This window comes from Loxodonta africana, chromosome 5 (assembly GCF_030014295.1).
Source record: "Loxodonta africana isolate mLoxAfr1 chromosome 5, mLoxAfr1.hap2, whole genome shotgun sequence".
Classification (NCBI taxonomy): domain Eukaryota; kingdom Metazoa; phylum Chordata; class Mammalia; order Proboscidea; family Elephantidae; genus Loxodonta; species Loxodonta africana.
The window spans coordinates 88,209,559-88,353,737 of record NC_087346.1 but is presented as its reverse complement, the minus strand read 5'-3'; the positions used below and the strand labels follow the sequence as shown (position 1 = coordinate 88,353,737).

General features: G+C 37.5%; 3 protein-coding genes across 3 annotated transcripts in view; all 3 read right to left on the bottom strand.

Annotated features, from left to right (window-relative positions):
- Window positions 1-9,346, bottom strand: part of LOC100676441 (transmembrane protease serine 11B-like protein) — a 20,053-nt gene extending 10,707 nt beyond the window's left edge. The window contains 2 exon segments of the mRNA XM_023555096.2: window positions 2,676-2,791; window positions 9,327-9,346. Coding sequence (XP_023410864.2) covers window positions 2,676-2,791; window positions 9,327-9,346 — 136 coding nt within the window.
- Window positions 9,347-26,715: 17,369 nt separating this feature from the next.
- LOC100676724 (transmembrane protease serine 11B-like) lies at window positions 26,716-47,165 on the bottom strand. The gene is given in 11 exon segments (XM_003415942.1): window positions 26,716-26,877; window positions 27,905-28,046; window positions 31,131-31,394; window positions 32,829-32,946; window positions 32,949-33,005; window positions 34,422-34,460; window positions 44,016-44,141; window positions 45,610-45,705; window positions 45,785-45,904; window positions 46,580-46,621; window positions 47,150-47,165. Coding segments are annotated over 11 exon segments (1,182 nt in total).
- Window positions 47,166-64,004: 16,839 nt separating this feature from the next.
- Window positions 64,005-96,038, bottom strand: TMPRSS11E (transmembrane serine protease 11E). Its single transcript, XM_023555098.2, has 9 exons — window positions 95,870-96,038; window positions 90,153-90,274; window positions 85,218-85,285; window positions 82,477-82,640; window positions 75,841-75,879; window positions 74,640-74,817; window positions 69,518-69,777; window positions 68,447-68,589; window positions 64,005-64,454 (listed from the first exon to the last, which is right to left on the bottom strand). Exons 1-9 carry the CDS (start codon window positions 96,033-96,035, stop codon window positions 64,293-64,295), a joined length of 1,302 nt encoding a protein of 433 aa, XP_023410866.2. The 5' UTR covers window positions 96,036-96,038; the 3' UTR covers window positions 64,005-64,292.
- Window positions 96,039-144,179: the final 48,141 nt, after the last annotated feature.

Sequence of the window (144,179 nt, the reverse complement as noted above, 5' to 3'; positions counted from 1 at the left end):
GACATTCTAATGCATGCCCAATCTCAAGAATTACAACAGCTTAAAACCTTAAAAGAATGACTTCAAGAAGACACGTAGTCAACCTGGATATTAATCAAAATAAATAAGTCAAGAATCTAGAAAATTCAGTTAAAGATGATAAACCAAAAAAACCCAGTGCCGTCGAGTCGATTCCAACTCATCTCGACAGGTTTAACAAATATAAATATGTTTCTTTCTGCCAAGTCCTCTTAAAATTACAGTAAACCTTTTTGTTTTTTGTTTTAAAGATGTGAACTCACAGGACAATGATAATGACAGAGGAAATAATAAAATTACGGAAGCTGGAGGCAAGTAGGTGAGTGTTAACTGATCTAACAGACTTAAGAAACCTGAACCCTAAGGGAGAAGTGGAGAAACTAAATATGTACGCTCTTTTATACTAAATAACGTCAAATGGCTCTAGGCACCTCTGGAAGTAGGAGTGGAAGTGGGAATTAAATCAGGAATATTGGTTGAAACTTATATCCCAATGTCTTTCCCAAGTACAAAGGTTGGTAGGTTAAGGAGACAAAGACAGAGTTGAGGGCAGGTGTACCATACTCAAAATTTATATGCCCATCTTTTTTCCCAACTTAACTCCAGAAAGCTAACAACCAGGATTATAGCAATATGAAATAATTAAATATTTTTTCCCGTTCAGGAAATTCTGAGCAATCCAAGAGAAATACCTAAGTAGACTCGTAATTTGGGTTCTCTCAACAAAGCAGCATGACTCCCATCACAGAGAATTTCCAGTCAGCTCATTGATCCCCAATCTTAGAAATTAAATATATAATAGCATACATAAATATTTCAATAGAAAGGTTACAAAACAAATTTGAGAAAATCACCAAGAAAAATTAAAGGTTGGAAAATAGAAACAAGAAATACTAAAAAATTAGAGGATACATTCAGGAGACCCAATATCCAAATAACAGGGGCTCTAGAAAGAGAGAACAGAGGACAGGAAATAATATAAGAGAATTCCTAGGACCCGAAGTATCTGAGCTTCCAGATTGAAACGATACACTGAATGCCAGTCCTACACTAAATCATGTTACGATGAAATTTCAGAACACTAGGGACAAAGAGAAAAAACAAACAAGGTTTCAGAAGGTGGGAGGTAAGGAGGCAGGAGAAGAGGTTCACTGGAAAAGTATATAATCAGAATGTCTTTAGACTTCTTGACAGAAACTTTAAAAGCAAGAAGACGATAGAGGGTTGGCTTGAAAATTCTCAGGTAAAATTATTTATAGCCTAGAATTTCATAGTATTAATTAAGGTTAAAGATACAATTAAGACATTTTCAGACATGTGAATTTTCAAAAATACCTCCCAAGACACTTCCCCAGAAATCTCCTACAATATATAATCCACCACAACTGAGTGAATAAAGTAAGAAAAAGTAATGGAATCCAGGCATTAGGAGATTAATCCCAAGAGAGAATTGAAGGTTATCCCTAAGACATTGCTGAAGAGAAACCCCAAGATGGCATCTGTGTAGAAAGGGTGTAAATGCAGAATCTTCACCTTCCTTAGGAGAAAATGAATAGATTATGCCAATAACTGAAAAATTGGGAAATAACAATGTTAAAATTCCACCTGAAGAATTGAATGTGGTTGCCTATGAAAAAAGGGAAGTAGGGTAGTGGAGAACGGTCTGCATTTTTTTATAAAAAGCTCTGATTAACTATTTGATTTCGTGAATTGTAAGTATATAGAACTTTGAAGAAAAAAGAAACAAAACAAAACAAAGAAAAACACCCTCAGGCATGGCAGAGCCATGGAAAAGGCTCTATTTAACTATACATTCAAAACTAAACAACTGCAGCAATTATGATTACAAACCAGAAAGAAGTGTTATAAACATTGACAATGTAAAAAAAGAGTAATAGTGCTAACAAAACACTGGAAAGTTAGTGAAAAATGAGAAGTACAAATACGCTGATTTTCTTATCTTTCATAGCAGGCTGTAATTGGACAATGTCTAAAGGCAAAACACGTAGCTTTAAAAAAATGAATGCAACACTCCTCAATTTTTCCAATTTTTTTTTTCTTCTTTATGTTAAGGGGATATTTTTGTATCAATGCCTTTGTTATGGAGAAATAATTAGTTGAAGCTCAATTTTCTTCAGTTTCTCTTCTTCACAGAAAATATAGTATTTTAATTCTAAAATAACATGTATAGTACCATCTCAGTAGAAATACTTTTTCTGCCTATCTATCAATTATTAATCTATCATTCATGATTCTATATCTGGATCCAAGAAATGAAGGAAGGAACTAAGGATTCCAGATCCCAGAAAAATGCATTGTTAACATTTGCCAAATGCGTTTGCGGACATCTTTTTCAATATACACAGGTAAAAGGCACAGACTCCTAATACACTCCATGCCTTCCTTCCTTCTTTCCATCCTTTCTCCCTCCCTCCCTTTCTTCCTTCCTTCCTCTTTTAGAACTTTTGTATAAGGCTTGAATTGTAATAAGCATGATCAGTTTTACAAGAGAATAAATTCATTACTCTCTCAAAAGAGAATAAACTGATACCATTTTAAAGGGAGAGAACTCATTCTTTGCAATTGTTTCTTTATCTTTCATAAAAATGGAAACAGTTTATATAACAAACTAAAATAAAAATGTATTCTTTACCAACCTGTTGTCAGAAAATGGACCAGAAGACCAATAGTTATTCCCAAAATTGCCAACACTCCAAACACAATTAGGGCAATCATCCATAGCGGCAAAGACGTTCGGGAAGATGTGACTGGTCTGCAAGTAAAGGATATGAATATGAAGAATGTGTCAGAAAAAGCATAGTCATTCAAGATCTATGTTTCTTTCTTCTTGCTCACTGCTCGCAGTTCCACAGTTGAAGCACAGTAGCTGCAAAAGACATTTGATGGTTGGTGCCAAGTTATCTATATTTGGAATCTAGTACCCTCCCATGATCAATGAGTATGAACAGAGCTACAATAAGTCAACACTCTGCCTGGTGGAGGGCAGCGCATCTAGTTCACTCCCATGATCAACAGGTAGGAACAGAAAGACAATAAGTGAAGACTTTGAACAGCGAGGGGCAGGGAGGAAATGGGAATGGCTTAGAAGCTCTTACTGCCTAAGCCTGTCGTAATTTTTAAGAGTATGATCACGATCCTATAATATTATGTCCCCATTACATACAAAGAACACACACAAACAGGAATTGCTACATTAAGTTAAAACGGTACCTGTCTAGCTTACTAGCTAACTTCTCAGACAAAGAAGCAGGGGAGGACAGTCTAGAAAGTGGGAAAGAATGCAATTCTCAGAGAAATACTGGCAATACAATTTTGTTGCAGCAAACTGTGAGTCATGGATTGGCTAAAGATGAAGTTGGACAGAAAGGCAGCAAGAAGTCAAGAAGGACATTTGATATCACACAAAGATGTGGAGATTTTGTTTTATATGGTGGGCCTCGTCCAAATGCAAACTGGAGAATGACCTGAATTAGAATCACCTGGGACATTCATTTATTATACAGATTGAGGGTTCCTACCCTAGATCTATTGAATTAAAATATCAGGAAGGGTCAAGGAATTTGTACTTTGACACTCCTGGTGATGCAGATTCTCACTATGTACTATAGTCTATCCCATGCCTCCTTCTTATCCGATAAAGCTGTACTTCTTATTTCAGGGAGAAAACGGAAGGCATCGGAAGAGGATATTCACAACTCCACCACCACATTTATGACTTTTCCTTTGTCTGTACCCTTTTCCTCGTGTTTCTATAAGTAAACTGTACCTTTAAAGCCAGCCTTGCCATCATCTCATTTTCTCCTCTCCAACATGTAAACTATTCCCCAGACATTTCAAATGATTCCTTGAACACATCAGACTGTATCACACCTCCATGTACTTGCACACTCAGTTCCTTCTTCCTAAAATGTCTACCCAAGTCTATCCAGTGAGTCTCACTCAACCTTCATCACTCAGCTCTGTCATCTCATCACCACTGAAGTCTTCCATGGCCCATCCTTCACTGAAAGTATTTTTTATTTGTATATCAGTCTTTTCACCTCTAGTCATAAGCATGTATGGTCTGAGGCAACATCATTATTTATTATACCCAGGATGTAGCATGGTGTCTAGAACATTATAGATATTTGTTGAATGAGAGAATGAAAGAAAACAAGAAGGATCAAAGTTAACTACATCATGGGGGCTAGATAGATCAGAGGGGCCCAGATGATGGAAAGCCTTCTGTTCTAATAAAAAGTGTTTTGACTTTACCCTGTAGAAATGACTAACGTGAGAACATGGGGTGCTTAAGAAGATGAATGTGCAGACAGCATGCATGATGATAGTCAAAGAAGGGGAAAATGAAAGGGGAAGATCAATGAGGAAAGGGGCTATTGTAATCCATGGGAATAGAGTGATGGGATCCTGGGTGGTGGTAGTAAGAATGGAAAAAAAAGTGAAAAATTTGAGGAAATTTACAGGAGTAGAATATTTGCCAGAACTTGATAATTTGCTATTTTGAAAAAAGAAATATGCTAAAGATGATGCAATATTTCATCTTGAGAAGTTGAGGAGAGAAAAAATGAAATCTAGAAGAGATAATTTCGGGAGGAAACTGGTAAATTTTGTATATCTTGAGCTTGAGGGCCATTTACATTTCCAGTATACAAATGGAGATAACAGACTGGTGGTTAACTGAGGAACTGCAGTCGGAGGTACAAACTCAGGAGTCATCCAAAAAAGACCAGGACAACCAAGGCTGTGAAACTGGATCAGTAGCGTAGTAATTCTTCTATAAAATATTGTGGAAAATTGATGCTTCTCTTTCTAAGGCAAACATTTGTTTACATTCTCATTATGACTAATCTCAGCTTTCCTGTATCTTTCCTGAACGTCACAGCCTCATTGTTCGACACCTTGCAAAAGACCTTACGTTGTCAGCCTCTGCTTCTTAACTGTCAAATTCAAAATATCATTCATCTTTCAATGATGGGTTAGCACTTACCTCATCTCATAAGCATTCTGCTTCACCAAAACTACTTTGCAGTTTCATTCTCTAATCTTTACTCCACACCCTTTCTTTACTTTTCTGTCTGCCATGACCTCTAGTAATTACTAATTTTTTTCTAATAGTCTCTTAATTGGAGATACGTTTATAGGTTTCTTGTTTTGGCTAGTTTTATTTTTAAAGCTTTAACTCAGAACAGGAATTCATATAGAATTGACCAAATTTTTTATTTTTTACCTCTACAATTTATTTTAAGAACTGGTATTCTTATGAGAAGAACAAGAAATCTAAATCTGTTTAAACTTGGCCAAATAAGATGTCTTAGAATTCATCCAAGCACTATGGTTTGAACTCGGTAAACTGAAATAACTTTCCAATTTTCATTGTCCTTTACTGATATCACTGTAGAATTTAATATTTCCATTCCATATTCCCCATTTTTATTATTTCTTGTCACAATCTCAGATGCTTCTCTGAGTTGTAGCTACCTTTAAGTCATAACCTAAAGTTCTTACAAACTATGACACAGATAGTTGATATAGCTACTTAAGAATGACAAAGAGGTTTCCCTGGCAGAAAAATCACTCAGCTGTCAGCCAATATTTTTGGTGTTCATATTAAAAATCCTTCTGAAAAACCTGCAGGGAATTACTGGAGTAGGATACAGAATAGCAATAATATCTTGCCACAAAAAATTTCCTGGAAAAAAAAGATAGTGCTCAACACTGTCCTGGCAAGGACCCAAAACATATCTTTCTTTTGAAAATTTTCCCGTTCCATTCTATGGCACTAATTCTAAGGGGGAAAAAAATGAAGTTGATAGAATTTGATGTTCCTCCATCTTCTTTTAGCCATTCATCATTCAGGCACTCACATGCAATCCCATGGTTCATCAAGATCCCCTCAAATGCACCTGTAGAATTCAACTGTGTTTCCAAATCCTTCCAGGCTCTGCTGTGTAATCTGATTAATGCCTCAGTCTGAGAAGCTAATTACTAAATTAGGGCTTGAACCTTCCCTAGGAAACTAGAGTCCTCAGAAACAATGGCTTAATCCTTTGAAATCTTTCAAATTAAGACTTTACACAGGTGTTAAAATGATGAAAAAGAAGGAGTGCCCTATGTATAAAATATATATATCTCATCTACTCAGCATAAAGGTGATTGCTGTTTCACACCAAAACAAAACAAAACAATCGTACTTTCTCATCTCCATTTTTAAATGTGTGTGATCACTCTTTTACTGATAGATCAGCGATGTCGCTAATAAGAAAATGTCAAGGTTATGAATAATGTAGCATTTTTTAAAAAATGAAATCATAAAACAATAAATTATTTACTTTAATTCAAGGTAAATGTTACTAGCAGATTCTACCTTAGTGAGTATGCCCTTTATAACTACATTTTTACATCAATGCTAATATTGTGACTATATACCTATGTAAGTATGTGAACATATATATTATCTTAAAGGGTTCAGCTATTGAATTGAGGTGTACGTTTTTAGAGAAATATTTGTGTAAGGCATGTATTTGTATTCCATATTTATTTAAATATTAAATATTTTATCATCAGGTTCAGCTAATTTCGCTATATTTCATATATTTTGATGAAAACTCCTTGTGAGCTAAAAAACATGCTTTTAAACTTCTGCCGTTAATGAACACTGTTTACTTAGAGCAATAATTATTTAAAAATAAATACAAGTGTCTATAAATAATTATACTATTCTGTTTCATGAATATTTTGCAGATAGAAATGTATGGCTTTACATATGGATATACAGAGAACACCCGGGAAACAGTGGTACTGTTAGATTCAAATAAGATAATATTCATGACAGCACTTTAAAAACACAAGATGGTAAACAAATACAAAGCAGCCATCATTACCATCATCAACATCAACAGTTTAGCATCTAATTCATGAGAAAAGAAATCTCTCTGCTACCTTCTCTCCACTTTACAGCCATCACATATTTGTATTATTTTTCAATCACAAGATGCTAAACTGCACTTCACCTTTCTGAAATAATCCCAAAATCATTATATAAAACTATAGATTCCAGACACAAGTACATGTTTGTTACAGGGCTGTCTCCATGGAGGAAATAAGAAAGGCTGTGAAAAAATTACAAATTCTCCCTAAACTCAAATGTCTTAATGAACCCCTTGAATGGGAGTCACGTCTGGGAGACAGTATTAATTCTATTTATGTCAGAATTTTAGGCAAGCAAATCTCCACTTACCTATACATAATGTGCTGATACAAAGGCTGTCGATGTTAACAAAGATAAAGGAAACCTCTGTGTTCCTTTTGCTCTGATGAGTGGTTCTCCGGTAAATGTGGTAACCACAATGTTAGTTGGGATTTTAAGGGCTGGGTGCAATAGCAGAAAATAATTAAAAGGAAACTTGTCTAACAAGTGTTGATGACAGCTCTGAGTCTGGGTTAAAAGGAAGAGATGAAAATTCTCTCTGAGTTGGATGTTTAGAAAACAACAATAGCCATAACTTGGATTGGTCACCTGAGAGATCCTCCCAAGAAGAACCACCACAGATTGGTGAATCAGTGCTCTGACTCAGGGTCCATCCATCCTTTCATGTCATAGAGCTCCTCCTCTGTGAAACCAGTTGCATCCACCAGAACAGTCTCTGACAAATAAATACAACTTGTATTTTTCAATATAATAATTCTGGTTCAGCATTACTCATTCGAAGCATGCTTAAACTAGGATTCTTCCTGGAACTCTGTGCATACTTTTGTAGTTATGGATTTACAGATGGAGATAGGTTTTAGAGTAAGAAATATCAGTTTTATTTGTGTAATTCTTTTATAGAAAGCAAGAATTGTTTTACTAAATGAATAAAGACTAAGTTTTTGAGTGACACCCTAAATTTTTACAAAAGAAAAACAGTCTTTTAGATATTTTCTCCACAAATACCTAGATACTTGGTGCCATGTTTCATATCATCAATCACTCACTTACTCTATTCATTAGTTCACTTAATAAATATTTATTACGTACTTCCTGGGACTACACATTATTCCCAGTAGTGGGGATATAAAAGCAGATATAATAAAGTCTCTGCCTTCATGGAACTTACACTCTAATGAGAAAGACAGGCAACACTAAAGAAGACAGTAAGTACCTAATTTAACATGAGCTATTTATATAAAAAAAAAAATCTTTTTTTTTTTTTTATTTATATATGCTATGAAGAAAGTAAAGCAGGGTAACTGGATAGAAAGTGATGCCGGTGGGGTGGGGGGAGAAAGTTGTGACTGTGTTTAGGATGGTCAGAAAAAACCTCTCTGAGGAGGAAACTTTTGAGCAAAGACCTGAATGATGACATTAATTGGTGTAATTTATGTTCATAAACCACATATTCATGACATTACTCGAAAATCTCTGAAGTTTCTCATTTGGTTTCAGTGTCAAATACAACCTTTTTGGGTTGGTATTCAAGGCCCTTCAGAATACCATCTCTTCACATTTATATATGTTTTTGCATAGTATTATGGTATAATTGGTTTTGTGGTGTTGGTGAAGAATATTGAATACACCATTGACTGCCAGAAGAACAACAAAAAAAAGAAAATCTGTCCTAGAGGAATTACAGCCAGATCACTCCTTAGAAGAATGGACAGCAAGGTTTTGTCTCGCTTGCTTTGAACAAGTCATTGGGAGAGACCAGTCACTGGAGAAGGACAATTTGCTTGGTAAAGTAGAGGTTCAGCGGAAAAGAGGAGGATCCTCAATGAGATGGGCTGACACAGTGGCCACAACAATGGACTCAAACATAGCACAATTGTCAGGATGGCACAGGACTAGACAACGTTTCATTCTGTTATACGTAAGGTCACTATGAGTCGGAGTTGACTCAAGGCACCTAACAACGACAACATGATATAATGTAAAGAGCAGGACCTCTATTCCAATGCCAGGTTCACTACTAACTAGCTGTTGCCCTAAGTCTCTCTGGGCTTCAGCTATCTCATAGGTAAAAATGGTTATAACAAGATCATACTTGTAAGGTCGTTGCATCAACTGAGATGGTATATAACAAGTGCTTTCACAGTGTTGACATTGTACTGTCTTAACAATGACTTTACCAAAAGCTTGACTTTACCCCAGCCATTTCTCACAGCTTGCTTCCTTGAATGGCAAGTACTTCCTACATCCATGTTTTTGTTCATGCTGTTTAACACTCCCAGGATTGCCATTTCTGCCTATCCAATGTTTACTCATACTTTTGTCCAACCCACCTCCACATCTTTGATCTTTTCCTTCTGACCTCTAATCACTTATTGTCATTAGTGCTCATTTTGGATTTAATCATCTGTTATTGTATTGTCTCAAAGGCAATCTCAAGATTCCAAGCAGCCACAAAATTATTAGGAAGAGGACTCCATCCAGTAACAGTAACCCCTCCACAGGTGCTACATCCATCCAATCTGATTGAGCCACACACAGGAGATACTTACACAGTGTTGGCAAAGTGAAAGCCATTTGTATTACTTACTGAAAATAGATAACAAACAAGAGAAGGCTACTTGAGTGAGGTGGAAATGCCTCTATGCGTGTCTCACTTTGCACCATAAGAAAAGGACCTACTTATGTCTCAAAGGGTGCCTGGTTACCTTTTCCAAAAACCGATATTCACTCTTACGTCCCTGTGGGGGCACACTTTGCTCAGATGTCAGCAATTGTTCTGTGGTCTGGTCTCTGCCTTCTCTTTAAAACTGTGGATGTCAGGAGACTGAGTGTTGCTATCATTAGTGCTAGTGGCTTTCTGATCCTTGGATCTTAGCTATTGAAATCAATAATACCAGTGTAGTAGCTCCCTCTGAACCTCAACTCTCCAGTGTTCTGTGAGTCACTCCTGGAGGTTTAGCCTGGAGTCTGAACCTTTAGCCCTTTCAACAATTTCTGAAGTGCCTGCTTTTCTGCTTCAAATTTCTTTCTGCTTAAAATGCCTTTCCAAACTCTGAACCTTGACTGATATACTTGTAGATCTATATAGAATGACTCCAAGAAAAAATATTGAGTAAACTATTGAGTTTTGGAATGACAATTCAATATGCTATACCACTAAACCTTAAAAGAAACAGTAACACCACGCCCACTTTCTATGAATGCTAACATATGTATGTAAATGCATGGGAAAAAGATATGGAAAGATTCATCAAACAGTGATTACGTCTGCATAGCTAGAAAGAGACCATAATTTGAAATGATAATTAAAGAGATTTTAGCCAACTCTATAATGTCTTCATTTTCTTCACAAGTATAATTTTTTTTATGTTACTTATGTAGTTAAGTTTTTTTGGGAAAATACTTACTGAAATTAAAAGCTCATCTTCTATATGCATCTGAATAGAGAAAAAGGTAGAATTGGCAATAAAATATAGGTTCTCAGGGAGTCAGGGCCAAAGTAATAAGGCTAAAAATAGACTGTATTCTTTGGCTTTATAGAACTTTCCTGAATGAGATGGGCACAAAATCCAAGAAAACATAATGGCAAAGTCCAAGAAAAACAATGGATACAAAGTTTCACAAAAATATGAGCCTATTTTTAAATGATAGTAGGAATTCACTGAGACCAAAAAAAAAAACAAAAAAAAATCAGGAAGGAAATCCCAGAAAAGGAGTAAAAAATATACCATTTGTGAAGGCACAGTATAGTATGTTTCAGAAAACTTAAGTAATAGTGTGGTTGGAACACAAGCTAAATACAAGGGCATGGTGAGAGACAACACAGAAAAGTAAGTACCAGTCCAATTCTGACATAAATCTAAGCTTAGAAAACCTGAAATTGTTAGTTAATGGAATTTTTGTATAATATGTATACCTACATTTAATGGACCCCCATGTGTTTGCCACTTCATTGCATTGTGGGGGCTTGTCTGTTGCTATGATGCTGGAAGCTATGCTGCCTGTATTCAGATACCAGCAAGGCCACCCATGGAGGACAGGTTTCAGCTGAGCTTCCAGACTAAGACAGTCTAGGAAGAAGGGCCTGGCAGTCTACTTCTGAAAAGCATTCGCCAGTAAAAACCTTATGAATAGCAGCAGAACATTGTCCGATATTGTGCTGGAAGATGAGCCCCTCAGGTTGGAAGGCACTCAGAAGATGACTAGGGAAGAGCTGCCTCCTCAAAGTAGAGTCGACCTTAATGACATGGATGGAGTAAAGCTTTCAGGACCTTTATTTGCTAATGTAGCACAACTCAAAATTAGAAGAAACAGCTGCAAGCATCCATTAATAATTGGAACCTGGAATGTACAAAGTATGACTCTAGGAAAATTGGAAATTGTCAAAAATGAAATGGAATACATAAACATTGATATCCTAGGCATTAGTGAGCTGAAATGGACTGGTATTGGCCATTTTGAATTGGACAATCATATAGTCTACTATGCTGGGAATGACAACTCGAAGAGGAAAGGTGTTGCATTCATCACCAAAAAGAACGTTTCAAAATCTATCGTGAAGTACAACGCTGTCAGTGATAGGATAATATCCATACTCATACAAGGAAGGCCAGTTAATATGACTATTATTCAAATTTGCGCATCAACCACTGGGGCCAAAGATGAAGAAATAGAAGATTTTTATCAGCTGCTACAGTCTGAAATTGATCGAACATGCAATCGAGATGCATTGATAATTGCTGGTGATTAGAAGGCGGAAGTTTGAAACAAAGAAGGATCAGTGGTTGGAAAATATGACCTTGGTGGTAGAAACAATGCCAGAGATCGAATGATAGAATTTTGCAAGACCAACGACTTCTTCATTGTAAATACCTTCTTTCACTAACATAAACAGTGACTATACACATGGACTTCGCTAGATGGAACACACAGAAATCAAATTGACTACATTTGTGGAAAGAGACGATGGAAAAGCTCAATATTATCAGTCAGAACAAGGCCAGGGACCGACTGTGGAACAGACCATCAATTGCTCATATGCAAGTTCCAGCTGAAACTGAAGAAAATCAAAGCAAGTCCATGAGAGCCAATATATGACCTTGAGTATATCCCACCTGAATTTAGAGACCATCTGAAGAATAGATTTGATGCACTGAACACTAGTGACTGATGACCAGATGAGTTGTGGAATGACATCAAGGACTTCATACACGAAGAAAGCAAGAGGTCATTGAAAAGACAGGAAAGAAAGAAAAGACCAAGATGGATGTCAGAGGAGACTCTGAAACTTGCTTTAAATGTCGAGCAGCTAAAGCAAAAGGAAGAATTGATGAAGGAAAAGAACTGAACAGAAGATTTCAAAGGCCATCTCGAGAAGACAAAGTAAAGTATTATAACGACGAGTGCAAAGAGCTAGAGATGGAAAACCAAAAGGGAAGAACACACTCAGCATTTATCAAGCTGAAAGAACTTAAGGAAAAATTCAAGCCTTGAGTTGCAATAGTAAAGGATTCTATGGGGAAAATATTAAACGATGCAGGAATCATCAAAAGAAGATGGAAGGAATGCACAGAGTCATTATACCAAGAAGAATCAGTCGATGTTCAACCATTTCAAGAGGTGGCATATGATCAGGAACCGATGGTACTGAAGGAAGAAGTCTAAGTCCCTCTGAAGGCATTGGCAAAAAACAAGGCTCCAGGAATTGACAGAATATCAATTGAGATGTTTCAACAGATTCAGCGCTGGAGGTGCTCACTCGTCTATGCCAAGAAATATGGAAGACAGCCTCCTGGCCAACTGACTGGAAGAGATCCATATTTATGCCTATTCCCAAGAAAGGTGATCCAAATGAATGTGGAAATCATAGAACAATATCATTAATATCACACGCAAGCAAAATTTTGCTGAAGATCATTCAAAAGTGGCTGCAGCAGTATATCAACAGGGAACTGCCAGAAATTCAGGCTGGTTTCAGAAGAGCAGGTGGAACCAGGGATATCATTGCTGATGTCAGATGGATCCTGGCTGAAAGCAGAGAATACCAGAAGGATGTTTACCTGTGTTTTATTGACTATACAAAGGCATTCGACTGTGTGGATCTTAACAAACTATGGATAATACTGTGAAGAATGGGAATTCCAGAACACTTAATTGTGCTCATGAGGAACCTTTGCATAGATCAAGAGGTGGTTGTTCGTACAGAACAAGGGGATACTGTTTGGTTTAAAGTCAGGAAAGCTGTGCGCCAGGGTTGTATTCTTTCACCATACCTATTCAATCTGTATCCTGAGCAAATAATCTGAGAAGGTGGACTATATGAAGAAGAACAGGGCATCAGGATTGGAGGAAAACTCATTAACAACCTGTGTTATGCAGATGACACAACCTTGCTTGCTGAAAGTGAAGAGGACTTGAAGCACTTACTAAAGAAGATCAAAGGCCACAGCCTTCGGTATGGATTGCACCTCAACATAAAGAAAACAAAAATCCTCACAACTGGACCAATGAGCAACAACATGATAAATGCAGAAAAGATTGAAGTTGTCAAGTATTTCATTTTACTTGGATCCACAATCAACAGCCATGGAAGCATCAGTCAAGAAATCCAAAGACGCATTGCATTAGGTAAATCTGCTGCAAAGGACCTCTTTCAAGTATTGAAGAGCAAAGATGTCACCTTGCAGACTAGGTGCGCCTGACCCAAGCCGTGGTATTTTCAATCACATTATATGCATGTGAAAGCTGGACAATGAATAAGGAAGACCGAAGAAGAATTGACACCTTTGAATTGTGGTGTTGGTGAAGAATATTGAATATACCATGGACTGCCAAAAGAACAAACAAACGTATCTTAGAAGTGAAGCCAGAATGCTCCTTAGAGGCAAGGATGGTGAGACTGCATCTTACATACTTTGGACATGTTGTCAGGAGAGATCAGTCCCTGGAGAAGATCATCATGCTTGGCAGAGTACAGGGTCAGCGGAAAAGAGGAAGAGCCTCAAGGAGGTGGATTGACACAGTGACTGCAACAATAAGCTCAAGCATAACAATGATTGTAAGGATGGTTCAGCTCTGGGCAGTGTTTCGTTCTGTTGTGTATAGGGTCGCTATGAGTCGAAACTGACTCGATGGCACCTAACAACAACAATAGCAACACATTTAATGGAAGTAAAGTTTTGTTTACCCAACCATGAGTGCCTACTGTGACAAATTTTAAGCAACAATAGCTTTTTTGAGAAAACGAAATTAAAAAGTATGATAAAATTATTTTATTTTCATAATTATTTATTTCATAAAATAATAACTTTGGAAAAAACATATAGTAACATATAATAGTTTTTTCTGACATCATTTTATTAATCACTATAAATCTAAAGTCTTAAAATGTCCTTGACATATCACTAAGAAATGTTTAAAATGAGCATCTCCTGAAATGTTCTCTTACATTAGAATTATGAAAAATGAAAACTAGTAACAAACCTATTCACCTCAGTCACTAGCAGATAGGTCTAATGGAGTTTAACATCTGTCACAATGTCCAAAATTTAGTCTACAATGTCATGGAATAGAAATTGCAGTCCAGTTACACATTCTAGTGAAGATTTCTTTTAAAAGTATAAATGAGAAATAGATTTAGCAGCATGCTGGAAAATGTTTAACAGCTCTCAGGAGTGGGTAATGGGAGCTGATTTTTAGCATTTGCCCATTTCCATGGTGTAAATATTCCAATTATGGCCAATTTCAAGCTACCCATATGGCATTACTGAATGTGGATTTGGGAAGAGATGAACAGTAGCACTCTATTATATTTTTCTACCATACATTACAATAAATGTAACAAAAACCTGAAACCAAACCAGTTGCCATCAAGTCTATTCTGACTCATAGTGACCGTATAGGACAGAGTAGAACTGTCCCAAGGGCTTCCAAGGAGTGTTTGGTAGATTTGAACTTCCCACCTTTTGGTTAGCTTTCAAGCTGTTAACCACTGAGCCACCGGAGCTGTAGATGTAGCGTGAATGCTAATAATATGTAGTAAAATTATTAGTACATGATGAATTTTCAGTATTTAGCAGCATTATTTTTGAATCATGGCTGATTTTTAAATCATTTTAAATCATGAAATGATTTTTAAATCATTTCACAGCTAGCTGACATAATTCCTGAAGTCTCAACAATCATTTCTTGCATTTGGGTACAAGCCAGCTTCAGTACACGACTGCTGCACTTTTAAATACCAAAAAAAAATGCAACTCTTTCACAAATTTGGGTATTTGAAAGGATTCATAAGATCCACAGAAAATACAAAAGGCACAAAATACAAGTGCATCAAGAGAGTGCAGGAAAGCATTGGAGGCCTGAGAGGTATCCAGGTGAAAGATCCCCACGGTCCTTACTCACACACATACGTATTTCACCACAGATTATACCACCAAGATCTGTGTGATGAATCTTAGCTTCAGGAGAGCTCAAGGCAGAAGTCCTCAGCAGTGTGTTTTATGGCACTTTTGGTCCTGTCGTCAAGCAAGACTATATAACCAATCAAAAACTATATAACCAATTATGCCAGCTAAAAACCATTAGTAAAAAAACTGGCCGTGGGGGGAGAGGAGTGAATTCCGGAAAGTTTCAGACTTTAAACCACACATCACAAACTCCACTGGCCTTATTCTGGCCAAAAGCCAAAACCGGGCATTCAGGCATTCCCAGAAATAAGGATAGAGTTTTCCAAGTCCTGTAAATTAATTTTGTCCTACACAAAATCCAGTAAAGGAATAACAAAGAATGACATATCAAATATCTATTAACCCTGTTGCCATCTAGTCCATTCCAACTCATAGTGACCCTATAGTACAGAGTAGAGCTGCCTCATAGGATTTCCAAGACTGTAACCTTTATGGAAGCAGAATGCCACATTCTTCTCCCATGGAGCCATTGCTGGGTTCAAATTTGTGACCTTTTGGTTAGCATCTGGAGCTTAACCACTGTACCACCTTTCAAATATCTATTACCCAGAAATAATTCCAGGACTTTTTTTTTTTGAAATGAAGATGACTGAGGAAAGAACAAGAGGAGACCAAGAATTCTGTTTAGGCATATTATGTGAATTGTCTATTAGAGCTTCAAGTGGAAATTTAGGATATATGAGCCTAGAGGTCTAGGGAGAAGCCAGAGCTAAACATTTGAAAGCTGTATCACCATATATTTGGCATTGAAAGCTATTGTACTAGATGAGATCATCTATGGCATGAGTGTAAGTAGAGAAGAGGAGAGGTCTAAAACTGAGCCCTGGGATACTCCAACATTTAGGGTTTGAGATGTGGAAGATCCAGCAGGAGAGACTGAGAAGGAATAGTTGATGACATAGACAGATTACCAAGAAAATGGGGCTCCCTCCCCGCTGGAAGCCAAGAGAAAAAAGGTTTCCAATACATTGAGAATGATCAATAGCCTAAATGTTATTGATAGGTTAAATGGGAAGAGGGTTGAGAATTAAAGATTGCAGTTGGCAATATAGAGATCATTGGTGAGCCTGACAAATATAATTTTGGAAGAGTGTTTGAGTCAATATCCTGATTGGAGCGAGTTTGAGAAAGAATAGAAGGAAAAGAAGTACAGACAACACTTTTAACTAGTTTTGCTGAGAAACATGGCAGCTAAAAGATATAGGGTCAAGAAAGAACACTGTTTTTATCCAAAAAATATTGTAGAATATGCTGATGAGGATCAAAGTCCTTAAGAAGGTGAGTGCAGATGGAATCTTATAAGTAAAAAGTTTGGCCTGAGATTGGTGTGCCAACCCTTGATCCACTGTAGCACAAGATTTCAATAATAGCTTACACCTATTCTGGAGTTACAATGTGTTCTACGTGTATTACATTTGTTAACTACTTGAATATTTCACACCACCATGAAATAGATATTATTTTTATCTGAATACCAGATCAAGGAAACTGAGACACAGTGGTGTCAACAAACTTGCCACATCTAACCTGTTGCTGTTGAGTTGATTCCAACTCGTAGCGACCCTATAGGACAGGGCAGAACTGCTCCATGGGGTTTCCAAAGAGTGGCTGGTGGATTTGAACTGCCGACATTTTGGTTAGCAACTAGGCTGTTAACTGCTGCAACACACCAGGGCTCCTGCCACATCTAGTAAGTGGGAAAACCAGAATTTATTCACTGGTGGTTTATGTCCTGAGACCACTTGCCATAACTGCTTTTAAGAAGCAAGTAGATAAGCAGATTTTTGTGGTAAGTAAAAGTAGAAATTCTCATTTGATTCCATCTTAATGAAATAATGAGCAAGATTATCAACTTAGTGTAAGTAGAGGAAAGAAGGAGTTATTTAGGAGAGTGAGATGGAGTTTTGACTAAAGAAATGCAGAAGAATTGCCAAGGAATATTAAGTCTACTTGAGGTTTGTGATGATGATTTTAATGTGAGATTAATTAGCATTACGTGGATTTTTCTCCAGCAACAATGAGAAACTAGGATCCATGTGCCAATAAAATAGAAAGCTGAATTTAACCAATGTTGTGGTTTTGCCATGCTAAATGGTGAACAAAGAAATGGCTAAGGACAGTTGCATATGTCCTGATTGACTGTAATACCTAAGTTCAGTAAAGAGAACATGAGGGCATGAGCAGAGTATACAATAAGGGTTCCAGTCAGTGGAATAGAGCTTCTAGGGAGTTTGGGGCCATTAGGCCTATAAACCCAAACTGAACCAAACCAAATCCATTGCTGTTGAGTCAATTTTGACTCACAGTGACCCTTAAGACAGAGTAGAACTGACCCATAGGGTTTCCAAGGCTGTAAATCTTTACAGAAGAAGACTGCCAAATCTTGGCCCATGGATTAGGTCTACATCTTGAACTAAATTAAAAACAATAAACTTACAACAATTCTTTATACTTTACACAACATACCCATTCTCTATACTTTGCTGAAAGTGAAGAGGACTTGAAGCACTTCTTGATGAAGATCAAAGACTACAGCTTTCAGTATGAATTAAACCTCAACATCAAGAAAACAAAAATCCTCACAACTGGTCCAATAAGCAACATCAAAAATAGAGAGGAGATTGAGATTATTAAGGATTTCATTTTACTTGGAACCACAATCAACACCCATGGAAGCAGCAGTCAAGAAATCAAAAGATGCATTGCATTGGGCAAATCAGCTGCAAAAGATCTCTTTAAAATGGTGAAAATCGCAGATGTCATTTTGAGGACTAAAGTGCACCTGATCCAAGCTGTGGTATTTTCAATCGCCTCATATGCAAGAGAAGGTTGGATAATGAATAAGGATGACTGAAGAAAAATCAATGCCTTTCAGTTATGGTGTTGGTGAAGAATATTGAATATACCATGGACTGCCAGAAGAACAAACAAATCTGTCTCAGAAGAAGTACAGCCAGAATACTCCTCAGAAGCAAAGATGGCGAGACTTCATCTTATGTACTTTGGACATGTTATCAGGAGGGACCAGTCCCTGGAGAAGGACAACATGCTTGGTAAAATAGAGAGTCAGTGAAAAAGACAAAGACCCTCAACGAGAAGGATTGACACAGTGTCTGCAACAATGGGCTTAAACATAGAAATGATTGCGAGGATGGCACAGGACCAGGCAGTGTTTCATTCTGTTGTACACAGGATCACAATGAATGAGAATGGACTTGACAGCACCTAACAACAATACACTTTACATCTCCCTTATCTTCTCTTCTTTGGTTGACTTTCAGTTAAAAGACTACTTGAATGAATTAATATGACAGTATGTGTTGTATAACAAAATACTGACTTATGAATTAATAGACTTAGTTTTCATTAGCTGGTTGGTTGGAGATGCTTCTATTTCAAACACCATCCTTGAATAAGGATGTTATTATTAATAGTTCTTTATTAAAGCCAAAATTAGTTGGCTAATTGGTCATCTCACTCTTTGCTTGTGTAAATTTTTCAATATGCTGTTAACATCAGAAAGCTAAGGTGATGCAGTCCATTATAACTGAAGAGGGAAAAATAGCCATACTTTTAGCCAGTCCTACACATAGTCAGAGACGGATTACCCAATAGGCAAGGTAAGCACGTACTTAGGGCATCAACAACACAGAGGTACTGGTTGCCCAAAGCAAAGACCCAAGGATGCCAAGCAGATAAGACACAAGGAAAAATGAGCACTGCAGTGGAAGAGAACTAACAGCACACTAAATAAAATTGTTACCAGCTCCGGTGTGTGAGAATGTGTGCCAGCTAGAAATAAAGTTCATGAAGGGCAACCATGTGCAAGGTAGTTTAAACTATAAGGCCCCTACCACTTCAACAGCTTCATTGACATCTGTCTCCTACGATCCCCTCCCGTGTAATGAAAACTTTTTATTTTAGTGGATCTCTTGAGAGTATGCTATTGCTTCCTAATAAAGAAGACGTGGGGGTGGGCCGTTAAGTCTAACTCTTGCTACATTTGCCTTATATGCAACTGAATCCAACGTGAGTGGCTACTGGGAAAGAACAAATTATATTAATTGATAACAGGTGTCTGATCCATTTTGAGAGAACCGACTTGTACATCCATATCTGCTGATCCAGCAACTACAGGCAGGAGGGTCAGCAATGCTCTTTGCCATGATACAAACACAAGGGTATGCTCTTTTGCACATCCTGGTAAACAGTCAATAGGAACCCCAGTCCCAGATGACATGCAAAAGCAAGAGAACTCCAATAAGTCAACCATTGCAATTAATTCAATCAAGTTATTTTTTAACTGTATAGCATTTACATACAGAGTTATGTCCTAAATTTTGTAAAAAATAGTATTTATAACTTTAAAATATATTTAAAACATGCAGAAGCAGTCTAGTATGTATTTAATATAATGCTAACATCAGTAATGATTTAATATAATACTAACAAAGTTTTAAAGCGAATGTCAAAAAAATACTCAAAATATTAATATTTATCTAACATGAATTTTTAATTTATATATCAAGTGAGTTTTGCTCCTTATTGTCTGTTGTGTGGGACACAGTGCTTGATATTACTTTATATATACTAATAAGCAAGGTATTAGGCCATTAAGAAAATGCAAAATTCAATATTTATCACGCACAATATGTTTCTGTTTTGCAACAATGAGTGTGTTTCTAAATTCATCTTCCAAGAAAGAACAAAGGGCATTTATAAGAACATTACATTTATATTTTATCAGAAGAAGTATTTCCAGGTAAGGGAACTGAAAATTTTCTGGAGGAAATAAATATATATTTAGATAATAAAAATTATATAAATGTATTTTATTTTCCATTTTCCTTCAGAATGACTTTCTTTTAAGAAATTAATTGATATTGTTATGACTTGCAAAACAAACTAGCTCACTGAGAAGTGGTGCTTTTGTTACATCTATTATGTACATATGTCTGAATATGAGAGTTGAACAATTCCACAAATAAGATGTACCTTCTGTTAACTTCGTATATGATAACAGTTATATTTTCCTTTTCATTTCAGACTGATTGAGTATACCCTCACATTCAATTCTCTCTCACGACCACATAAGAACGGCACTATAATCTTGTGACTCATGACGAATCTAGCCCTGTCCTGGTCAATGTGAACCAAAACGGGTCTACAAATTGAGCATACCCTTGTATTTGTTTCATACTCTTTGCAATCACTCTCGCCCCCATGGTGTATCAGCAGTAGTTCAATGAACTGTGAAGACACAGCCTCAAAGGACGGAAAGTGAGTACGCAAGTTTTTAAGTATTATTTGAAGACAAAAAACACTCATGGAGGTCTGCGAAGGGCCTGCCAACAAATTGCTTTACACATGTTCATAACTTTAATGGCTACAAACTGCGCAACAGAACACTCATTTTCATCCCTAAAGAGACTCAAAACCCTCAGCATACAGCAATGATTCAAGAAAGACTCCATTCATTATTCTTTATTATGAATGGAAGTAGATATCATTTGGCAGCTTAATTGTGATGAAATCTTGAAGAACTTGTAAGAACAAAGAATAGAAAGAAATGTTTTTAATTACATGTTAGAAATTAAAGATTTATCTAAAAATGAAATATAGTAATTTGTTGTAATATTTGTTTTCAGATTATTAAATTTTATTTTATGACATTTTTTCATTTGTTCATTTATAATTATAGAATTTATTATAAAACAAGCATCAGAATTGAAGTATGAGCTGTTTAAAGCAAAACTGATGAAAACTCAACTTATCGTTGTGGGAGAACAACAGAATTGTACAGTGATTGTTGAAACAACTAAGTTCACTGACTCATTTCCTTTGTTGTAGAATATGTGGAATATTCTTTTTGTAGAAATTGTAGTATATAGTAAAAATCTTAGTACCCTGTATCCTCTAAAAATTTTATAATCTCGTTCATCTCATCTTGTTAAAATGGCATATGCCATTTTTGCATTGAATTGCTAATAACAATCTCATTTAAAAAGTTGCATTATGGATAGCTAAGACGCATATATATATATATACATATATATGTATATACATGTATATGTATAACTCACATATTCCTTTCAAATGTGTGAATAAGCAGAGAAGGGGGCACCAACGATTATCAGTATTTAGGGCCCTTACATATCTTAATTCTGCCCTGCATAGCATCCATGAATTTAGAGATTTTTAAATTCTGTATTTAAGGCTAAGCACCCTATTACATCCATAAAGAATCCATCTTGACAATTGATAATTGCTGCTTTACCTTATGAGGGCAGTGATGGTTCAGTGGTAGAGTTCTAGCTTTCCAAGCAGGAGACCAGGGTTTAATTCCTGGCCAATGTACCTCAAGTGCAGCCACCACTGTCTGTCTGTAGAACCTTGCATGTTGCTATGAGACAAAGTCCTGGTGATCTACTTCTGAAAAATCAGCCAGTGAAAACCCTGTGGATCACAGTGGTCCAATTCCAATTTCCATGGGGTCACCATGAGTCAAGGGCCATCTTGACAGCAGCTAACAACAAACTTTATAGAGGTTGTTCCATCTTCTGCTTAGCTCCTCAACAAGTTCCTTCAATATCATGCTAACATTTTTCTCCTTGCTCACTGAGGGAATCTCAACCTTAAGAATTCTCTCTTCATTACTTCCTCATGGGCCCCAAGGTTTCATAAATTCCCTACTCTACCTGCTTTCACCCTTCTCCAAACCCCTTTTTACCATTTCCTTCTCAACCACTTTTCTTCTGTCTTTCATACTGAGCTAATCATTTATTAATTTACAACTATTTCCCAGTGGAAGAAGCTGAACAGGGGCTGAGATCCATGCTTATAAGTTTAAGGATGAAGGTAATAAACCCACAACTATCTGACTTATTATCAAGTATTTACTAGGACACTCTTGTATTATATAATACAAGGTATAAGAATTATAATTGGCTGTATCATTTCAAGGTCTATCCTGAAGTGCAATGCTCTTAGTGATAGGATAATATCCATACACTTACAAGGAAGACCAATTAATATAACTATTATTCAAATTTATGCACCAACCACTAAGGCCAAAGATGAAGAAATTGAAGATTTTTACCAACTTCTGCAGTCTGAAATTGATCATACATGCCATCAGAAAGCGTTGATGATCACTGGTGATTGAAATGCAAAAGTTGAAAACCAACAAGTAGGATTGGTAGTTGGAAAATATGGCCTTGATGATAGCAATGATATCAGAGATCGCATGATAGAATTTTGCAATACCAACGACTTTTTCATTGCAAACACCTTTTTTCACCAACATAAATGGCAACTATACATGTGGACCTCACAGATGGAATATGCAGGTATCAAATCGACTACATCTGTGGAAAGAGACAATGGAAAAGCTTAATATCATCCATCAGAACAAGACCAGGGGGTGAATGTGGACCAGAGCATCAATTGCTCATATACAAGTTCAATTTGAAACTGAAGAAAATTAGAACAAGTCCACAAGAGCCAAAGTACAACCTTGAGTACATGCCACATGAATTTAGAGACCATCTCAAGAATAGATTTGATGCATTGAACACTGATGACTGAAGACCAGGCAAGTTATAGAAAGACATCAAGGACATCATCCATGAAGAAAGCAAGAGGTCGTTAAAAAGACAAGAAAGAAAAAACCAAAATGGCTGTCAGAAGAGACTCTGAAACTTGCTCTTGAACGTCAAGTAGCTAAAGCAAAAGGAGAAAGTGATGAAGTAAAAGAACTGAACAGGTTTCAAAGGGCAACTCAAGAAGACAAAGTATTATAATGACATGTACAAAGAGCTGGAGATAGAAAACCAAAAGGGAAGAACACTCTCAGCATTTCTGGAAGAACTGAAGAAAAAAATTCAAGCCTTGAGTTGCAATAGTGAAGGAGTTTGTTGGGAAAATATTAAACAACACAGGAAGCATCAAAAGAAGATGAAAGGGATACACAGAGTCACTATACCAAAAAGAATGGGTCGACATTCAACCATTTCAGGAGGTACCATTTGATTAGGAACTGATGGTACTGAAGGAAGAAGTCTAAGCTGCACTGCAAGCTCTGGGAATTCACGAAATATCAATTAAGATGTTTCAGCAAACAGATGCAGTGCTGGAAGTGCTCACTCGTCTATGCCAAGAAATTTGGAAGACAGCTACTTGGTCAACCAACTGGAAGAGATCCATATTTACACCTATCCCCAAGAAAGGTGATCCAACCAAATGTGGAAATTATAGATTAATATCATTAATATCACACTCTAGTAAAATTTTGCTGAAGATCATTCAAAAGCGGCTGCAGCAGTATATTGACAGGGAACTGCCAGAAATTCAGGCTGGATTCAGAAGAGGATGTCAAACCAGGGATATCATTGCTGATGTCAGGTGGATCCTGGCTGAAAGCCGAGAATACCAAAAAGATGTTTACCTGGGTTTTATTGACTATGCAAAGCCATTCAACTGTGTGGACTGTACAAACTGTGGATAACATTCCAAAGAATGGGAATTCAGAACACTTAATTGTGCTCATGAGGAACGTGTACACAGATCAAGAGGCAGCTGTTCAGACAGAAAAAGGGCACTGGTTTCTGGGTTTACACGGTTTAAAGTCAGGAAAGGTGTGTGTCAGCATTGTATACTTTCCTCATACCTATTTGATCTGTATGCTGAGCAAATAATCCAAGAAGATGGACTATATGAGAAGCAGGGCATCAGGATTGGAGGAAGACTCATTAACAACCTTGTTATGCAGATGACACAACCTTGCTTGCTGAAAGAGAAGACTTGAAGCACTTATTGATGAAGATCAAAGACCACAGACTTCGGTATGGATTAAACTTGAACATAAAGAAAACAAAAAATCCTCACAACTGGTCCAATAAGCAACAAAAATGGAGAGGAGATTGAAGTTCTCAAGGATTTCATTTTACTAGGGTCCACAATCAACAGCCATGGAAGCAGCAGTCAAGAAATCAAAAGACTCATTGCATTGGACAAATTGGCTGCTAAAAACCTCTTTAAAATGTTGAAAAGCAAGGATGCCACCTTGAGGACCAAGGTGCACCTGCCCCAGCCATGGTGTTTTCAATCACCTCATATGCATGTGAAAGCTGGACAATGAATAAGGAAGACCGAAGAAGAATCGAAGCCTTTGAATTGTGGTGTTCGAGAAGAGTATTGAATATACCGTGGGCTGCCAAAAGAATGAACAAATCTGTCTTGGAGGAAGTATAACAAGAATGCTTCTTAAAAGCAAGGATGGTGAGACTGCGTCTCACATACTTTGGACATGTTGTCAGGAGGGATCAGACCCTGGAGAAGGACATCATGCTTGGTAAAGTAGAGGGTCAGGGAAAATGAGGAAGACCCTCAACAAGATGGATTGACACGGTGGCTGCAAAAATAGGTTCAAGCATAGCAACAATTGTAGGGATGGCGCAGGACCAGGCAGTGTTTCGTTCTGTTCTGCATAGGGTCACTATGAGTTGGAACCAACTGGACAGCACCTAACAACAACAAAGTTCTCTCTACCCACCAGACTCCAGTCACAACAGTCTTCTTTCTGCCCCTTGCATCCACCAAGTTTATTTTTTATTCCAAGCCTTTACACTTACTTCTTTTGCTAAGTTTCTCTTCTCTCAGACCTTCGTACGTTTCGCCTTTTCACCATTTAGGTCCAGCTCAAATGCAACCCTTTCAGAGAAGTTCTTTTTCAGATAGCCCAATCTAAAGAATATTTGTCTGCCCCAGTATTTTCTATAATATTACCTTTTATTTCCTTCACAACACATCACAATCTAAAATTCTTATTTATGTGTTACTGCCTATCTTTATCCACTAAATGTAGCATTGTTGAAGTAGATATCTATACCTGACTGCGCCCAGAACATATTGTTGGCATTTTTTGTGACTCGTGATGATTCCATGCATAAAAGAACAAAACGTTGCCCAGTCCTGCACCATTTTCATGATCATCGGTATCCTTAAGTCCATTGTCGTGGCCACTGTGTATTTTGAGTGCCTTCCAACCTAGGGGACTCATCTTGAAGCACTACATTGCACAATATTCTGTTGTGAGCCACAGAGCCTTCACTGACTAATTTTTGGAAGTAGATGGCTAAGCCTTTCTTCCTAGTTTGTCTTAGTGGGCTTCGCTGAAAACTGTCCACTAGGGGTGACTTCTGCTGGTATTTGAAATACTGGTGGCATAGCTTCCAGCATCATAACAACATGCAAGCTACCACTGTATGACAAACTGGTGGCTGGAATATATTAAGTACTCAATAAACCTATGTTGAATGAATAACTGTGACATTCCTGAAGATTAGGTGGAGATAGAAAAACACCATCTTAACACACCTGGTTAAGGATTGGCATGCCATTGTTATGCATGTCATTTGAATCATGCTTTATAATATAGGAAGAATAAAAGGGCAATACCACAAACTACTGAAGAAATGAGTTTTCTTCTTAGTTTTAGCTGCTTTTTTTATTTTAAGTGATTACAAAAGGTAAATTATTTGTAGAGATTACAAAGTGAGCTCTTTATACTACTGCATATTCACTGTAAGGAAAGTTACTGCAATAAATGCCTCACATAATTTTTGCTGCAAGAGAAGAAAAACAAAATGCTAAAGAAGGACATTAAGAAAATAATATATAAATAATTTCAAGAGTAAACTCTATGACGGTAAACTTAGGTGAGGGTTACAATTTATCAGAGACACTGAAGAGTCACTTTAAGCAAGTAATCTCTCCTCTCTTGTCTTCAGTTTCTTTATCTAGGAATCGAGACACTTGGTCTAACTGAACCTCTGATATCTCTTCTCCACTCCAAGATTCCATTGTTTTATGAGGTGCACAATCTCCCATATAAATAGTAAATTATTGCACGCATTTGTCTCACATATTTCAGCTTAACAATATGCAAATCTAATTTTTAGAACCAAAATAATTTATTAGGTAGATCTAGCATATATGTTCTCATCCTAGCAGAAATAGATTTTTTTTTAATTCTGAAAAACAAATTAAGATCAATTCTAAATATAATGGTGAGATACATCAGAACTAGCCTATTAATAAAAAATAATATTGTAGCCTAATTTTCTTTTGTTTGGTTTTCTTCTTGCCTCCTATATTTTAGATAGAATATTGGTAAAGACCTTTATACATTGATATATAAAAAATGATTGGTTTTCTAAGGACAAAAAGAATAAAATCTTGAAGCAACAGATAATTTCGTCAACAACAACGAAATTTCCTTCAGATTCCAGTCTCAGAGGCAATCCAATTATGATAAGAAGTCATTCACGTATATACCCCTGGTTTATTCTTTTTGCCGCATCCTTTGCTCCAGCTTACTATTCCAACAAGCTGCCAGATATCTCTAGAGTCAGGGTAAGCTAGTGGTCTACCAGAATAATGCTAGAATAAGAACTGTCCATAGAAGAATCCTGATCAGAAGCGGGAAAACGCAGAACTGAATTTCAAATTCTCACGGACTGTAGACTTCCTGAAGCCATGAAGGTTGGATGAACCCCTGAAACCATTGCCCTGGCATAATCTTTAAGCCTTAAACCAAAAATACTCCCTGAAGTCTCCTTAAAGCTAAACAATAGTTTAACTTGACTAGCATTTTAAGAATGATCTCCATGGGATCAAATTGACAACAGCAACTCAAAGGATTACAAAGGAACCTTGGGGGACAATGGATTTGTGTTAATGGGAGAGGAATAACTCAGAGAAGGAGGATGAGAATGGTTACACAATTCAAATGGAGTAATCAGTATCACTAAATGGTACATGTAGAAACTGTTGAACTGGTTTGTTTTGTGTGTATTCTCAACAATAACAAAATAAAATTACATTAAAAAAAAGAACAGAAAAATATTTTTTATCATGTCAAAGAATTTCCCTTTGCCTCACCTCTGGAGTTATCACTATTCCCTGGTCTCCAGAGCTGCCAGATGTTGGATTGTTCAGACCAGAAGTTGATTTCATAATGAATTTAGCCTTGAATATGCAGGAGGTTATTAAGCCGTTGTGTACGTTGCACTGAGCTTATGTTTTCATGAAGAAGTCTTGAGGAACGGGTGACATGAGCACATGGTAAATCCCCTGCTGCAACTCAGAATAAAGAGGGAGCAGCACTTTAAATGTGCAGGTTACCATAAAACAAGGCCATATTTATTTTATAAACTCCCTAAGTATTATTCTTTGTATGGGTTCCTAGACGGAAAACTCCATGAGGTCAGGGAACGTGTTCACCACTGCACCCCCAGCATCTAGGCTCCTGCCTAGAACATAAACGGCTTAATAAATATTTAAGTGGATTGAAATATGAAGCTGCTATGTGGAAATCAATAACACGAAAAATATTTTCTGTTGATAGAAATCTCCATTTATCTAAGTACTTTTGGAGAAAATGAGAAAATAACGTATCTAGACATACCTGACAGGAATCGGTTTCTCCTAACATAAATCCAGCACATAGCATTATATCAGTCACCCTGCCAGAAAGTATATATGGAGCATTGCAATTTTTATTGACAATAAGCTTCACAAGGGCTTGTTGAAGTATCATTGGAAGGGGACTTACAGGCAATAAAAGATTTTTTTTTTTTAATAATTATTATTGTGCTTTAAGTGCTTTAAGTGAAAGTTTACAAATCAAGTCAGTCTCTCACATAAAAACTTATATACACCTTGCTTACATACTCCCAGTTATTATCCCCCTAATGAGACAGCCTGCTCTCTCCCACCACTCTCTCTTTTCGTGTCCATTTCGCCAGCTTCTAACCCCCTCTACCCTCTCATCTCCCCTCCAGGCAGGAGATGCCAACATAGTCTCAAGTGTCCACTTGATCCAAGAAGCTCACTCCTCACCAGCACCCCTCTCTAACCCATTGTCCAGTCCAATCCATGTCCAAAGAGTTGGCTTCAGGAATGGTTCCTGTCCTGGGCCAAGAGAAGGTCTGGGGGCCATGACCACTGGGGTCCTTCCAGTCTCAGTCAGACCATTGAGTCTGGTCTTTTTATGAGAATTTGGGGTCTGAATCCCACTGCTTTCCTGCTCCTTCAGGAGTTCTCTGTTGTGTTCCCTGTCAGGGCAGTCATCCATCGGTTGTAGCCTGGTCTCAGGATGATGTAGTCTCTGGTTCATGTGGCTCTTTCTGTCTCTTGGGCTCGTGATTACCTTGTGTCCTTGGTGTTCTTCATTCTCCTTTGATCCAGGTGGGTTGAGACCAATTGATGCATCTTAGATGGCTGCTTGCTAGCCTTTCAGGCCCCAGACGCCACTCTTCAAAGTGGGATGCAGAATGTTTTCTTAGTAGATTTTATTATGCCAATCGCCTTAGATGTCCCCTGAAACCATGGTCCCCAGACCCCTACCCCTGCTACACTGGCCTTCGAAGCATTCAGTTTATTCAGGAAACTTCTTTGCTTTTGGTTTAGTCCAATTGTCCTGACGTCCCCTGTATTGTGTGTTGTCTTTCCCTTCACCTAAAGTAGTTCTTATCTACCAACTAATTAGTGAATACCTCTTTCCCACCGTCCCACCCTCCCTCCTCTCGTAACCACAAAAGAATGTTTTCTTCTCAGTTTAAACTATTTCTCAAGTTCTTATAATAGTGGTCTTATATAATATTTGCCCTTTTGCAACTGACTAATTTCACTCAGCATAATGCCTTCCAGGTTCCTCCATGTTATGAAATGTTTCACAGATTCCTCACTGTTCTTTATCGATGCGTAGTATTCCATTGTGTGAATATACCATAATTTATTTATCCATTCATCCGTTGATGGGCACCTTGGTTGCTTCCACCTTTTTGCTATTGTAAACAGTGCTGCAATAAATGTGGGTGTGCATATATCTATTCGTGTAAAGGCTTTAATTTCTCTTGGATATATTCCGAGAAGTGGGATTGCTGGATTGTATTGTAGTTCTATTTCTAGCTTTTTAAGGAAGCGCCAAATTGATTTCCAAAGTGGTTGTACCATTGGACATTCCCACCAGCAGTGTAGAAGTGTTCCAATCTCTCCACAGCCTCTCCAACATTTATTATTTTGTGTTTTTTGGATTAAAAATCTCATTGTAGTTTTGACCTGTATTTCTCTAATGGCTAATGATGGTGAACATTTCCTCATGTATCTGCTAGCTACCTGTATGTCTTCTTTAGTGAAGTATCTATTCATATCTTTTGCCCATTTTTTAATAGGGTTATTTGTCTTTTTGTAGTTGAGTTTTTGCAGTATCATGTAGATTTTAGAGATCAGATACTGATTGGAAATGTCACAGCTAAAAACTTCTTCCCGGTCTTTAGGTAGTCTTTTTACTCTTTTGGTGAAGTCTTTGGATGAGCATAGGTGTTTGATTTTTAGGAGCTCCCAGTTATCTAGTTTTTCTTCTGCATTCTTAATAATGTTTTCTGTACTGTTTATGCCATGTATTAGGGCTCCTAACGTTGTCCCTATTTTTTCTTCCATGATCTTTATCGTTTTAGATTTTATATTTAAGTCTTTGATCCATTTTGAGTTCGTTTTTGTGCATGCAGTGAGATATTGGTCTTGTTTCATTTTTTTGCAGATGGATATCCAGTTATGCCAGCACCATTTGATAAAAAGACTGTCTTTTCCCCCATTTAACTGTTTTGGGGTCTTTGTCAAATATCAACTGCTCATATGTGGATGGATTTATGTCTGGATTCTCAATTCTGTTCCATTGGTCCATGTATCTGTTGTTGTACCAGGACCAGGCTGTTTTGACTACTCTGGCGGTATAATAGGTTCTAAAATCAGGTAAAGTAAGGCCTCCCACTTTGTTCTTCTTTTTCAGTAATGCCTTATTTATCCAGGGCCTCTTTCCCTTCCATATGAAGTTGGTGATTTGTTTCTCCATCTCATTAAAGAATGTCCTTGGGATTTGGATCAGAATTGCATTAAATGTATAGATTCCCTTGGTAGAATAGACATTTTTATAATGTTAAGTCTTTCTATCCATGAGCAAGGTATGTTTTTCCACTTATTTAAGTCTCTTTTAGTTTCTTACAGAAGTATGCTGTAGTTTTCTTTGTATAAGTCTTTTACATCTCTGGTAAGATTTATTCCTAAGTATTTTATCTTCTTGGGGGCTACTGTAAATGGCATCGATTTGATGTTTTCCTCTTCGATGTTCTTTTTGTTGGTGTAGAGGAATCCAACTGATTTTTGTATGTTTATCTTGTATCCCGATACTCTGCTGAACTCTTCTATTAGTTTCAATAGTTTTCTGGAGGATTCCTTAGGGTTTTCTGTGTATAAGATCATGTCATCTGCAAATACACATACTAATAAAAGATATTTTTTATGAGGATCTTATCCTCGTCTGTCAGGACAAACAACATTTATGAAAATAAAGCAGTTTCTTTTGTCACAAAAAGAGTGGCCAGACCCAAGCAAGAATAGTGTCTTTCATATGTTTTTTGTGCTGGTTGCCTCACACATAATTCCAGTTTTCCAACCTCCATTCCCACAGATATTTTAGAAACTGAAGACAATGCCATGCTTTTGGTCCCGTCACTTGACACTAGTGGTTTTCTTTTCAGTATACTTATTGGTTAATTAGTTGCATGAGGGAGTGATTCACTGGTTGTTTAAATAATTATTCCCATGAAGCTATTACATTTTTACAGAAAAACTTACCATTCATATAAAGCATTTCCCATCGTGTAACGACAATACTTTCATTTTCTTTGAGCTTCATTTTGGCTTCAGGGAGGCAAATTCTACCAACGTACTTTGTGGAAACAAATTCTTCCACAAGCTGCATGAGAGCAATATCATTGTGAAGCTCAGGATTGCTGTAATTTTCATGAAAAATTATGTTTTGGACTTTCTGTGTCACATATCGTTTATTTACCATACTTCCAAAGTTAACAGTCCAGTGTTCTGAATTATTTTTCCTAGAGGATGCAATTTAATTAGAATACTCTGTGTTCTTAGTTAGTCATTTCATAACTTTAGGGCATGAGGTTCTCAAACAACATCGTACTGTAAAGCACTTAAACTCTTAATTAAAAAAACATACGTGACATGGGGATGTTATAAATTTTGCAGTCACATAAAAATAGTGCTAAGGACAATTAGAATTGTCAGCCCTCTGTAGAGCTTCCCAATTAGAGTCACTGAGGCCTTTGCACCTTGGCTTCTACTTAGATTTCTGTCCACTTTTTATCAATTTAGCACCTCCCATCTTGTTTAACTACTGTCACCTCTCCCTCAAAATGTCAGGTGCTGACTTTTTGTTGTTGTTATTGTTTTAGATTTTAAGACCTTCATTTAACTGTGCCTCTCTTTAATCAGTCTCCCATTCTAAAGGCTTCTGTATCTCCCCACCCTGAACATCAGTGCTACTTAAACTTTATTTCCTTAGAATCAACTCAGGCTCCCCCTCCAGAGGTTTATTTAAAAGGTCTAGCATGAGGCAGAAGGATCTACACTGTTAACAAGAACTCCCTCAGGTGGTCCGTAGTTCGTGTTTTACTCTTTGAGCGTCACCGACTTCTATCTTGTCTTTTAGAGTTGTCCACAATCTTAATATTTTCTAACTATTTTCTACTGTATCTTCTTACAAATTCTACTCTACTTCAAATTGTTCTTTTTGTTTACCATTCACAGAATATAATTTATGTTGTTCCATCTCCACATATTTGAATGAATATTTTTCTTTCCCTTGCTCTACTCTATCAAGCAATCTTATATCTTTAGAGTCCAGATCAAATCTTACCTCTTCACACCTTGATTGAATATGCACTCTTGCTTCCTCAAATTTCCCTAGCACTTAACTATCTGTGTCATATATATGACATTTACTACACTATGCTGTCTTATCATTTTAATTTACGACATTGAAATTTCTTCTGCTAGATCGTAAACTCATGGAAGGCCAGGTAAATTAGAACCTAATTATTGAAACCAAACATACTTGAGTTCACATTTAATTTCTGTCACTTAAGATCTGTGTGATATTGGCCAAGTTACTTCTCTTTCTGAGCCCCAGTTTCCCCCACCTTTAAATATGGCAAATTATACCTTAGATACAGAATTACTGTTATAATTACATGAAGTGATGTAAATAAAGCACTTAATATCAGTCCAAGGTAGCTATTTGGAAAATGTAATTGCTTCCATTCATTTTCCCCTTTGTTCCCAAATTTAAATACCTTCACTGGCCTTCAATTATGCAGGTAATTGTAAATTTCATATGGTTAGGGTGAACCTTCTCACATTTAGGTTTAACAACCCCACCCAGTAACCCAGTGCTGTCGACAACCCAGACCACTCAAAACAGACCAGCACCAAGACTCCTACACGTTAGTTAGACTTCCAAACTTAACTTTGCAAAGCAGTGAGCTGCAGATAATAGCCACTTGCTGCTGACCAGAGAGGCTACACAGTGTTTTTTACCTTTCCATTGCAGGCTGGCCTGCCATGGCCATGCCCCTGCCAAGCTTTTTTTCCATTCACAATTCAGTTTTCTGCTCTGATACTGTTGGTCAGTTGTCTTCCACAACCTGAGGAAAGGATTTATTGACATCACAGCAAGTATCTTTGATAATGCTTTTTAAGCAACATATCTTAAAATATTATTTCTTCTTGTTATTAGCCATCGAGTCTATTCTGACTCATGGTAACCACATGTGTTGCAGAGTAGAGCTGCTCCATAGGGTTTTCAAGGCTGTAATCTTAATGGAAGCAGATTGCTAGGATTGTCGTCCAAGGTACCGTGGAGTGGGCTCAAACTGTAAACCTTTAGGTTAATAATTGAGCACAAACCATTTGCACCACTTAGAAACCTTATAAAACATTGCTTGAAACCCTTCAATGATTGTCCTGTACCTCCTAAGTGATGCTGTTTCCTTTCTGGGATGTACTCTTACAATGGTATTCCATTTCATCTTGGTTCTAGAGATGCCTACTTACACTTCTTTCCAGTCTCAAGTATCTTTCATCTATTGCCTTTTATTGTATCTATTTGTCTATAACTCTCATCTCCCCAAGTAGATTGCAGAATTCCTGAAGGTGGAGGCTGCTTCATTAATGTTTACATCTTGTATAGTATATGCAGTACTGTCTGTAAGGCACCACATATGGAAAATAGATGTTCGTTGAATAAAGGAATGCACGGATTGTGGCATTTTGTGGGCAACATGATATTCTAAAAAGATTTACCTAAAAAGTACAGTGTTGTAGGACGCAGACCCCAAATTCTTGTAAAAAGACCAGACTCAATGGTCTGACTGAAACTAGGAGGACCCCAGTGGTCATGGCCCCCAGACCTTCTGTTGCCCCAGGACAGGAACCATTCCCGAAGCCAACTCTTCAGACAGGGATTGGACTGGACAATGGGTTAGAGAGGGATGCTGGTGAGGAGTGAGCTTCTGGGATCAGGTGGACACTTGAGACTATGTTGACATCTCCTGCTTAGAGGGGAGATGAGAAGGTAGAGGGGGTTAGAAGCTGGCAAAATGGACACGAAAAGAGAGAGTGGAGGGAGGAAGCAGGCTGTCTAATTAGGGGGAGAGCAATTGGGAGTAATAGCAAGGTGTATATAAGTTTTTATGTGAGAGACTGACTTGATTTGTAAACTTTCACTTAAAACACAATAAAAATTTTTTTAAAAAAGTGCAGTGTTGTTTTTACCTTGCAAGATGTGTTTGATATAGCTTAGTTTTTTTTTATTTTCCTCTTATTCTAACTTGTCCCTTTTTCCTTTAAGCCTTTCCTTATTAATGTTAAAATTCATAGGCCACTGTTTTTCAAAAGAAATTCCAGTTAGATATCTGATATACCCAGTAATTTTCGTAAAAGTACCATGGATGATTTCTTCAAGATCTTTTTTAAGAAAGTGATAGAGAAATGCTGGTGAATGTGTTAAATTCATAATAAAATGTGTTAAATTATGAAAAAATTCATAATTCTTAACCTACAGTTGTTGGCAAACTTTTCAGCATTAGCTTTGCTGATTGCTGAAATAAAAAATTAAAACATAAAATTGATAAATTATCAACCAAGCAATTGACTTCAAACTAAGGACATAAATGCTTAGTTTCCCAACCAATTACATTCAACATTCGACTATTAACACAAGTTCATGTATTGAGGCCCTCTCGTTCTACTTCTCTTCTTTTGGCCATCTTTCCACATCTCTACCAAGAAGTACAGGGAAAATAAAAAGGAAGTAAAAGAGCAAAGCTCTCAGTATTATGATATTTGTAGTAAAATACTCAGTGAGGTAAGAAGTGAACACTCTGACTATAAGTGGGGTTGGACATTATCTTTGGATTTCTTTCCCTACAGTAATTCCCATTACTCTGGAATATTCAGAACTATCTATATTTTAGGAAAAATAATCAAAATTCAAATTATTTTTCGCTGGACCCATTCTGCTTTTTAGAGCAGTTTTCTTACTAAGAATGAATTGCAAAATTTTGAGAATTTAACTTAAATTTAAATCTTTTTTCTATTGATAGGAGAGAGAGAAGTGGAAGAGGAAAGAAATGAAGGAAGGAGCCCTAGGAAATGCTGACTACACTCTCTGAGTGATAGATGGACAATAACCTATGCATTCCCCTTTCCAAAGAGCTACCCACAATGAAATATTGTTCCCTTGAGGAGCTCTACTGAAAACTCACTTCTTTTTTTGGCAAAAATATATACACAGCAAAACATAGACTCATTCAACATTTTCCAAATGCAAAATTCTGTGATATTGGTTACATTCTTCATGTTGTGTCATTATTGTCAATGTCTCTACACAAATTATTTCAACCTCATTAACTTAGACTCACTGCCTTCTAAACTTCTCATCCATAATTTGTAGTTACTATTAATAATTTGATTTTATATAGATAATTCCTTAAAAAAGTGCCATGCTCAAGGTAATCATTTTTTAACCAGTTGAGCTAAACTGTTATTTGATTTAAAGATGACTTCAGTGTATAGTTTCAGTTCAAGGTTTAAAGATTATCTCAGGGCAATAGATTCAGGGGCTTTTCCAGTCTCAATGGGTCCAATAAGTCTTGATTCCATATGAATTTGAAATTCTATTTCACATGTTTGCCTTTTGATCAATATCCATCTACTGAGTCCTTGATCAAAATGAAAAAATTCACTCCTTGTGAGTGACCTATTGGTGATAGGTTCTGTATTCTGAGACAAAGGAGCTGTAACTGGCACCTGTCAGCAGTTCTAGCCTTCAGCAGCCTAGGATCAATTGATGGGCTGGAAGAACCACAAAACTGGGCTGAGAACCACATGATTATCACCTACCAAGCACTTTAATAATAAAAATAAGGGTTTTAACACTTTTGTGAGATCTTCTAGATCTCTACAAACTTCACTTCCTTGTATGGGGCAAAATCCTATCATTTTCTTTTCTTGCTCTTACAGAATTATTCCAGACATTGTCTTTTTCTTAAAAGCAGTATTACTTCCATTCTTCCATAAGAATCAATGAAGGAGGCGGAGCCAAGATGGTGGAATAGACAGACGCTTCCATCAAGCACTCTTTACAAAAAAGATCAAAAAAAACAAGTGAAATGAGTATATTTGTGACAAGCTGGGAGCCCTGAACATCAAAGGCAAGCTTAGGCAACAAACTGAGGGGCAGGGAAGGAAGAGACTGTTCAGAAGCAGAGAGAAGTTACCGGACCTGAATCACGGGGAGCCCTCAGGCATCATTCCCAGAGCGGCAGTGGCGGTGGGCTGGTACTAGCGTAGGGCCACAGTTTCCTCATGGAGAAGCAGCCAGCCACACAGACCACTCACATCTCCAGAACCTGAGGAGAACAGCGTGCTCTCGGCCAAAGCTAAGTACTTGGGTATATTTTACCATGCGTCCCCCCACCACCCCCAAACCAGCTTCAGCAGCTGAATCCCTAGGCCTGAAATAGATCCTGGTGAGCAACAGGAGCTGTCCTCCCAGCCTTGGGGAAGGAAAAAATTTCCAACTGGGGGGAAAAGATAATTTGCTAGCTCCATTAAGTGGGGGAGCTCAGGACAGAAGTGGCTCCTGTCCAGGCATAAACTGTCTGTGGACCTTGAGCACCCTTCCCTTCTGCATGGACCTATGTGGGCCTATTTTGGGAAAATAGGCCCTTGTTGGCAAACTCCAACCATTTCCGCAGTGTGGTGGAGAGGTGGGTGTTTGATGTTTGACATTGCTTTGCCTGTTAAACAAGGTCCTCACCTACCCACAACAGGGACCTAAGGACTGGTGGCTCCACTTGGGTCACCCAGCCGCCCACGACAGGGGTCCAGGGATAAATGGTACTCCCAGTCCTTACAACAAAAACTTTGGGTGCCCATGGTCCCTATGCAGAGCCCACCCAGCAGCACGCTCTAGGGAACAGAGATGTGTTTTCCTCAGAGACACTTGGGGGTCAGTTCTCAGCTCCCTGGCTTCTTCAGAGTGTGATCCCCGCTGCAATCAGATACAAGTATATATGCCAATCACCCCTGCCCCTCTAACACTGTACAACAGAGCCTGTACCACACACTTGATGATCAGCTATCTGGAAACCTGAGCTGAATTCATACAAGAAAATTGAATGGACTCCTAGACTGATATACCTGATAACAGCTCTAGTTAGCTGGGGACAGGACACCACAGCTCCAAAGGCAAAAATAATCAAGCTAGCTCACTCAAGCAACCCATAGGGGTATACCAAAACAAAACAAAGCAAGCAGCTATGACACAGTAAGCAAGCATAAACTAATACAATAACTTATAGATGGCTCAGAGACAACAGTCAATATCAAGTCACATAAAGAAACAGGCCATGATCACCTCAACAGGCTCTCAAAACAGAGAATCCAGGGATCTTTTAGATGAAAGTGCATTCCTGGAATTACCACATGCAGTATACAGAAGTTTAATATACAGAACCCTTCAAGACATCAGGAAGGAAATGAAGCAATACGCAGAACAAGCCAGAGAACACACAGATAAAGCAACTGAAGAAATCAGAAAGATTATTCAGAAATGTAATGAAAAGTTTAATAAGCTGGAAAAATTCATAGACAGACAGCAATCAGAAATTCAGAAGATTAACAATAAAATTACAGAATTAGATAACAATAAAAAGTCAGAGGAGCAGAATTGAGCAAGTAGAAGCTAGAATTTCTGAACTCGAAGAAAAATCACTTGGCACTAATATATTTGAAGAAAAATCAGATAAAAGAATTTAAAAAAATGAAGAAACCTTAAGAATCATGTGGGACTCTGCCAAGAGAAATAACCTGTGAGTGATTGGAGTACCAGAATAGGGAGGGATAACAGAAAATACAGAAGAAATTGTTGAGGATTTGTTGGCAGAAAACTTCCCTGATATTGTGAAAGATGAGAAGATATCTATCCAAGATGCCCATCAAACTCCATATAAGGTAGATCTGAAAAGAAAGCCACCAAGACTTATTATAATCAAGCTCGCCAAAACCAAAGATAAAGAGACAATTATTAGAGCAGCGAGGGATAAAAGAAAAGTCACCTACAAGGGAGAGCCGATAAGAATAAGCTCGGACTACTCAGCAAAAACCGTGCAGGCAAGAAAGCAATGGGAAGACATATTTAAAAGATTGAGGGGAAAAAAAAAATTGTCTGCCAAGAATCATATACCAATCAAAACTCTCTTAAATATGAAGGTGAAATTAAGATGTTTCCAGATAAACACAAGTTGAGGGAATTCGTATAAATCAAACCAAAACTACAAGAAATACTAAAAGGAGTTCTTTGGTTAGAAAATCAATAATATCAGGTATTGACCCAAGACTAGAACACTGGGTAGAGCAAGCAGAAGTCAACCCAGGCAGGGAAATCCAAAAAAAAAAAAGCAAGATTAAAAAAAAAAAAAAAAAAGCTCATCACAGGGTAATGGTGATATTATATAAAAGAAGACAACATTAAAATAATAAAGAGAGACTAAGAAATATAATCATACACCTTGCATATGGAGAGGAAGATACGGCGATACAAAGAAATAAAAATTAGTTATAAATTTAGATAAATAGGGGTAAATAATAAGGTAACCACAAAGGAGACAAACTATCCTACTCATCAAAATAAAATTACAAGGGAAAAATACAGACTCAGCAGAAACAAAATCAACAACAACAAATATGGGGAAAGGACAATACACAAAGAAAATCTACTGAGCACATAAAATCAAGTGGGAAAAAGAAGCTGTCAACTCACAAAAAAAGGCATCAAAATGATAGCACTAAATTCATACCTATCCATAATTACCCTGAATGTAACTGAACTAAATGCACCAATAAAGAGACAGAGAGTGGCAGAATGGATTAAAAAACAAGATCCGTCTATATGCTGCCTACAAGAGACACACCTTAGACTTAGAGACACAAACAAAATAAATCCCAAAGGATGGAAAAAAATATATCAAGCAAACAGCAATCAAAAAAGAGCAGGAGTAGCAATATTAATTTCTGACAAAATAGACTTTAAAGTTAAATCCATCAGAAAGGATAAAGAAGGACACTACATACTGATTAAAGGGACAATACACCAAGAAGATATAACCGTATTAAATATTTATGCACCCAATGACAGGGCTGCAAGATACATAAAACAAACTCTGTCAGCATTGAAAAGTGAGATAGACAGCTCCACAATAATAGTAGGGGACTTTAGCACACCACATTTGGTGAAGGACAGGACATCCAGAAAGAAGCTCAATAAAGACATGGAAGATCTAAATGCCACAATCAACCAACTTGACCTTGTAGACATATACAGAACACTCCACCCAACAGCAACCAACTAGACTTTCTTTTGTAGTGCACATGGAACATTCTCTAGAATAGACCACATATTAGGTCATAAAGCAAGCCTTAGCAGAATCCAAAACATTGAAATATTACAAAGCATCTTCTCTGGCCATAAGACCATAAAAGTGGAAATCAATAACAGAAAAAGCAGGGAAAAGACATCAAACACTTGGAAACTGAACAATACCCTGCTCAGAAAAGACTGGATTATAGAAGACATTAAGGATGGTATAAGGAAATTCAGAGAATCCAATGAGAATGAAAACACTTCCTATCAGAACCTTTGGGACACAGCAAAAGCGGTGCTCAGAGGCCAATTTATATCAATAAATGCACACATCCAAAAAGAAGAAAGGGCCAAAATCAAAGAACTATCCCTACATCTTGAACAAATAAAAAGACAGCAACAAAAGAAACCCTCAGGCACCAGAAGAAAACAAATAATAAAAATTAGAGGTGAACTAAATGAAATAGAAAACAGAAAACAATTGAAAGAATTAACAAGACCAAAAGCTGTTTTTTTTTAAAAAACTTAACAAAATTGATAAACCATTGGCCAAACTGACAAAAGAAAAACAAGAGAGGAAGCAAATAACCCGAATAAGAAATGAGATGGGCAATATTACAACAGATCCAAGTGAAATTAAAAGAATCATGTCAGATTACTATGAAAAACTATACTCAAACAAATTTGAAAACCTAGAAGAAATGGATGAATTCCTAGAAACACACTACCTACCTAAACTAACACAAACAGAGGTGGAACAACTAAATAGACTCATAACATAAGAAGAGATTGAAAAGGTAGTCAAAAAACTCCCAACAAATAAAACCCTGGTCCTGACGGCTTCACTACAGAGTTCTACCAAACTTTCAGAGAAGAGTTAACACCACTACTACTAAAGGTATTTCAGAGCATAGAAAAGGATGGAATACTACCAAACTCATTCTATGAAGCCTCCATATTCCTGATACCAAAACGAGGTAAAGACACCACAAAAAAAGAAAATTACAGGCCTGTATCCCTCATGAATGTAGATGCAAAAATCCTCAAGAAAATTCTAGCCAATAGAATTCAACAACATATCAAAAAAATAATTCACCATGACCAAGTGGGATTCATACCAGGTATACAGGGATGGTTCAACATTAGAAAAACAATTAATGTAATCCACCAGATAAATAAAACAAAAGACAAGAATCACATGATTTTATCAATTGATGCAGAAAAGGCATTTGACAAAGTTGAACACTCATTCATGATAAAAACTCTCAGCAAAATAGGAATAGAAGGAAAACTTCTCAACATAATAACAGGCATTTATACAAAGCCAGCAGCCAACATCACCCTAAATGGAGAGAGCCTGAAAACATTCCCATGGAGATCGGGAACCAGACAAGGATGGCCCTTATCACCACTCTTATTCAACATTGTGCTGGAAGTCCTAGCCAGGGCAATTAGGCTCGATAAAGAAATAAAGGACATCCAGACTGGCAAGGAAGAAGTAGAAGTATCTTTATTTGCAGAAGACATGATCTTATACACAGAAAACCGTAAGGAATCCTCCAGAAACCTACTGAAACTAATAGAAGATTTCAGCAGAGTATAGGGATAGAAGATAAACATACAGGAATCAGTTGGATTCCTCTACATCAACAAAAAGAACATCGAAGAGGAAATCACCAAACCAATGCCATTTACAGTAGCCCCCAGGAAGATAAATAAAATAATAAGATAAATAAAATTAAAAAAAAGGAAGATACTTAGTGATAAATCTTACCAGAGATGTAAAAGGCTTATACAAAGAAAACTACAGTACACTTCCGCAAGAAACCGAAAGAGACTTACATAAGTGGAAGAACATACCTTGCTTGTGGATAGGAAGACTTAACATTACAAAAATGTCTATGCTGCCAAAAGCGATCTATACATTTAATGCAATTCTGATCCAAATCCCAAGGACATTCTTTAATGAGATGGAGAAACAAATCACAAACTTCTTATAGAAGGGGAAAGAGGCCCCGGATAAATAAAGCATTACTAAAAAAGAAGAACAAAGTGGGAGGCCTTACTTTACCTGATTTTAGGACCTACTATTTTTTGTTTTTTTTATCCCGCCAGAGTAGTCAAAACAGCCTGGTCCTGGTACAACAACAGATACATGGACCAATGGAACAGAATTGAGAATCCAGACATAAATCCATCCACATATGAGCAGTTGATATTTGACAAAGACCCCAAAACAGTTAAATGGGGGAAAAGACAGCCTTTTTAACAAATGGTGCTGGCATAACTGGATATCCATCTGCAAAAAGATGAAACAAGACCGATATCTCACTGCATGCACAAAAACGAACTCAAAATGGATCAAAGACTTAAATATAAAATCTAAAACGATAAAGATCATGGAAGAAAAAATAGGGACAACATTAGAAGCGCTAAAAATACATGGCATAAACAGTATAGAAAACATTACAAAGAATGTAGAAGAAAAACTAGATAACTGGGAGCTCCTAAAAATCAAACACTTATGCTCATCCAAAGACTTCACCAAAAGAGTAAAAGACTGCCTACAGACTCAGAAAAAGTTTTTAGCTGTGACATTTCCGATCAGCGTTTGTTCTCTAAAATCTACATGATACTGCAAAAACTCAACTACAAAAAGACAAATAACCCAATTAAAAAATGGGCAAAAGATATGAATAGACACTTCACTGAAGAAGACATTCAGGTAGCTAACCAGATATATGAGGAAATGGTCACGATCATTAGCCATTAGAGAAATGCAAATCAAAACTACGACGAGATTTCATCTCACTCCAACAAGGCTGGCATTAATCCAAAAAACAAAATAATGTTGGAGAGGCCGTGGAGAGATTGGAACATTTCTACACTGCTGATGGGAATGTCCAATGGTACAACCACTTTGGAAATCAGTTTAGCGCTTCCTTAAAAAGCTAGAAATAGAACTACAATACAATCCAGCAATCCCACTTCTCGGAATATATCCTAGAGAAATAAGAGCCTTTACACCAACAGATATATGCACACCCATGTTTATTGCAGCACTGTTTCCAATAGCAAAAACATGGAGGCAACCAAGGTACCCATCAACGGATCAATGGATAAATAAATTACGGTATATTCACACAATGGAATACTATGCATCGATAAAGAACAGTGAGGAATCTGTGGAACATTTCATAACATGGAGGAATCTGGAAGGCATTATGCTGAGTGAAATTAGTCAGTTGCAAAAGGACAAATATTGTATAAGACCACTATTATAAGAACTTGAGAAATACTTTAAACTGAGAAGAAACATTCTTTTGTGGTTACGAGTTGGGGGAGGGGGAGGGTGGGAGAGGGGTAGTCACTAATTAAAAAAAATTAGATAGTAGATAAGAACTACCTTAGGTGAAGGGAAAGACAGAACACAATACAGGGGATGTCAGGACAATTGGACTAAACCAAAAGCAGAGAAGTTTCCTGAATAAACTGAATGCTTCAAAGGCCAATGTAGCAGGGGTAGGGGTCTGGGGACCACGGTTTCAGGGGACATCTAAGGCAATTGGCATAATAAAATCTATTACGAAAACATTCTGCATCCCACTTTGAAGAGTGGCGTCTGGAGTCTCAAAAGCTAGCAAACAGCCATCTACGATGCGTCAATTGGTCTCAACCCACCTGGATCAAAGGAGAATGAAGAACACCAAGGACACAAGGTGATTATCAGCTCAAGAGACAGTAAAGGCCACATGAACCAGAGACTACATCATCCTGAGACCAGAAGAACTAGATGTTGCCTGGCTACAACCGATGACTGCCCTGACAGGGAACACAATAGAGAACCCCTGAGGGAGCAGGAGAGCAGTGGGATGCAGACCCCAAATTCTCATAAGATCAGACTTAATGGTCTGACTGAGACTGGAAGGACCCCAGTGGTCATGACCCCCAGACCTTCTGTTGGCCCAGGACAGGAACCATTCCTGAAGCCAACTCTTCAGACATGGATTGGACTGGACAATGTGTTGGAGAGGGATGCTGATGAGGAGTGAGCTTCTTGGTTTAGGTGGACACTTGAGACTATGTTGGCATCTCCTGCCTGGAGGGGGGATGAGAGGGTGAAGGGGGTTAGAAGCTGGCAAAAGGACACGAAAAGAGAGAGTGGTGGGAGAGAGCGGCTGTCTCATTAGGGAGACAGTAATTGGGAGTGTGTAGCCAGGTGTATATGGGTTTTTGTGTGAGAGGCTGACTTGATTTGTAAACTTTCACTTAAAGCACAATAAAAATTATGTAAAAAAAAAAAAAGAATGAAACCTCCCCATCTCTACCTTCACTATTACCCTTGCAATCTCCATACTCAATATCCAAGAAAACCCTACATCTGTTTCCTGTCATGAGAGCCCAACAAAAGCAGGGCATAGAGAGGAAAGATGCTTTAACTAGGACACTTCACCTCCTTTTCTGTATGTAGCAGCCAATCTCTCTAACTTCATCTGCATGCTGCGTTTAAGCCTCATTCCTATCAATCTTCAAAGATTCTATGATATTACCCCTTGCACTACCCAGTCACTGCTCAGAGTGCCAGAGTTTGGAAAACATACTTTTACTAAACAATTTCCTATTGTTTAGTAAAAGCTCATCAAAATGAACTCTTGATTCATTTTTTTAGTACTTTTTTTAATAGCCCAAAAACTTAATAAATAGAAAATTATGGAAATAAGCAAAATACCCGTAAGTATAATGGCTTTAGGAACTGCATTCCAGGATGCCACATTGTCTTTCAGCTTTTGATGTAAGACAGCTTCAATTTTGGTCCTGATGTTATCCCTCTTTGCTGGAGGGAACTTATTATAAGCTGTAATTGGACATTCAAATGACTGATACAAGGACTAGAAAATCAAATATTCTAGTGAGGTGCTTCCTTATTCTGTACATGTTTTGTGAATATACTGAATCCTCAACCTTACTTTCTCTCCCTATATATTACAGACCATACATAGATATTGTTTATAAAGTACAAGAATCTCTAAAAATCTCCTAATTTTATTCAGAGGTGTTGTTCATGGAAGGAGAAATCAAAATTCTTCAAACGTAGATGAGAAAGTTATTATTGGTCAAAAAAAGATTGGTGTGAGTAAAAACCAGTGTCTCCTCTATCTTACTTTTGGAGAAGGAAATGAGTAAGAAGCTAAAGCAGGGAAACATTCAAGAGACAATTTCCAGCATGTATTCAGGAGCCAGAAATGAGGTTCTTCCTATGATTCTTGTACATGCTCAGTCTGCCCTCGATAAACATAATGAGAAAGCTCAGAAAGATAACTCTAAAGCATGAAGACAATCTCAGCTGTCTACATGGTCAGTATATTCTTTTCATGAATAAGAAAAACAGGTTAATTCATTTTGGAAGACTTCCAAACCAAACTGTATATTAATACATTACGTTAACACATAATAAGTTTTTTTTTTAACTCATAATTCTATTTTCAAATGATTACGATGAATTGAAAGTACTTTGAAGGTTTCTGTTTTTCTGAAGGTAGGCAGGTTGGTTGCTTGATTGGACTTTTTTGTTCGTTTGTTCATTTGTTTTTTAGGGAATTCAGACCTCCCTAAAATGGATGCCAGCAATTACCAAATTATGCATACTTTCTCTCTTTATCATTCACTTTATGCTCCATGGCAACCTTCTCCCCTCCTGCTACGCTATCATTCCCGGCCACTCTTCAAAGATAAATGTGGTCTTCAAAGATTCACTTTGCTTCACAACCATTGTAGGGATAGACTAAAGAGACCAAGAGAGAATTATTTTAGGGAAGATATGGCCAGATGAGGAAACCCTGGTGGCGTAGTGGTTAAGTGCTACAGCTGCTAACCAAAGGGTTGGCAGTTCGAATCCACCAGGCGCTCCTTGGAAACTCTATTGGGCAGTTCTACTCTGTCCTATAGGGTCGCTATGAGTCAGAATTGACTCAACAGCACTGGGTTTGGTTTTTAGTTTTGGATGGCCAGATGAATATAGGAAGGAGGAGAGGTGGTAGTATATAGATGGCAAAACAATCAGGTTGGACTCCTTGTTTTCCACTGAGTAATAATTATCCTTTAATCATAGAAGCCAGTTAGGACTAGCCACCACTGTTAATGTTACAATTCTTCTGCACTTGCAGAGCAGATTACAGATTTCTACATAACAGTTCTTAATCTGAACAGAAGTTTGCTAAATAGAGTGATGCTTTCGTTTATGGAGAGCGTAACCTTCCTTCCTTCCTTTCTTTTTACCTTCTTTTATGTCTGTGCTTGTCTTTTTTGATGTTGTTATTTAAAACCCTTTCCATAAGGTCTTGAAGGAGTTTGAGCTGATAGAAATTTGATGACATGAGAGTCGATATATTCTTTGTATATACTAGAATTTTGAAATGCATCTGCCAAGAAATTAAAAAATTGAACCACTATGTCAAATTCAATCAAATTTGTAATGAAATTAATAAGAAAGGCTCTAACTTACCTGAGTCACCATATCTTTGCTCAAAGGGGTGCCCACTTGTGAAGCTGCATTTTCACACCTGGCATTGTATATAACTCCAAAAATATGAAAATTGCCTTGGTAATAGTAGATCTTTCCTGTGAAATAAAGAAATACTCAAAGAGTTTTGAAATAGGAAGTGGGCTCAAGTCCATTCATAGCTCTGCCTCAAAACTAAAACTCAACCCAGCTTTAGAAATAAAGAAGGAGGAACAAAAAGGGGTTTGGGAAATGAAGGGTAATGAATACCCACATATGCCATAAATGGCAACCACCCAGCATTCAAGCAGCCCTCCTGCTCATTCTCTTCACGTCAGTGTCCTGAAAAGTCCAGCATACTCTCAGAGTCCTTCTCAAAACAGTAATCCAGATAGCTGCTAAAAATCAACCTAAGTATGCAATACAGATGAAATCTAATTTATGTGTGTAATCTAAACTTTTCTAGATTAGTGGTTAGCCCAGTTTACCTTTCTAAAAAAGTAATGCTGATATAGGAAACATTGTAAGCATCAAAGTGTTCAGCACTTAAGTCTCACCCTTTTCCCTCACAGTTGGTGATATAGCTTATCAAGTGGATCAAGGAGGCATCTGGTTTAAAAACTCATAAACTTCTGTACCAAGTAAATACAAAAGTATTCTACTGAAATAAAATAGTAAGTAAATAAGAAAACTTTCCATGCAAAAATTTCATACTGGTGTTGGTTCTTGTCAATTTTTAAAACTAAACAGAAAATCAGTTGTAAAAGTGAAATGGAAATATAGTTAATATTGACCAACTGCAAGGAAATGAATAAAGAGACCAATGAATGGTGGCTCTCATTATGCTTGGAGTGATGACAGTCTTGGAATCCCACCATCCATACTGGCAAATATCTTCTCCCAGAAGATATACTGGGTCTAGGAAGGGAAGAAAAGACTCAAATCAGGTGACAGTCTAAACCTAAATAACTCTTCTTCAACTCATATAAGATGACTTAATTTTTGTATTAGTTCCTTGCATTATTTTAAAGCCTAGAAGACTCAAATACCTTAAAGAGGATAGAATCTAAAGTTCATTCATTTAACAAGTCATATTTGAGCACCTACTACGTGCCAGATACTGCATTAGCTGCTGGAGGTATAGTAGTGAACATAATAGACATGGTTCTTGCTCTCATATTGCTGAGGAGAAATTGATTTTTTTTTTTAATCTAAAACAGGTTACCAAACATTGTATTGGTATGATTGTGTCTTTGTACTATGACCATATTATTTATGTTCCCCATGCATCTGTCAGTTTGTTGTACTGTGGGGGCTTGTGTATTGTTGTGAAGCTGCAAGCTATGCCACCAGTATTCATATACCAGCAGGGCCGCCCATGGCGGATAGGTTTCAACTGAGCTTCCAGACTAAGACTAGGAAAAAGGACCTGGCGATCTACTTCTGAAAGAATTAGCCTATGAAAACCTCATGAATAGTAGCAGAACACTGTCTGATATAGTGTCGGACGATGAGCTCCTCAGGTTGGAAGGCACTCAAAAGAGCTGCCTCCTCAAAGCAGAGTCAACCTGAACAATATGAATGGAGTCAAGCTTTCAGGACCTTCATTTGCTGATGTGGCACGACTCAAAATGAGAAGATACAGCTGCAAACATTCATTAATAATCAGAACATGGAATGTATGATGTGTGAATCCAGGAAATTGGAAATTGTCAATAATGGAATGGAACACGTAAGTGTGGATATCCTAGGCATTAGAGAGCTGAAATGGACTGGTATTAGTCATTTTGAATCAGACAATCATATGGTCTACTATGCTGGGAATGACAATTTGAAGAGGAATGGCATTGCATTCATGACCAAAAAGAATATTTCAAGATTTATCCTGAACTACAATGCTGTCAGTGATAGGATAATATCCATACGCATACAAGGAATACCAGTTAATAGGACTATTATTTAAATTTATGCACTAACCACTAAGGCCAAAGATGAAGAAATTGTAGATTTTTACCAACATCCGCAGTCATAAATTGATCGAACATGCAATCAGGATGCACTGATAATTACTGGTGATTGGAATGCAAAAGCAGGAAACAGAGAAGAATCAGTAGTTGGAAAATATGGCCTTGTGATAGAAATGATGCTGGAGATCGCATGATTGAATTTTGTGAGATCAACAACTTCTTCATTACAAATACCATTTTTTACCAACATAAACGGCAACTATTCACGTGGACCTTGCCAGGTGGAATACACAGGAATCAAATTGACTACATCTGTGGAAAGAGACAACAGAAAAGCTCAATATCAGCAGTCAGAACAAAGCCAGGGGCCAACTGCAGATCAGACCATCAATTACACATATGGAAATTCAAGTTAAAACTGAAGAAAATTAGAACAAGTCCAAGACAGCCAAAGTATGACCTTGAGTATATCCCATCTGAATTTAGAAACCTTCTCAAGAATAGATTTGAGCCATCGAACATTAATGAATGAAGACCAGATGAGTTGTGAATGACATCAAGGACATCATACATGAAGAAAGTGAGATGTCGTTAAGAAGACAGAAAAGAAAGAGAAGACCTAAATGGATGTTAGAAGACACTCTGAAACTTGCTCTTGAACACGGACTAGCTAACGCAAAAGGAAAAAATGAAGTAAAAGAACTGAAAGGAAGGTTTCAAATGGCAGCTTGAGAAGACAAAGTAAAATATTATGAAGACATGTGCAAAGGCCTGGAGATAGAAAACCAAAAGAGAAGAACACACTCAGTATTCCTCAAGCTGAAAGAACTGAAGAAAAAATTCAAACCTCAAGTTGCAATACTGAAGGATTCTATGGGGAAAATATTAAATGATGCAGGAAATATCAAAATAAGATCAAAGGAATACACAGTCATTATACCAAAAAGAATTGGCCGATGTTCGACAACTTCAAGAGGTAACATATGACCAGGAATGAATGGTACTGAACAAAGAAGTCCAAACTGCACTGAAAGCATTGGTGAAAAACAAGGCTCCAGGAATTGATCGAATACCAATTGAGACGTTTCAACAAAGGGATGAAGCTCTGCAAGTGCTCATTCATCTATGCCAAGAAATTTGGAAGACAGCTATCTGGCCAATGGACTGGAAGAGATCCATATTTATGCCTATTCCCAAGAAAGGTGATCCAACTGAATGTGGAAATTATCAAACAGTATCATTAATATCACATGAAAGCAAAATTGTGCTGAAGATCATTCAAAAGCGGCTGCAGCAGTATATCATCAGGGAACTGCCAGAAATTCAAGCTGGATTTAGAAAAGGAGATGGAACCATGAATATAATTGCTGATGTCATATGGATCCTGGCTGAAAGCAGAGAATACCAGAAAGATGTTTCCCTGTGTTTTATTGATTATGCTGAGGCATTCGACTGTGTGGATTGTAACAAATTATGGATAACGTTGAGGAAAATCATGAGGAATCTGTACACGGATCAGGAGGCAGTCATTCAAACAGAACAAGTAGATACTGCATGGTTTAATGTCAGGAAAGGTGTGAGTCAGGGTTGTATCCTTTCACCATACCTATGCAATCTGTATGCTGAAGAAATAACCTGAGAAGTTGAACTATATGAAGAAGAACTTGACATCAGGATTGGAGGAAGGCCCATTAACAACCTGTGTTATGCAGATGACACAACCTTGCTTGCGGAAAGAGAAGAGGATTTGAAGCACCTACTGATGAAGATCAAAGACCACAGCCCTCAGTATGGATTACACCTGAACATAAAGAAAACAAACATCCTCACAGCTGGTCCAATAAGCAATACCATGAAAGACTGAAGTTCTCAAGGATTTCATCTTACTTGGATCCACAATCAACACCCATGGAAGCAGCAGTCAAGAAAGCAAATGACACATTGCATTGGGCAAATCAGCTGCTAAAGAACTCTTAATTATTGAAAAGCAAAGATGTCACCTTGAGGACTAAGGTGCGCCCTGACTCAAGCCATGGTGTTTTCAATTGCCTCATACGCACGCAAAAGCTGGACAATGAATAAGGAAGATCAAAAAATTGATGTCTTTGAATTGTGGCATTGGTGAAGAATACCGTGGACTGCCAAAATAATGAACAAATCAGTCTTGGAAGAAGCACAACCAGAATGCTTATTAGAAGCAAGGCTGGTGAGACTACGTCTCACATACTTTGGGCATGTTATCAGGAGGGACCAGTCCCTGGAGAAGCACATCATGCTTGGTAAAGTAAAGGGTCAGTGAAAAAGAGGAAGACCCTCAAGGAGATGAATTGACACAAGCATAGCAACAATTGCGAAGGTGGTGCAAGGATGGGCAGTGTTTCCTTCCCTTGTGCATAGGGTTGCTATGAGTTGGAACCAACTCGATGGCCCCTAACAACAACATCAAATCATTTATGTACTCATATAAAGATTTATAAATACGTAATATAATTATTATCACTGTGTTGTGAGATTATGGGTAGATTTTTTCCTTTTTTAAAATTCTTAACTATATTTTCTAATTTTTCTGCAGGGAACACAAATGATTTGTATAGTATAAATTAATAAGTTAGTTGCTTAATCATCAAAACCAATCAATTAGATGAAAATGAATTAGAAAATATGATGACTTGGTATTACATAGATAGAGTGGTCTAGGGTTAGAGTTAGGTCTTATCGCTACCCTTAATCTAATCTACATGAGGTTCAAACACAAGTTATTCTCCATATCTTGAAAGACATGGTGTCATGAAATCTCCTTTTTGGAGGATGGGTTGTCTCACAAAACTTTGTGATTTCAAATACAAAGTTTAAGTTTGAACCATTAACCATTTCCTTTGTCACTTTATTTCCTACTGCATCATTCTAAAGAAAGCTCCCAAAACAGAAGAGTTTGTAGTTAGGGGATATGTCTTAATTATCTAGTGTTGCTATAACAGATACCACAAGTGGATGGCTTTAACAAAGAGGAATTTATTCTTTCACAGTCTAGGAGGCTAGAAGTCCAAATTGAAAGTGCTCCAGGGCAAGTCTTTCTCCCTCTATTGGCTCTGGGGGAAGGTCCTTGCCATCAATCTTTCCCTGGTCTAGGAGCTTCTCAGTGCAGGGACCTCAGGTCCAATGGATGTGCTTCCCTCCTGGTTCTTCAGCCTTGGTGGTATGAGGTCCCCTCTGTCTCTCTGCTCGTTTCTTTCTTTTATAGCTCAAAAAAGATTGACTTAAGATACAACTTAATCTTGTAGATTGAGTTCTGTCTTATTAACATAAAGAGGTAGCATTTACAACACGTAAGAGAATCACATCAGATGACAAAATGGTAGATGGTCAAACAATACTGGGGATCACAGCCTAGCCAAGTTGACATACATTTTGGTGGAACACAGTTCAATCTATAACAGGATATATTTGCATATTAGATATTCCCCATGAATGAGTGCATTTTTGTTCTCATCTCTTCCAGGACCAATCAACTCTTAGGCAGACAAATTCTGGGGTTTTTTTGTTTGTTTGTTTGTTTGTTTAACATTACCTTATGCCACAAGTGTGCAACTCCACCCAGTCTTATTTCCTCTCTACTTTGATCTCTGTTTTCAATCTTACTTCTTCCTTATACCTCTTTGTCTCTTTTGATGACTTGTTAATTAGTGTTCCCCAGAACCAACTTTATTTGTCAAAGCTCTTTATAGAAACTCCCTATTCCAGACACATTCCATGTATACTTTCATACTGGAATTCTGTTGCTTAATCTCTTCGGAGTAAAAGGTCTATTCAGGCACAGTGTTTCTTACACAAATGAATCATACTTTAAAGAGACTATGCAATTCAACTAATTAATGTCAATATTTATAACCCTATTCATTTCTGAAAAGGTATCTCTTCTAATGACTAGAAGAAAGTTACCATGAGAGCGAGATCTTAGGTCTCAAATTTGTTTTGGATAAGCCATTTGTAACTTACTCTGATAGTTTAGTGTTTCTGAGGCATACATATGAATATGGGGAACTCAAACATTGCAGAGCCTAAAGAGTGATTCTGAAGTGACTGAGATGGTTTCTGTGCAATCAATTACTACCTTATAGCTTATAAGAGGTTTTTCCTCTAAAAGACTACTTTGGATCATCTGGAAAGTTCTAAAGAATACATATTGTTGTCTATGGGTCTGATATGACTTTTCCCCTTCTATATGGCTTTCTTCATGTCAAAAACAATTAAGGCAGTTATTCTATGTCGACATGATCACAGTATTTGGCAAATAATGATTTAGTAATGAAATAACTTTTTATAATTTATTCAATCCTTCCTCTAGGAAATCTAGAGATTGACTTTTCTTTTTAATAATAGCTTTATTATTAGGTTATTATCATTTTTGAAAAACAGCTGAATGTGCTAAAATGATGTTCTAAATTACCAAAAAGAGATCTGCTAATGAAACAATTTACTATTTCATTTACCAAATGCATTTTTAAAAGGTAAGAATTTGCATCCCATGATCAATCACTCATTTAACAAAGAAAATAGAAGTTAATCTTCAATTAATTTAACTAACTCCATATACTTAACTAGACCATGATACCTCATTTTTGGATTGAATTTACATCAAGTAAGTATCATTGTTATTTTGGCATAACCAACCATTCAATTTAGTGAAATCGCAATAGTGATGTGAATAAAAAGGATGTTAACTATGTTAACTATACTATTCACATTTAAAAACATCAGTCTTACTGTAATTCTATCCTCAAAGTCAATTCCAGGTATCACCTCATACATTAGATTCCTTATAACCACATTCTGGTATTGCTTTAACAGTTAAACTGCAAAGCATAACAAAATAAACTTTGTACTTAGTAGAACTCCATTTACAGACCATTTGAATTAAATACACCTTATATTAAATTTTGCTATGTAGTGAGGGGCATTAAAGCAAGATTCCAGTCTAGACGTCCCTAAATTTTATAAATTATCTACCTTTTTCCCTCCATAGAGGACTTTAAATCACAAGAGAGAGAGTTCTAGATAAGGAGCAGAGAACTGTAATGATCTAATGGGTTGAATAGACTGTCCCCTCTACTTTCGTATGTAACCCTGGTAAACCAAAATTTGGGGAGTGTGGAAAAGAAGAGAGCCTATGGAAGGGAACCCATTTGAAAATCTGTGAAGTTTTGAGGACCACCTGCAGTTTATTAGCTGTTAATTCAGGATCTCTATTTTAAAGTACATTATTTTTTTTTTTGTTCTCTATATACAAAATTTTATAACAGTGTTCAGATTTTTAAATTATTTCTAAGAAAGCTTTTTCATATTAGAAAATATGATTTTAGTTTTATTACTGGAGAATAAAAAATGGCAGTGTACTTATATAAAACCAAAAACCAAACCTACTGCTGTTGAGTCGATTCTGACTCATAGTGACTAGACCATATAGGACAGAGTAAAACTGCCCCATAGGGTTTCCAAGGAGCAGCTGATGATTTGAAGAACTGCCAACATTTTGGTTAGCAGCCTAGTGCTTTAACCACTGTGCCACCAGGGCAGTTATGAAGGAAGTGCTATGCCTCATTTCCTTAACAATCCAGGTCAATTACATACTTATATTCTTCCCTAGTAAGAAAAAAAATCTGCTGAATTCTCATTTTTAAAAAAGCTTTCTAAAATTTTCCCAAAGAATTTGCAGGGCTTTGTAGACCTCAGAAAAAAATAGCATGTTTCTTGACAGTATCCAGAAATAAAGATCTAAATTAGAGAAAGTTACCAATTAACAAAAAAACTAGTAGATACTCTAGCAACTTGTTAGGTTTCATAGACTTAATTGTTCAAATCAAATCCCACTTACCTGCACATAATGTGCTTTTGTTGCAGTGGCAGGGATAATAGTGATGATAAATGTGTTTCACAGGGCTATGTGTTATATCCAATGTTGGTTGGTTTGTTTTTATGGGCTAGGTGAGATGTAGAGCACAAATAAGATGAAACTTGTTTAACTAGTGTCAATGACGGTCTTGTTTCTTTAGTTTCAAGATAGGAGTCATGCAGGGAATGACAAATTTTGTTGTCTGGGCTACTTAGTAAAATATAATAGTCCATCTTGGGTTTGTCATCCAAGAGGTACATCCAATAGGCAGCTTTGTGGTAAATCAGGATAATCCTAACTCTGTGTTTACTAATTCCATTATACTGACTTGTTCCTCCTCAGGTGAAACTAGTTGTAACCAGTTTTTGACAAGTGACTTTTCATAAGGTATCAGTTTTAATCAGGGCTGGATTACCCAAAAAGCAAGGTACACACGGGTTTACTTGTATGTATTTACTAATCTGTAGTGAACAGTTTCACCTATTTTTCACCACATCTTTGATGTGAAATTGTTCACTACAGATTAGTAAGTGCACACAGGTAAGCCCATACGTACCTTGCTTACTGATTAATCTGCCCCTGGTTTTAATAGAACTAATATTGCTGTCATTCTGATGTGAATGAAGTTCTACTTTGTGTGGTTTACACTTGCATTGCTCCGATTACCAGTGAGAATAATCACCATTTCACATTTTTAGAGGGAGGAGTATTTGTATTTCTTCTTCTGAGAATCCTGTTTATATCCTCAGTTTATTTTTCCTATTGGATTATTTAGCCTTTGTCCTATGGGTATGTGTGAGTTCTTTACATATTCAAACCAAAGCCAAGCTCATTGCTGAGGAGTCAATTCCAACTCATGGCAACACAATAGGACAAGGTAGAACTACCATATACTGTTTCCAAAGTTCTAATCTTTAGGGAAGCAGACTGCTACATCTTTCTCCCCTGGACTGGCTGGTGGGTTCTCACTGCTGACCTTTCAATTATCAGCTTAGTGCTTAACTGCTACACCACCAGGGCTCCTTTCTGTACATATACTGGTATTAATTTGTTAGGTTCATTTCTTACGCACAGGGTTTGCTTGTTCTTTTTTTTTTTTAATCCATAATAGTCTAGTTTGTCATACTTTTTCCTTTATAATTTGTACTGTGAGAGATAAAATGTTAAAAAAAATCTTTTCCTCCTTGATTTCTTTAAAGCATTTTCCTTTAATATTTAAAGTCATATTTCTTCATATTCAGGTCTAAAAAACTTCAGAAATATTTTTTGTGGTGGCATGAAATAATTTTCAAATTTTGTGTTTTTTGTTTTTCTTTCTTATTAATAGCCTGTTTTCACAGATTCCTTTATTAAAAATTTATCCTTTTTCCATTGGTGTATAATGCCTCCAATTTCACAAATGGCACCTCCATGTTTCTTAGCTCTCTCCTATGTTTCACTGGCCTATATATCTTTTCCTCTGCTAAGGGTCATTATAAAACAATGGTTATTATAAAAACAAATCTCTTTTGTAATGAGACAGATAGTAAATATTTGAAGCTTTGCAAGCCATATGGTCTCAGTTGCAACTACTCAACTGCCATTGCAACACAAGAGCAGCCATAGACAATATGTAAACAAATGAACAGGACTTTTTTCCAATGAAACTTTATTTACAAAAGGAGGCATTAAGCCAGATTTGGCCCATGAGCTATGGTTTGCCAACCCCTGCTATAAAAAAAAAAAAAAAAAAACAATAAATTATGAATTCTGAGTGCATATATTTCTCAATATTATTTTTATTCAAGTTTACATCGGTTGTTCTTAACCTTTTATTCTGCCATGTGAATTTAAGAATCGGTTTATTAAGATACAAGGAGGGCTTTCAGATTTTGATAGAAATTTTATCTATTTCATAGAATATTTTGGGAAGATTAGACATCTTTATGATGTTGATTATTTATGAATATGGTTTATCTCTCCACTTGTCCAGATTTTCTATTCTACGCTTTAACTGCATTTTGTAATTTTCCTCATAAAGGCATAGAAAGAACATCTTTGATACATTTATTTCTATGTTTCAAGTTTTGCTTGCACTTGTGGCTGGTAACTTTTTTTCAATTATGGTTTCTAATTGTTTATTGCTAGTGTATAGAAATGCTACTGATTGGTATTAGTAGATAGTACATCTAGAAAATCTGCTGTCTCTTACAAATATTAGTAGTTGTCCGTAGATTTTCTTGGATTTTCTATGTAGACAATTATCTATAAATAGTGACATTTTTGAATTTTTTTCAATTCTTATTGCTCTTATTTCTTTTGTTTATATTATTGCTTGGCTAAAATCCACAATACAGTGTTGAATATTGGTGGCAATAGCAGCCATGCTTGTGTTGTTTCTGATCTCAATGGGAATGCTTCTGAAATTTACCATTAAATGTGTTTACTTTAGGATAGATACTCTTGTGGAGACAAAATCATATAATCCTTTTTAAGTTTTTTTATAATTGTTTTTGTTTTTGTTGAGAATATACACAGCAGAACATTCACCAATTCAACCGTTTCTACACAAACAATTCAGTGACATTGATTACATTTTTCCAGTTATGCCAACATTCTCACTCTCCTTTTCTGAGTTGTTCCTCCTCAATTAACATAAACTCACTGCTGGCTAAGTTTCCTATATAGTTTCCTACATAATCTTTTATGTTGCTGTTGTCTGTTCGATCCCAGATAGATACACCTTCGGAGAGCATGGTGCTCAAGGCAGACATTCTTTTTTTATTGTACTTTAGATGAAGGTTTACAGAACTAGTTTCTCATTAAACAGTTAGTACACATATTGTTTTATGAAATTGATCAAACAACCCCATGACATGTCAACACTCTCCCTTCTCAACCCTGGGTTTCCTATTGCAGTTTTCCTGTCCCTCCTGCCTTCTCATCCTTGCCCCTGGGTAGGTGTGCCCATTTAGTCTTGTATACATGGTTGAGCTACATTTGTTATTGCTTGCTTCATGGGCCTGTGTAATCGTTGGCTGAGGGGTGAACTTCAGGTGTGACTTCAGTATTGAGTTAGAAGAGTGTGCGGGGCCATATTCTCAAGGTTTCTCCAGTCTCTGTCAGACCAGTAAGTCTGGTCTTTTTTGTGTGAATTTTGTTCTACATTTTTCTCCAGCTTTGTCCAGGACCCTCTATTGTGATCTCTGTCAGAGCAGTAGGTGGTGGTAGCCAGGTACCATCTAGTTGGACTTAGTCTGGTGAAGGTTGTGGTATTTTTGATCCATTAGTCCTTTGGACTAATCTTTCCCTTACGTCTTTGGTTTTCTTCATTCTCCCTTGCTCCAGATGGGGTGGAACCAGTGGAATATCTTAGATGGCCGCTCACAAGCTTTTAAGACCCCAGACGCTACTACCAAAGTAGGACATAAAACATTTTCTTTACAAAGTATGTTACGCCATTTGAGTTAGATGAGATGACACAATCTTGCTTGCTGAAAATGAAGACGACTTGAAACACTTACTGATAAAGATCAGACTACAGCCTTTGCTCTTGATTGTATCCCACATAGTTCTTAGGTTTTCTTCATTCTGCTTCATTCTTTTCCCTGATTTTTCCTCCAGATGGCATCTCTGCATTTGACTTCAGTTTCACTGATTTTGTTTTCCGTTGTTTCAAATTTTTTCCTAAAACCTATTGCATTGTCTAGTTCTGAAATTTTGTTGTTTACGTTTTGGATTTCTAATTGCTGTTTTTGTATGATTTTTAATAATTTATTTTGAAATTTTGTTCTATTATTTTCTTAAATTTTTCTATTGCTTTATCAGTGTTTTCTTGATTTTGGCTATATTTTGGTTGGATCCTATGAGGCAACCCCTGCAGAGGGCACACACAGGCCTCTGCCCTGCATGGGCAAGTATTACAACACTTTCAGCTCCACTGACAAGCCACCTGCCTGAAGCCACTCAGCTCTCACATCATGGGCTGGCAAGCCCACCGCCACTGTCTCACTGTCTTGGGCTGTCTTTGGTGTTACAACCCTTTCTTCTCAGTCTAGGAGGTTCTCAGGGCAGGGATCCCCGGTGCATGGTCCAAGACTTTTCTTGATGATAGAGAGGTCTCCCTGGAACTCTGCAGGATTGGCCCTTACATAAGCTTACCCAAACCAAAAAAATTAACCCATTGCCATCAAGTCACATTCTGACTCACAGTGACCCTGTAGGACAGAGTAGAAGTGCCCCATAGGTATCCCAATGCTCTAAATCTTTACAGAAGCAGACTGAGACACATTTCTCCTGAGAGGTGGCTGAAGGGTTTGAACTGACAACTTTTTGGTTAGAGCCCAGTGTTTAACCACTGCACCACCAGGGCTCCTCCATATAAGCCTACTCCTTGTCAATTTCAAGGAATGGCCCTCCCACCAGGACCACAAACTGACCAACCCCATTTGTAGGCCACAGTCATTCAATTTATGTAGTAATCAACCAATCACTTGCAAGACTGTGGCTCTGCCAATCATTTTGTAAGAGTTACAAGACCATTGCCAGAAAGGCCATATGAAAGCAATTCACTGAACTGCAAGGATGGCCAGGAAGCATTAGGATTATACCAGAGGTTTATGATCATGAATTTGAAGTCAGACCAGTCAATCTAGTTGTGCATTTTTGTTTAACCATGTTTAGCTACATGGATATTGGAGGAAAGAGTTGGATTTTACCAAAGTGGTGGTAAAAAGTAAGTGTGGCAGAGTAGCTGCCGACAATATTAAATCCCAGATCTCGCTCCTCTGACATGAAACTTTAAGTAATCAGTCCAAATCAATTTATTATCAATTCTGTTTCACTTATGTTCTGACATCAGCTGCAAATGTGGCACTTTTTTCTCTGACCCTAACCACCAGAGCTAGCTCAGACCTCACAAGTAAAAGGGCACAGTCCTCCAGACTGCCAGGTCTGCTCAAGACTTCAGACGCCAGCCACAAGCTTGTGAGTCCCCACAATATCCTCTCTTCTGACCTGCTGGCTACAAATTTGGAGTTTTCCCACTGTACCTTTAGAATGCCAGCACAAGCTCGAGAGTCCCCAGGGCTCCCTTCACTTCTGACCTGCTGGCTCCTACTACCCGCTTGGGTTTGATAATTTGCTAGAATGACTCCCAGAACTCATGGAAAGCTCTATACTTAAAATTAGTTTTATTATGGCAAAAAAAATAAAGAATACAAATGAAGAGATGCATACAGCAAGGTCTGAGAGGGTACCCAGCATGGATCTTCTGTGTCCCAAAAAGGGATATGCTTCTATACCACGTTCATTGATGTCTGTCACCAACCAGGAAGTCATTGAGTCTCCCTGTCCAGAGCCTTTATTAGGGCTTCACACATGTTTGATTGAGTCATGCCTTCTTCTCCCCCTAAGTGGGCTGATATCACAAGGTGATCTTTCTGACCTGAATTGCCTCATTAGCATAAACCTTCAGGTGTGCTCTGGAGGCCTCATCAAAGACACTTCAATCGCTGGGGAAATTCCAAGATTTTAGAAATTATTTCTCAGGAACCAAGGACAAAGATCTAATTCTTTGTGTAAAGTAGCAAAGAGAAAGAGAGATTGGGGAAGAAGTCAAGGGCATATGCAAGGCTGTAATTATAAGCAGGGTACAGCCATACCAAAGCATGTCAACTAATGGAGACCTTAAAATTCCACGTCACAGCCTCTGTCTTTCACTCCACCTTGAGAACTGTATAATAAAAATTACATTAGGACAAACAAATTATTGAGTCATGGTTATAAAAATTAAACTAAGAAGATGAACAAATATTTATTGAGTATATCCCTATATTAGAATCCACCCCACAAGTACAGTGTAGAAGCTGATACAGAGATGTCAGAAAATCATTACATACATCATATATCAGGAGATAAATTCAGGCACAATTATAGGCTCACCATACAAACTGTGTTTTTAGTCTGATTGCATACCACGTAGGAAAGTAAAGAACAAGATTTTATATTAACCAAAATAAGATATTTAGAGGTACTTGTGGCAAAGTACAGAAATACAACAATTAGGTCATTACACATTCATGAAGGAAATACTGTTAATTCTTTTGTATTCAAGTCATTGTTTCTTTTTATTTTACATATATTGCTGCTTGTTTGCTTTTCACACTGTATATTCACTCTTCACTTAATAAATATCTGTTGAGCACCTATCATAAATAATGTACTTCCCTATAAACTATGAAAGGTATACAAATGAATCAGTCACAGTCCCTACTCCTAAGAAACTTGCAGTCTAGTTGTTGAAATCAAATCTATTCATGCTATCTAAAATACGTAAGTAGAGAGTGATAAGTACAAATAGTTTAAAAACTGGTAAGGAGCCATCCTGGAAATGAATATGGCAGTTTCTTCAAAAGCTAAACATGTGCTTACTATATGGCCCTGAAATTGCACTCTTGGGCATTTATCACAGAGAAATAAAAATGTATGTTTCTACAAAACTTGCACGTGAATGTTCATAGTAGCTTACTGTAATAACCCAAAACTAAAAACAACCCAAATATTCTTCCATGGGTCAATGGTTAAGCAAATTGTGGTACACTCATACCATAGAATACTACTCAGTAATAAAAAGGAATGAAATATTGATACAAACAACAACTTGGATAGATCTAAAGGGGATGATGCTGGTGAAAAAAGCCAATCCTACAAGGTTACATACTGTATGGTTTCATTTGTTTACTCTCCTTGAAATAACAAAGTTAGAGAAATGGAGAATAGATTAGGGAGGGAGGTGAGTGTGACTATAAAAGGATAGCATAGGGGATTCTTCAGATGGAACTGTTCTGTCTCTTGACTATGGTGGTAGTGATATGAATCTACACTTGTGATAAAATCACACAGATCTAAACACACACACAGTGTGTATATTTTTAAAACTTGTGAAATCTGAGTAAAGTTGATGAGTTGTCTTCATGTCAATTTCCAGATGGTGATATTGTACTATTGTTAAGCAAGATACTATCATTGGGGGAAACTAGAAAAAAGTACACAAGATCTCTCTGAATTATATTTTACAACTGTATGTGAATCTACAGTTATCTCAAAGGAACATTATATTTCAGAATTGCAGAAAAGAGGATGTTGCTTCCATTTGAAGAAATCAAGGAATTCTTCATGGAGGAGGCAACACTTGAACTAAACTTGATCTAATCCTGTTGCTCTATGGTTAATAAGGATTATCACTTTAAAATAGTGAAATGAACAATTAGAATAAACTCTCATGGTCATAGAGTACCATGTTTTGGAATGATCACAATAAAACTTCTTTTTTAGAATGAGACTGAAACAAGAAACCAGCCAATTCTATTGATCTAATTATTTCTTCATTTCAAAAATATTTATTCAGCTATTATGATCAAGTATCATATTGTTTAAAACAAGACTTTTTTTTTTTTGTTACAGCCACAGTTATAATATCTACCATTTCCTGAGTACCTACCATGTTTCAAGAACTGTGCTAAGCATTTTCAAACATTAACTCATTTTAATGCCTACAACAACCATCGGAGGTAAATATTCTTATCCCTGCCTTATTGGTGAGTAAACTGAGGTCTAGAGTGTTTAAATAACTTATGTCATACAGTTACTAAAACCTAGGAAAGACTTCTTAAAATTAACCTGTAAAAAATAATAAAGCTATGTTTTCTGCATAACACAAAAATAAAAGAGCCATTCAACAACATTTATTGAAAGATTATTATATACAGAGAACTTTATGAGGCTCAGAGGGAAGAGAGGTAAAATATATAGATGAGGAACTTCCCGCCCTCTTGTACAATTAAAAAATATCATTAGAGTCATGACTTTACACCTTCTCCTCACTTATCTACATGGTTATGTTCCGAAGACCAGTCATTATGCAAAATTGGTGTTATGTAAAAATGGAGGATGCTACATCAGATCACAAAATGGAGGACGATTACATCATTACATAACTGCCAAATTACATCATTTCCTAACTGCCAAATTACATCATTACATAACTGCCAAACCACTGAGAATCATGGCTCAGCTAAGGTGACACATAACTTTACCCACAAAAGCCAGCATTACTCTCACCTCACACCTCAGTGTTCATTACTGCCAGAAGTACATCATTAATGTGCCAAATAATCGATGGTAGATTTTTTACTATTGTCATAAATGTGAAATATTGAGTAATGAGAGAGTCAACAAGTAAAGATAAGGTGTACCTTTCAAAAGGAGTTTTCATTTTAAAAGTATGACTCTGTATTATCCATTTCTCTGTGTACATCAAGTTTCAACTATTGCTCATATTTTCACTGTGACTCCAGCCTCTATTTCTCAAATCTTTTGTAAAAGGAAATACCAAAATTTTTTCTCTGAGAAATATAATGCAATTTAAAATATTAAAATTTCTCCTTAATTTAGATATCCTCAAGTTTGTCGCAGAGGGAATTCTTCAAATCACATGCATCACTTTTTTCTTTTTCTTTTTTTAGTTTGGAATCTAATCTCCAGAAATATGGGAAATACTAACTAATAAGTATGCCATGTAAATGCCTATGCAAGAATGAACTGCATTCTTTTGCATTTCAAGGTCCTATCATAGAATTTCTACTACATTTTTCAGTATTACTTGAAGATCCAGTTCTTCATGCATTAGGTTCTTAGAGCTTGGAGGTGCCACCTAGAGGCCCAGCTGGAGAATGTACTGAGACAAAAGCAATCAATTTTTAATGGGATCGAAGCAAAACACCCGTTGCTGTTGAGTCAATTCCGACTCATAAAGACCCGAAAGGACAGACTAGAACTGCTCTCACAGGCTTTCCAAGGCTGTCATCTTTACAGAAGCAAACTTCTACATCTTTGTCCCTCTGAGCGGCTGGCAGGTTCAAACTTTTGGTTAGCAGCCAAGTACTTAACCACTGCATCACCTGGGCTCCTCTTTTAATGGGGCATTGACAGTAATTTAGTTGGAACTGTGTTTATGTCTTAAAATTCATCATTTTTCTCAAATTTGTTTTTTTTTTTCCCAAAACATTTCATTAAATGGAACAAAAAATACTTTATGCAAAAGATTAATACTGTTAATTCATGTCAGTTTTCTTATCTTAGCCAAGATTCTAAGTTTTATCAGCTCATTTGCAAATATTATTTGGGTCAATGGAGAGAAAATTTTTCCTACTAATGTACAGAACTTGCACAAGTAGCTGTATACAAGGAGGAAAGGGTAACTGAGAGACCCAATGAAATCTCAACATTAGTCTGCCCATACGTCATAGTGTCATTCTTGACTTCATAATTCACTTGAATGTTGTGTCTACAACAGCTCAGTAATAATTTAGAAAAACTCAGATTATGAAGGTGGCTGATATTAAGTTTTTATTCTTCAGTTTCATATCCAGGTAGTTAGTAATTCCTTGACAGATTAGATGCAGCAGAGAGGCAGTTCCCGGGATAACTTCCCTATGATATCTTCCATGTGAGCCCAGATGATTCCGACAAGACCACCAGCTCTACACAGGCTGTAAATACAGTAGTCAGGGCAAAAAATATCTGCAATCACCTCAGACTGAAGCTCTTATCCCTGGCTTCAGTTGCATTGTTACAGCTATACTTTAACACCTGGATCTTTCTTCCCTTCAAGGCTTTGTAGTTTAGAAAAAATTTAAATGTACAAGCAGTTAGTTCTAATCCCATTTTACTTAATAGTTTGGATGGATTATCTCATCATCCCCTCCCATCCAACCACGCCAAAAAAAAAAAAAAAAATTTACTACATAAAATATGCTGGTTGTCTTTATGTGAATTTCATTATAGTCTCAAATCTTAGAAGAATTCACAATAAACTGACTAGTGGCATTTTCCCATCTTCCTCTTCTTCATGGATTATATTATAATGTCGAGCACACAGGTGACTTATTTGTTTTGTTTTTTTTTAATATACTGACATTTTTGGCAGTACAAAGTTAAAATAAATATTGTTTTAATTTGGTCAGAGCAAGTACATTATATAGACTCTGTGTAGTTATTGTAGATCACAAGAAAATGGAATCTTCCCACCATTTATCTCAGTAGTTGTTTAACTAGATATGAAAATAAAGTTACATCTTGGTTTTTCTCTGTAGTGTTTTACTTAGGCCCCATTGTTTCTCTATCATGACATGTTTGGCGTTCTGTTGTCTCTGTTTGCTTGACTTTCTAAAATGAATATGATCATTTTCCTCAATAGAGAAAAAAAAATACTGAATACTTTTGTATATAAGAAATTCAGTTTTTTCCTTTTTAAGTTTACTTTCACTCCTAGTCCTACACCTTGAAAGTGGAAATTTATTGAAATGAGAGAAGCTGGGGAAATAAAAGAAAGAATCACTTCTAATTCTGTACACACATTAGAAATTTATGTCAACAAGCCAAAATCTTGATGGCAGAAAAATCCTAGGAAATAAAGGGTGTATGTTGAGACAGAGTCCATCAGGCAGAAGGATACTCATGTGTGGAGCAGAGCTAAGATGAAAATATATCAAGCAGCTTAGTTAGATAGGCCAGATCTTGGTTACCTGCAAGAGTTCTTTTACAATTTTGTATCTCTAAGAATGGTCCACACACACACAAATGTATTCCATTCTACTGGGTTTTTCTCTCTTAGATACCAGTTGTGGAGGCAATCCAGTCCCGGAAGGCAGTTACTCTCGTATAAACCCCAGGCTTATTGAGTTGCCCACATTCATCTCCCCAGCTCACTATTCCAGCAAGGTACCATATATCCCTAGCATTTGAACTAACAAGTGGTCCTCCAGAGTCACCCTAAGGGAAAAGGAGAGATTAGCAATTAAAATTCAGTTCATCACGGAGCAATTTGCTATTTTCTAACTTAAGAGTTTAATGAAATGGGTTATTTTCAAAATTCTTCAGTGTGTTTGAATGCAGAAGTGCTTCCTTGGGTTGCCATCAGTTATCCACATAACGGGGAGAAACACAATTCCTGGAGAATTGGCTTAGATTCAGGGTTCAGTCCACTGAAATTGAAGGCTCTACCTCTTTGGAGAGCAGTGCTCTTAGCTTACCTGATATATAGGACAAAAACAATTTCCTGTTATCTTCCCAGTGGAGGTTGCCTCTTAATCAGTGTGACATAGCTTCCAAAAAAGGGTAAAGAGTCTATTACTGATAAAGAGCAGGGATGTTATAGTCAGACACCTGGGATTAAATCTCAAGTCTAAACCAGTTGCTGACAAGCTAACTCCAACTCACGGCAACCCTACATGTGTTAGAGTAGAGCTGTGTTCTATAGAGTCTTCAAATGACTGATTTTTTGCAAGTAGATCATCAGGCCTTTCTTCTGAGACACCTCTGGGTGGACTCAAACTCCTTTTAGTTAGTAGCATGACACATTGACAGTTTGTACCACTCAGGCGCTCTGTCTCAGGTCTGGTCTTTCCAAACTGGCTAAGGCTTTCAATTTATTTATTTATAAATGTTCCCAATAACACTTACCCCAGATGATTAGTCTGAGAATTACTGTAAGACAGTGAATGTAAGGTGATTAGCACAGAGTCTGACAAAAAGTAGAACTTGGTAAATGCATAAATATGCACCACAAATTCAAATTGTTTATATCTTGTGAACTCTAGACAGCTGCTTCTTTATACATGTAATAAGAACATGGAACTGACAGATCATCCCTCAGCCAGTGAAGTATCTGGTCATTGACCACTCATTAAGTGTTCAACACCTATGAAGCTCTTAATTAAATTACATATTATCTCATTAACTCATGTAATCCTTGCAAGAAAGCATAGAGATAGACTTTATTTTCTCCATTTTGATTTTCTAAAGCTGAAAAAAATTAAGTAACTTTCCCTGAGGTCACATGATAACCAACAACAGAAACTGAATTTGATGTACATGCTTTTTTCCCTATGTTATACTACTTCCTGTGAATTGTCTAATTAGTATAAAAATATCAATTAATATTAACAGTACCTGAATTGGAAATAATGTTTTTATAATTTTTAAATCAGTTAACCAATAAATATTTACTGATATGTAAATGCATGGGTCTTGGCCTCAAGGATACTATAGTAAAACCTGTGAAACCTGGAACCTGTGTAAGCTGGAAACTTCTCAGAAAAGGAAAACACAAATATTTTCCACTAATAGCGATAGAAAAGTGGTAAGACTGCACCCTGTCAAAGGTGGAAAATTTGTGAGACTCAGAAAAACAAAGCAGTCCCATTGAGTTCCAGTTCTCACAGGTTTCACTCTATAATCTGCTTGTAAAAAATAAGATGCTCATACAAAAGTTATTTAAAAATAAGTCATTTTGATAATTGAGACCCAAGCCTATATGAAGCAGAGAAGGAGCAGATTTACACAGAGGAAAAAGTTGGAAAGGACTGTGGTGAAGCCAGAGTGGATTAAGTTGTTTTTTTTTTTTTAACACAATGAAGGCAAAAAGCCAGATGCAGTATGTATATGAAAGAATTAGAGGACAAACACATAAAGTTTTTATTACGAAAATTAAAAATGGGTGATGTACAATTTTATGGATTCAGATTGGAAATCATACATGTTAACACAGAATTTCAAATACCAATATGGGGCGTAAAGCGCACACTAGATATATAGGCCTGTCCAATCAGAAGAATGACAGTATCAGAGTGGTGGTATCAGAAAAGCCTAGTGAGGAGCTTGAAATTCTACCTCTGCTAATCAGTAATAAGGCATTACTCCCTTAGCTGAGTGTCAAAAAATAATGAGTAGGGAACCTGGACTTCAAACTCTACTTGGCAGTAATGAAATAGTAGCCTCCCACTCCCGCCGATGTGGTCTCAGAGGAGCCCTGCTAAACAGAAGATTTAACTATTTAAATAGGACCTGGAGTCTTATAGTATAATGCCCAAAATGCCCCAAATACATTTGACAATCACTTGTCATACCAAGAAACAGGAAAATCTCAACTTGAATAAGAAAAAACAATCAAAGACACCAACACTAATATGAATATGAATATGAATAGATGTTGGAATTATCTGATGAAAATTTTAAAGCAGCCATCATACAACTGTCTCAATGAGCAACTGCTACCACACTTAAAACAAATGGGGGAAAAAAAGACTCAGCAAAGAAATAGCAGACACAAAGATACCCCAATGGCAATCTTAGAACTTAAAAATACAATAACCAAAACATAAAACTCAGGGAATAGGCTCAATAGCAGAATGGAGATGACAGAGCAAAGAGTCAGTAATCATGTAGACAGAATGATAGAAATTACCTAATCTGAAAAACAGAGACAAAATGGAGTGAAAAAAAAAAAAATTAAAAGAAACTCAGGTACCTGTGGCACTATAACAAAAGATCTATTATTCCCACTGGAGTCCCAGAAGGAAAGGAGAAATAAGGAAGGGGAGTGAAAAAGTATTCATAGAAATAATGGCTGAAAATTTACCAAATTTGGTAACAGACATGAGCCTACAGCTTCAAAAAGCTAAGCAAATGCCAAACAGGATAAATCCAAAGAAATCCATGTCAAGTCACATCATAATCCAACTTCTGAAAACTAAAGGCAAAGAAAAAAAGTCTTGAATGCTGAAAGAGAAAAATGACACCTGACTTACAGGGAAAAGAACAATTTGACTGACAGCAGACTTCTCTTCAGAAACCACGGAGGCCAGAAAAAAAGTGGCTGGGGAGTAACAAAAGAACAAAAACATTTTTTAACTGCTGAAGCTGAAAAACTCTCAACCCCAAATTCTATATTCAACAAATTATCCTTCAGAAAAGAAAGGAAAGCAAAGGTTTTTTCAGACCAAAAAAAAAAAAAAAAAGACCCTAAGACAATTTGTCGCTGGCATATCTACCTTAAAGAATGGCTAAAGGAAATGATAAAAGAAGAAATCTTAGAAAATTAGGAAGGAAGAACAACAGAAAGATCAAAACTATGCGTAAATACAACAGACTTTCTCCTGTTGAGTTTTCTATGTGATGTTTGACAACTGAAGCAAAAACTTTGTCCAGTGTGGTTCTCAATATATGTACAGGAAATATTTAATATTTACCTTATTAATATTTAATATTACGAACAGGAGAAGGTAAAGGAACTTAAGGGGAGGTAAGTTTTCTATTATACACTTTGTTCAAAATAGTAAAATGTTGACACCAGTAGACTGTAATAAGTTATGTGTGCATAGTATAACATCTAGAGGAACCACTAAAAAATTTCCACAAGGAGATCATCAAAAACACTATAGAGAAATAAAAATGGAATTCTAAAATAAAGTTACTGTTCTATTAATACGACATTCTCAAAATGACAAAATTACAAATATGAAGAACAGATTAGTGATTGCCAGAGATTAGGGACGGTGGGGAGAAAGGCAATGGGTGTCACTGTAAAGGAAGATCTTTGTTATGATGGAATAGTTCTTCATCTTGATTGTGGTGGTGGTTACACAAATCTACACATGTGATAAAATGCCATAGAGCTATAAGCACACATTGTACCATGTCAATTTCTCGGTTTTTAAAGAAAGACTTGGCCATCTGTTCCTGTAAAGATTACAGCCAAGAAACCCATATAGAGTAGTTCTACTCTGTAACACAGGGGGTTGCCATGAGTTAGAGGTGGACTTGACAACCACTAACAATAACAACAATAGTAATATAAGATATAACCATTGGGGGAAAGTGGGTGAAGGGTACATGGGATTCTTTGGTACCATCTTTGCAACTTCCCATAATTATTTCAAAATAAAAAGGTAGCATGGGGCGTATTAATAAGTAAAACCACTTACCTGGCATGCATCTTTATTTCCTTGCCAGGAGCCAGCGCATAACATTCTAGGAGTTATGGCACCATTGTAAGCTCGAGGTTCATTACATCTTTTAGTGTCTATGAGATCCACCTGTACTTGCCGAAGATGATTTTGACTGCTACCTAAAGGGGAAAAAATCATGTTTGTATTTGTGGATATACATATATTTTAAGGAGACTTGGTGGCATATTTTTGTATTTGTGGATATACATATATTTTAAGGAGACTTGCTGGCATAGTGGTTAAACCGATTGACTGCTAACTGAAAGGTCAGCATTTCTAAACCGCCAGTGGCTCAGTAGGAAAAAGAGACGGCAGTCTGCCCCCATAGAGATTTACAGCATTGGAAACCCTGTGGGGTCACTATGAATCTGAATCAACTCAATGACAGTGGGTTTTTGGGTTACATATATTTTACGAATTTGGAGAAATTCTTACATAATTATTCAGTAAGACAGTGATGTAGAATCTTAGGATATGTGTTTTTCAGATACAGTAATATCTAGAAAGAGATTGCTCATCAGAGTTCTTCCTACCTACTTTAAATTCGAACTGCTGACCTTTTGGTTAGCAGCTGTAGCTCTTAACCACTATGCCACCAGGGTTTCCAAATGAAAAGTTAGGTAACTAGGAAAGCACCTCAAATCGTTTAAGTAATTTCCAGTCCGTTGGTTACCTCAGAAGGAAACTGGGTTTGGGAAGAAAGGTGGCTTCATAATACTCCGTGATCTTCACAATTGGGTCTATTAATGATCTCTAATATGCTAGTTAATTCCCTCATAAAAAGTTCAGTGGCTAGGAGACATATTTACTCTTTCAGACACCTTACCAAACACCATTACTGTAGTAATAGTAATGCACTTAATAATAACCTAAGGCTTGAAAAATTTATATGTCTTCTAAAAATGTAGTTCACTAGTAAGGCTTGGCTTGACCTAGGTCCATATGACAACCAATCAGCATATTTTGGCATAATGACATTCCATTCTTTAAATGCATTAGAATACAAAGTTACATTGCTGTAATCTGAGTTTTTGTTCAGATGCTCACCATCGTTTCGCAGTGCTCCAAATCCAGTCACAAACATATGGTCACCTGGGTGGAACTCATGAGAAGCATCAGGAAGGCAAATTCTGTGTACAACATTTGTGTAGGGAACAGGGCTAGAAAGCTGTGCAACTGCAATATCATAGTCATGGGATGGGTATTTGTAATTTTCATGGACAATTATCCTCCTGAGGCCTCGTTTCATTTTTGGAGGCATTAGTGTTACTCCAAAGGAAGCAGTCCATCGGCCTGGATCTTTATATCTGGGGGGGAAAAAGGAAGAATAAATTCCATTTTACTATGCCACTAATAAAATGTTTTCATATCAAACAATGTAATCTGCAGGTGTCAATACAAGTTTTTCTTTTAAAATTATAACTTCTACGTACTGACATACCTCAGAGATATTTCAGGTCCAGTTCCCGACAATCACAACAAAATGAATATCTAACTAAAAAGAGTCACACTAAATCCTTTATTTCCCAGTGCATATAAAAGTTATGTTTACACTATACTGTAGTCTACTAAGTGCAATAGCATTATGTCTAAAAAAACAATGTACATACGTTAACTAAAAAATCCTTTATTGTTAAAAAATGCTAACCATCATCCGAGGCTTTAGTGAGTCATAATCTTTTTGCTAATGGAGGGTCTTGCCTCGATGTTGATGGCTGCTGACTGATTAGGGTGGTGGTTGCTGAAAGTTGGTGTGGCTGTGGCAATTTCTAAAAATAAGACAACAATGAAGTTCGCCACATCAATTGACTGTTCCTTTCACGAAAGATTTCTCTGTAGCATGCAATGCTGTTTGATAGCATTTTACCCCCGATAGAACTTCTTTCAGAATTACAGTTAATCCTCTCAAACCCTTCCACTGCTTTATCAACTAAGTTTATGTAATATTCCATTTCAAGAAACCATTTTCTTTGCTCCTCCATAAGAAGCAACTCCTTATCTATTAAAGTTTGGTCATGAGATTGTAGCGATTCAGTCACATCTTCAGACTCCACTTTTAATTCTATTATTACTGTTTCCATCACATCTGCAGTTACTTCCTCCACTGAAGTCTTGAACGCCCCAAAATCATCCAAGAGGATTGGAATCAACTTCTTCCAAAATCCTGTTAATACTGATGTTTTGACTACCTCCCACAAATCATGAATGTTCTTAATGGCATCTAGAATGGTGATCCCTTTCCAGAAGGTGTTTCATTTATTTCCCAGAGCCATCAGAGGAATCATTATCTAAAGCAGTGATTGCATTTCTGATGAAATACATTTCTTAATAACAAGTCAAATAATAGACTTGCAAGTTGAAATTACACCTCGATCCACGGGCTGCAGAATGGATGTTGTGGTAAAAAAAAAAAAAAAAACATTGCCATCAAGTCGATTCCAACTCATAGTGAACCTTAGGACAGAGTAGAACTGCCCCATAGAGCTTCCAAAGAGTGCCTGGTGGATTTGAACTGCTGACCCTTTGGTTAGGAGATGTAGCTCTTAACCACTATGCCACCAGGGTTTCTGATGTTGTGGTAGCAGGCATGAAAACAACATTAATCTCTTTGCGCATCTCCACAAGAGTTCTTGGGTGACCAGGTGCATTGTCAACAAGCAGTAATATTTTGAAAGGAATCTTTTTTCCTGAGCAGTAGGTCTCCACAGAAGGCTTAAAAGATTTAGTAAACCATGTTGTAAACAGATGTGCTGTCATCCAGGCTTTGTTGTTCCAGTTATAGAGCACAGGCAAAGTAGATTTAATATAATTCTTAAGGGCCCTCGGATTTTTGGAATGACAAATGAGCATTGGTTTCAACTTAAAGTCACCAGCTGGATTAGCCCATAACAAGAGAGTCAACCTGTCTTTTGAAGCTTTGAAGCCAGAAATTGACTTCTCCTCTCCAGCTATGAAAGTCTTTGATGGCATCGTCTTCCAATATAAGGCTCTTTTGTCTACATTGAAATCTGTTGTTTAGTGTAGCCACCTTCATCAGTCATCTTAGCTAGATCTTCTGGATAACTCACTGCAGCTTCCACAACAGCATTTGCTGCTTCACCTTGCTCTTTTAGATCATAGCAACAGCTTCTTTCCTTAAACCTCATGAACCAACCTCTGCTAGCTTCAAACTTTTCTTCTGCAGCTTCATCACCTCTCTCAGCCTTCACAGAATTGAAGAGAGTTAGATCCTTGCTCTGGATTAGGCTTTGGCTTAAGGGAACGTTGTGGTTGGTTTGATCTTCTAACCAGACCACTAAAACTTTCTCTATATCAGCAATAAGGCTGCTTCACTTTCTTATTCATATGTTCACTGAAGTAGCACTTTTCCCTCTCTTCAAGAACTTTTCATTGGGGAGGCTGTGGAGAGATCAGAACACTTATACACTGCTGGTGGGAATGTAAAATGCTACAACCACTTTGGAAATCGATTTGGCACTTCCTTAAACAGCTTTAAAAAACTAGAAATAGAACTACTATACTATTCAGCAATCCCACTCCTTGGAATATATCCTAGACAAATAAGAGCCTTTATACCAACAGACACATGCACACCCATGTTTATTGCAGCTCTGTTTACAACAGCAAAAAGATGGAAGCAACCATGGTGCCCATCAATGGATGAATGGATAAATAAATTATGGTAGAGTCACACAATGGAATACTATGCATCGATAAAGAACAGTGAGGAATCTGTGAAACATTTCATAACATGGAGGAATCTGGAAGGCATTATGCTGAGTGAAATTAGTTGCAAAAGGACAAATATTGTATAAGACCACTATTATAAGAACTTGAGAAATAGTTTAAACTGAGAAGAAAACATTCTTTTGTGGTTATGAGGAGGGGGGAGGGATGGTGGGAGAGGGGTATTCACTAATTAGATAGTAGATAAGAACTATTTTAGGTGAAGGGAAAGACAACACACAATACGGGGGAGGTCAGTACAACTGGACTAAACCAAAAGCAAAGGAGTTTCCTGAATAAACTGAATGCTTCAAAGGTCAGTGTAGCAGGGGCACGGGTTTGGGGACCAAGGTTTCAGGGGACATCTAAGATAATTGGCATAATGAAATCTATTAAGAAAACATTCTGCATCCCACTTTGAAGAGTGGCGTCTGGGGTCTTAAATGCTAGCAAGCAGCCATCTAAGACGCTTCAATTGGTCTCAACCCACCTGGATCAAAGGAGAATGAAGAACACGAAGGACACAAAGTAATTATGAGGGCAAGAGACAGAAAGGGCCACATGAACCAGAGACTACATCATCCTGAGACCAGAAGAACTAGATGGTGCCTGGCTACAGCCGAGGGCTTACCCTGACAGGGAACACAACAGAGAACCCCTGAGGGAGCAGGAGAACAGTGGGATGCAGACCCCAAATTCTCATAAAAAGACCAGACTTAATGGTCTGACTGAGACTAGAAGGATCCTGGTGGTCACGGCCCTCAGACCTTCTGTTGGCCCAGGACTGGAACCATTCCCAAAGCCAACTCTTCAGACATGGATTGGACTGGACGATGGGTCGGAGGGGAATGCTGGTGAGGAGTGAACTTCTTGGATCAGGTGGACACTTGAGACTATGTTGGCATCTCCTGCCCGGAGGGGAGATGAGACGGTAGAGGGGGTTAAAAGCTGGTGAAACAGACACTAAAAGAGAGAGTGGAGGGAGAGAGTGGGCTGTCTCATTAGGGGGAGAGTAATTGGGAATATGTAGCAGGGTGTATATAAGTTTTTGTGTGAGAGGCTGACTTGATTTGTAAACTTTCACTTAAAGCACAATAAAAATTATTTAAAAAAAGAAACTTTTCCTTTACATTCACAACGTGGTTAACTGTTGGGTGCAAGAGGCCTAGCTTTAGGCTTATCTCAGCTTTCAACATGCCTTCCTCTCTAAACTTAATCTATTCTAGCTTTTAATTTAAAATGAGAGACATGCTAGTCTTCCTTTCACTTCCTTTCAAAGGTCATTGTAGGGTTATTAATTGGCCTGGTTTCAATATTGTCCTGTCTCAGGGAAAAGGGAGGCCTGAGGAGAGGGAGAGAGACGGGGGAATGGCTGGTCGGTAGAGCACTGATCATAGATCACCATAACAGATATAATAATGATGAAAAAGTTTGAAATATTGCAAAAATTATCAAAATGTAACACAGACTCATGAAGTGAGCACAAGCTATTGGAAAAATGGTGTCAGTAGGCTCGCTTGACACAGGGTTGCCACAAGCTTCAATATTACAAAAAAACACAATATCTGTGAAGAGCAATAAAGTGAAGCATAGTAAAATGAGGTATGCCTATATAGAAAAAACTCTTTCCAATCTGCAAATCAGACTCAGGGATTATATCACAGATGGAAACACCACGGTGGCACATTTCCTAGGAAATACTTGCCAAGTCACCCACTCTAAATCCTAGTGCATTTTGACATGTTTGGGCATCAGTGACTCCAAAGGGATACCTGGAAAGCATATTCTGCATAGTGAAAGAAATAAATGTGTTTTACGTGCCCCATGTCCCCTATTCACAAAAGTACACCTTTCTCTGAAAACCAAGAAGACCACGCAATAATTTAACGAAGCATTGCTATAGAAGGTATTCTGTGTACTGTGTGTGTGTGTATATATATGATATACTGTATACTGTAGACATTCTAATGCTAGGTTAAAAAGTCATCCATTCCTTGGAATATAACAGGTCAACCTACTCAGTTGTATAATTTGCTACTTCCAAATTTCTTCATACTAAACTTATCTTTCTTACTATGTGGAACTGCCCCACTGCAGTCCAACCTACAATCCACCCAACGTTCATCCCTGGCAGCAGTGGAGAGACATGGCTATTCTCCTTGACATCAAGCTTAAAGCCCTTTAAAGATAACTTCGTAATTCCTATTTCCCTTGAGAACCTACCGAGTTCATCCAATAATTTATATACATGCCTTTAATTCCATTTCCATTTTCAAACTATAAAACTTCTGAGGTTTATGAGCGTCCCACCTGTTTGTGATGTACACACATTCTTTAATTTGTGTTAAACTTAACTCTTTCAAATTTCATGAGGTATTTCCTTCCTATTATGCCTCAAATTCACTTTGCTTACCCCACCTCCATTGCGAGGTTCAGGACTTACCTTCTAAAGCAGTGAGCAGCACTCACAAGCCATGTGCCATTAATTAAGGTTGCTCCACAGCGATGCACTTCTTCCCATTGCAGGCTAGCTTGCCATGGCCATTCACCCTCTTCTGCCTCTGTGCCACCAACTATCCTGAGACTCTCGCTGATAGATTTATTCCTTCGTGTTCCGCAGCCTATGAAAGAAAGATGATGTATTTGTTAACAGTTGTTTATAAGCAACAAAATGGTGTTACTATGTCCCATATTTCTTTTACTTTGTGCTCTTATATTATCAGACATTTTCTCGTGATATTACCATTTCTTAAACTGTAATTCTTCATTTAGTTAACTCCTATTGGTCTTTTAAGATTTAAATCAGTTGTTACCACCTCTAGAATGCATTCTTCAGCCATTCTCCCGTCCTCTTCTCAATGTTTCCACAATAAAAAATTATACATATACACATGTATATGTGTGTATGTATATATACATACATATACATATATATACACATACATACACATTTAGGCAATTGGATTTTCTTTTTAGTTTTATGCTTAAATCAATTACTAATTAACCAACATTCTGAGCTAGTAAGTAGTACATTTCTTCCATCCTTTGAGATAAATATATTGATGTGCTATTTCCACAACTATTAAGTGTATTCTCTAAATAGAAGACTACTTTATAAGAGAGGAAAGTACTAGGCCTAGGGCTGGCACTTTTAAAATGTGAGTAAAAATATTATCTGTGCCTTCAGTAGTTTCATCAATACATGCCACCAACTCCTTAATTGTCTGCCATTTTGGTAACATGGGATTAATAATATCAAGAAGAAGTGACAATAAGTTTATGCCTCGAGGTAAAAAATGTCAACACATACACTACTTTTATATAAATCTTTAGAAAACTTTTGTGAGAGTATAATATGGATACCTGCAATCAGAACACTGAGAAGTGAACATTTTTTGCCTCCTCTTTGAAAGTTACATAACTCCTTCCCACCACACATCTGCCACAGTCTCCCATACATCCACTCCAAAGCTCTCCCAGTTTTGATTTTCTTTAGTAATAATAAAGTTGTTTCTGAGATAAAGTAAACACCAGGGGCTGCGCACAAATCGACCAATGTTTGGCCCTCTGATACCAACACAAAGTAAGTCTGAATGATCTAGAATGTTAATTTTTTACAATTTTAATAAAAATCTTGAACTTACAACTGTTGAGATAGTTGTCTGTTTCTGTCTTGTTAATCTCTGAAATACACAAAAATGATGAATAGAACAGGTTCAGCATATCAGAATTTCATTATGCCTCTGAATACTTCAAATACTAAATAGCTGCTTAATGCCATTATAAGATAACAGCTCTAGGTTATAAAGAGGGGTAGCACAGTTTCTCATGGGCGGAGTATGTTCACTGCCTTGGGAAGAAGGGAGACCTGAACAGTGTTCCTTAAACATTTGTGTGGATAAGAATCATACAGGGGGCATCTTTATAAATAAACTCCTGTTCCCTTGTTCCAGTAATTCTGATTCAGAAAGTTAGTGTTGATGCCCGGAAATCTGAATTTTGTACTAGAAGGTAAGACGCAGGTAGTACACAGTCCCCCTTTGGTAAATACCGGTCTAAACCATAGTATTGATTCCCAAATGTAATGATATTGCCACTGACCATTCTTTCAGATTATTTTAATAAACTCATAGGCATATTCCCATTTGTAGAACATACCCATGTGACATTTGCATAATAATCCTAACTCCCATTTAAGAAATAACATTATCCCTTTCTAAGTGTCCTTTCTGCTGAGGTTGTAGAAAGGCAGTTTGGCCTCAAATTGTCATTCAACTCCAGCTAATGGGCTTTCAGCTTGTTGATTTTTCAATAGCTAGGCCCTAACTCTCCATAAAACTTAAACCAGCTAACAGATACGTAAAATTCTAAGCTCTCATATTTCCTGACTCTTTTCGAATATGGCAGGATGAAGTTCTAATTCAAAAATTGTAATCTGTTAATTTTCTTTTGTAGTTAATAGTATTGATTTACTAGAAATCTGTATTCTAGAAAAAAAAATCTTTTTTTTTTTTTGTTTTATAATCAAGGCTTCTTTCTGACTTTTATGTTTTCTCTGTTCTGGCAATTTGGGAAGGATGGGGGAGATAAAGAATGAGTTGACTATTTATTCTCAGTAAGCATTAAAATGATCATCGTTGAGCTTTCTGTTTCAAACAATAATATGTTCTTTTCAAGGAGCACTGGTTGCGCGGTGGTTAAGTGCTCAGCTGCTAAGCAAAAGTTCAGGGGTTTGAATCCACCAGACGCTCTGTGGGAGAAAGATGTGGCAGTCTGTTCTGATAAAGGTTACAGCATTGGAAATCCTATGGGGCAGTTCTACTCTGTACTGTGGGATCACTATGAGTCAGAATCAACTCATTGGCAATGAGTTTGGTTTCCATTTCTTCCTCAAAAAGTTCTGGCTTTTCATGTTGAAATTGATGACAGTGAACGTGCAACCTGTGCTGCAACTCTGGGTCCTGTGCTCAAAATGGCCGCAAGCATAGTTTAATGCTCTGTTGAGGCTATCTTAAAATTCTTAATAATTTTACCTTTGCACTTGGGTTTTGAAAGTGAAGTTAGATGGAACAAATGAGCATGTGCATGAATGGAAGAGATACACACTGTAAGTTTGTGTACAATCCCCTTTACATATAACATTTACAATGCCCCATGAACCCAGAATTCCAGCGGAAACAATGCGTGGGAAGTAAGCGAGATTCAAAGCAAGTACAAAGTAAGCCTGTATGTCTATGACTTATTAAGGAGCGAGTCAGTGATAGTCCTGGGAGACCATGTTTTCTATTTGAACCAGAATTTACTTTGAATACAGGAAGAATGTAACGGCATTCTAAAAATCATGAGTGACAAAAGAACATTATCATCTCTTTTCTTGCTCCTATTACTTCCCTGTATTAGCCAACATCTTATGCTGAAAATAATAATATAGAAGGAAAGTGAAAGTTGGGCAATTTAGAGTTATTTTTTCTTCCGTCGTTTCTTATTTATCGGTAAGTCGAAGATAGAGAGTGTGAATAGAATGTGTACACATCAAGAAGGGAAATAAAAAGAGTGGAATTAGCCTTACTGTCGTGTTTTCACTGATCTGGTAAAAATGAAATGTTTACATGTACAAGCTACAAAATACAGTTATATAATTTTCATGATTCCACATACAAATTAAATATTCTTATTTTGTATTTAAAACTGCCATTGCACAATATAAAGATGAAGAGTAAAATGAATGCTAAAATTTTAACTCTTCCTCACCTAAAAAAAAAAGTTGGGGTCAAGTCAATTCCTACTTACGGCGACCCACATCTGTGTCAGAATTGAACTGCACTTCTTAGGGTTTTCAGTGGCTAATTTTTTGTGATTAGATCCCCAAGTCTTTCTTTCCAGCCACTTCTGTATAGACTTAAACCTCCAACCTTTAAGGTCGCATCCAAGCACATTAACTGTTTGCACCATCAAGGGATTCCTTTCTTCATTTAGAACGGCATTATGCAGCAAATAAAAGACATCATGGTAAATTGAGAGAAAGATGTGAATGAAAGAAAGTTTTATATTTCTTGAGTTTTGAACAAGGGCCTACCATTTTTATTTTCCATTGGGCCCAGCAAATTATGTAGCTGGCCCTGATTACTGAGGCCTCCCTTCTTAGGTATATAGGATAAAAAAAAAAAAATAAAAAAAAAATTTTAAATAGGATAGTCGCCATCAAAATAAGGCCTCTAGTTAAATCTGTCAGCTTTTATACTAGCATTTTGTGTTCATTTTTTTCTACCTGCCACCTATTCTCTAGTTTCTAGAACTACCATATCCAATACTATACCCATTAGATATGTGTGGCTAGTGAGCCTATGAAATGTAGCTAGTCTGGATTGAAATGTGTTAAAAGTATAGCATATACACTAGATTTTAAAGCTTTAATAATAATAAAAAAGAATGAAAAATATATCATGAAGTTTACACATTGATTACTTACTGAAACAATAATATTTTTGGATTGTTGTTGTTTTTGTTGTTGTGTGCCCTGGAATCTATTCCAACTCATAGCAACCCTATATGACAGAGTAGAACTGTCCAATAGGGTTTCTTAGGCTGTAATCTTTATGGGAGCAAATCACGAAGTCTCCCCCCACCACCTCACCCCCACAAAGCTGCTAGTGAGTTCAAACTGCTGACCTTTTTGTTAGGAGTTAAGTACTTAACCATTGTGCCACTAGGGTTCATTAATATTTGGGATACACAAGCATACCTCATTTTACTGCACTTTGTTTTATAGTGCTTTGCAGATATTGCGTTTTTTCACAAATTGAAGGTTTGTGGCAACCCTGCCTCAAACAAGTCTATTGGCACGATTTTTCCAACAGCATGTGCTCGCTTTATGTCTCTTTGTCACATTTTGGTAATTCTCACAACATTTCAAGTTTTTTCATTATTGTTATATCTTTTATAGCGGTCTCTGATCAGTAATATTTGATGTTACTATTGTAATTGTTTTGGGGCGCCACAACTGCAACCATGCAAAATGGCAAACTTAATAAGTGTTGTGTGTGTTCTGACTGCTCCACCAACCAGCCATTCCCCATCACTCTCCCTCTCCTCAGGCCTCCCTTTTCACTAAGACATGACAATATTGAAATTAGGATAATTAATAACTCTACAATGGCCTCTAAGTGTTCAAGTGAAAGGAAGAGTCTCACGTCTCTCACTTTAAATCAAAAGCTACAAATGACTAAGCTTGTGAGGAAGTCAAGCCAAAAGCCGAGACAGGCCAAAAGCTAGGCCTCCTGTGCCCAACAGTTAGCCAAGCTGTGAATGCAAAGGAAAAGTTCTCGAAGGAGGTTAAAAGTGCTACTCCAGTGAACACACGAATTATAAGAAAGCAAAACAGCTTTATTGCTGATACAGAGAAAATTTTAGTAGTCTGTATATAAGATCAAACCAGCCACATTCCCATAAGCTAAAGCCTAATCCAGAGCAAGGACCTGTCTTCAATTCTATGAAGGCTGAGAGAGGTGAGAAAGGTGTAGAAGAAAAGCTTGAAGCTAGCAGAGGTTGGCTCGTGAGGTTTAAGGAAAGATGCCATCTCCATGACATAAAAGTGCAAGGTGAAGGAGCAGAGCAAGTGCTGATGTAGAAGCTGCAGCTAATTACCCAGAAGATCTAGCTACGATGACTGATGAAGGTGACTACGCTAAAGAACAGATTCTCAGTGCAGATGAAACAGCCTTGTATTGGAAGAAGATACCATCTAGGACTTTCATAGCTAAAGAGGACAAGTCAATGCCTGGCTTCAAAGCTTCAGAGAACAGGCCGACTCTCTTGTTAGGGGGTAATACAGCAGATGACTTTGAGTTGAAGCCAATGCTCATTTGCCATTCCAAAAATCCTAGGGTGCTTAAGAATTAGGCTAAATCTACTCTGCCTGTGCCCTGTAAATGGATCAACAAAGCCTGGATGACAGCACATCTGTTTACAACATGGTTTACTGAATATTTTAAGCCTACTGTGGAGACCTACTGCTCAAAGAAAAATATTCCTTTCAAAATACTACTGCTCATTGACAATGCACCTGGTCACCCAAGAGCTCTGATGGAGATGTACGAGGAGATTAATGCTGTTTTCATACCTGCTAACACAACATCCATTCTGCAGCCCATGGATCAAGGAGTAATTTCAACTTTCAAGTCTTATTACTTAAGAAATAAAATTTTGGAAGGCTGTAGCTGCCATAGAGAGTGATTCCTCTGATGGATCTAGGCAAAGTAAATGTAAAACTTTCTGGAAAGGATTCACCATTTTAGATGCTGTTAAGAATATTCATGATTCATGGGAGGAGGTCAAAATGTCAACAGTAACCAGAGTCTGGAAGAAGTTGATTCCAACCCTCATGAATGACTTTGAGGAGTTCAAGACTTCAGTTGAGGAAGTAATTACGGATGTGACGGAAATGGCAACAGATCTAGAGTTAGAAGCGGAGCCTAAAGATGTAACTGAATTGCTATAATCTCATGATCAAACCTTAATGGATGAGGAGTTGCTTCTTATGGATGAGCAAAGAAAGTGGTTTCTTGAAATGGTGAAGATACTGTGAACATTATTGAAATGACAACAAAGAGGATATTACACAGACTTAGTTGATAAAGCATCATCAGGGTTTGAGAAGATAGAATCAAATTTTGAAAGAAATTCTACTGTGGGTAAAATGCTGTCAAACGGCATCGCGTGCTACAGAGAAATCTTTCATGAAAAGAAGAGTCAATTGATGTGACAAATTTCATTGTTGTCCTATTTTTAGAAATTGCCTTAGAATCCTAACCATCAGCAACCGCCACCCTGATCAGTGTGCAGCCGTCGACATCGAGGCAAGATCCTCCACCAGCAAAAAAATTACAATTCTGTAGGCTCGGATGATGGTTAGCAATTTTTAACAATAAAGTGTTTTTTAATTAAGGTATGTACATTCTTTTTTTAGACATAATGTTATTGCACACTTAATAGACTACAGTATAGTGTAAATATAACTTTTATACACCCTGGAAAACCAAAACCTTTGTGTGACTCTGTATCACAATAATTGTCTTACTGCGGTGGTTGAGAACTGAACCCACAATACCTCCGAGATATGGCTGTATTGGGTTAAACACACAAATTTTTAATATTAATTTCATATGTTTATTCTTACATAATATGGCTACTAGAAAACTTAAGAGCACACATGTGGCTTGCATGAGTATAGGCCAGCAGTGCTATATGGCATCTGACTCAACCCTTAACCAGACCTTTGTCTTCACTGAGAAACTCTGATATTTCTTTCTTACTAAAAATGAGAACCTATCACTGCTTGTTTTGTCTTTGTGGTCTGTAAAGAAAAAACAAAAAAGGAATCTCAAATTTTTCATAGTAGTTGCAAAATATACCAAATATATATATGTTATAAATCTCGTATTAGAAAATAGTCTAAGAAGCTATAGCCAAAAACTTCATTGCCATCGAGTTGCTTCTGACTCATAGTGACCCTCTAGGACAGAGTAGAACTGCCTCATAGGGTTTCTAAGGAGCAGCTGGTGGATTCAAATTGCCAACCTTTTGGTTAACAGCTGAGCTCTTTAACCATTGCACCACCAGGGCTCCAAAGAAGCTATAAGGTATATTAATGGGACAGCTAACTCAAAGGCAAATGTGTGAATGGCATGAAGCTTTCCACCCACATCGTATTCACAGAATGTATAATAGAAGCAGAGAGGAAAAACCAGAGGAAGATACAAATCTATTTTTCCCACTTATAATTGGCATCTACAAATAAAATGTAGCAGGCGGTGGTGATTCAGTTGTAGACTTCTTGCCTTCCATGCAGGAGATAGCTCATGCACAGCCACCACCCATCTGTCAGTGGAGGCTTGAGATGCTGAACAGGTTTCAGTTCGACTAGGAAGAAAGGTTTGGTGACCTACTTCCAAAAATCAGTGAAGGACTAGGCAGCGTTTCATTTGTTGTACAATGGAGGCTAACTCAATGGCAGGTAACAACAACATAGCTAAAGTATAAGGCCCAATACAGAAAAAGAACTCAGACCCAAGAGTCAATGACAGCCTTGGGTGGAAGGCATAAGCTTAGGGCAGCTTTAAAAATTAAAATATTTTATTAGTAATAGTTTCAAAGGCATTTTCTCTTAATAACAAGACCCCAGAATTAAAGGCTATCAAAAAAAAAAAAAATGCCCAAGGCCAAACCTAACCCTGAAAGGTTCTGTGTAAGAAGAGTAAACTAAATAAGAGAAATATACTTACTTTTAATTTCAACTGACTCAGGATCTACTTTAGGATGCCCTACAGCATTTTGCAACTTCTCATGTAGAACACGTTGAATATTTTTACTTATGTTTTCAGGATCCTCAGTAGAGCGAAATCTAAAAATTAGCAGCATATGAGCCAACACTCCATGATCCTCTTGACTGTGGACCCGTAAAAAAGGGAAAATGGGACTTTAAAGGTATAGCCCAGATTATGATTTATGGTTATATCACAATCTGTTTTTGGTTTTATCATTCACTGAAACACATACATACACTCACAGAAAACCATAAATGCAATTTAAAATATTCAACTTATTTCCTTCTATGTTCCTATCGTCGACCAAGTACAGAACCCACCGTCGACGCAAACCCCTTAAAATAAGCTAGTATACTCATGGTCCCTTTACCACCAAGGAGTATAGTTAAGTATATGGTTATTCATATATATACAAAACAAAACAAAAAATACTTCTCTTGTCAACCATTCAAAATTTTCAAATATAATGCATGGTGAGTATAAAATTAACAGTGGTTTTGGCTTTGAGGTATAATTCCCAGTGGATTAAATCCAATGATCTCTCCTAAATGACCTGCAGGCTCTCCTAAACAACTCCTAATCCTTATATAATTGATTTCACATGATTGTACTTTTGAGCTAGAGAATTACTTAACCTTAGTGTTATTTGTTTGAGTTACTACTGCCTTGGGAACAAATGCACTTTATAACCATCCTTGACTCCTCTTTCTCATTCTCTGCTACCCACCCTCCCTCTCCTTCCCACACACTATCATTACCAAAGAATCTACTTCCTTACTATTCACTACACCAACCCCTAAAAAATGACACCAACCCCTACTTTCATGAATTGTAAAGGAGAATTTAAATTAGAACCGTATCTTCAGAGACCACTTTTATTGGTCTATTACAAATTTGAGTATCCATACTCTTTGAGACAGTATTTCTACTTTTAGAGATTTCATCTTCAAATACTCTCATCTCACCATCTCTAAAACTGACTTCATCTTTCCAATAAACTTAGTGTTCTTCCTATTTCGGTAATAAAAGAAAGAATAATAAGCACCCAGACTAGAGCATTTTTGAGAGCTGAAGAGGTGAACAAACTGGAAAGTGATTTGGAAGATGAAATTGATACCTGTACCTATTGCCATTGAGTCAATTCTGACTCGTAGCAACCCTACAGGGCAGAATAGAACTGCCCTACAGGGTTTCCAAGGCCATGATCTTTATGCAAGCAGATTGCCACATCTTTCTCCTGCAGAGCAGTTGGGGGGTTCAAACTTTTGGTTAGCAGCAGAGTGCTTAACCTTTGTACCATGAGGGCTCCTTGATAAAATTGATAGTACTTAATTATTCATAAAGTGTGAGGGACACAGGAAAGGGCAGAGTTCATGATGAATTCCAGATTTCTCATTAGGTGACTAAGTCCTTTCTGAGTTGGGAAATTTCCTATGGATTTTTCATGTGAAGATATCCATGCACGGGCACATAGTTCTAGAAATCAGGAAAATAATTCAGAACGGCGTTAGAGATTTCAATTCATGAAGATGTGTGAGGACACCTTGAGAAAGTGAAAATGTAAGATCAGAGAAGTAGATACAGGTCCAAGAGTAATGTCTTAAAGAGCACAGAGTACAGAATTTTCAGGAGAAAGCAGTCAAAGCAATACCTCATCGAAGTCAGCTAAATAACATGGATTGACAAGTAATTTTTGAATTTTTTTTGAATTTTTGTCATTAAGATAGTATTGGAAATGTTTCTCCTATCCTACTTTTGAAAACTACAAGCAATATGTGCTCAAACAAATTATTTAAAATCCTAGCATAGAATTTTGCTTCAAATATTAGTCTGAACTTGTCTTTTACTGACAATTGATTACTAGACCTATATATCTTCTCAGCTAAATGTTTGTAGCAGAAAGAGATGGAAAGGAAAAAAAAAATCAATAAAGTAGAGAAGCAAGAGCTAAAGATAAATGTCATCTACAACACTGTTTTACATAGGGTAGTACATAAGGAGGAACCCTGGTGGCTCAGTGGTTAAAAGTTTGGCTGCTAAGCAAAAGATTGGCAGTTCAGATCCATCAGCTGACCCTTGGAAACCCTATGGGGCAGTTCTACTCTGTCCTATAGGGTTGCAAAGAGTAGAATCAACTCAACAGCAATGGGTTTGGTTTGGGTAGTACATAAGGTACTACTTGCTATTAAACTAAAGGATGTGGGCTAGGTCTTTATCTCTGCTAGTTAGAGGTTTCCCAAAGAACAACTCTATAACATAACCACCAATTACACCTCTGCCTGTAGCGATCACCTTACAAATGCTTACTTTTGGACTTAGAGAATGAGTAAAGCACAGTGCAAATTGTTAAAGTGTTCGGCTGCTAACCACAGGGTTGGAAGTTTGAGCTCACCCAGAAGCACCTTGGAAGAAAGGCCTAGCAAACTACTTCTAAAAAATCAGCTGTCTAAAACCCTGTGGAGCACAGTTCTACTCTGACACGCATGGCTTCTCCATGAGTAGGAATCAACCCAACAGCAACTATTTTGGTTTGAGTTTTTAAGGAACATTGTAATTTATGACTTAAAGAAAACACGTACCAGATGAATGTTTATCTAATGGAACTACATCATATCACTTCAGAAGGTATTTATCATTAACCAGGTTAACAGCTTCAGCTTTTTATTATATACATAAGTCAACATTTTAGATCAACATACCTGAATCTGATAACCTGAGACTTGACAAATTCTTCCCTTAATGAAGATTTACAAAATGCATTTTTCACCTGTTCAAAAATATTCAAAATATGTCAATGAGAACAATTTTCTGAAATTTTGTGAGTTAATTCAACACTCTGAAAAAAAAAATTGACCAACATTTCACAATGTACTGAACTTGAGTAATCTCTCTTGGTATTCTAACAGTGATTTCAACTGAACTCTGCTTTAGCAATTATAGGAGCTGGGGACTTCAACTGCACATAGACAAAGATGAAATAATTCCACCAAGTGATAGCTGGGCAAGATATAAATACAAATTAATAGATTATAATATATAAGGTATTTGTATATATAAATATATATTAATAAGTGACGGTGTCACATGATTCCCACACCTGGTGAAAAAATTGTCAATTATCTAGCATAATCTGCATCCACAATGAGCTCAGCACTCAAAAATGCACTTAGAAAGGTTGATCTGAGCTGTGATACTTGACCTAACACATCCTATAAGATTTACTCTAATAAGGTGCAAGAATGTATTTGGTTAAGATATTTCTTATCACTGTAAATAAGAATTCTAAGGGGGCCTGACTACCACCAAGAAGAAAACATGGGAGCATAGCATGTCCTTTGGACCTGGGTTCCCTGCATTGAGACCCTCCTAGACCCAGGAAACAGAGAGAGAGAGCTGTAACACAAAAGATGGCAAGATGTCAAGAAGCACTGGCAGAGAACTGGCAGCAGTAGAGGCAGCAGAACCAGGAGATCAGCAGGAGACAAGGAGAGATAGCAAAGTGGGCTTCTTGGCTGGCCCACGGAGCAAGAAAGTTGAGTACCTTCGGACAGCAGGCTTACTGGTGGGGTAAAGTGCCTCTTGACACTTGGTGGAGGTAGGTTTGCTGAGCTAGAGTTGAGTGCCTTCAGGCCAAGGCAGAGTGGGATGCCTCTGGGCACTTGTCCCCAGAGCTAAAAGAGCTTTGTAACACTTGCCAGACCAGGGTAGAGGCCGAGGGGCCAGACAGAGATGTGCCTTCGTGTGTGACTGAGAAGGAGCTGTCCTGACTGAAGAACTATATCCTGAGCATTCCTGAACCTGAATTGTAACCTGTTACTTCCCAATTAAACCTCGTAACTGTGAGAAGGAGAGAGTGGAAAAAAAAAAAAGAATTTGAGTCAACTTAATTTTTTTAAATTGAAATCAAAGTAAGGAAACATTTCAATTGTTTCTTGTTTTCAGTGTGTTGATATTTATCAAACATGGTTACTACTAACTGCTGATTGACTAACAGAAACAATGAGCCTTTTTATTCTTTATTACATTTCATTTGTTCCTACTGTCTTTAAAATCAAGGATAGCTCCTATAATTATAAGACAGATCAGCACAATTCAAATGCGTTATCTAAACAGGGTTTTTCTAATAGATAACAGTATTAACTTAAAATTTTTTACTTAAGTGTTTATTTTTCATCAGATAATTTCAATAGGTATTAAGGAATCCTGCCTATATTCCTTTAAGTTTAAATCAGTAAATATAAAATTTATTTTTGTTGAATGGCACAAAGAATAAGGCAAATTATATCTTTTCTTACCTTTTTAGTTCCACTTCCTTTCCTTTATTCTGTACATATACATGTATATATATAAGACATATGTATTACATAATACATATGTATTATATATTATATATAATACATATGTATGTATATATGTAATACACATATTATGTAATATATGTATTACATATATAATATTGTAATATGTATATGTAATACTATATATGTAATGTAATACATATATAATCTATATGTAATACATATATAATATAATAAATATGTAATAATATACATATGTACTGGGTATATATTATATATGTAATAAAAAAACCCTATACGACAGAGTAGAATTGCCCCACTGAGTTTTCAAGGAGTGCCTGGCAGATTTGAACTGCTGATCCTTTGGTTAGCAGTCATAGCAATTAACCACTATGCCACCAGGGTTTCCAAATATATATTATATATGTAATACATATTATATACCACCAGAGCACCTATATAAATATATATATATATTTATATAGGAGCCCTGATGGTGCAGTGGTTAAAGCAACTGCTAACTGAAAAAGGGCGGTTCAAATCCACCAGCCGTTCTACGGAAGAAAGATGTGGCAGTCTGCTTCTGTAAAGATTTACAGTCTTGGAAACCCTATGGGGCAGTTCTTACTCTGTCTGTGCTGTGATACTTGACCTAACACATCCTATAAGATTTACTCTAATAAGGTGCAAGAATGTATTTGGTTAAGATATTTCTTATCACTGTAAATAAGAATTCTAAGGGGGCCTGACTACCACCAAGAAGAAAACATGGGAGCATAGCATGTCCTTTGGACCTGGGTTCCCTGCATTGAGACCCTCCTAGACCCAGGAAACAGAGAGAGAGAGCTGTAACACAAAAGATGGCAAGATGTCAAGGGTGGCTATAAGAGGAATTCAAGTTAATGGCCATGAGACTTTTTTTTTTGGTGTATGGGTATGTATACACTCAGCGAAGAACTTCTTTCAATATTTTCCTGGTTTGTGTTTGCAGATACAAACACAGCCAAGATTGTCCTCCTTCCCAGCAAGGTGAACAAATCCTCCACCTTCTAGCCTATAAGGTTGTTCGCATGGGGTGACAGACATTCTATTCTTATTCAGGATACTGGCAGCAGGAGGAAATTAAGAAATTACCTAATCTGATGCCATAGTTTCCATAGTAAAACAATGTAACCAGAATGATTAAGTGATATTGCAAATGGCATGTCACCAGCTGTAGAGGGTTCCAGAACTAGGTGTCCTGATTTCTAGCCAGTGCTATTTCCATGATATTATGCAACCGGTACTCTCACAAACTAGCAGGAAAAATCCAAATTATTCTTCAAGTAATCCGATAATAATGAAAATCAATCACCCAAGCCCTTGTTTCTTTTGGTCTACATTGCTAATTTTTCCAGTTGCTTAAATATTTGATTCATCCCCCTGGGTGATATTTCCATCTTAAAGATAAAAATGAGTATTCATGGCTTTCCTATGGGCTTATTGTGGCGCTGCAGAGAGAGTACAGCAGGTCACCTTTCCCTGTGACCGCCAAATGAACTTTGTGCTTAGGACCAGTTGTACCAACCTGGCTTCTTAGATGGAATGAGAGTGTGGACTGACTCCCTTCCCCAGGGTGTCTTGACTCAAAACACATCCTATAGCAGCTGGTGAACTATCAGCACAACCCTCCCCTCTTGCCCTGAGGACATTATATGTGCATTATATGGCCCCTGACCAACTCTACTTCTTTATCTGTTCCTAAAGGAAGAAAAGACATCTGTGGCTCAGAGGGATGCATGCCGAACATCAGCCCTGCCCCAGCTGTGGGGAGTGATCTGCTGGTCATGGGAGAACAGCACGGACAAGTAAAGCTGACCTTGCTGTGTCTCTTTATGTGAGTGAAGCACTGTTTCATCACTGCCTGTGTGTCTAGGTCATGCCTTTTGTTGGTGACCCTGGACCTTCGCTCAACAGTTATTTACTGAAAACTGGTCCAGATTTGGTCCCTGAGTAGCACAAACAGTTTGCATTTGGTTACTACTAATAATCAAAAGTTTGACGGTTTGAAACCACTCAGTGGTGCCATGGAAGAAAGGTCTGGTGATCTGCTTCCATAAAGATAATAGCCGCTGGCATCCGATGGATGTTATTTGTTCTACTGGTGGTTACTGTTTATTGGGTTCCAAGAGTCAGAATTGACTCAAAAGCAATGGGGTTTGTTGGCATTGAGGCTTTCTTGTTTGTTTTTTTGGTCCAGGGATGGATATGCTTAAGTACTAAAATATTATTCAGGTATGTGTTTAAATAGTTTAATCTTGAGATCTCTTGCTCAAGTTCTCTTCTTTAGGACAGAACAATCATATTTTAGGCCACCCTCACTTTCCCAGAATTTCTAGAGTCTGCCAGTCAAGAGTGGAACACTAGCTAAGGAAGGGTGAGTGAGGGGACATAAAGGAACGGCTAAGGGTCACTTGGTTCTGTCTTGCAAAGCGTGCTCTTCCAGATGATGTAATATCAGTTTTGTTTTATATCTCTCAGGTAGGGCCTCTTCCCATATTGCAAAGATATGCCAGGAGCAGCTGAATTCAGGGCCTGATTAAGGCATGTGAGGGCCCTAAACACTGACTGTCTGTGGTGCCCCTCTTCTGCTTACTCACTCATTCTAACGGGATATGTGAGGTATATATGTATATATACATGTAACATATACATGTGTATGTGTGTGCGTGTGTGTGTGTCTTAGTTATCTATGATGTAACTTCTTTGTAAATGCAACTGTGATATTAGCCATTGAACGCAAAAATGACATATGCCCTTTTAGGGGAATGAAATGAACGGAATTATAAAATTTTTAGTAACTGAATGTGGCAAGAGTTAGACTCAACATTACATCCCCACCTCTTGTTTATTGCAAGGAAATAGTATACTCCCAAGACACCTGCTGAGACAAGGAGTTTCAATTACACAGGAGGGGACCATAGGAGACAGATACCAACAAAGGTGTTGAAGTGGTAGGGGCCTCATAGCTTAAACAACCTTGTACATGGGTGTCTTCATGACTCTGTGAGATCTTTATTTCCAACTGACACATTCTCACACACTGGAGCTGGTAGCAGTTTTTTTTTTTTTTTTTAAAGCATTCATTTTTCCTTGTGTCCTATCTGCTTGGCATCTATGGGTCTTTGCTTTGGACAACCAGTGTCCATGTTTTGCTGATGCCCTAAACACGTGCTTACCTTGTTTATTGGGTAATCTGTCCCTGGTCAAATGAATTCTTTAGAAACTGGGATAGTAAAAATTGTAATAACGAAGTGATAGCAAATGGCTTAGAAAGGGAGAAAAAAAAGTGCTTACCATTGATTCAATTTTCTTGCTCATCTCTGTGAAGTTTTTAGAAGTTTCTCTTCCAAACTCATCATACAGTCTGTTACTTGTGAATGACAGTGTGCTATAGTAACTGTGAGTATTCCTTTGATCTACAAGAAAAGAGTCAAAAAAAAAAAAAAAAACCCCAACTACATTAAACAGATGTATATAAAGCATCATCATTTCCCCATTTGGTGGTTACGAGAAAGACTGAGACAGGAAAGAATGGCCCTGCCCCAGCCCATCAACCTGCCCCGGGCTTCATAGCTATCTCTGAATAAAAGATAATAACATTCATCATCATAAGATTTAGAGTACAAAAGCTGTAAGAAACACCTGGTATTCCTAAGGTATTGTACAAACACTTCATTGTGGCTGTGAGCTAATTACTCATGTGTCATCCGTTCCTGAATAAACCACAAGAGCAGTGAGTCATCTATTCCGAGCACACAAACAGGGATGGATTAAGGAGTTTCCCTAATGTGACTGCATTTTTATATCCTTCAGATAGGCTTTCCCAAATTCAGTAACCTACACATGCATTCCGGACACAAAAACTCTGGTGTGAGAACATTTATTTTAGCTAAAGAGGAAGATGAGAGTAGAGAAAAATGCTAAAACAAAAAAAAAAACCAGCCAGTAAACAGGAAGTTTGGGAAGCTAGAGCTGCCATCTGATACAACCCTCCAGGGACACTACTTAGTTTCTCCTGGTTCCCCAATAACTCCATTTATTTTCTCCTTGGCTCTTCGCTGTTGGCTTGTTGGCTTATTTGCTTCCTGAGCCAATATCTCTACTTGCTGAGTCCAGCTTAAGCAGCCCGTATCTTTGACTGCTAAAGAGTTGAACACAGCATAGCTTTTCTTCTATCCTCATGTACGTGAAGCAAGCACAGAGCCCTCAGAAGATTCATTTATTTATTCATTCATTCAACAAATATTAATCTAGACTACCTTCACTGTAAGACACACTCTGCCAGGGATTAAGGATACAATGGTGACCAAGAAAATTGTCATGGTTGGCGGTGTAGTGGTTAAGGGCTTGGCTGCTAATCAAAAGTTTACCAGTTCAAATCCACCAGGTGCCCCTTGGAAACTATGGGGCAGTTCTACCCTGTCTTACAGGGTCACTATGAGTCAGAATCCACTTGACGGCAATGAGCTTGATTTTTTTTGGTATACCCAACAACCAAAAAACCCAAACCATTGCTGTCAAGTTGATTCCGATTCATTAATTCAGATTTGTCTACAAAACAAAATTACATAATCTAAATATTAATGTAGCTTTTCTCTGTACTGTACATTTTTGAATTTTTACTTTCCTCGAAGGAAAAGAGCAATGTCACAGAACATGTTCATGTTTGTTTCCCTTCCATGTGCTCTCTAGCGTTAGTGTGTTTTCACTGAAAAAACTAATTAAATTTAAACAGTCATTCTCTAAAAAAAATTATTAAGAAGAAACCTTGGAGTATAACTGAAACTTAACACAACACAATACACATACTTTCTTGTTATTATATACGGATTTGGTCTTGTTTCAGAATGAATTGTTGTTGTTAAGTGCAGTCCAGTTGTCTCGATTCATAGCAACCTCTTGTGTTACAAAGTAGAACTACCCCCACAGAGTTTTCTTGGCTTTTTTTTAAGAAAGCAGATTGCCAGATCTTTCTCCCAGGAGCCACTGGGTGGATTCAAACCACCAACCTTTTGGCTAACAGCTGAGCACTTAACCATTTGTGCCACCAGGGCTTCTTGTTTCAGAATGTAACATATGATATAATTTATTTTATTAATTAATAATGGGGTAGGAAACAACTAATAAAAAATCCAGTTTGCTGTAAATCAAAAAGAGTAGCTCTCACAATTTTTGCTCTACCCTGGGAAAGTGTGCAGGAATTAGGTTAAGCCAATGTAACTTGCAAGTGAATTTAAGGTAAACTAATAAAAGTTATAACCTCTACAAAACCACGAGTAAGATCACCTCTACGTAAATACTGAAAAACATTTTATATAAAAAGAGTTTACCTGATCACTAAAAAAAAAAGTATTAACTCTTATCACCTCTCTGTGTAGTTATCCTCATTGTTCTAGAATGCTGCTTTTCAAACTTTAATGTCCCATTTAAATGCAGATGATGGCTTAATAATCTAAGGTTGGGCCTAAGATTCAGGGAAGCTGATACTGCGGATACTGAACCACACATTGAATAGCAAGGCTCCAGATAAAAGGAGAGCTGACTGTTCTACTTCCTAAAAAACCAGTTGTCTTCAGTGGATTCTGATGCATGGTGACCCCATGTGTGTGAGAGCAGAACTGTGCTCCATAGGGTTTTCAATTGCTGATTTTTTGGAAGCATATCTCCAGGCCCTTCTTCTGAGGAACTTCTGGGTGGACTCAAGTCTTCAACCTTCCAATTAGCAGTTTGAGCGTGTTAACTATATACCACCAGGGACTCTTCTACTTCCTTAGACCTGTTTGTTTTTAATTATTAGATTGAACCGCATGTAATTGTCATTTGCATAAGTCAAATATGGTCAAATATTGGCAGCTGCATATGGCTCAACCTAATGAACAACTTATTATCTATACTCAGCATTTTACTTTGTTCTATAGACCCAATCAGGCCACCAAATATTTAAAAGTATCTTTAGTTTCCAGAATTATGTGGCACATTACTTATTCAAAAATATTGTTAGGGATATGTCATGGATTGAATTATGCCCCCTCAAAACTGTGTGTATTAATTTGCTTGGGCCATGATTTCTAGTATTGTGTGGTTGTCCTCCATTTTATGACTGTAATTTCATTTTAAGGAGGAATAGGGTGGGATTGTAACATCCTTACCCAGGTTGCATTCCTGATCGAATGTAAAGGGAGTTTCCCTGGGGTGTGGCCTGCACCATCTTTTATCTCTCAAGAGATAAAAAAGGAAAGGGAAGCAAGCAGAGAGTTGGGGACCTCACACCACCAAAAAAGCAGCACCGGGAGCAGATGGCATCCTTTGTACCTGGGGTGCCTGCTTCTAAGAAGCTCCCTAACCAGGGGACTATTAATGACAAGGAATCTTTCTCCAGAGCTGACAGAGAGAGAAAACCTTCCCCTGGAGCTGACACCCTGAATTTGGACTTGTAACCTACTAGACCGTGACAGAATACATTTTTCTTTGTTAAAGCCATCCACTTGAGGTATTTCTGTTATGGCAGCACTAGATGACTAAGACAGGATATTAACAGACAAGTAAGAGACATAAGGATGAATGTGAGTTTCTTGATAATTTCCTAACAGGTTTGTGATTCTACATCCGCAACATGTTGCTCATAACAGATTTGCCTCTGGTCATTTAAATTACAGTAGGGGCAGAAATGCAGTCCCAAAGGTCCCTGAACACATACTACACGTACAACTCCATGACATGAGGGTGAAAAGGATTTTTTCCCCAAGTCTGATTACCTTCATCTGTATCACTGTCTGTTTCTGTAACTTAATGGTTTGGTTATCTTTGCATCCCAGCTCGTAAATGGTCACATGCTATATGTTCTCTGTTATGAATTTACATTCCATAAAACAGAGAACAGGTCATAAATACGAGACAATAAAACTAATCACAACAATCACTGTTTATTCAGGTGACCTGTGTGGGAAGTGGAAATTGTGGGTTCCAAACACCCAAACAATAGGATTCAGGCACAGGTATACTGGAAATCGGCACGGATTACTGGAAAATCTTGCTAGTTTTTCATTGTATTCATATGAGTAAGATTTGTGAGTGTTTCGAAACTTGACTTGGGAAGAGGCAAAGAAGTCAGTAGTAAGAAATATTTTCTCTCACTGAGGTGATAAGGGCAGTATCATTCCTAGGTGCTTCCTGGGGTATCAGACAAGCCAAAGCAAGCCCCAAGAAGACATGATAAATATTGTCTTAGTTATCTAGTGCTACTATAACAGAAATATCACAAGTGGATGGCTTTAACAAACAGAAGTTTATTCTCGCACAGTTAAGGAGGATAGAAGTTCAGATTCAGCATGCCAGCTCCAGGGGAAGGCTTTCACTCTGCGTGTCAGCTCTGGGGGAAGGTCCTTTTCATCAACCTTCCCCTGGTCTAGGAGTTTCTCAGAGCAGGGACCCCAGGTCCAAAGGACACGCTCTGCTCCCAGCTCTTCTTTCTTAGTGGTATAAAGTCCCTTTCTGTTCTGTTTGCTTCTCTCTTTTATATTTCAAAAGAGATTGACTCAAGGTACAACTAATCCTGTAGATTGAATCCTGCCTTATTAACATCATAGAGGTTAGTATTTACAACGCATAGGATAATCACGTAAAATCACAAAATGGTGGACAACCACATGATACTGGGAATCATGGCCTAGTCAAGTTGACATACAGTTTGGAGCGACACAATTGAATGCATAGCAAGTATTATTCATTCATTTCTGTCATTCAATATTCAATAAACATTTATTATGCACCTAGTATATGCCAGGATTCCTCTAAGTTCTGGAAGTAGAAAAGTGAGTATTACCCAGTCTTAAGCATCCACGAGTAGGTATAATGATGCTCACAATGTAATGGAACTCAATATATTCATAATATAGCTGTAGAATTATAAAGGTATTCCCACTATTCTTTTTTTTATTAAAGGCACGCTCCACAGAAGTCTCCATTATCAAAATGCAGATACCCAGAATTTAAAGACATGTGGGCAAATTCTACCAAAAATAAATTTTGCTTTAATTATTTTTCATAAACTACCCAGAAATGATCCACCTTGATCTGGAAATTAAGATTGGATTAGTGTGTGATTCTGGGGGATGATAATCAGTTTACAGTATCACCGTTTCTCTTCACAGGAAAGCAACTTCTCCAAATCGCCAATTACATTAGAATCAAGTGATTAGCTTCTTTGGTTATAGGGCTTTGAACATCAAAGCATAATCTAATCACAGAGGGAGATATTAAACCAATAGGTCATAGTTGAGTCAACTAATTAAAACCTGCACAGTAGAAGCAAACTTCATGAGGGTTGTTACACTGGGGAAGAACTGTTCTGAAGGACCCTGGAGATCTTTCTAATAACAGCAACTCCAGGTTCATCCAGCAATAAGTTAGATACTTGATTATCATAGAGTGAGCCTCTTTATAATTAACCTTCTTAGCATATCCTGTCCTCTTTAGTCATATGCAATATGTCCCAAGAAGAGATTTAAAATAGCATAAATAGGCACTTATTCAACAATACGTTGCTATGAGCATTTTTCCAATATACTGTTATAAATAGAGTCAACTTCTCCATGATCTCTGATTATTTAATTAATTTATTGGGCTCCATAAAATCAATGAGTTGGAATTATTTTAAGTCAAGTTGGTAGCCCTATGGCCTCAAACAACATAAGATATTGTGTTTCTCCTCTAGCTTTCTTGTGTACCTCCACTGTTTCCCTCTTTAAGGTTTTATTATTCTCATTAGTGAGTATACAAACTAGCATGCTGTTCCCAGCAGGAAGCATAGCTACACCAAAGGCAGAAGCCAGGATCCTCCATGGCCTGTGAGGATTCAAAGAGAGAGGCAAGACAGGTAAAGAATTCTTTGTGCCAGCTATGCAAATAAATTGTAGTAATGAATGAATACACCCAAGGCAAATAGAAACAGGAAAGGTAAGTGAGAAATATGTGGGATGAGTCAAAATGATGCCAGGGCAGCTCATACTTACTGTATCTCACATAATGAACAATAAGTCCAATGCACACTGCCAGGACAATCAAGGATAGAAAGGTAATGAGGCCAATAGCCCAGGGCTCCAAACAAGTTCTTTTCCTGGCCCTCACCACAGCTGGCCTGAGAAAGAAAACAAATAGATGGATTATATCACAATGCATACCATGTCCACTCCTTAAGCAAAGCAGAAATTTCTGGGGAATAAATGACATTCAGTTACATGGTAGTGTAGTGTCTTGGTTTAGAGGACAACCCTGGCCCCAGGGTACCTAAGTCCAATCCTAGCTCTGTTACCTGAACTTGGGCAAGTAAATTAGCATCTCTGGGTCTCAGTTTCCTCATCCGTAAAATAAAGATGGTAATAATAGCATCTATCTCATAGAATTAAATGAAATCCTACATGTAAAGTGCTTATGACAGTGCTTGGCATATAGAAAGTGCACCAGCCACTCCTTAGAAACCTCATGGGGCAGTTCTACTCTGCCCTATAGGGTGGCTATGAGTTGGAATCAACTCGACAGGAACGAGTTATATTAGGGTCAGCTATTTTTTTTTATTATTATTATTTATTGACCCACTATGTACAAAAAAAAAAATAATAATAATTTTTATTTTTTTTTATGTACAAAGTCCACTACCTGTCTATCAGTTTCTTGTACTGTGATGGCTTGTATGTTGCTGTGATGCTGGAAACCATCCCGCTGGTATTTAAAATACCGGTAGGATCATGCATGGTGGGTAGATTTCAGTGGAGCTTCCAGACTAAGACAGACTATGAAGAAAGACCTGGTCATCTGCTTTCAAAAAATTTAGCCAATGAAAACCTTATGGATCACAACAGAATATTGTCCTACTCTCTTGCCTTGGGCAAATCATCGGAAGGGATTAATCGCTAAAGGAGGACATCATGTTTGGTGAAGTAGAGGGCCAGCAAAGGCCAGGGGAACCTCAGTGAAATGGACTAGCACCATAGCTGCAATTATGTGATTGAACATACTGGCAATTGTGAAGATAATGCAGGGCTGGGCACCGGTTCATTCTATTGTACATGAGGTTACTGTGCCTCTGAGTAGACAAGACAGTAGCTAACAACAGCATACAGAAGACACTGAGCTAGGCAATGAAGGATCTACAAAACCATTTAGAGCACTGTTTCTAGCACTCTAGAATCTTAAGCAGTCTGTGAAATGTGTTGCAGCTGGAATCATACCAGGTTTCAGATAGAGTTTCTAATTCTATTCTCTTTCTAATTCTCTAATTTATTTCCACACCAAACTTTGAGGATATACATGAGAGATAACCTGAGACTCCTCCTAAAAAGCTAGTATTTACCTCTGAGCTTCAGGGATGCTACAGGAAATTCTGCATGAAATTTCCTCAAACTCTCTCAGTTGTTCTGCCTCCAAAAACATGTTACTAAAAATGTTGACCAACCTGGTCATTCTTTGATTAATAAAATTGCTGTTCCCTCGGGGTATAGTAGTTGAAAAGTGAACTCAAAAGCTAAAGAAAATGAAATAATAAGTCAAAGTCGTCTAAGGAGTTTGATTATGATACTGTTACTTTAAATTTCTTGGGAGTATTTATCATACTGGTAGAATGGGTGGCGTCCGTAACCTGTTTCCAGAGTTCTAAGTTTCTGGAAGCTGAGGACTGGAGGGAGTGCGGTGTCATCCTGCAATGAGCTCTGGGCACTCAATCACCATCAATAGAATTCTAATTCCAGCTCTTTCCTCACCTGCTGTGCAGCTTGGACAAATCATTTAAACTCTGAACTAAGTCTCTCTATCTGTTAATTAGGGACAGGATAGCCGTCCTGTCTAAAGCTCATGATTGATTGTGAGACCCAGAATGAGATCATCAATGTGAACACTTTTTGCAAACTGCAAAGCATTGTACAGTAAATAATTTTTTTTGCTTATATAAATCTAGGAAACTGTGTTTCCTGTTGATGTAGGACCAGGAAGTGATGATACTATCATGTTGATCTCTTCCATACCATCACCACATCCTGGACACAGAACAGGTAGCATTGTCACCGAAATCAGTGGCGTCATCATCACTACATGAATGTGCCTGCTGAAGGCACTGGGAGGTAGTAGAAGGCTCGGGGGACTCTACCTGGTCTCCTCCCTTGTTCCTTTGATTTTTCTCACGGGGCCATAGCCAGGGAGACAGCATCTTTTTCTCCCAAATCTCCCTCATGTACAGCTATCCCTTGAGTGAGACTCCAAACAACTGTTCCTAGAATGGCAATTACTGCGATATAAAAGGGCTTCTCCATGAGGAGGCTGTCTTCTATGTGCAAATGTGGCCAAGACGTCCTAAAACTGAGTCCTGTTTCTTTCTTCCTGAATCCTTGCTATTCATCTGTTTCAGAAAAAAGGAGATGCATACAGCAGACGTAAGCACAACTTTGGGGGGAATGCAGGGAGGAGAGGGCTTCTCAACGAATCTCAAAACGTACTTGATGAAGAAATGAATTTGTAGTTGTAGAAAATAGGTCAAAATTTTGTCAAAAGTAAATGATCACTTATGTAAAATTGTGAAATATAAGACAGAAGTTCTATTTGTTCTATAACAATGTTTAATCAAGACAGTAAAGCAAAACAATACAGCCATTAAAAGTGATGAGGTAGATCTACCTGTGTTAACATGAAAAATGTCAATGACCTATTCTAGTGAAAAAATGTTGCTGAATAACATGCATTCCGTGTTCCAGTTGTGGTAAACAATAAAACTATGTGTGTGTGTGCATAGCAAAATATAAAGAAGGGGATATGCCAAATTATTAAAAGTAAGGAGTGAAAAGGCAGGAATAAAAGAGAAATTTTCATTTTAATTTACATTTTTTTTATTTTAAGGTGGCTTTATTTATTTATTTAAGAACAAATAGGCATGGCTTTTGAATTAAGTGAAAGAGAAAGAGAGAGAGATCTAAATTAGAAGTAAAAACAACTGGAAGATTTCATGCCAATCCTATCACTATAGTGTGTAAGGTACGGGTATGTCTGCCTTCTCTGACCTCCACCTCCTGTGCCTACTTTAGTGACAGTCTTTGGCGGTTTAGAAGGAGACAGGAGAGATAGCATAGAACAAGGAAAAAAAACAGAATCCAGTCAAAATCACTTCAAATAAACAATTAAGAAAGCATCGTCTGAGTTCTTCCACCAACTTATTTATTTTGTAGTCTTGGACCAGTAGATTCAATCCTTCCTCTTATTTTCTCCATGTCAAAAACAGGGATAATAATTTCAAACCCCTCCTAAGCTATCAAGCTGTGTAGAGATAAAAATGATGAAATATTTTAGTACTTTAAGCTCCCAACTGGAAAAATCATTGTATAAATAGCAGGGACTAGCCCTGGTGGTGCAGTGGTTAAGAGCTCGGCTGCTAACCAAATGGCTGGCAGTTCCAATTTACCAGGTGCTCCTTAGAAACCCTATGGGGCAGTTCTACTCTGTCCTATAGGGTTGCTATGAGTCAGAATTGACCCCATGGCAATGGGTTTGGTTTTTATTATTATCATCATTGTTTTAATTATTAATAACAATGATAGTGACCATATTACTGAGATACTTGTCATGTGAAACATTATCTTTTTCCTTCCCTTCCCAGTCTGTATGGCATTGCTTTTCCAACTGACACACCTTGTTTCTCAATTATTTTTCTTTTTGGTTATCTCAGCAAGATATTTCAGTACAGGACTGTTTCAAATTAAATATGCTAGGAAGTAAGCTCAAAATATTTAGCAAATGGAAGAATAAGTACATGTTATGTATCAACAGACGCTTACATAATCAGTCCCCTCCTGCACATAATCTCTTGTCCAATCATAATTGCCACCTGCTGAAACTTATCTGAGCCTTATCTCAAACCTACTATCATTTAAAATCACCTTCAGACAGAGCGATTGAATTCTAATAGCTTCAGTGGTGTCTACTAGCTTTCTTTGCAAGATTCTTCTCAATTTGGGGACGTGTGGTTAGACAGTGACGAGTCAGGTGAATATAGCAGTTAAAGTATGAGTACATATTTATTAGTCTAAAATTGCCAAAAGACAATTTTTAATGTGTCCAAGGCTGCATTATCATGACAGTGAAGCCATTTGTTTTATCACTCCTTAACATGTCATTTGAAAAATAGTGCCAAAAAAGAAAAACAGCAACAACCACAAAAAGGCAAGGGGGGATAAATGGTACTAACCCAAATGAACCTCCTGGCAAACACTGGAGAATAAGTCAAGGCTTATCATTATGTTTACCAGAACAAACACCCTTACACAACAACACCGTGATATGTTGATTAATACCATTTACTGTCAAGTCAACTCCAATTCATGGCGACCCTACATATGTCAGAGTAGAGCTGTGTTCAAAAGTGTTTTCAATAGCTGGCTTTTCGGAAGTAGATAACCAGATCTTTCTTCCAAGGTGCCTTTGGGTGGACACAAACCTCCAAGCTTTCACTTAGCAGCCGAGTGTGTTAATCATTTGCACTACCCAGGACTCCAATAGTGGGTCTCATATTCTTTTCTCGTCCTTCATAACAATAAGCAGCCCTGATATTCTGTCAGTTCTTATGTTTCACCAGGTTACTCCAGCCGAGCTGTTTTGAACAAGCTTTTGCCTAATATCTACGAGGTTGGTGGGCCCCAAAGCATTGCTATCAACTACTTAAGCTGGAATCAGCAAACTTTTCATAAAGGACAAAATAGAAAATATTTTGGACACTGTGGACCACATGGCCTCCATCACAACTATTCAGCTCTGCCATTGCAGCACAAAAGCAGCCAGAGACAGTACATAAACAAATGAGCATGGCAGTGTTCCTATAAAACTTTATTTATGTACACTGAAGTTTTAATATCATATAATTTTTACTTGTGCATGAAATATTTTTCTTCTTCTGATTTGTTTTTCAACCATTAAAAAATATAAAAATCATTCTTAGTTCAAAGTCTGTTGCCATCAAGTAAATAAGCTGCCATCAAGTAGATCCTGACTTATAGTGACTCTATAGGACAGGATAGAACTGCCTCTTTCAAGGAGCAGCTGGTGGATTTGAACTGCCAACCTTTTGATTAGCAGCCAGACTCTTAACCACTGTGCCTCCAGGGCTCCAACCCAAGGACCTTACAAAAACAGATGGTGGGCTGATTTGGCCTTCTTGCCATGGTTTATGGACCTAAAGTCAATGCTAACTCTGTTGGAAGTTATAATCTTTTCATTTTCTAGTCTCACTCACATGGCAAATCTAATGTAGTCTGTCTCCAATCCCATTGCCAAGACTGCCAGACCTTGTTTTGGCAGTCCTCACTAAAACTTGTCCTGTAGCTTGATAACAAGTTTCTCTTCGGTCTCCCCTGTCCCTGATTCATTCCTTTACTCTAAGCTGTCTTTCTACAACTGATAAAGTCAATGGCTCAGACTACTTGCCTTCCCTTAGCCTGGCATTCTCCCTCTACCTGACGAGCAAGCTTTTAAGCTCTCTGCCTTTGCTCATGCTGCCTCCAATGTGGAGTAATTTAGAGTCTATCCTTTGCTTGTACCATAAAAGCCTGTGCATAATTAAGAGCCAGTGCAAAAAGTCCCCTCTAATATTTCTTGTCCCAGTCTACTTCAGTCAAGTCTACTTACTTCCATGAATCGCTTTGAAGTATGCATCTTAAGCTCGTTGGGGACAGGTCCTAAGACTTATTTATCTCTGTATTCTCTAAATATGTGCTCAAGAAATGTTCATGGAGTGAATTAAAGTCAACTAAACCATATTGGTGTAGTGGTTAAGAGCTACAGCTGCTAACCAAAAGGACAGCAGTTCTAATACACCAGGCACTTCTTGGAAACTCTGTGGGGCAGTTCTACCCTGTCCTTTAGGGTCACTATGAGTCGGTATCGACTCAATGGCAACAGGGAAACCATACTGAACTGATCACTTGCCAACACCACAATATGAGCCCTGATGTCTTTCAAAGCACTTACGTTTCATCTTGGTTCTTAGAGAATAACTTGGAATACTATACACAGGAAAGACAGGTCAGCCATTGTAAAGAATAATTACTAATAAAATAAACCCTTATCTCCAAGAAAAACTTTATGTAATGATCAAGCTCTGTGGTTAATATTTCTATTTCACCTGTGTTTAAAATAATTATTTTTCAACTATATATTTGGTCTATTTGTAAAAGTGTTAGAACAGAAAGTGACAAGTACCCATAAGTGGGCATTAGTCTCTGGAGAAACATAATTTGGGGGCATTGAATGTCTGCATGCCACAATAGCAAAACAAAAGCATAAGAAGAGATACCACAGTAAAACATGGTACCTTACGCCATTGCTAATTCCCTAAGTCAGTGCCTAATATTTAAAACATCAATTAATAAATATTTATTTTGTATTTATTATGTGTTTGGAATTAGTTTATTTCTTTAGTCCATAGGGTTGTCCCTGCTTATCCTATCCACATAAATACTTTTTCCTTTGTGGGAAGCTCATACAAACAAGCATGGGTCAAATTTTCAATATTTCTCATACTTTCTAGAACAAGACTATAAAGATGTCCAAGGTAGAATTAAATTTTGTGTATGTGTGCATGGGGCATGTATCTTCACGGCCATTTTTAAAAGAAAAAATACAAATAAAATTTCTTTGTAAAAATACAAATAACATAGTTATGCCCCATCCACTGATACTTAAAATATATCTATAAAGTGTATGATAGCATCAGCTAGGACCTTGTACTGAATTATAATGTGTGCATCCCCTACAATGATAATAATAATGAATAGTACTCATAGAGAAGTTACAATTATAATGAAGTGGTAGTCTGCTTGCCGGACCGCTCTTTCCATTTTCTTGTTATGCCTAAGACAAATGATAGGAAACTCATTGTTTTTATTATAAATGTTTTTACTTATATCCACCTTGTTCCAGGCTGATTTGGGGTGGCTTATAATTTTTTTATAAGGACATATAGACTAGAATTACATGACATTAAATTAAATTTAATAATGTAAGAAGAAATTAAAACGTAACTGGAATTTTTTTTGTTGTTAAGAAGAAATTAAAACATAACTGAAAACATAAAATGCAATAGTACTAGGACTACATATCATAACCCCCACCTATTCACTTTCTTAAGTTGGGTCACAAATTTGGTAGCTTTCTAATAGCCAACTCAAAAATAAAACAAAACAAACAAACCATGCTCCTGTACATTCTTTATGGCATCCTAAGATAAAAACAGACCAATTGCTTAGCAGCATTACAATTCTTTTAGGTCCTCATTTAAAAAAAAAAAAAAACTATGAAATATAATGAACTATATTCTCAACAACATTTTTAGCATAGAAACAAAAATTAGTTTCATAATATTCTTAGTATGTTGTTCAATACTAGCAAATGGCATCAATTACAATTAAATAACTGTAATTTTATAGGAGGTGACAGTGTGAAATCATTCAGATACCAAGCTCTATGATAATTCTTTTAAATATCTCACAATTTTCTAAGTATTATTGAAATGACTTTATAAGGTATTTTCACATTACAAAATACCTAGGGATTATTGAAGTGGTAGGCATAAAACTAGACTTTTAAAAAATAAAATATTGCTTAGTACAGCAGTAAGTTTTTAATAAAATTGTGAGTGACAGAAAAACCCTACCACTCATTAACTGTCAACTTATGCAGAACCCACAGCTTGTTGTTAGCTGCTGTCAAGTCAGATTTGACCTCATACACAACAGAACAAAACATTGCCAGCTCCTGTACAATTTTCCTGATTGTTGGTATGCTTGAGTCCACTCTTGTAGCTACTGTGTATTTTAAGAGACTTCCAACCTAGGGGGTTCATCTTTCAGCAGTATATGGGACAATATTTTGTTGTAATTCGTAGGATTTTCATTGGCTAATTTTCAGAAGTAGATGCCAGGCCTTTCTTCCTAGTTTGTCTTTGTCTCTGGAAGCTCTGCTGAAACCTGTCCACCACGGGTGAGCCTGTTGTTATTTGAAATGCCAATGGCATTGCTTCCACCATCGCAGCAAGATGCAACAAACTGATAAAGATGTGAAAAACTGACAGCCGGGTGGTGAACCCATAGCTTAACCATGATTATATTTAACTAACCATAAAACTCAAGTAATAGTATCTTTCCTTCCACCTACTTTAACAGGAGTTAGTTAAGATGGCACTTGATGAGTTAGATAAGAGTATTATGTAAATATTAGTGGCAGCTCAACAGTAAGGACTGTCTCTGATCCCCATGTGTCATCATCAAGGTCTTTATTAAATTCTCAACCAGGTATGATGCAACATTGGATACTACAAACTGAGCTTTAGTTTGACACTTTGCATGACCTCTAGAGATTTACTATCACAGATAGATGGGGGGCATAAAAGATACTATTAAGCAATTAGGTATGGGTTTATAGACTTACAAATTGAGTTATTATGGGCCTTACATTCCACCAATATATCTACTTTCTTTTCCTCAAACTCTTTGCAGTTGGAGATAATAAATTGGCATGACCTGAGTTAGCAACTTTAAAAGTAGAAATTTCCCACAGCGGTGTGGAAAGGGATGACTCTGCAGCTTGCCATAGGGAATTGTACTCACTTAAAAGTGTGAAAGAAAAATAAGAATCAATAGAGAGTGTGTCCAGTATGTTATGGCAGGTGTACCAAAAGAAAAATAGTTGAGAAACCTGAGCTAGAGACATTCTTGTGGTTACTAATGCATAGTATCAGATTTTCAGTCTTCCTATCAAATCTTTCTTGTTAGTTTTTGTATTTGCCTGCTGAGAATTGGCATGATACAGGTGAAGTAACTCTGAATTGGAAGGCTGGTGACTTGAGACAATTCCAGTAGATGAGAAATCTGAGAACACATTGAACATCACGCAAGTTCCAGCCAGCATCCCCAAGCCCCCAATCTGTGTGACGTTCCATGTGCTCTCATAGTCTTTATTTGTTTAAAAAAAAGAAACTGGAGATTTGAATTGATCTAAATATTCTTTAATTTCCTCCAAAATTAATGTCCCATGCCTCAACCTAGAAATGTTTCGTATTAGTTATGGTTAAAATTCAGCATTTATTAAACTATCCACCTTTACATAATTGTTCAAATACATTATTTTTCCGATGGTTACAATGCTAAATAATATGGAATGGCCAAATAAGGGACAGCAAGTCACTTGGTATACTCCAAGTATCACTCATATGACGAAGTCATAAGATTTCATGACCTCTTACATCCCAAGTCAGCTTTAAAATCTCTAGACGCTAATGGTCCTTAAAGTAAGAATGTGCCAGGTGAAATACATCTTAAGATCCTGTGGTGTCCTCCAGATTGTTGTTTCCCTGGAAAGCATTGTAATCCATGTACCAGAATTGCCTAAAAATAATCTAGAAATACCTATGAATGATAAAATCTTATTTGAGTTGATTTTGCAATGAAAGGCAGTTCGAAAATGTGAGGACCCTACTAATGTTCATATGATTCTCCAAAAGTGAGGTTTTTGATTAATTAATTCCCTGTCCCAATAACTAACCTGTAATACAGCTAATCCATTCATCCTCTATCCAAAAGGTTGGAGGTTTGAGCCCACCCCAGAAATGTCTCAGGAAAAAGCCCTGACATTCTACTTCTGAAAAAACAGCCGTTGAAAATCCTATGAAACACAGTTCTACTCTGACACACGTGTGGTTTCTATGGGTCAGAAATGACTCAACAGCAACTGGTTACTTGTTAATATATGAAAACATTTCATAAGATTTGTGAAAATGATCATTATATACATATTCACCTCAACTTAATCATACTCTATCAAAAAAATTTTTTTTATTGAACTTTAGATGAAGGTTTACAGAACAAACTAGTTTCTCATTAAACAGTTAGTACGCACACTGTTGTATGACATTGGTTAACAACCTTTGACATGTCAACACTCTCCCTTCTCAACCCTGGGTTCCCTATTACCAGCTTTCCTGTTCCTTCTTGCCTTCCAGTCCCTGCCCTACAGCTGCTGCACCCCTCTAGTCTTGTTTTGTTCCATGGGCTTGTTCAATTTTTGGCTGAAGGGTGAACCTCAAGAGTGCTCTCATTACTGAACTGAAAGGGTATCTGGAGCCCATACTCTCAGTGTTTCTACAGTCTCTGCCTGTCCAGGAAGTCTAGTCTTTCTTTTTGAGTTAGAATTTTGTTCTAAACTTTTTTCCAGCTCTGTCCAGGACCCTTTAATGTGATCCCTGTCAGAGCAGTCAGTGGTGGTAGCCATCCACCATTTCATCGTACTGGACACAGCCTGGTGGAGACCGTGGCAGATGTGGTCCATTAGTCCTCTGGACTAATTTTTCCCTTGTATCTTTAGTTTTCTCCATTATTCCTTGCTCCCAAAGGGGTGAGACCAGTGGAGTATCTTAGATGGCCGCTCACAGGCTTTGAAGACCCCGGATGCTACTCACCAAAGTAGAATGTAGAACATATTCTTTATAAAATCTGTTATGCCAATTGAGGTAGATATTCTCTGAGACCATGGTCCCCACAACCCTCAGACCAGCAATTCAGTCCTCAGGGAGTTTGAATGTATCTATGGAGCTACCGTGGCCTTGCCTTGTACAAGTCGTGCTCGCTTCCCCAGGATTGTGTACCGCTTATCTATTGTCTATTAAGTGTTTTTCCTTCCCCAACCCTCCCCACCCTCGTAACCATCAAATATTGTTTCTTTTTGTATGTAAACCTTTTCATGAGTATTTATAGTAGTGGTCTCATACAATATTTGTTCTTTCATGATTGACTTATTTCACTCAGCATAATGCCCTCCAGATGCATCCAAGCTATGAGATGCTTCACAGGTTCATTGTTGTTCTTTAGCGTTGCATAATACTCCATCGTGTGTATGTACCGCAGTTTAACCATTCATCTATTGATGGGCATCTAGGTTGTTTCCATCTTTTTGCTATTATGATGAACAATGCTGCAATGAACATGGGTATACATGTATCTATTCATGTGTTGACTGGTATTTCTCTAGTATATATTCCTAGGGGTGGGATTGCTGGATCATATGGTATTTCTATTTCTTAGCTTTCTAGGGAAGTGCAGATCGTTTTCCAAAAAGGTTGTACCATTCTGCACTCCCAACAGCAGTGCAAAAGTGTTCTGATCTCCCCACAGCCTCTCTAACATTTATTATTTCCTGTTTTATTGATTCATGCCTATAATGCTGGGGTGAGGTGGTGTCTCATTGTGGTTTTGATTTGCATTTCTCCATTGGCTAGAGATAGTGAGCATTTCCTCATGTGTCTGTTGGCCACTCGAATGTCTTCTTTGGTGAAGTATCTGTTCATTTTCTTTGCCCATTTTTTAATTGTATTATTTGCCTTTTTGTTGTAGAGGTGTTGGATTTTCTTGTAGATTTTAGAGACTAGACCTTTGTCTGATTGGTAATAGCAAAAATTTTTTCCCAGTCTGTAGGTTCTCGTTTTACTCTTTTGGTTAAGTCTTTTGATGAGCATAAGTGTTTAATTTTTAGAAGATCTTAGTTATCTAGCTTATCCTCTGGAGCTTGTGTGTTGTAGGTTGTGATTTGTACCCTGTTAATGCTGTGTATTAGGGCCTCTAGCGTTGATCCTGTTTTTTCTTCTACGAACTTCTTAGTTTTTGGCTTTATAGTTAGGTCTTTGATTCACTTTGAGTTAGTTTTTGTATATGGTGTGAGGTATGGGTCCTGTTTCATTTTTTTTTGCAGATGGACATTCAGTTTTGCCAGCACTATTTGTTAAAAAGACTGTCTTTTCCCCATTTTATGGTCTTTGGACCCTTGTAGAAGATCAGGTGACCATAAAAAAACAAAAAAAAAAACCCAAACCCACTGCTGTCAAATCGATTCTGAGTCATACTGACCCTATAGGACAGAGTAGAACTGCCCCATAGAGTTTCCAAGGAGCACCTGGTGGATTCGAACTGCTGACCTTTTGGTTAGTAGCTGTGGCACTTAACCCTATGCCACAAGGGTTTTCCAGGTGACCATAGGTGGATGCATTTACACTGGGTTCTCAATTCTGTTCCATTGGTCAATGTATCTGTCGTTGTACCAGTATCAGGGTGTTTCGACTACTGTAGCTGTATAATAGTTTCTGAGGTCAGGTAGTTCAAGTCCTCCTACTTTATTCTTCTTCTTTAATAGTGCTTTACTTATCTGGAGCTTCTTCCCTTTCCATATGAAGTTAACGATAAGTTTTTCCATCTCTTTAAAGAGTGTTGTTGGTATTTGGATCGGTATTGCATTGTATTTGTAAACCACCTTCGGTAGAATTGTCATTTTCACAATGTTAAGTCTACCTATTCATGAGCGTGGTCTGTTTTTCCATTTAGTATATCAAAATTTTATTAAAAACTTATAGTAGAATGTGCTCAGGTTCATGTTAGAATACAATAGAATTTGCTGTACAAATTAATACTATAAAATTACAAGAATATTATTATTTTATCCAAACAACCAGTACTTCCATTCACCAATTCCCATGGCTTTAATTCATATCTATATGCTTATAAATATCAAATCTATAACTTTAACCCAAGTCACCTGTCTAACTTTAGACTCGTATATCCACCTGCCTTCTGTGACAAACAGAAGGCAGGTAGATACATGAGATGTACCAATGATAATTCAAATTCAGCATGTCTGTGGTAAAGATTCCTAGTGGCCTACCTCAAATATGTGTTCTACCTGTCTTTCTAAATAATATAATTCCGAATTCTTTGTTGGGTACATGACCACCTGGAAAATAAAGTGGTGTCTCTTGTCCATAAGAATTGCCATGTAAGTAAGTTCTAACAAATAAAGCCTCTATTCCAGTGTGACTAGAATCCAGATGTGCTGGTTGGAACTCAGGCAGCCACGCTGGACCATGATTTGGGAGACACATGTTCATGTTGGTGAGGCAGCATGATAGTAGTAACTTGGATTTCTAATTACATTGTGAACTTCCCTATCAGTCCTTAACTACCTACCACAGACTTATTTTACATTAAACAGAAATAAGCTTCTGTTTAGGTAAGCCACTGTTACTCTGGGTTTCTGGATACTCATAGCTAAATCTAATACTATTACAATATCCAAAACAGACTAGTTGCAATCAAAGTACATTCTTGTTGCTGTTGTTAGGCACAAATGAGTTGGTTCAAACTCATAGCAACACTATGTACAACAGAAACAAACACTGCCTGGTCTTGCACCATTCTCACAATCGCTGCCATGCTTAAGTTTATTGTTGCAGCCACTGTGTCAGTCCATCTCACTGAGGGTCCTCCTCTCCTTCACTGACTTTCCTACTTTACCAGGCATGATGTCCTACTCCAGGGGCTGATTCCTCCTGACAACATGTCCAAAGTATGTGAGATGTAGTCTCGCCATCCTTGCTTTTAAGGAGCATTCTGGTTGTAATTCTTTCAAGATAGATTTATGTATTCTTTTGGCAGTCCATGATGTATTCAATATTCTTCTCCAACACCACAATTCATAAACGTCAATTCTTCTTTGGTCTTCCTGATTCACATGCATAGGAGGCATTTGAAAACACCATGGCTTGGATCAGGCCCACCTTAGTCTTCTAGGTGACATCTTTGCTTTTCAACACATTAAAGAGGTTTTTGCAGCAGATTTGCCCAATGAAATGCTTCTTTTGATTCCTTGACTGCTACTTCCGTGGGTGTGGATTGTGGATCCAAATAAAATGAAATCCTTGACAACTTCAATCATTTCCCCATTTACCATGATGTTGCTTATTCATCCAGTTGTGAGGATTTTGTTTTCTTTATGTTGGCGTGTAATCCATGCTAAAGGCTGTGGTCTTTGATCTCCATCAATAAGTTCTTCAAGTCCTCTTCACTTTCAGCAAGCAAGGTTCTGTCATCTGCATGACACAGGTTGTTAATCAGTCTTCCTCCAACATTGATGCCCCATTCTTCTTCATATAGTCCAGCTTCTCAGATTATTTGTTTTAGCATACAGATTGAATAGATATGATAGAAGGATACAACCCTGACGCACACCTTTCCTGATTTTGAACCACACAGTATCCCTTTGTTATGTTTGAACAACTGCCTCTTGATCTATGTCCAGGTTCCTCATGAGCACAATTGAGTGTCCTGAAATTCCCATTCTTCATAATGTTGTCCATAATTTGTTATGATCCACACAGTCAAATGCCTTTGCATAGTCAATAAAATACAGGCAAACAAACATCTTTCTGGTATTCTCTGCTTTCAGCCAGGATCCATCTGACATCAGCAGTGATATCCCTGTTTCCACATCCTTCCTCTTGTGAATTCAGCCTGAATTTCTGGCAGTTCCCTGTCAATATATTGCTGCAGCCACTTTTGAACAATCTTCAGCAAAATTTTGCTTTTGTATCGTACCAGTGATATTTTTCGATTATTTCTGCATTTGGTTGGATCACCTTTCTTGGGAATAAGTATAAATATGGATTTCTTCAAGTTGATTGGCCAGGTAGCTGTCTTCCAAATTTATTGGCATAGACAAGTGAGTACTTTCAGCACGGCATCTGTTTGTTGAACCTTCTCAACTGATATTCCATCAGTTCCTGGAGCCTTGTTTTTCGCCAATGCCTTCCGTGCAGCTTGGACTTCTTCCATCAATACCGTTGGTTCCTGCTCGTGAGATACTTACCGAAATGGTTGAACGTCAACCAATTTTTTTTGGTATAGTGACTCTGTGTATTCCTTCCATCTCCTTTTGATGCTTCCTGAGTTGCTCAATATTTTCACCATAGAATCCTTCATTATTGCAGCCCAAGGACTAATTTTTTTCTTCAGTTCTTTCAGCTTGAGAAATGCTGACCATGTTCTTCCCTTTTGTTTTTCCATCTCCAGGTCTTTGCACATGTCATTACAATAGTTTACTTTGTATTCTCAAACCACCCTTTGGAATCTTCTGTTTAACTTTTTTACTTCATCATGTCTTCCTTTTGCTTTAGCTACTCGATGTTCAAGAACAACTTTCAGATTCTCTTCTGACATGCATTTTGGTCTTTTCTTTCTTTCCTGTCTTTTTAATGACCTCTCGCTTTGTTCATGTATGATGTCCTTGAAGTCATTCCACAACTTGTCTGGTCTTCATTAGTGTTCAATGCTTCAGCTCTGTTCTTGTGATAGTCTCTAAATTCAAGTGGGATATACTCAAGATTATACTTTTGCTCTCATCTACTTGTTCTAATTTCCTTCAGTTTCAACTTGAACTTGCGTATGAACAATTGATGATCTATTCCACGGACAGCCCCTGGCCTTGTTCTGACTGATGGTATTGAATTTTTCCATCATCTCTTCCCACAGATGTAGTCGATTTTATTCCTGTGTATTCCATCGGGTGAGGTCCACATGTACAGTCACCGATTATGTTGGTGAAAAAAAGGCATTTGCAATGAAGAAGTCATTGGTCTTGCAAAATTCTGTCATGTGATCTCTGGCATCATTTCTATCACCAAGGCCATATTTTCCAACTACCGATCCTTTTTCTTTGCTTCCAACTTTTGCATTCCAATCGCCAGTAATTATCAATGCACCGTGATTGTATGTTGGCTCCATTTCATACTGCAGAAGTTGGTAAAAATCTTCAATTTCTTCATCTTTGGCCTTAGTTGTTGGTGTGTAAATTTGAATAATAGCCATATTAACTTGTCTTCCTTGGAGGCATATGAATATCATCCTATCACTGACAGCATTGTACTTTAGGATAGATCTTGAAATGTTCTTTTTGACAGTGAATGCAACGCCATTCCTCTTCAAGTTGTCATTCCCGGCATAGTAGACCATATGATTGTCCAATTTAAAATGGCCAATACCAGTCCATTTCAGCTCACCAATGCCTAAGACATAGATCTTTATGCCCTTCATTTCATTTTTGAAGGCTTCCAATTTTCCTAGATTCATACTTTGCACATTCCAGGTTCCAGTTATTAATGGATGTTTCTTCTCATTTTGAGTCATGCCACATCAGCAAATGAAGGTCTTGAAAGACTGATTCTATCCATGTCATTAAGGTTGACTCTACTTAAAGAGGGCAGCTCTTCCACAGTAGTCTTTTGAGTTCCTTCCAACCTGAGGGGCTTATCTTCCAGCACTATATCAAACAATGTTCCACTGTTATTCATAAGGTTTTCATTGCCTAAGTATTTTCACAAGTAGACTGCTGGGTCCTTCTTCCTAGTCTGTCTTAGTCTGGAAGCTCAGCTGAAACCTGTCCGCCATGGGTGACCCTGCTGGTATTTGAATACCGGTGGCATAGTTTCCAGCATCACGCCAACGTTCAAGCCCCCATAGTGTGACAAACTGACAGACATGTGGGGGCAAAGTACATTAACATTGTTATATAATTACACTGAAGAACAAAGACAGTCACCTGCAGCTTCTGTATTTGGGAAAGTTGATAAAATATTTTGTTTAATTTGCTTTAGCAGAGTGATCTTGAGATACAAATAATAAATCTAATATTAATAAATCAAGGTTTCAGTCAAAGAGCTCTTTGTAATAAGCTCTATGACTTTAAGCAAACAACTTCCATTCTTTTGCTTAGTGGTTAAAAAAGCCTGAGCTTTCTGGGTCAAACAGCTTGGGTGTAGTCCTGGCTCTGCCTCTCAGTAGCTAGTGGCCGTGAGCAATTCTTCACCCTCAATAAGTCTACGTTTCCCCACCTATAAATGGGGATAATGATAGCACCAAAGTCACAGGGTTCTTCTAAGAGTTAAATGAAATTGTGTTTATAGAGTAATTGATACTATGCCAGGCACACAGTAAATGCTCAACAAATGTTGGTTATTGTCATTATTGCCTTCTTCATAAAGAGAAATTAATTTAAAGTGTTGAAAAATCTCTCAAGATGCCTCATGTGTGCCTGAGGGGACAAGGAGAAAACACAACAGGTGAGGCCCCAAGCCACAGCCCCGCTCCAACTGTAGCAACTTCAATCCATATATCTGGGATTTGCATTTTGGTTTCATGTGCGAATAGGGATTCGACTGGTAAAGAAAATGTAGAAAATTACTCATCTTTGGATTTGTCCAGCTCTAAGTTATCTATGAGTCAGAAACCTTCCAACTGTCAGCCATGAAGTATAGAGTTCAGTGCAAGGATTAAAAAACTGTTTAACAAGGAAAATATTCCAAAGGACCGATGGACCACATGAGCCACAGTCTCCACTAGCCTGAGCCCAGAAGAACTAGATGGTGCCTGGCTACCAGCACTAACTGCTCTGACAGGGATCACAATAGAGGGTTCCAGACAGAGGTGGAGAAATACACAGAACAAAATTCAAATTCACAAAAAAAAAAAAAAAAAAAAACAGATTTACTGGTCTGATAGTGACTATGGCTCCTAGACACCCTGTTAACTCAGAACTGAAGCCACTCCCAAAGTCCACCTTTCAGCCAAAAATTTGACCAAAAAAACCAAACATGTTGCCATCAAGTCAATTCTGACTTATAGTGACCCTAAAGGCCAGAATAGAACTGCCCCATAGGGTTTCCAAGGAACACCTGGTGGATTCAAACTACCGACCCCAGGGTTTCCAGATATTAGACAGACCTATAAAATAAACAATAACACATGTAAGGAACGTGCTTCTTAGTTCAATCAAGTATATGAGACCAAACGGCCAGCACCTGCCCAAAAGCAAAGACGAAAAGACAAGAAGGGACAAGAAAACTGCATGAATGGACACAGAGAACCCAGGGTGGAAAAGGAAAGGGGGAGAGTGCTGACACATTGTGGGGATTGCAACTAATGTCACAAAACAATTCGTGTATAAAATTTTTGAAAGAAAAACGAATTTGTGCTGTCAACTTTCACCTAAAACACAATAAAATTAAGGAAATAATACGCTCAAGTGCTTAGTAACTGCTTGAATGTGTTATGTAGTTTGAAAGATTGGTTTGAAATTTTTTAGATGTATTCATTTATTATCTGTGGTATTTTCTTGATCCGGAATGTTGAGACACTAAGATGAACTGTTTGAAGGCCAAGAAAAGTTTGCTCTGCTTAGCCAAGGATGCGCTTGTGGTTCCAGTGATTACGGTGTGGTAAGGCATCAGAGGGTACTGGAGAGTCCAGGACTCAAGTTAGAACATGTGTGTTTAAGCCTCAGCTCTGTCAATTACTAACTCAGAGACTTGGTAGTCTCGGTCTTCCTCATCTTTCCCTATCTGTAAAGTAATGGTGATATTAAAACTACCTGCCTCCTAGGGTTGTTAATAAGTACCAAATGAAAAAATGTATGTTGGAATCATATATATATGAAAATATATATAAACATCAGGGATTTTTCCCCCTACTATGTATGTTCTCTCTGTGTTTAACTAAATGTGGACTTACAGGGTTTTATTGCTCAATAACTAATTTTGAAAAAAAAAAATTTTGAAAGGACCATGTATTTCTATACAAGTCCAAATGACAATAGTAATAGCCATAATATTTCTTAGATTATGTAGTCAGCTGTGATAATTTAACTCTTCTACTTGGCAATGTTGAATTCTGTAGACAGGAGACTTGGGAGGAGAGATCCCATCTCTCATATTGACTGACTTGCTCATTCACGCAAGTGAATTACCTTACCTTTGAACATTTCATTTCCTTACTTTATAGAATGCAAACAGAAATGGTTCTTGTCTTCCATCCTCAGAGGTCTATTTTGAAAATTATCCATTAAATAATAAAAAGGTTCCTTGAAAATATAAATTTTATATCTTTCAACATGAAACAGTTAAGCCAACATAATAGTAGGACCATTCAGGCAAACAAAGAAGATACTGTGAGGGTAGCATAGTACAATGTTTAAAAGCATATGCTTTGGGGTCAAGCAGACCTGGGTCAATTTCCAGTCCTGACATTTATTAGCCCTGGGCAAATAATGTTACCTGTCTCAGCCTCAGCTCATCTGTAAAATGGATATAATAATATAACTAAAGACTGTCATAAAGATTAAACGTTTTATCACAGTACATAGTACCTGTGAAGCAAATGACAGTAATTATATTTTGTTCTGCACTGACTCATGGTTTGACTTTAGACAGTGCTAAACTCTTCTTTGCTTTTGCAGCTTCAAAAAAGAGATATTATCTGAAATCTTCAGATGAAAGGTTGTAGGCTAGCATTTGGTGGAGCCTGTATGGTACTTTACTTTGGATTCCCCGAAGATTAGTTCTAGCATCTTAGAATTGAAAAAAAAAAAAAAAAAAAGTTTTTTTTTTTTTTTTAATGTTAGAATTACTATTCAAAAAATCTCAGAAATTGCTCAACCACACAGGCCAAATATGTTCCTGGGAGATGGTTGAACTTGCAGGTTCTGGCACGACTTGATGTCTCTGTAGCTCATTTTTCTTTCTCAATCTCTTAATACCTCCCTTTTTCTAATCCACTCATTTCAGATCTATTAGATTATGCCTGAATCTGTGAGAGCATTCTTCACAATTGTCATCCATTATCTCTGATGAGGGTATGTCCAAGGGAATTTGCTTTAAGAATTTCTTAGTAGAGTTCCTCTAAACAATAACCTAGACAAAGCCATGAAACACAGCAGCCATCTCTGAAGATCAGCTCTACAACTATGCAACCTTCCTCATTCTCAAAGACTAAAGCCATCAGGCATGCTTAAAAATCTCAGTGCCGATGTGGAAGTACATGACGGTGCCAGTTTTTTTTTTTTTTTTTTTTGAGTATATCTGTTTATTCCCTCTTTATGTTAAAGCAATGATGTATTTTCTGAGAGAAGTAGACAATGAAAGAATAATAAAGGTCCATTAGACAGTTATGGTAACTACGGACTGATAAATTTGTTCCACAGAATTCTGCACTCAGATGAACTTGATTTTCATACAATAGCAAATGTTGTAATCCTTTTTAGAAAACAGTGGTAATGTAATTGAACCTTATATTCTAAGTCACTGATCACCTTTGAGATAGTGCGGGAAATGTAATCACATGCTTATTTTGCTTTAAATACAAATACAGTGTAAAGTAAATTAAACAAGGACAGTGAGCACATTCTTAAAAATCTTTTAAAAGACTAAAAATGAAAGTAAAGTTTTATCGTTACTTTTCCTCTCTCAGCATAAATGGGCATCATTGCATATTAATCCGTACATGATCTCTTTCTTTGATTATGTTGTTGTTGTCGTTGTTAGGTGCCCTTGAGTTAGTTCCAACTCATAGTGACACTATGTACAACAGAACGAAACACTGCCTGGTCCTGTGCCATCTTTGCCTATAAGCTCACATAGTTTCTTTGTATATGTATGTATTTATGGAAACCCTGGTGGCAAAGTGGTTAAGTGCTATGGCTGTTAACCAAAAGGTTGGCAGTTCAGATCTGCCAGCCAATCCATGGAAACTCTATGGGGAAGTTCTACACTATCCTATAGATCGCAATGAGTCAGAATCGACTCGATGGCAATGGGTTTGGTTTGTTTTTTTTTTAGATGTGTGTGTGTGTGTGTGCATGTTTCCTATTCCCCTGTTAGAGTATAAACTTTCCAAAGACCCTTCTTTTAGGTCCCCAAACATGGTAGATAATATGTTACAGTAGAAAGAAGATAAACTTAAGAGCCACAAAGACCAGGGTCAGATCCTAGATATGACACCTACTAAGCCAAGGCTACTTCTCCTGTTAGAGGAGTGATAATAATAAATACTTCTCAAAACATTGCCCCCATTAAATGAGGTAGCATTTTATAAAATACCTAATTCATAAGAGGTGTCCAATAGTTTTCTTCCACACAGAACTTAGCACACAGTGAGAAATCACTAAGAGTTGTTATATGGACCAGAACTTATCTTGGTTTAAGCTTAAGTGAAGTCTAAGGTTGAATACTTTGAGCATGATTATATAGCAACTCTGAGCCTAACCCTCAATAGAATGGCTCTTCAGTATCACTATTGACTCATTTCCGGGGGTGACATTGCAAGATTAGTTTTCTCTGCAAATGATTTTTAAGATTCAAATAAGACCACCCTCCGTGTTTAATATCATCTACCCATATATAATGTCTGTGTTCTCCCTTCAGTTCCCCAAGCCATCTGAGTTATCCTTAAACGAGTACTCTTCTCCCTCAGAGGAAAACTTGACTAGGAAGAGAGCACCTCCCATTAAGATACAATTATACCAATTTAAATAAAACAAAGGACTACCTCTTTTAAAAACTGACCTACTTCATTTGTGCTTTAATTTTTCGATCTTATGACTTTCTTCCCTTTTTATGGTTTTCCACTTTATCCATGCTTCTCAAACTTTAGTGCAAACAAGGGTCACCTTGGGTAACTTAAAAATATGGATTCCCATGCCTCAATCAGAGATTCATCAGAATTTCTGAGATGAGAGCTGGGCTTTTATGTTTTAACGAGCACTCAGGAGGGTTTAATGCAGAGGGTCCATGGGCCACACTTTGAGAGCTATTTCTTACCATATTATGTAAAATTTAAAGTTGTCCATTTTGTCTCATTTAAACATTATTTATTTCAGCTTCATCCATCTAAATCTGTGTAGCTGTTAAAACCCATAAATTTTATCTGCTTACCTTTGATTTTTTTCAGTGATTTTCGGATACACATCTATCACCAACATATATTTTTCTCCAAACCTCTTCTCCATAAACTTATACCTGATGAAGTTGTCTTTAACCTTCTGCTTTGTGTGTTTATAAAATTCATACATTGGTCTCTTTATGCTCAAATAATAGTATAAAATAACAGTTTGGAGCAAATGGCAACATAACAGTAATGTTTACCTGGTCCAAATTTTTTCTTACCCTTAAATTCTAAAAAAGCAGTTATCATTTTCAGACAGACGAAGTAAGGGAGAGGGCTGTCAGAAATTTGGCTGAAGAAAGAGGAACAAATCATTTGAAACAACTCCCTGCTTGTTTAGTACATGCCTTCTCAGTGATGAGCCAATGTGCTAAAAAATAAATTGTCTACATATCACACAGTATTTTAATTACATCTCTTTCTTCAAAGGCTTCCTGATGCTAAGCTTACTCCAGCAAATTTGCACAGCACACATGATCCCTTTCACACAGCCATCTTTTTTAACATGACCTAGGCCCACTTCAAGGAGCCCTGATAGTACAATGGTTAAGCACTCAGCTGCTAATCGAAAGGTTGGCAGTTTGAATCTACTCAGTGGCCCTCCATGACAAAGATCTGGCAATCTGCTCCCATAAAGATTGCAGCCTAGAAAACTCTATGGGGAAGTTCTATTCTGTTACATGGGGTCTCTATGAGTTGAAATCAACTTGACAGCGCCTAACAACAACAATAAAGGCTCATTCAAACATACATATGTTCCACCTATTTATACAATTTTCAGAATAGGAAGTGTTTTTCTCTTCTTGAACAGTACCTTCCACCTACACTGAAATAGGATTTTAAAAAAATAGGCACATCTTTTGCTTCAAATTAGAGACTACACTCAGAGAAATTCACTGCAATAATCCCCAAACCCAAACTAAACTCATTGTTGTCAACTTAATTCTGATTCATGGCTACCCCAAGTGTAAATGAGTAGAACTATTCCATAAGGTTTTCTTGGCTGTAATCTTTATGGAAGCAGACAGCCAGGCCTTTCTTCTGCAGTTCTGTGGCTAGGTTTGAATAGCCAACTTTTAAGTTAGTAGTCAAGTGCAAACCATTTGTGTCACCCCAGAACCCTATAAACCCACATGTTTTCTTACAGGTCCTCTATACATTTAGAATCAAATTCAGACTCACTCAGATAGAAGGTTGAGAAGACCTGGAAACTATTTAATAACATGAGTTGGTAAAGGCTTTCTTGAAGCACTGTTTTCTATAGTAATATTCTTAAAGATAATAAGAGGGTAGGACACAAAACAATTATGGATAATAAAGAGACTTTTATAAGAGGCAGGGAGACTGGAAAAGTCTGATTAAATTTGAAATGTTTGCAGCTCTTAGTTTCTTCATGTGGAGGAAAGAATTAAATTCTCATAACAAGTATGTAGAAATTTCTATGAATGACAAAACTGAGTGTTTTTTTTCTTAATAAAATGAAGGTTATAGATTCCACTGGCTATTTCACATTTTTCAGACTGTTCTCTTCTCAAAGTAGAAATTAATCAAAAATGATACACCAGACGTTAATAGGAGAAAATAAAATTTTTGGACCTGGGGTTTCACTAAAACCTGATTACTGATTAGTTTCTAACACTGAAAGGAAACAATCTCAAAATGATTATGACTTATCTATTAGAGAAGTTGACTGGCCAGGTACATCACTGGTTTTATTTTAAAAATCAAACCAGAAAAATTTGTTCATACTCTCTTCTTTAAGGTGTTTATTATTCATTCAGAACATTTATGATTTTTTTTAATTTAAACTCGTATAGAAATGAACATAATTTTGATCTGTAAGAGTTCCGATTTAATTTTTTTCTCTTGTATACACTTGAAGATAAAGATATTTTCTCAATAAGACTAATAAAACTCAAGTTGAAGGCATTTTCTATTCCTTTTGAAACAAACAAGTAAGAAGACAGCTGTCAGACAACGTATGCCTTTATCTTTTGTAAAGCCCTTCTTCATGTACATAGAAAAACACTTTGGGGTGGAGCATGAGAGGACAGGGAACATTCATACATAAAGAATAGAAATCTATTTTTAACATAATTCATGTAAAATCTCAAAATTATTTGAGATATTAAAAAAATTAATTGAAGGTTTACACATTCCTAAGTGTGGCTTATGCCATTTTAAGCTGCAAGTCACCTAGAGACAGGAAGGAAAATGGAACTTACCGATACATTGCTGACCAGCTTAGAAAGAGTCCGGCTGAGACTGAGGTCTAGAGCCAAGTGTATGCATCCCAGCTCTATCAGTGACTTCATGAGCTGGATTGAGGTGAAGAAAGAAGTCACTGATGATCTAAATAAACAGAACCAGTCTGACGAGTCTTGGCTAGTGTGATGGGGACTGACTGTATGACTAGTAAGACACAAACAAATTTTATAGGGAGTGTAAATAATTTATAAGCACTTTCCAGGACTAGAAAATAAAAGCCTATTGTCTTAAGAAAGTAATAATAATAAATTAGTGTAAATCAGAATCTTTTAAAACATCAGATGTTTAAGTCTAGAAAGAAATTTTACAATCATCTTGTGAGCCTCCTGATGATTTCAGCAAAGAAACAGGTTTAATTAAGCTAAACTGCTCAGTGAACATTAATGAACCACCAAACTAGGACAAATATCCAAATTTTTGGTCCATATTTTTGGACCTAATCTGACTGATACTCCTTCTATTCTTTCTACTCTATCTTGCATCTAATTAAAGTTTTCCTTTGGTATTTACTATAATCAGCTGGCTGTTCGAACTAGCTTAAAACCCATTGCTGTCGACTCGGTTCCAACTCATAGCGACCCTATAGGACACAGTAGAACTGCCTTGTAGGGTTTCCAAGGAGTGGCTGGTGGGTTCAAACTGCTGTCCTTTTGGTTAGCAGATGATTTCTTAACTACTGGGCCACCAGGGTTCCATAGAAACCGGTTAGGGACTAGAAAACTATTAACATCTTAAAATTCTGTGGCATTGCTCTTCCAGAAGATTCAAGTATTTTATAATATTAACCTCCAATTGAGACAGTCTATTACATTTATTATATGTGGGCAGGCATATCAGCCAACATTGAGTCACTACTGTCATATTTCTGGAAAGTAAATATTGCATTGAAAAACTGTGTGCTCACACATGTGTATGCAAATATCTATCTGTGTAAAGTATAATCTTTAAATTGCCTCTTCTAATCCCCACAAACTAGGTTAGGTGTTTCTCCTCTGTGTTCTCATGGTATCATAACACTTACGACATTATAATGACATATTTTTTTTCCTTGTATCTTAACGCCATTAGACTGAATTTTTAACAAACAGGAACCCTCTACCTAGCACATATGGGTCTCAAAAGTATTCACGGAAAGGAGGAAAGGAAGGAAAACGGGGGATGTGTGTGATCAGTTCTAAAAATTTCCAGAAAATAAATTCTGTTTCACGCTACTACACATCCATTTAGCCCATGGCTCATCTGAACAGATGCAGAAATTGGAATCCATGATGAAGTGTGGGATTAAGCTGAAAAGAATTAGAATTACTCTCTAGTAGGAATCCAAATGTCCTAGTTATCTAGTGTTACTGTAACAGAAATACCACAAATGAGTGGTTTTAACAAAGGGAAATTTATTCTCTCACAGTCTAGGAGGCTAGAAGCCTGAATTCAGGTTGCCAGCTCCAGCGGAAGGCTTTCTCTCTTGGCTCTGGGTAAAGGTCCTTGTCATCAGTCTTCCCCTGGGTCTAGGAAATTCTCAGTGCAGGGAACCTGGGTCCAAAGGATACGCTCCACTCCCAGCTCTTCTTTCTTGGTGATATGAAGTGCCCCTCCTCTCTGTTCACTTCTCTCCCTTATATCTCAGAAAAGATTGACTTAAGATCAACCTAATCCTGTAGATTGTGTCCTGCCTCATTAATGTAATTGCCTCTAATCCTACCTCATTAACATCATTGAGGTTAGGATTTACGATACATAGAATAGTTACATCAGATCACAAAATGGAGGACAACCACACAATACTGGGAATCATGGCCTAGCCAAGGAGACATACATTTGGGGGGAACACAATTCAATCCATAACACCAAGAAACCTCTAAATTTGAGCATACCCTACTTGGAGTTAGAGGCAGCATCACATCTACCCAATAGATCACTTAACACTGATGAACAGCAATTATATTTACCTCAAATTAATGATTATATACTGCATGCTTCTGTCTACTCACTTGAAAAGTACAATTTAGCCAAAAATAGAGGCAAAAATGATAAAGTAAGAACTTCGAGGCTATGTACACAAGCAGTTCTTACCATACAAATTTTAAAATGCTGAATCTTTACAAATGAAATGTTAATACTAGCTTAATACCGTATTCTATTTATCCTCATATTCTATGAAAATACTTATTAAACTCTTGCTTTCAAAGGGAAACAGATTACTCTTAAGTGTAACTTTGGGCCAAGACTTGCCAGACTCATTTTAACAGAACTGCATGACTCTTTTTTTAACCAACAGCCAGACTCCAATTCAGAGAAATTTTTTGTGTGGTCCTATGTGGATCATAACAAATTACCGATAACACTGAAAAGACTAGGAATTCCAGAACAGTTAACTATGCTCATGAGGAAACAGTACATGGATTAAGAGGCAGTCATTAGAACAGAACCAGTGGATACTGAGTGGTTTGAAGTCAGGAACGGTGTGCATCAAGGTTGTATCCTTTCACTGTACTTATTCAATCTGTATGCTGAGCAAATAATCTGAAAAACTGGACTATGTGAAGAAGAACGGGGTGTCCAGATTAGAGGAAGACTTATTAACAACATGTGTTATGCAGATGACACAACCTTGCTTGCTGAAATTGGAGAGGGCTTGAAATACTGACGAAGATCAAAGACTACAGACTTCAGTATGGATTACACCTCAACATAAAGGAAACAAAAATCCTCACAACTGGACCAATAAGCAACATCGCGATAAATGGAGAGAAGACTGAAGCTACCAAGGATTTCATTTTACTTGGATCCACAATCAACAGCCATGGAAGCAGCAGTCAAGAAATCAAAAGATGTATAGCACTGGGCAAATCTGCTGCAGAAGACCTCTTTGGAGCGTTAAAAAGCAAAGATGTCACTTTAAGGACTAAGGTGCGCCTGACCAAAGCTGTGGTATTTTCCATCACCTTTTATGCACGCAAAAGCTGGACAATGAATAAGGAAGATGGAAGAAGAATTTACACCTTTGAATTATAGTGTTGGTGAAGAATATTGAATATACCGTGGACTGTCAAAAAAACGAACAAATCTGTCTTGGAAAAAGTACAACCAGAATGCTCATTAGAAGCAAGGATGGTAAGACTTCATCCCACTTACTTTGGATGTGTTATCAGGAGGGGCAAGTCCCTAGAGAAGAGCACCATGCTTCATAAAGTAGAGGGTCAGAGGAAAAGAGGAAAAGATGAATTGACACAGTGGCTGCAACAATGGACTCAAGCATAACAACAATCATGAGGACCAGGCAGTGTTCTGTTCTGTTGTACATAGGTTTGCTATCAGTCAGAACCAACTAGATGGCACCTAACAATCACGACATGGTTCTGTATACTTAGGTTTATCTATACCTAAAGATGTAGATTCAGAAAATTAAAGGACTTACATGAATTAAAAAAAATAATAACTATGAGTATAAGTTACAATCTACAGAAAACCAGAGGTTAAGTGTATTTAAATACAAGATAGTGGATGTCAGCCTAAGGATTTAGAAAGATAGTCATAAGTGTGTCCTTCCTGTATTAGCAGCAATCATTCAGTCTGCTCAAAGAGCACTACAGTGTACATCATCAAATTTTGTGATATAACTTATACTGTAGTAGAAATTTGCCATATGACAGAAAAAAGGAGGAGAAAAGAAATATTAGACTCCAAATTATCCACTGAGTAAAGCAATTCATGCATTTAAGTAATTTTTATAGTTATGGTTAGAATTGTAGAATGCAAAAGCGGTTAATCATTTCTAAATTAATTGATCTATAAGAGGTAAAAGGAGCCCTGGTGGCACAGCAATTGAGAACTCAGGCTGCTAATCAAAAGGTCAGCAGTTCAAATACACTAGCCATTCCTTGGAAACCATGCAGACAGTTCCACTCTGTCCTGTAGGGTCACTATGAGTCAGAATCAACTCGACTGCAATGGGTAAGAGGTAAAGATGGATTTGGAGCAAAAGCTAGTCTTTCATTCAAATATTTATATTCTGCAGCATTTTTTCTTAAAACAATGTGTGAGAAAAATGTGTTCAAAGAGTTAAGCTTCTTTTTTGGAGTGAGGTTGGGGAGGTCTGTCTTTGCTGTGCCATTCTGTGCAATGGTAGCAGCAGAGAATCAAGAAGAATGTAAGGACCCACACCTCACACCATATACAAAAACTAACTCAAAGTGAATCAAAGACCTAACTGTAAAGCCAAAAACCATGAAGTTCATAGAAGAAAAAATAGGATCAACGCTAAAGGGTCTGATACACAGCATTAACAGGATACAAACCACAACCAACAACACACAAGCTTCAATGGATAAGCTAGATAACTGTGATCTTCTAAAAAGTAAACACTTATGCTCATCAAAAGACTTCACCAAAAGAGTAAAAAGAGAACCTACAGACAGGGAAAAAAAAATTGGCTATTACAAAGCAGACAAAAGTCTAATCTCTAAAATCTGTAATAAAATCCAACAACTCTACAACAAAAAGACAAATAATCCAACTGAAAAATGGGCAAAGAAAATGAACAGATACTTCACCAAAGAAGACATTCAAGTGGCCAACAGACACATGAGGAAATGCTCAGGATCTCTAGCCATTAGAGAAATGTAATCAAAACCACAAGGAGATACCATCTCACCCCAACATTACTGGCATGAATCAATAAAACAGGAAATAACTGATGTTGGAGAGGCTGCGGGGAGATTTGAACTCTTACGCACTGCCAGTGGGAATGATAATGATACAACCATTTTTTTTTTAATTAATTTTTATTAAGCTTCAAGTGAACATTTACCGTTCCAATCAGTCTGTCACATGTAGGTTTACATACATCTTACTCCCTTCTCCCACTTGCTCTCCCCCTATTGAGTCAGCCCTTTCAGTTTCTCGTTTCGTGCCAATTTTGCCATCTTCCCTCTCTCTCTATCTTCCCATCCCCCCTCCAGTCAAGAGTTGCCAACACACTCTCCAGTGTCCACCTGATTTAATTAGCTCACTCTTCATCAGCATCTCTCTCCCCCCCACTGACCAGTCCTTTTCATGCCTGATGAGTTGTCTTCAGGGATGGTTCCTATCCTGTGCCATCAGAAGTTCTGGGGAGCATTGTCTCTGGGATTCCTCTAGTCGCAGTTATACCATTAGGTATGGTCTTTTCATGAGAATTTGGGGTCTGCATCCCATTGGTCTCCTGCTCCCTCAGGAGTTGTCTGTTGTGCTCCCTGACAGGGCAGACATCGATTGTGGCCGGGCACCAACTAGTTCTTCTGGTCTCAGGATAATGTAGGTCTCTGGTTCATGTGGCCCTTTCTGTCTCTTGGGTTCTTAGTTGTCGTGTGACCTTGGTGTTCTTCCTTTGCCTTTGCTCCAGGTGGGTTGAGACCAATTGATGTATCTTAGATGGCCGCTTGTTGGCATTTAGGACCCCAGGCGCCACATTTCAAAGTGGGATGCAGAATGTTTTCATAATAGAATTATTTTGCCCATTGACTTAGAAGTCCCCTCAAACCAAGTTCCCCAGACCCTAGCCCCTGCTCCGCTGACCTTTGAAGCTTTCATTTTATCCCGGAAACCTCTCTGCTTTTAGTCCAGTCCAATTAGGCTGACCTTCCTTGTATTGAACACATACCACGAAAGTATGTGTTCTTCTCCGTTTTTTCTATTTCTCAAGATCTTATAATAGTGGTCTTACATAATATTTGTCCTTTTGCCTCTGACTCATTTCGCTCAGCATAATGCCTTCCAGATTCCTCCATGTTATGAAATGTTTCACAGATTCCTCACTGTTCTTTATCGATGCGTAGTATTCCATTGTGTGAATATACCACAATTTATTTACCCATTCATCCGTTGATGGACATCTTGGTTGCTTCCAGCTTTTTGCTATTGTAAACAGAGCTGCAATAAACATGGGTGTGCATATATCTGTTCCTGTGAAGGCTCTTGTATCTCTAGGGTATATTCTGAGGAGTGGGATTTCTGGGTTGTATGGTAGTTCTATTTCTAACTGTTTAAGATAACGCCAGATGGATTTCCAAAGTGGTTGTACCATTTTACAATCCCACCAGCAGTGTATGAGAGTTCCAATCTCTCCGCAGCCTCTCCAACATTTATTATTTTGTGTTTTTTGAATTAATGCCAGTCTAGTTGGTGTGAGATGGAATCTCATCATAGTTTTCATTTGCATTTCTCTAATGGCTAATGATCGGGAGCATTTTCTCATGTATCTGTTGGCTGCCTGAATATCTTCTTTAGTGAAATGTGTGTTCATATCCTTTGCCCACTTCTTGATTGGTTTGTTTGTCTTTTTGTGTTTGAGTTTTGACAGAATCATGTAGATTTTAGAGATCAGGTGCTGGTCTGAGATGTCATAGCTGAATATTCTTTCCCAGTCTGTAGGTGGTCTTTTTACTCTTTTGGTGAAGTCTTTAGATGAGCATAGGTGTTTGATTTTTAGGAGCTCCCAGTTATCTGGTTTCTCTTCATCATTTTTGGTAATGTTTTGTATTCTGTTTATGCCCTGTATTAGGGCTCCTAGGGTTGTCCCTATTTTTTCTTCCATGATCTTTATCGTTTTAGTCTTTATGTTTAGGTCTTTGATCCACTTGGAGTTAGTTTTTGTGCATGGTGTGAGGTATGGGTCCTGTTTCATTCTTTTGCAAATGGATATCCAGTTATGCCAGCACCATTTGTTAAAAAGACTATCATTTCCCCAATTGAGTGACACTGGTCCTTTGTCAAATATCAGCTGCTCATACGTGGATGGATTTATATCCGGGTTCTCAATTCTGTTCCATTGGTCTATGTGCCTGTTGTTGTACCAATACCAGGCTGTTTTGACGACTGTAGCTGTATAATAGGTTCTGAAATCAGGTAGAGTGAGGCCTCCCACTTTCTTCTTCTTTTTCAGTAATGCTTTGCTTATCCGGGGGTTCTTTCCCTTCCATATGAAATTAGTGATTTGTTTCTCTCTCCCCGTAAAATATGACATTGGTATTTGGATTGGAAGTGCGTTATATGTATAGATGGCTTTTGGTAGAATAGACATTTTTACTATGTTAAGTCTTCCTATCCATGAGCAGGGTATGTTTTTCCACTTAAGTATATCCTTTTGAATTTCTTGTAGCAGAGTTTTATAGTTTTCTTTGTATAGGTCTTTTACATACTTGGTAAGATTTGTTCCTAAGTATTTTATCTTCTTGGGGGCTACTGTGAATGGTATTGATTTGCTTATTTCCTCTTCGGTGTTCTTTTTGTTGATGTAGAGGAATCCAAGTGATTTTTGTAAGTTTATTTTATAACCTGAGACTCTGCCAAACTTTTCTATTAGTTTCAGTACTTTTCTGGAGGATTCCTTAGGGTTTTCCATGTATACGATCATGTCATCTGCAAATAGTGATAGCTTTACTTCCTCCTTGCCAATCTGGATACACTTTATTTCTTTGTCTAGCCTAATTTCCCTGGCTAGGACTTAAAGCACGATGTTGAATAAGAGCGGTGATAAAGGGCATCCTTGTCTGGTTCCCGTTCTCAAGGGAAATGCTTTCAGGTTCTCTCCATTTAGAGTGATATTGGCTGTTGGCTTTGCATAGATGCCCTTTATTATGTTGAGGAATTTTCCTTCAATTCCTATTTTGGTAAGAGTTTTTATCATAAATGGGTGCTGAACTTTGTCAAATGCCTTTTCTGCATCTATTGATAAGATCATGTGGTTTTTATCTTTTGTTTTATTTATGTGATGGATTACATTAATGGTTTTTCTGATATTAAACCAACCTTGCATACCTGGTATAAATCCCACTTGATCAGGGTGGATTATTTTTTTGATGTGTTGTTGGATTCTATTGGCTAGAATTTTGTTGAGGATTTTTGCGTCTATGTTCATGAGGGATATAGGTCTAAAATTTTCTTTTTTTGTAATGTCTTTACCTGGTTTGGGATCAGGGAGATGGTGGCTTCATAGAATGAGTTGGGTAGTATTCCGTCTTTTTCTATGCTTTGAAATACCTTCAGTAGTAATGGTGTTAAGTCTTCTCTGAAGGTTTGGTAGAACTCTGCAGGGAAGCCGTCTGGGCCAGGACTTTTTTTTGTTGGAAGTTTTTTGATTACCGTTTCAATCTCTTTTTTTGTTATGGGTCTATTTAGTTGTTCTACTTCTGAATGTGTTAGTTTAGGTAGGTAGTATTTTTCCAAGAATTTATCCATTTCTATTAGGTTTTCAAATTTGTTAGAGTACAATTTTACGTAGTAATCTGAAATGATTTTTTTAATTTCATTTGGTTCTGTTGTGATGTGGTCCTTCTCGTTTCTTATTCAGGTTATTTGTTTCCTTTCCTGTATTTCTTTAGTCAGTCTAGCCAATGGTTTATCAATTTTGTTAATTTTTTCAAAGAACCAGCTTTTGGCTTTGTTAATTCTTTCAATTGTTTTTCTGTTCTCTAATTCATTTAGTTCAGCTCTAATTTTTATTATTTGTTTTCTTCTGGTGCCTGATGGGTTCTTTTGTTGCTCACTTTCTATTTGTTCAAGTTGTAGGGACAGTTCTCTGATTTTGGCTCTTTCTTCTTTTTGTATGTGTGCATTTATCGATATAAATTGGCCTCTGAGCACTGCTTTTGCTGTGTCCCAGAGGTTTTGATAGGAAGTATTTTCATTCTCGTTGCTTTCTAAGAATTTCCTTATTCCCTCCTTGATGTCTTCTATAACCCAGTCTTTTTTCAGGAGGGTATTGTTCATTTTCCAAGTATTTGATTTCTTTTCCCTAGTTTTTCTGTTATTGATTTCTAGCTTCTTTGCCTTGTGGTCTGAGAAGATGCTTTGTAATATTTCGATGTTTTGGATTCTGCAAAGATTTGTTTTATGACCTAATATGTGGTCTATTCTAGAGAATGTTCCATGTGCACTAGAAAAAAAAGTATATTTTGGAGCAGTTGGGTGGAGAGTTCTGTATAAGTCAATGAGGTCAAGTTGGTTGATTGTTGTAAGTAGGTCTTCCGTGTCTCTATTGAGCTTCTTACTGGATGTCCTGTCCTTCTCCGAAAGTGGTGTGTTGAAGTCTCCTACTATAAATGTGGAGGTGTCTATCTCCCTTTTCAATTCTGTTAAAATTTGATTTATGTATCTTGCAGCCCTGTCATTGGGTGCGTAAATATTTAATATGGTTATGTCTTCCTGATCAATTGTCCCTTTTATCATTATATAGTGTCCTTCTTTATCCTTTGTGGCGGATTTAAGTCTAAAGTCTATTTTGTCAGAAATTAATATTGCTAGTCCTCTTCTTTTTTGCTTATTGTTTGCTAGATATATTTTTTTCCATCCTTTGAGTTTTAGTTTGTTTGTGTCTCTGAGTCTAAGGTGTGTCTCTTGTAGGCAGCATATAGACGGATCGTGTTTCTTTATCCAGTCTGTGACTCTCTGTCTCTTTATTGGTGCATTTAGTGCATTTACATTCAGTGTAATTATAGATAAATAAGTTTTTAGTGCTGTCATTTTGATGCCTTTTCATGTGTGTTGTTGGCCATTTCATTTTTCCACATGCTTTTTTGTACTGAGACGTTTTTCTTAGTAGATTGTGAGATCCTCATTTTCATAATGTTTAACTTTATGTTTGTTGAGTCGTTACATTTTTCTTGGCTTTTTTCTTGAGTTATGGAATTGATATTCCTTTTTGTGGTTACCTTATTATTTACCCCTATTTTTCTAAGTAAAAACCTAACTTGTATCGTTCTATATCACCTTGTATCACTCTCCATCTGGCAGTTCAATGCCTCCTATATTTAGTCCCTCTTTTTTATTATTGTGATCGTTTATCTATTGATTTCCATGATTTCCTATTATGTGTATTATTTTGTTTATTTATTTATTTTTTAGAATTAATCTTAATTTGTTTGTTTTTGTGCTTTCCCTATTTGAGTTGCGTTGATATCAGGACGTTCTGTTTTGTGACCTTGTATTGTGCTGGTACCTGATATTATTGGTCATCCGGCCAAACAATCTCCTTTAGCATTTCTTGCAGTCTTGGTTTAGTTTTTGCAAATTCTCTAAACTTGTGTTTATCTGTAAATATCTTAATTTCTCCTTCATATTTCAGAGAGAGTTTTGCTGGATATATGATCCTTGGTTGGCAGTTTTTCTCCTTCAGTGCTCTGTATACGTCGTCCCATTCCCTTCTTGCCGGCATGGTTTCTGCTGAGTAGTCTGAACTTATTCTTATTGATTCTCCCTTGAAGGAAACCTTTCTTTTCTCCCTGGCTGCTTTTAAAATTTTCTGTTTGTCTTTGGTTTTGGCATGTTTGATGATAATATGTCTTGGTGTTTTTCTTTTTGGATCAATCTTAAATGGGGTTCGATGAGCATCTTGGATAGATATCTTTTCGTCTTTCATGATGTCAGGGAAGTTTTGTGTCAGGAGTTCTTCAACTATTTTCTCTGTGTTTTCTGTCCCCCCTCCCTGTTCTGGGACTCCAATCACTCGCAAGTTATCCTTCTTGATAGAGTCCCACATGATTTTTAGGGTTTCTTCATTTTTTTTAATTCTTTTATCTGATTTTTTTTTCAGCTATGTTGGTGTTGATTCCCTGGTCCTCCAGAAGTCCCAGTCTACATTCTAATTGCTCGAGTCTGCTCCTCTGACTTTCTATAGCATTGTCTAATTCTGTAATTTTATTGTTAATCTTTTGGATTTCTACATGCTGTCTCTCTATGGATTCTTGCAACTTATTAATTTTTCCACTATGTTCTTGAATAATCTTTTTGAGTTCTTCAACAGTTTTATCGGTGTGTTCCTTGGCTTTTTCTGCAGTTATCCTAATTTCATTTGTGATATCTTTAAGCATTCTGTAAATTAGTTTTTTATATTCTGTATCTGATAATTCCAGGATTGTATCTTCATTTGGGAAAGATTTTGATTCTTTTGTTTGGGGGGTTGGAAAAGCTGTCATGGTCTGTTTCTTTATGTGGTTTGATATGGACTGCTGTCTCCGAGCCATCACTGGGAAACTAGATTTTCCAGGTAATCAGCTAAAAAAAAATGCAGTCAGATCCCTATCTGAATTCTCCCTTTGGCTCAGGGTGTTCGGATGTTAATGAAGCCGCCTGGGGAGGGTGGGGGAGGGATCAGAGAGCTAGGAGTGTAGCACCACAGAATACAGAGCTGATTCCCGCGTTCACGTTCCACGCCCATCCGCCAAAATCCCGGCGGGATGGCTTCCCGGCTGGGACGCTAGTCTCCCCGCTCCGAGACCAGTCACTTCCTCCCGGCTACTTCTCCCTCCGGTGCGCCGCACCGCTGGCGCGAACTGGGTGGACGTCCCCTGCACGAACGTGTGGGCCCCGCCCCGGGGTCGCTTTAGGGAAATATAGCTGATCCCCACGCTCGCGCCACGCCCGCTTCCCCCGAAACTCCCAGCGGGACGGCTCCCTGGCTGGGACGCTGCTTTCCCCGCTCCAAGATCAGTCACTGCCTCCCGGGTGCTTCTCCCTCCTGCTGCGCCGCTACGCCGCCTGCGCCAACCAGCTAGACTCCCTCCCCGGATGGGTTCGGGGGGGTAGGGCTGGGCCCCTTGTCTGTGCCGTCTGCCCCCCTGGGCTCTGCCCCAGATCGGGCTCCGAAGGTCACCTGCCTGGTACGCTGGCTCCTAGTTCTGAAAACGATTGCTGTCTGCCCGTATTTGTTCGTTTTCCCTCTCTAAGTCTGTGTTTGTTGTTCAGAGTTCGTAGATTGTTATGTATGTGATCGATTCACTTGTTTTTCCGAGTCTTTGTTGCAAGAGGGATCCGCAGTAGCGTCCACCTAGTCTGCCATCTTTGCCCCGCCTCGAAGGCTGTGGTCTTTGATCTTCATCAGTCTGATACAACCATTTTAGAAAACGATACGGTGCTTCCTTAGAAAGCTAGAAATAGGAATACCATATGATCCAGCAATCCCACTCCTAGGAATATATCCTAAAGAAATAAGAGTCATCACACAAATAGACATTTGCACACCCACGTTCATTGCAGCATGTTCACAATAGCAAAAAGGTGGAAACAACCTAGATGTCCGTCAACAGATAAATGGAAAAACAAACTGTGGTACATATACACAATGGAGTATTATGCAACAATAAAGAACAATGATGAATCTGTGAAGCATCTCATGACCTGGATGAATCTGGAGGGCATTATTCTGAGTGAAATAAATAAGTCAATCACAAAAGGACAAATATTGTATGAGACCACTACTATAAAAACTCATGAAAAGCTTTACATACAAAAAGAAACAATCTGTGATGGTTAGAAGGGAGGGAAGGGGTAGGGGATGGAAAAACACTTAATAGACAACAGTTAAGTGGAAACTTTGGTGAAGGGTAAGACAGTACACAATACTGGGGACACAACCTGTACAAGGCAAGGTCATGGTAGCTCCTTAGAAACATCCAGACTCCCTGAGGGACCTAATTGCTGGGCTGAGGGTTCAAATTGCTAGGCTTAGGGCTGTGGGGACCATGATCTCAGGGAATATCTGGCTGAATTGTTATAGTTTATAAAGAATATGTTCTGCATTCTACTTTGGTCAGTAGCAGCTGGGGTCTTAAAAGCCTGTGAGTGGCCATCTAGGTTACTCCACTGGTCTCACCCCTTTGGGAGCATGGAAGAATGAAGAGAATTAAAGATATAAGGGAAAGATTAGTGCAAAGGGCTAATGGACCACATCTCCCACAGCCTCCACCAGACTGAGTCCAGTACAACAAGATGGTGCCCAGCTACCACCACTGACTGCTCTGACAGGGGTCACAAAATAGAGGGTCTTGGAAAGAGTAGGAGAAAAATATAGAGCAAAATTCTAACTCATAAAGAAAGATCAGACTTGCTGGCCTGACAGATACCGGAGAAAGCCTGAGAGTATGGCCCCCGGACACTCTTTCAGCTCAGCAATGAGGTCCCTCCTGAAGTTCATCCTTCAGCCAAAGATTGAATAGGCCCATGGAACAAGACTAAAGGGGTGCACCAGCCCTGGGGCAGGGACTGGAAGTCAGAAGGGAACAGGAAAGCTGATAATAGGGAACCCAGGGTTGAGAAGGGATAGTATTGACATGTCGTGGGGTTGTTAACCAATGTCATAGAACAATGTGTGTACTAACTGTTCGATGAAAAACTAGTTTGTTCTGTAAACCTTCACCTAAAGTACAATTTAAAAAAAAAAAAAAAGAAGACTGTAATTGTGGATTTGAGTCGCTTGGAATCGCCCAGTAGGTATGTTATGCTGCATAACTAGTAAAATAGTGACTTGACCACAGGCATTTTTACCAGCCCACAAAGTCCTTCCTATACTTAACAACATCATAGCAATGCAGGATCTGATGGCTATACGCATGAGTATACGAAAGAAATATAATAGTAGGGTGGCTAGTCAAGGATGGTTTTTATCATTGTTTAAATATCCCCTAGCTTGAACCAAGTTCTTTTATGCCTGATGATACATGAACGTCCATACATAATAGTCTGATAAATTTATGTAAGCCTTCAAAGTTATACCTAGGTTGTGTCTCCGTAATCACTAACGCAACACTTTTATTGGCCACATTATCAGGATGTGTATTACAGACAGGTCAACTTTGTTAAACTAGTGAATGAACTAGCTGTCTGAGTAAACACAGTTATTTGTCAGCCCATTTCCTCCATTGCTTTGAAGGTATCCATACACCTTAATTTGTTTAAGTTGAAAACAGATCATCGGTACAATTAATTTACCCTTATCTGTATCCCAGCAAGAAGAAATCGCGTAAAAATGCTGCTGGAGGCAGAACTGTCTTTTTTTTTTTTTTTTTTTAATCTAAAATGTGATTTATTTTCTCTATTCCTCTATATGGAAATTTCACAACTACTTCAACTGTCTTCATAATGCTGGGGGTAATTTTTGGAAACCAATGGTGTGAGACTCTTAAGCTTTACAATGCATAATAATAAATATAGTAAAAATCAGAGATACAGGTTTTACAATTAATAGAAAGTAATAATGCTAAAGCAATCCTTTTGTTCAGTTTATTGGGATGTACATTAAAGACTGGTGAATGTTGTTAAACTAGTGAATGAATGAGGATAACATTTTTGGGATTATTTTAATTCTAAAACAGTTTGTTGCAAATGGTCTTTGAAAAATATTTCTAAGCTTAATCAATTTCTTGTTGGAGAATCAACTTTCATCCTGAACGAATTCTTTCTAGGATGTAAACTGAATTTATTTGTCTCTACTCCATCTCTTTGAAATCAGACACTACCTACAATATCCCATAAACTGATAAAATAAGGGCTGAGATCAAGGAAAAGTAGAAAGACAAATATGTTCTACAATGTTCCTTTAGGTGAACTTTCTTTAAATATTACTTCCCTGATAAGAATTTCGTAGAAACAGAATAGGAGATGATGTAAATTCATTTTCCTGACAAGACCTAAAGGGTCAGTATTATATGTTACTAAGGGAGGAAAGATCAATTTACTTTGTGTTAAACCGAAAAGGTGGGTGACAGAATTGATATTTTGTCAAACTTGAGAAGTTGGATAAATCTTTACATTTAAATAAGATAAAATTCCATGAGATTATGATTTTATATTCATGCACTTTAATTCCTTAGCAGATCTGGTAAGATTTATATTATTACATTTCATTGTTTGGCTACTTGAGTAAAGCATCTCGACAGGAATATAAACATATAAGAGTTTTATCTTTTATTCTCCAATCAAGGCTTCCAATCACGATCTATTAAATCTTCTTTTCCTATTTCTTAAAGAAATCTTGGGCACAGTCCATAAACTTCTACTAATTTGGGTTATTAGAACCTCATTGTCCAGTTTAAAACTTCAATTTCAAAATTGATTGAAATATGAGCACCTTCCTTTCCCTTAAGCACAAGCTTAAAATGTGATGCCAGTTGTGTGGAGGAGAGAAGTTGGAAGAAGGTCTGCCTCTGGGACAACTCTCCTCACTCCCACTGCACAGGTCCCTCTAATTTTGGGATCAGAGAGGGGAAGAAGGTAACGATCTTACAGAATCTGCCGTGTGTTGATGTAGGAAAATGTCCCAGGTCTTTCTCTAGTTCAGTTCAGTTTTGTTTTCTGCTAACAGATTCTTCCCTTAAGAACTCTGTACTGGTGACATGCAAAGTTTTCTTTGGATGGTGTTCACCATTCCCTTAGCCCCTTACTCATTGAGGAGGCTTTCACAGAGAAGCAACTGTCTCTGCTTTGGGTCCCTGACAATAGTGCATGCCCATAACTCCCTCCCCAGATGGAGCTGATCCTTAGCAGCCATTCTTCCCCTTTCCTGACCTCCGTGCTACCTCACAAACAGCCATGGTAATCACTGAGATTATCTTCTGGACTTAATCAAGACCCAAAAAGCAATAAAATGGGAAAAGAGGGACATTTATTCTCTCTTGGAAACTAACTCTAGACTAAAACCCTTCTCCTCTGTGAGTATGGGCTACTCCAGCAAGCTCCTCTGCATCAGAAACCTTAAGAGTAGAAGTGAGCAGTTATTCTTATGTTCAAATGTGGCTCCCAAATTCCCAGTGGCAAAGGTCCAACTCTTCCAACAAGACAATCAACACACTCTTCTGCCATAGCAGCACCAGATGGGCTTGAGCATTCAACAGTTTATCTTTCATCCAGCTGGAGAATGAGCTGCCAGTCTCTTGCAAACACGCACACAATCTTTACACATGATTCTTTCAATGGACCCATCATTTGTTGTTATTGTTGGTTGTCATCAAGTCTATTCTGACTCGTAGCTACCCCATGTGAAAGAATAGAACTGCCCCATAGGGTTTCATTAGCTGTAATCTTTATGGAAGCCAGGTCTTTCTTCCAACAAGCCTCTGGGTGGGTTTGAACTGCCAACATTTTGGTTAGTAGCTGACCACTTCAACCACTGCACCACCAAGGCTCCTTTGGGCCCATCATTTGGCTTCAAGAGAAGAAAAGAATGATCTCTCTATTGACTTCCAGCACTTTTCTCCCCAGTTTATTCTTTATACATATTGAGAGCTGGGTGCTGGAGTGATGGCTGCTGTTAGGAGAGCACGTTCTTTCACTTCATAGTGTGCCTGTCCTTGGTGGGCAGGAGTGTTTGACCCTAATTTTTGGCATCTTTTTAGAGTTTCTCATAGAAGGGGGCTTACTTAACAATTCTTTTCAATTATGAGCAACATAAAATGTACCACTGAACATCCATAAACTGGTTTATAAGTGAACTTGCTGCAAAAGTCCTCTTTAAAGTGTTAAAAAGTAAAGATGTCACTTTGAGGACTAAGGTGCACCTAACCAAAGCCATGGTGTTTTCAATTGCTTCACATGCATTCGAAAGCTGGACTAAAGGAGGATCAAAGGAGAATTGACACTTTTGAGTTACGGTGTTGGTGAAGAATATTGAATATACCATTGGCTGCCAGAAGAATGAACAAATCTGTCCTGGAAGAAGTACAGACAGAATGTTCCTTGGAAGCAAGGATGGCGAGGCTTCATCTCATGTGCTTTGGGCATGCATCAGGAGGGACCAGTCCCTGGAGAAGGACATCATGCTTAATAAAGTAGAGGGTTAGCAAAAAAAAGAGGAATACCTTCAATGAGATGGATTGACACAGTGGCTGCAGCAATAGCCTCGAGCATAGCAATGATTGTTGAGGATCGCACAGTACTGGGCGGTGTTTCATTCTATTGTACATAGGGTTGCTGTGAGTAGAAACCAACCTGACAGCACCTAACAACAAGAAGTTATGTACTCTCAGGCTATAAGGTTTTATACTTGTTGAGGTTTTTTTTTTTATCATTGTGCTCTGTTATTTCTTTTGATTCATTGAATGTGTCTATTTTCAATTCAAAATCATTTGCCTACTCCCACCTTATCTCTAGGAGCCCTAGTGGCTCAATGGTTAAGTGCTTGGCTACTAACTGAAATGTTGGCAGTTCAAACCCAACCAGCAGCTTTGTGGGAGAAAGACTTAGCAATCTGCATAAAGATTTCAACCAAGAAAACTCTATAGAGCTGTTCAACTCTAATACATGGAGTCGCTATGAGTTGGAATTGACTCAATGGCAACCAACAACAACAATACTTTATCTCTGAGTACTAGTTCTCACTCCACTGCAACACAAGGGCCTTCTGTTTGCTTACGAACCCCTGAATTCAGTTCTGCCTCATGGCCTTTATACTTGCTGTTTCCACTGCCTAGAAATCTCTTCCAGTTTATTTTCCCACCACTCACTCACTCGCTTGACTCATTCTGTGCTCATATATCATCTCTTCAAGAGTCCTGACCACTCCATCTAAAACAACTCTGTCCCAGTTTTATTCCTCCACCATTCTGCCTTCCATTGGCCTGCTTTATTTTTCTTCAAAGTGCTTAAATTTATTTATGTATGTACTTGTTTCTTTATTGTCAGTTTTTTCCATTGGAATTAAAGCCCCTTAAGACTGAGAGCTTTTTCTTGTTCTCTTTTGCTCTATCCCAAGGCATAAACAACATCTACCACATAAACCATAAAAAAAAGTTGACATTGAGTCTACTCTGACTCATGGTGATCTCATGTTTGTCAGAGTAGAACTGTGCTCCATAGGGCTTTCAATGACTGATTTTTTGGAAGTCAATTGCCAGTGCCTCTCTGAGTGGACTCAAACCTCCAACCTCTCAGTTAGTAGCTGAGAGTGTTAACAGTTTGCACCATCCAGGGACTTCACGGTACTGAAAAATACTTGTCAAATGAATTAATTACTTATTGAACTTTTTTTGTACCCAATTTCTTCTTGTGAAAGTAAGAGACTACTGGTATAACCTGTACTGCAGGTCCCTGAAAAAAAGTAAAAATGTTAAATAGCTAACACTTGTAGATATGAAGTGCCATGCCCTCTTTTAAGTACTTTACATATATTTACTGACTTAATCTTTACCACCATGCTATAAAGTAGACATTATTATTACTATCTCCATTTTGCAGATGAGGAAACTGACATACAAGGACTTATAATACTTAATCAAGTTCCTACAACTGGTAGGTGCCTAAATTGGAATTTGAGTACATTTAGTACAGTTCTAGTATATAGGCTGGACTGCTACCTACCATAATATAATACTGCATTTCTAACTTCCAGACTGGTAGTGTTCCAATCTTAAAGTATTTTTTATAAGTCAGTCAACTCAGGAACTGAAAGACAACCCTTTTTATATCTATTAGGCTAAAAAGGAGAAAATATGTATTATCTAAATTGTCTGAAGGGAAGTGTTCACTATTCAACATCTAGTCATAAAGTCTTATTGTTTCCTTCTAACAGCTTATTTACCTATAGTTTCGTGTGACACCTTATTCTAAAAAAGAGAGAAAGAAAGAAGTGGATTTTTAACATTAATAATTTGATGAATAATATTATGTAAAGGTATTTTCTAATACTTGTTGTTAGGGGCCATCGAGTTGGTTCCTACTCATAGCAACCCTATGCACAACAGAATGAAACACTGCCCAGTCCTGTGCCATCCTCACAATCGTTGCTATGTTTGAGCCTGTTGTTGCAGCCACTGTGTCAGTCCATCTTGCCAAGGGTCTTCCTCTTTTTTCTTGACTCTCCACTTTACTAACCATGATGTCCTTCTTCAGGGACTAGTCGCTCCTGATAATATGTCCAAAGTGTGTGAGACAAAGCCTTGCCATCCTCACTTCCAGGAGCACTCTGGCTGTATTTCTTCCAAGACTAACTTGTTTGTTCTTCTGGTAGCCCATGGTATATTCAATATTCTTCACCAACACCATAATTCAAATTCATCAACTCTTCCTTAGTCTTCCTTATTCATTGTCCAGTTTTGGCATGCATATGAGACAATTGAAAATACCATAGCTTGGGTCAGGCACACCTTAGTCTTCAAAGTGACATCTTTGTTTTCTAACACTTTAAGGAGATCTTTTGCAACAGATTTGCCCAAATGCAATGCATCATTTGATTTCTTGACTGCTGCTTCCATGGTTGTTGATTGTGGATCCAGCTAAAATGAAATCCTTGACAACTTCAATCTTTTCTCCATTTATCATGATGTTGTTTATTAGTCCAGTTGAGAGGATTTTTGTTTTCTTTATGTTGAGATGTAATCCATACTGAAGGCTGTGGTTTTTGATCTTCATTAGTAAGTGTTTCAAGTCCTCTTCACTTTCAGCAAGGAAGGTTGTATCATCTGCATATCACAAGTTGTTAGTGAGTCTTCCACCAACCCTGATGCCACATTCTTCTTCATATAGTCTTCCATATAGTTTCTTGGATTATTTGCTCAGCATACAGATTAAATAAGTAGGGTGAATGGATGTAACCCTGGTGCACACCTTTCTTGATTTTAAACCATACAGTATCCCCTTGCTCTGTTTGAACAATTGCCTCTTGATTTATGCACAGGTTCTTCATGCACACATTTAAGTGTTCTGGAGTTCCCATTTGTCACAAAGTTATCCATAATTTGTTATTATCCACACAGTCAAATTTTTCTGGTATTCTCTGCTTTCACCCAAGATCCACCTAACATTAGCAATGATATCCCTTGTTCCATGTCCTCTTCTGAATCCAGCTTGAATTTCTGGCAGTTCCCAGTCAGTGTACTGTGGCAACCAATTTTGAATGATCTTCAGCAAAATTTTACTTGTGCGTGATAATAATGATATTGTTTGACATTCTGTTGGATCACCTTTCTTTGGAATGGGCACAAATATGGATCTCTTCCTGTTTTGGCCAGGTAACTGTCTTCAAAATTTCTTGGCATAGATGAGTGAGCACCTCCAGCACTGCATCCGTTTGTGGAAACATCTCAGTTGGCATTCAGTCAATTCCTGGAACCTTGTTTTTCATCAATGCCTTCAGTGCAGCTTGAACTTCTTCTCTTAGAACGATCAGTTCTTGATCATATACTACCTCCTGAAATGGTTGAAAGTTGACCAATTTTTTTGGTACAGTGACCTGTATATTCTTTTCATCTTCTTTTGATGCTTCTTGTGTCACTCAATATTTTGCCCATAGAATTCTTCACAATCGCAACTTGAGGCTTGAGTTTTTTTGTTCAGTTCTTTCAGCTTGAGAAATGCCGAGTGTGTTCCCTTTTTGTTTTCTAACTCCAGGTCTTTGAACATTTCATTATGATATTTGACTTTGTCTTCTCAAGCTGCACTTTGAAAACTTCTATTCAGGTCTCTTACTTCATCATTTCTTCCTTTCGCTGTAGCTACTCTACTTTCAAGAGCAAGTTTCAGAGTTTCTCCTGACATCCGTTTTGGCCTTTTCTGTCTTTCCTGTCTTTTTAATGACTTCTTGCTTTCTTCATGTCTGATGTCCTTGATGTCATTCTACAACTCGTCTGGTCTTCAGTCATTAAGGTTCAGTGCGTCAAATCTGTTCCTGAGATAGTCTCCAAATTCAGGTGGGATATGCTCAAATTTGTATTTTGGCTCTCTTGGACTTGTTTTCATTTTCTTCAGCTGCAACTTGAACTTGCATATGAGCAATTGATGGTCTGTTTTGCAGTCGTCCCCTGGCCTTGTCTGACTGTTTTAGTACTAGAAGTATCTAAAATAAATGAGGCTGAAGGGGTGATAAATTAATAGTTCTTCAATTGCAGAACATACCTAGTAATAGCTTTTTAATACGTTTTATCAAGTCGTATTTGACAATTTATTTCTGTTTCAAAATCAGTAGACTTTTGGATTTTCCTGTATGGAAGTTATAAAATGATCTTGATTACAATGAAAGGAACAGCCAACTGAGATTGTAGTCTCTTTTAGGGAAAGAACTTTGTTCCTATTCATCTTTTATTCCCTACAGCATCTAGCGCAATACCTAGTACAGCAGAGGCACTCAAAAATACTTGCAGGATCCTCTGAAATATTGCCAAAAAATATGTTGCTCTCCTTTTTTGACAACCTGACCTAAGTGGACACCTTTTTTTGGTTTTATTCTAAGATCATCAACAAGGCTGTTTTGATTTCTGGAAGCCGCTGGTTCCTGTCACTATTCTGAAATATAGTTTACTACAGTAATATGTTTTTCTACCTGTTAGTGGCTCTGGCTTTGTTTGGGTCTAATAAAGCTATAACAAAATGCACAAGTGATCATGAGATCTGCCTTGTGTACGGAATATATAGAAGTATGTGATAAGAATTATTAAAAAAACAAAATCCTAAACAGGCTGTCAGAATGGACATGTCATTTCTTTATTTGTTTCAACTGACTTAAAGGAAAATATCCAGTAACAAAAGTCACATTATATAGCATTTTTATGCCTGATATATACCTGAAATTAAGAGAAAGGATAAACAAAGTAGGAAAAGAAATAATCCAAACATAAACCAGTCCTTTGCTTAAATTACTTGAGGTATAGGACAACATATCCATAGGAGAGCCTGGAAAAGACACACCAGGACCTTTCTTTACTTGTTTCTCATTCAACCCTATTACTCAGGCCTGATTAGCTGTGTGTGGACAAGGCCTATCCCTCTATCTCCACATTAGAGGACTCACTAACAATTGGGTGTGTTTGTTTCTAAATTACTCAATGGGGAATGAGTCTCGCATCATATTTCACCTAATCAAGAGTTTCAGAACAAATGCCTCTGTCGCCACTACTACCCCATTCTTTTATTGAGAAACAAGGAAGAAGAAGGAGAAAAAAAGAAATTGACGTGTCTGGTTACCAAGGAAGTATAGTCTCTTAAAAAGGAAATAATAAAGATAATCAGTTGAATTTGAATCAACTTAATCTATAGATTTTCAAAAAATATCTATTATGTTAAAGCACTATACAGAGTTCTGAGGTTAGAAAGTAGTATGATTAATTTGTTTCTGCAAGAAACTCCCGGGAAAGGCGGATATGGATGTCTAGTATGAAAACAAAGTGCAGAGGGAATAGAGAGAATGGAGCAATTGGCTCTTCCTGGCAGAGATTTCACAGAAGGCCAAGGACTCATGAATGATTAAGATGTTACCAGGCTAATAAAGAAAGTTCACTGCAGGAAGAAAAAGCAACATACACAGAAGTTTGGAGAATTGAATGAATTATGCAATATACTTATAAAATGTTCACAAACAAAAGTTCAATATGAAGAGAATACATTTTTTCTCCTAATCTACATCTATAAGTAATCAAACTCTTCATGCTAGTCCCTTCTAGATGTACCACTATAACAAGCAACCGCAGAACCAGCTCCTATACTAAAGGACATTTTGACAAACTTTTCACTTCTAAAAAACCATCCTGGCAGGTTAAACAAGAGTTAAGTTCTCATTCAAATATAAAGAATAACCACCATGTCACCCCTTCCTTGCTTCTCTTCTTCTTATACTAATTCACATTTTTGGAAGACTCCTTTAATCCATTTAATATACCCTGCTCTGTGCTTCATAGGGCATTGTACTTCACCTAGCATAGCACTTATTGGACTTGTAATTGCTCATACACTTGTTTGTGTCCTCCACAACTGTGTAGACTCCTGAAAGACTGAGATCCTGTCCTTTTTTAACCACAGTACCACCAAGGCCCAGCTAAGTGCCAGGAACATAGTTGACACTCAGTCATGATTTATTAAATGAACGAATTCTTAAACATTTGTGCTTTATGGATCCAAGTTCATCTTGCAGGGTTCAGGACCAGGTCTGACCAGGGCAAGGCAAGAGGGCTGGAAGCTGAGGACTAGTTCCTAGGATAGAGCACACTACCTGAGGAGGCCTAGGGTAGAAAAGGCAAGGGGAGTAAATTCAAGTCAATATCCCTGAAGAGAATAGAGTGTCAAAGTCAAGGGAATAAAGTCAAAGGGCAGAAGCAGGGTCTTAAAGGGGAAGAAAAGCTGAGGCTGGGAATCTTAAACTGGGGACCTTGTGTTCCAGGGGCATTCGTTGGGTGCCTCAGAGGACAGGAATCCATAAAAGCAACATGAAACATAGTTCTACAGTGTCAAATTTATTCAATAGTGAGTAATTTAAAACATTCTATTAAGCAAAGATAGATGGGCTGAAATGCAAAATTTCACAGATTTTAAAAATAAAAAGGAAAATTCAAATAACTATTGTTCAGCCAGTCACTTGATTCTAAACTTCCAGTCTCCTAAACAAAAAAAAAAAGACCAAACCCGGTGCCGTTGCGTCGATTCTGACTCATAGCGACCCTATAGGACAGAGTAGAACTGCCCCATAGAGTTTCCAAGGAGAGCCTGGCGGATTCGGACTTTAGTTAGCAGCTGGAGCACTTAACCACTAAGCCACCAGGGTTTCCTCCCGTCTCCTAGGGTTATATATTTTCTACCTAAAGTTGTGGGGCGGGGCGGGGGGGATACTACAATACAAATCTTTGAGAAGCATGGATGGGTTTAGAAGCTGAGTAAAACCAAACTTTCAAGGAAATAAAGCAAGCACAATTTGAGGGGAATCTTGGGCAACTGACAAGAACAATATCAGCCTATCCTTAGCTTAGTTTTATTGATTTTCTTGAAACTGTTATCAGGTGACTAAATCATTACTTTTTTTGTATTACAAAACAATGCGTGAAACAAGACTTGCTATAAATTGATAATTGCTGAAACGGGGTAATGGGCACTTGAGAGTTCATTATATTATTCCTTCTATTTTTAAATTTATTTGAAAATTTCCACACTAAAAAAGTCAAAAAGACAAAACAATGCATGCATATTTACAGAGAAATATTACATACAGGTAAGCAAAAGGAAGCAAAATTAAGAGAAACGCAATTTCATTGCCCGGATACTACACATGTTATAGTATTAATTTTCCACATACAGATAAAAGAGAAAGAAAGAATGGAAAGAAGGAAGGAAGGTTTGTTTTAAAAATTGTGTTTGACTCTCCAAATGTATTCTACCATGTTCTCCACTGAATGGCAGAATTCTGATTTTGAAAATTGATCTTAGCTCAATGGGTGAGCCTGACTGATCTAAAGCTAATCACATCCTCTTTGTCAATTATCTGTTTAGAAATTGACGTATGATGCAATTCTAACCAATGATATATGTGGAGATGGTTGCTGGAGGCTTCTAGAAAAGTTCTTCTTTGGTTTTTAGAGAAAGTTCCAGTAAGCCATTCTCTCCTTCTCCATCTGAATGTGAATGAGGAAGCAAGTAGTTATATCCAATTGCTCCTGAAATATAGCTTACAATTATTTGGGGAACCATCTATAAGATGAAGCAGATATTTTGGGCAATAGTGCAGAGAACAATAAAGAACCCAGTCCTTCATAGCTTTTTTGGGTCAACCAATCCAGAAGCCTGCCCTTCCTCTGGACTTCTTCAGAAATCTAGTAGTTATAGTAATAAATGTCTCATTCTTTAATTTAGTTTTGATTAAATGCTCTATTACTTGCAACCAAAAGCTTTCTAATTGACACAGTATGGTTTACTCTTTCTACACTTAACAGTATGCCATGAAGAG

Coding starts and splice junctions, on each gene's coding strand:
- TMPRSS11E (XM_023555098.2), bottom strand. CDS start 96,035: ATGCATTGTGATATAATCCATCTATTTGTTTTCTTTCTCAGGCCAGCT. Junction 74,818..75,840: donor AGACAACTATCTCAACAGTT/GTAAGTTCAAGA, acceptor TTTCTTTCATAG/GCTGCGGAACACGAAGGAAT. Junction 69,778..74,639: donor GCTGCTCACTGCTTTAGAAG/GTAAGTCCTGAA, acceptor TTTCCCCCCCAG/ATATAAAGATCCAGGCCGAT.